Source organism: Pituophis catenifer, unplaced genomic scaffold (assembly GCF_029215685.1).
Source record: "Pituophis catenifer annectens isolate HBS135680 unplaced genomic scaffold, rPitCat1.0.hap2 SCAF_5, whole genome shotgun sequence".
Lineage (NCBI taxonomy): Eukaryota > Metazoa > Chordata > Lepidosauria > Squamata > Colubridae > Pituophis > Pituophis catenifer.
In genome coordinates this window covers 102390003-102534181 of record NW_027256885.1, presented here as the reverse complement: position 1 = coordinate 102534181, position 144179 = coordinate 102390003, and the positions used below count along the sequence as shown (strand labels likewise).

The following is a 144179-nucleotide window of genomic DNA, read 5'->3' as shown; positions in this document are numbered from 1 at the left end:
ATTGTTTTGGTTTTTATTTTAAAAGATGTAATGGTGGAGATTTGGGAAAGAGCTTAACAAAGAGGGGTAAGCGATTGTACCTATTCATGACCGGATCAATGCTCCGTTCTTAAAAGATGTATTTTACGTTTATGTTTTAAAAAATAATTTTAAAAAATTTAAAAAAAAGAATTTTAAATTGTTAGAGAAAAAAAAGGGGTTGAAGCAATGAAATGGGGGAGAGAGAGAAAAAAGAAAGAACCTTTGCCCTGTGTTTGTCTGGCCAACAAGAACAGAGTAAAGATAACTTTTCATTTTATTTCTATTTTTTTCTCCTTCCCTCTCTGTATCTAAAGTAAGAACCCAAGTTTATGAGGAAACGTTTTAAGTTCATTTACAAGAAAAAAAAATTCAATCTTGCACTCATTGTATGTGTTTAAATGGTTTTACCTGTTCATCTGTTTCCCAAAGTATGTGAATCCAATTTTTCTTTCTCATCTGTTGTGTCTCCATTTTGTTGAAACTGCATTATCTGTTTAGTAACTGCAATACTGATGTGTTGTTGTTTCTTTTCAAACTCTGCCTGCAAGATATCTACCCCCACTCCCCCATCTCTAATCCTGTTACAATGCCTTTCCTGGGAAGATTACCCACAAAAGGGGGGAGGGGACCCTGTTCTCAGGTCTTTCAGCCCTGCACAAATGACTCTGCAACCTGTGTAAGCAGAGCACATGGATCCAGATACTGCCTCCAGAGGAGACCTTCTATCTGTTTGAGCCAGGAATTGGGTTTGAATCCAGCCTCCACTGAAAGTCATCACAGCAACCAGAGTGGAGCAGACCTTCCCAAGCCTGACTGACCAGCCTTACCAACAAACATGCTACCCAGAAGACATGAAAGAAAAGACCCTGAGCTGGACAAGTAAAGACCAAAAGACTCTTTTCAATCCCCAGAAGACAGCTGGAAAGGCTATGGGGGAGGGTGGACATTAGTTGTAAGGTTTCCTTTCTTGTCTCCTTTATATTGTAATCAGTTTATTGTAAGAATTGTATTTGGGAGTGGTTGCCACAGCAAGTTATGTAAACTTTAGATTTCTGTCTGGTGGGAGGAAAATTTGTCAAAAATGTCTGTATTGCTTGTATTTTAGTATTTTAGAAGTAGCTGCATGCACATGCACACACAGAGAGACACACCATTCAGAATTAGACTGAAACTATTCCCTTCACTTACCTCCACACAAAGCTTCTCCTAGGTTGATTTTTGCTCTGTGGCACTAAAAGCTCAAGGAGTCATATCTCCCTGCTAATTCCATGGGGGAGGGGCATCCCCCTGAGGCAATTCCCTCACTTGAAGAGATAGCAGAAAAAGTGATATCCAAAACCCAAGCCCTGACTGTGACTCACAAATGATGCTGCCCAGTTGCCCAGTAAAGCAAGATATGTTGTGCTGGTGGTCTCATGAGTAGAAGTCCCAGGGCTCATTGTGTGTAATTTAAAAAAAATAGGAAGAAGAAGAAGAAGAAGAAGAAGAAGAAGAAGAAGAAGAAGAAGAAGAAGAAGAAGAAGAAGAGGAGGAGGAGGAGGAGGAGGAGGAGGAGGAGGAGGAGGAGGAGGAGGAGGAGGAGAAGAAGAAGAAGAAGAAGAAGAAGAAGAAGAAGAGGAGGAGGAGGAGGAGGAGGAGGAGGAGGAGGAGGAGGAGGAGGAGGAGGAGGAGGAGGAGGAGGAGGAGGAGAAGAAGAAGAAGAAGAAGAAGAAGAAGAAGTAGTAGTAGTGGAAGAAGAAGGGGGAAAAAATCATGGATTGCACACTGTCTAACCTCAATTTGGACTGGAAAAAAAATCCTGGATGCACTAAAGTAAGAGCTACGGCAGGTTCAGTAACCAACCCTTGGAAATGGGTAGCCTGTAATTTAAAGGAAAACCATGGCTGTGAAAAATTTTGGGACATGTGCTTGCTTGAAACCTGACTGGAAGCTCACAGAAAGTGATATCTGACATCTGAAATTAATTGGTATAGAAATTAGATACTGTAAATTTTTTTTCAGAATTTTTGCCCTGGCTGCTAGACCTTCATGGTTGAAAGCTCTCCTTTTGGGAGCCACAGAAGGAATCCTTTTCTGTTGCCTCTATCAATGCCTTCCCCTTTGAATCAGAACAATTAAAAGCACCCATCAAGTCTCCCTGATCTGATCAATTTTAATCTTTTGCCAAGAACTTGTTTCAAAACTCACGTTTTGGAAAAAAAAAAGGAGGGATTGTAGGAAGTTAGCACTCACCCCTCTCCTAGAAAAATGAAATATTTTAGGACAGGGGTCCCCAACCTTTTGGACCTCAGGGACCACCAGGTTCATAATTTTAAATTTCACGGACCACTAATACGAATCCAGTGCGCCGCTTGCTGAAGCACCTGGCCTCCCAGTGACAGGATGGTGTCCTTCAGGCACTCTCCCCCCTCTCTCTCCCCCCCTCTCTCTCTTTCTCTCTCTCCCTTTCTCTCTCTCTCCCACTCTTTCTCTCATTCTCTTTCTCTCTCATTCCCCCTCTCTCTTTCTCTCTCCCACTTTCTCTCTCTTTCTCTCTCCCCATCTTTCTCTCTCTTTCCCCCACTCTCTCTCTCTCATTCTCTCTTTCTCTCTCGCCCCCTCTTTCTCATTCTCTTTCTCTCACCACCTCTTTCTCTCTCTCCCCCCCACTCTCTCTCTCTCATTCTCTCTTTCTCTCTCCCCCTCTTTCTCTCTCTCCCCCACTCTCTCTCTCATTCTCTTTCTCTCTCTCCCCCTTTCTCTCTCTCTTCCTTCTTCCCCCTCTTTCTCATTCTCTTTCTCTCTCTCCCACTTTCTCTCATTCTCTTTCTCCCCCTTCCTCTCTCCCCCTCTTTCTCTCTCTCCCCCCACTCTCTCTCTCATTCTCTTTCTCTCTCCCCCCCTTTCTCTCTCTCTCCCCGCTTTCTCTTTCTTTCTCCCCCTTTCTCTCTCTCTCCCCCCTCTTTCTCTCTCTCCCCCACTCTCTTTCTGTCATTCTGATTCTCTCATTCTGATTCTCTCTCTCTCTCTGATTCTCTTTCATTTTGACTCTCTCTCATTCTCTGATTCTCTCTTTCATTTTCTGTCTCTTTCTCTGTCTCTCTCTCACTCACTCACTCTCTCTCTGATTCTGTCTCTCTCTCTCATTCTCCCTCTCATTCTCTCTCTCATTCTGTCTTTCTCTCTCTTTCATTCTTTGTCTCTTTCTCTCTCTGTCTCATTCTGATTCTCTCTCTCTCATCTCATGGGCCAGCCAATGTCTTGGGGCTGAGAGGAAGTCAAGCATCTCCCTGAGAGACCAAGGTGTGCAGAGCACCAACAAGGGCCGGAAGAAGTGTGGGAGTGAAGCACTACTTGAACTTGTGTGGCATGAGCATTCGCCTTGGTATATTTGCACCAGCCAGTGGCGCAAGGCAGTTGTCATCTCCTGCCGCTTGGGACTCGGAGTGGTAAATGGTGACTGGTCCGGGGAGCAGCCAGATTTTGCTCTCCATTACGGATGCCAGATCGGCCCCCTGCAAGCTCTCGTCTCTCGAAGAGCGCTCCCTGAAGCAGCACTGGAAACTTTGGTCAGGCTCCTCGAGAGACGAGAGCTTGCAGGGGGCCGATCTGGTGTCTGCAATGGAGAGCAAAATCCAGCTTCTTCTATCTGCTGTAAATGCAGCATCAGGATTCCACCTTGGTATATTTGCGGCGCAAGGCAGCCCTCGTTTCCTGCCACTTGGGACTCGGAGCAGTAAACAGTGTCTGGTTCGGGGAGCAGCCAGATTTTGCTCTCCATTGTGGATGCCAGATCGGCCCCCTGCAAGCTCTCGTCTCTCAAGGAGCCCAACCAAAGTTTCCTGCACCACTTCAGGGAGCGCTCCTCGAGAGACGAGAGCTTGCAGGGGGCCGATCTGGCATTCGCAATGGAGAGCAAAACCCGGCTGCTCCCCGGACCAGACGCCATTTACCGCTCCGAGTCCCAAGTGGCAGGAGACGAGGGCTGCCTTGCGCCACTGGCTGGTGCAAATATACAGAGGCGGAATGTTGTTGCCATGCAAATGAAAGTAGTGCTTCGCTCCCGCAGCTTCCAGCCAATGCAAACGCCGCTTCTTCCCACTTGTGCTGCCCACTCCCTCACCACCACAATAGCACCATTCATTCTGGATGGTGAGGGCTGCGCTCCTTTTTCTGTATTGCACCACCTGCAAAAATACGAAAATATCTCCACGGACCACCAGTTGGTGACCACTGTTTTAGGATATACTAAAAAGGCAGAATATTTTCCCTAAAAGAGAAGTAGAAACTCAGAGAAGCAGAAACTCAGCCCCGCACCTTTGTTAATGGGCCATTAAGGCCTGAGCCAGTCTATTCTACATAACAAAGATCTACCTCCTTCAGGCAGAGCCATTTAATTGCCCTTTATTGCACCACCCACCAAGTTTCAACCAAACTTGGCACACAGACAACCTAAAAGGCTAGCTATGACCTCTGGCAGCAACCAATCAGGATACTCTTCCTGGGCCCCAGGAAGTTCAAAGCCAGAGAGGGCATAAAACCAAGGCACGCTCAGCATCTCTGCCCTTTTTCTGCTCAGGAACTCAAACCATATGATCTTTTCCACCATTAAACCATCTGTCCAAGCAGTCTCCATGTTTCCAGTGTCTTTTTCCCCACTTTCAGCTGAACCCAGAAGGATAATTCTTCTAAAAGTATTATGGCACTGTTGGAAGAAATATCCTTCTGGGTTCAGCTCCAAGTGGGAAAAAAGTGTAACAGGATTAGAGATGGGGGGGGGGGGTGTAGATAGCTTGCAGGCAGAGTTTGAAAAGAAACAAAGCAACAGTATTGCAGTTACTAAACAGATAATGCAGTTTCAACAAAATGGAGACACAACAGATAAGAAAAAACTGGATTCACATGCTTCAGGAAAGAGATGAACAGGTAAACCCATTTAAACACATACAGTAAATGCAAGACTGATTTTTTTTTCTTGTAAATGAATTTAAAACGTTTCCTCATAAACTTGAGTTGTTACTTTAAGTTACAGAGAGGGAAGGAGAAAAAAATAGAAATAAAATGAAAAGTTATCTTTACTCTGTTCTTGTTGGCCAGACAAATACAGAGCAAAGGCTCTTTCTTTTTTTCTCTCTCTCTCCCATTTTTCATTGCTTCAACCTTTTTTTTTTCTCTAAGAATTTCAAATTCTTGTCTCTAGGGATCAAATACATTTTACAGTTACAATTACCTCGAGGGTGCACAAAGACTTAGACATACACACATAAAAACAAGGAGGACAAAGAGGAAAACAGAACTCTGAGATTTACACACACACACTGATCATTCCCACCATAAATCTCAGTTAAATTAGGGAAGGCACAAATCTTAACAAAAATACCACTTGGTTGCATAGAAAACAGAGAGACAAACAAACAAAACCCCCAACATTCCTATTTATACATTTCCCTTTTCTTTTAAGTACCTTTATTTAACCAAATCTGTCTCCCCGGTTTCATTTCTAAGCAAAGCCCATTTTTGACACAATTTTCCCGCTCTTTTCTTATTCATGCCACTCAAAATGGGCATCCGCCTGGCGTCCCAGGCCTCGAGCAATTCTCCCAAGGGGGTTCCTGCCACCCGCGAACTACTGCTACCCATGACCCTTTTGGTAGAAGGATCACTTTGACTTAGCCGGGTGGCCCGCTGTCAGTTTTCAGATAAAAGGCTTTGGGAAGGACTTCAATTCCCTTACGAAGTATGGGCCCCTTCCTTAGGGAACTCGCCGTAGGTTTTCGGATCCAAAAAGGGGATCCGGAAGGACCTGCTGCCCCCAGCAGTAAGTACTGGCACCTCCTCACACTATCTCCGCGCCTGGGCTTTCGTACTTTTAGACACACCGGGATTCCCTTTTTTCCTTTTATTACCCGTTTCACTTTCATTTGACATTCGCTTGGCTTCCGTTCCCTTTAAACACAAAGTTCCAGGTTCGGTGACACACACACACCCTTGCTTTCTCTATCCTACCAGTCACGGCTCGGTGGAGTTAGCGGTAGGCAGAGGTGCGGCTAGAGGTCGCTCAAAGAGGTGAAATCAGACTGTTTTCCGGGTGGAATCCCACACACACACTTCCTCCTTCCCTAACAAAAGGTCCTGTGCTCTGGCAAAATCCCCATGCTCTCCAGACTGTTGGTCTTTCTGCGGTTAGGAAATGCACAGAGGAAGCAAGATCTAGCTGTGATTGGGAGAAGGGCCTTCACTCACACACATGCAGGCATACATACATTTCCCATGCTTTTCCATGCTTTAAAATTAAAATTTAGAGGTACTCACCTTCTTTCCAAGCAGCCTTTGAGCTCAAACTCAAAACCCCTTTAAAACCTAGTTCCAAATGGCCAAGGTCCAGGAAAACTTACCCACAGACTCAATGGGTCTGCTGCTAGCAAGGGAGGCTTACCTGGGCCAGGTCCATTAGTTAGGTTAGCTTGGAGTCCCATCTGTGGGGGTGCCAAATTGTTGGAAGAAATATCCTTCTGGGTTCAGCTCCAAGTGGGGAAAAGACACTGGAAACATGGAGGCTGCTTGGAAAGATGGTTTAATGGTAGACAGGATCACATGGTTTGAGTTCCTGAACAGAAAAGGGGTGAGATACAGCGAGTCCCCGGGTTTTATGCTCTCTCTGGCTTTGAACTTCCTGGGCCCCCGAAAGAGTATCCTGATTGGTTGTCAGACTCCCAGGGGGTGGGGGTCTTAGCTAGCCTTGCTGGCTGATGTAATCTTCCCAGGTGCCATGTGGTGAGTTTCTGTTGCTAGATGGGTCTATTGTGTTGCAGATGATGGTCCATTTACAAAGATAGGAGGGAACTGAGTTTCTGCCTCTGGCCCATTAACAAAGGGTGGGGGGCAGGAAGGTGGGAGCTGCTTTGTCTTTTAAAACATGCCTCTCCACCTCTCATCCAGGGAAACATTTGCCAGTTGCGTCCCTTTCTGGATCGGGACTCCCTACGCACGGTCACTCATGCCCTCATCACCTCCCGCCTTGACTATTGTAATGCTCTCTACATGGGGCTCCCCTTGAGGAGCACCCGGAGGCTCCAGCTGGCGCAGAGTGCGGCCGCGCGAGTGGTAATGGGAGCAACATGGCGTTCCCATGTAACACCTCTCCTGCGCGAGCTGCACTGGCTCCCGGTGGTCTTCCGGGTGCGCTTCAAGGTTTTGGTTACCACCTTTAGAGCGCTCCATGGCTTAGGACCTGGTTATTTACGGGACTGCCTGCTGCCACCAATAGCCTCCCACCGGCCGGTACGCTCTCATAGAGAGGGGCTCCTCCGGGTGCTGTCAGCCAAACAATGTCGACTGGCGGCCCCTAGGGGGAGAGCCTTCTCTGTGGGGGCACCTACTATCTGGAACGAGCTTCCCCCGGAGATACGGAGGATCCCGGATCTGCACACCTTCCACCGCGCTCTTAAGACCTTTTTATTCCACCAGGCGGGCCTGGCCTAATCTTTTCCCTCTTTTTAATTACGCAAATTTTAATTGGTTTTTTAAATGATTGGGGTTTTAATATGTTTGGGCCAAATTTGTTTAATTCGATTTTACTTTGTTTTTAAATTTTGTATTTATGTATTTTTACTGTTTGGCTGTTCACCGCCCTGAGTCCTTCGGGAGTAGGGCGGTATATAAATTAAATAAATAAATAAATAAATAAATAAATAAATAAATAAATAAACAAACAAACAAACAAACAAACAAACAAACAAACAAACAAACAAACAAACATAATATTCTGCCTTTTTAATATTTCCTAAAATATTTCATTCTTCTAGGAAAGGGGTGGGTGCTAACTTCCTACAGCACATTTAGCCAAGGAAAGTGTAAAGTCTCGAACCTATATCATGAAGAATCAGTTAGCCTTAGATTACTTATTAGCCCAAGAAGCAGTGGTGGGTTCCTCCCGGTTCGGGCCAGTTCCGCTGAGCCGGTAGCGGTGACGAAATCCTTGGCAATCTCCCTGACCACACCTGTCCTGACTTATTCATGGACTTTAACCAAGGTTTCAGCAATTTGGTTCAGGCTTTCTTGGAACTCCTCTGACAATTGCTTGAACTGTGTTATGGAGTGTGCCATTCCACCTACACCTGTTCCAACAGCAGTCCCTATCCCCAGGATTACTAATAGTGGGACCAAGAGTGGCACCCTTTTTGAACATGCCCCTTGAGGGGAACAGGGATAGTGTGCTCTTCACTGACAACACCTATTTTGGGGAAGATGTACATGTTCCAGTCCAGTTTGTAGGTAAACACAAATACACATTTTTCCCACATAAGAAGAAAACTCCATTTTTCCCTACACACACACACACCTATATTCATGGAAAATGCATGGGCTCGTTGGTTTTTCTCATTAGTCCAGACCCCTAAAGTTCCTGCCACTAGCATGCCTGTCAGAGGCTGCAATGGAACTTCTAGTGTAGGGTCCTTTTGCTTTTCTCTGAGAATTATGCCTTCAAAAAGATAACGGGAGCTTGCATTTCCAAAGGGAAGTAGGACACATAAACCTGTGTTGGATCTAATGGAGACATGTGGTGGTATTGAGAAGTGACCTTCTGTTGAAATAAATAGTGGGCATAAGGAGAAATGCCACTAGTTAGTTTTACATCTGTAAGTGATGGACATTGTTCTCCCTTCAGGGATTCTACAGGTATACCTGGTTCCTGATGTCACTTTACACACAAGGAGGGTGACCCTAGGATTTCCACACCAACGGCTATAGGGCTAACAATAGGGAGACGGTTCGTCCTCAGCCTTTTGAAGGCGTTATAAAAGTCTCCTTGCAATTTGGCTACTGCTACTTTGGTTCTCCATTTAATATCTTTCTCAGGAACTATTGTGGCCCTGACCCAAAGATCTGGCTCTACTGGAACATCATTATAAAATGAAGGACCAGCAGACAAACAGAACCAGCATTTTTGGCTTAGGGTAGGGTCAGACTGATTAACTAGGCTTTAACTCAATTCCAGTATTCTTAACATGTAGTTCCCTTTTCTCAATTGTTACAGGGGCCCATTCTCCCTTTGTTCTACCCCACTCTGTTCTGGGATTGTCAAACGCTTGTCTTTTAGGTCTTGGGGTTGGCTTAGGTTCAGGGTACCGACCCCACCTATTGATGATATGTCGTTGGCGGGAGTGGACCTGTTCCAAAGAGTTCACACCTTGTGACCCGTTCTTGCCTTGTACTTTGGAGTTTTTCAACTTCCCCAGATAAGAGCAAGGGGGGGTCACTCGGGCATTCTCACAACATTGGGAACTACTATTCAGGGTGTTATTACTCATTAGGCCCTTTGCCAATAATAGCCAAAGCCACAGAAAACTCATAATTGTCCTCTACACAGAACCTATCCAATCACAATTCCCTTAATCTACAAAATCACCACATCAGGAAGAAGGTTAGGGTTATATGTGACTTGGGAAAAGGCAATATTAGTCTTAGGTATCTCACAGAACCACCCCTTATTTGTTAAATACAATATTCACAGTCCTAAAGCTAGAGCAGCCCCACAGAGAGCCCACTTCCTCACTTCTTTATCATAAATATCTACAGGAGTTTCGTACTGCTCTCTGTTACAGTCAATGATTTTAGGTTCAGCACCTGTCTTTCTGGGGAAGAGGTGATTCCAGCATACTATATACAGCAAATCACAACTAATCATAATAACAGCAAGCACGCTTATTAAAATAAGAGATAGTACAGCTATGACTATATATGTTTGACTTCCCATTCCAAATCTTCAGCCGTAAGTGGAGGGTCAGCTTCCGGTGTGACACCAGTAAGGCCTCTTCTGCCCTGTATGTTGCCTGCCCGTTGCTGGTAAGACAGTTATAGGGGGCGCTTCTTCAAGCGTACTACTAGGGGTCGGGCCTGGGCCTGGTCTGCCTCCCAATATTCCTAAACTGCGGACTTAACTCGAGTCCAGTGAATCCAAGACTTGGATTTCAACACACTTTTTACTGCAAGTGGCCACAGTATACGGGCCCTTCCACCTAGGCATTAAACTTTTTCCTTTCCAGTGTTTTACCCATACAATCCTCCAAATCACAATTTAATCATCTTTTTACTTTCATCACAATATAAACTTTAAAAATATTTTTATCGTTACAATTTCCCTAATTAAATTTAGAAATGTTCTAGCTGTTATCCAAGCTACAACTCTATCCTTTTTTGCCTTCACCACCATATACCATTAAAGTATTTCAATTGTCACAGTTTATACTTATTCATATTTCTAGAAAAAGATTAAAAAGAAAAACTTATCATTGTCTAGATTTCAAAATACAAAGACAAATACTCCAATTATTATTCATTTCATTTTTACAATCATGTTTTCCCATTTATTTTTTACTACTATTTGAATATTATAACTAGAGGTGGTCAAAAATGGTGGACTAAGGGACACACAATATTGTTGGATTTCTTGTATTTGCTTATTTAATTCTCCCACCATCTGATTCACCCACTTAGTTCCTATCTGGCTTAGGTCTCCTATATGATTTTCAAGTATTTCAAAAGGAAATAATCTAATTCCTTTATTTATTTATTTATTTATTTATTTATTAAATTTTTATACCGCCCCCTCTCCCGAAGGACTCGGGGCGGTGAATGTGGAGAATATCACACAGATCAAAGTAATAGTGGTAATGCATTTACTCACTTAAGGTGATTTTCAAGGCACACCTTTTTCACCTTTTCTCTTATAGTCCTGGTCAGACTGGTCATTCAGGCTTGGGAAGGTCTGCTCCACTCTGGTTGCTGTGTTGACCTGCATACGTTGTTTCAATTTCAGGACCTGATGCTTGCAAAAGATTAGCTGGGTTAAAGCATTTGTTTGTTCCAGGATCACTCGTGGTTTCTGAGTGAGGAGAGCTTGATTTATTTTTTTTATTTTTTTTTTATTTTTTAATTTGATTTATATGCCGCCCTTCTCCGGAGACTCAGGGCGGCTTACAATGCGTTAAGCAATAACCTTCATACTTTTGTATATTTATACAAAGTCAGCTTATTGCCCCCACAAACTGGGTCCTCATTTCACCTACCTTAGAAAGGATGGAAGGCTGAGTCAACCTTGAGCCTGGTGAGATTCGAATTTACAGTAATTGCAGACAGCTGGATGTTAATTACAATGCATTAGTCTGCTGAGCTATCCAGGCTCCTTGTAATTTCTGGGGTTTGTCAGCCATAAATGGCCCTTTGTCTCTAAAACTCCTTGAATCGCATGGCTGGTGTAAATGGTACTTGGCTGCCTAAAAGTTAATTTATTAGCTTCCTCTATTAAAAGAGCAGTAGCGGCTAATATTTTTAAGCAATGCGGCCAGCCCTTTGCTACACCGTCAAGCTGCTTTGATAGATAAGCGATCGGCTGTTGCCAACTTCCTCTTTGTTGTGTTAGGACTCCGAGGGCAGTATTGTTCTTTGTATAAAAGGCTTCTCTAATTTAGGGAGTCCCATGACAGGGGCCTGTAATAGTTTTGATTTTAAGGTTTCAAATGCCCATTTTTGCTCCAGATCCCAGACAAAGGGTGCTTTTTCTCCCCCCTTTATAACTTCATAAAGTGGTTTAGCCAGCAGAGCAAAGTTTGGAATCCATATTCTACAATAGCTTGCTGCTCCCAAGAATCCCCATAACTCTTTTCTATTGGTTGGTTCTGCAATTCAACAAACTGCTTCTTTCCGTTCATGTCCGATTGATCTCTGCCCTTTGCTTACAATGTAACCTAGGTATTTAACCTGGAGCTTCACCAACTGGGATTTCTGCCTTGAGACGCGATATCCCTTGTTCATTAACAGATGAAGCAGTTGGTTGGTATGGTCCCAACACGTTTCCTTCGTTTGCCCAGTTACTAATACATCATCTACATATTGGAATAGTACATCTCCATCTTCGTAAGGCTGGAAAACTTCTAGATCTGAGGCTAAGGCTTCGCCAAACAGGTAGGTGAATTTTTAAATCCTTGGGGAAGCCTGGTCCAAGCATACTGCCTTTTCCGACCTGTTACTGGGTCTTCCCATTCAAAAGCAAACAGTTTCTGACTGTCTCTATGTATTGCCTTTGTAATGTGGCGTGGATAGCTTTTCTGCTTAAGACGAACAGGCACTGCTAGAGATTTCAGCATGGGGTGCAGCATATCCTGGTGGGTTATCTTCAACTTTGGTACTTCAAACTCCTGCCAGGTATGGGGATTTGACCCTCTTGAGCCATATTTCTCGCCACCACGACCAGGAGGGAAACTGGACACACAGGCATATCTATATTTCTTCCATCTAAGGAACATTTCAGGGTTTTCAGCATGGGGCGACATTTATGAAGCCATTAACCCCTTGGATATTTATTACATCATTAGAAAAGGGAGCCAGCAGCTTTGTAATTACAGATTTAGATGCCCCTGTGTCTACTAAGAAGGCTACATTATTCCCCCTATTTTCATTCAGACCAAGGATTGGGGGGGGGGGGGGCTTGACTGAACCCTGGTCCCCTTCAGTCTTCAGGCCTCTCATCTACTGCAGCCAGGCCTATGGCTTCCTTTCTTTACAGAATGCCTTTGCAGTTTTTCTTCAAATGCAGATTGAGCTCACTAGGCTGAGAAGCAACTTGTCTAAAACAACATACGCACAAACCTTGCAAAGATGATTCAGACATGCTGCCCTGGGCCCCTTTATGGCAGGGCAATCTTCTTAGCAAACACAAGAACTGTCTTTCCTCTTTCTTTCCCTCTACTGCTGAGCAGAATACTTTCACTCAATTAAATCCAATGGAATTAATGGGATGCAAAGAGAAGGAAAGCAAGCCTTGTCACTTTTGTGGCTAAGCAAAGGTCTCAATTAGATGCAAACAAAGTCTTTTTTATAAGTTGTGTGCAGAGAAGAGATGCATTTTCACTCAAACAGAATGTCCAGCAATGCTCCAAGAGAAGAAAGGGAGGGTTCCTTCTTGGAAACTGTTGGTCTATTATAGCCTGGAGGTTTCCCTCGTCTGTGGGTTTTAAAATCTTACCAATGGCACTACTTAATATCTCTCTCTCTTCACCATTAAGAAGAGTGGTCATCAACTGTTCCAAGTTCTGCCAGGTAGGATTGTGGGTCTTTATAATGACTTGTTGGAAGGAAAAAAGAAGCCTTTCCCTTTAAGGATTGTTGGAAGGCAGAGCTTCCATTTTTTTTTCTTGCTAAATTAGTTTATTGTTTATAGGAAAGCAGGCAAAAAAAATACAAGCACAGCATTCCGAGGCTAGCCTGGAGTTTAGTTTTATTCTTGCCCTTGCTTTCTTCTAATCCAATTTTTACTTTTAAAAGAGAAGTATAATTTTCTTGGAGTTCTTGGTAATTATGATTAAATTTTATTTCAGCAAGTGAAAAGGAATTTTTGTTTTCTCTTCTTTTTGTTTGATGCCTTGTTGTACAAGTTTTTCATTTTCAACTATTAATTTGTCTAAAAACTTCTATCTCTTCCTTGAGGTTATTTACCAGAAGCATCATTTCATCAGAGATAGTAATTACTGTAGGTAAATCTTTTAGTCTTGCTATTTCTAATGTAAGTTGATTCTGATATTATTATTATTAGTTAATCTTTAGTGAGATTCACAGCCTTTGAGGCTGGTTAATAGCTCAGCAGCTTGAGTCCTAACCAAGGACCTAGGAACTGTTAAGGTATCGTTGGAGGATGTAAGCTGTTCCGAGTAAGGTGGTTTTTTGTAGAGTCGAAATGTTCAAGTCCGGCAAATTTAGAATTTCTAAATAGCAAGGTAGCCCTTTGGGTATTGCTCCATGTTGCATGTAAATGCCTAACATTGCCCACTGGCTGAGTAAGGGTTAACTACACCCATCCACCCACCTAGACCCTCCTCTGACCCCTCCTTACCTCAGCTCCACCTCCCAGGTATATAAGATGTGGTCCAGATGATCCAGATCCACTTCCAGACGTATACCTGTAATAGAAACATCTGATTAATAAAGAGATCTGATTCATTGCATTTCGTGTTGGAGTCATTGGGTAAGATCCTTGGAAACATTTCACAGATTGGTAGCAGAGGATGGTTTACCCACAACTCACAGAAATGGCAGAATCAGGAATCCAGTCCGAAGCAGAGAACAGGATGTGCACCAGAGCCTATATGAAACAGATGGAGGAGTTGCAGGCCCTTGAAGGCACCACAGCGCGAATCGGCCTGAACGAGAGTGAGCAGGGAGATGACCCGAACTTACTGCTCTGGGACGAGGAACCAAGAGAGGAAACCTGCAGCAAAGAGAGAAAGGAGCCACAGAGCAGAGACAACTTCCGATTGGCTATTCTGAAGATGTTGGAAGCACCCACCAGCAAAGGGGAACTCATCGCGGAACTCCAGGGTCTCCTGGAAAGCCATGGAGCAGCGATGGGCACCCAGGAACCAGAAAATGAAGTCGCCAGTCTGGCAAGGGAAAGGCTTTCCCAAGCTGAAGCTCCGGACTTGGAAGATTTCATTTCCGCGCCATGCTCCCGGTGGCCATCTTGGAATGGCCGACAACCAATGGGGAGCCTAGATTTGAAAGAAATGGCGCGAACCTGCAGGGACCCCAACACGAGTGGGGAAGAACCCGAAAAACAAGCAGAGACAACACCGCAGGCCTACAAGGGCCCACCTACCGGGCCCGAAGTGGAAAAAACGATAGAGACTTTAGCGGCAGCACTCGGCTCTGCATTCAAGCCTCCCGCGCCTGCAAAGAAATGCCCCGAGGCACCCCAAGGCCAAGGGGACATCTGGATGACCACCGGAACCCACGCAGCAACCCAGCCGACGACCCGAGAGACAACGCGCCCAGAAAGCGACCACCAGAACCCGACCACCTGCAGGACCGATCGACCGTAGGATTCGCACTCGCCACCCGCTGCACCAACTTCATCGGACCCGGAAATAAGAAGAAAAAACAGCTACTTACCAGCCACGCGACCCCCGCCAGGCTTCTCTACTCTCCCGGAGACCACCCAGCATCACCCAGGATCCGCCGCTGCCACCGCTGCCGCCGCCACCGCTGCACCGCTAAATCCAGGGGATCCTCGACTTACGTCCGCCGCTGCCGCCGCGCCACCAAGCTCCAGAGGTCCTCAACCTGCGACCGCCTCGCCTCCTCACCTCTTCCCGTTCTTCGCCCGAGATGCAGGGGCCCAGCCATGGCATCCATCCTCCAGGGAGGGCTACAGGCCCACCAGGAGCAAGCCCAGCCTCCCACCGGCAGGCCTAGGCCTAGGCCTGAGAGCAACAGCAGAGAGCTCCTCACCCGACGATCTCCGGTGCGAAATGAGCTTCGCGCATGCCCAGTCACCACCTGCAGGAAGAGAGAGGAACATAGAGATAAGTACAAAGAGCATAGAAATAAATCCATACAGACTAGCAACAAGCATCCCTCCAACATATTGCGAGTTCCCTCACCTACAAAACCACCATGGACAGCTCCAGACTGTGAGTAATTTACCATACAGCTCAATGACTTTGCCTGCTGACTTCCACAAGTTAAAATTAGATGGAACTAATTTCTTAGAGTGGAATCATCAGCTACAAATTATCTTTCTAAGAGAAAATATGTTATTTTTACTTGATGATCCATCCAGAAAACCCTGGACCTTTGATACAGATTGCCTGCACCACAGGGCCTATTACTTGCTAATGGCTAGCCTATCACCCAGCATATACCCTAGCCTTGGCCGCTACCAGACTGTGGCTGAGATATTGCAAAAAATATTTAATCTATTCTATAGTAAGAGTGCAGCCACAACCACCAAGGTATCTAGGGAGTTCTACTCAGCTAGGCACAAGGCTGGAACTCCCATGGGGGAACACATCCTTAAACTAAATGCCACCAGGGCAGAACTCATACAAAGGGGGGAGACTATCTCAGAAGATAGCATGAAGAGCATAATCATAAATTCCCTGGACTCTAGCTGGGAAAACTTTATATTACAACTAGATAGCCTCAACATAGAGCATCTCTCCCTAGAAACACTTACCAACAGGCTGATAGTGGAGGATAGCCTAAGAAGGGACCGCTCCACGAGCCGCAGAGAGAGTAGACCAATAAAAAGGGTAGAGTTTCAAACCAGGGATCACAACACCCCAGAATGCTTCATCTGCGGCTCCAGAAACCATTATAAGAGGGACTGCCCCAGAAACCAAAGGGACAGAGACTACAATCACCACAGGGAAAGGCAAGGCCGGAAGTCAGGGTACCCAGATAGGCACTCACCAGACAGAAGGTTCAGGCGCAGGGACTCACCCAATCCCAGAGACAGGAGGGGACATAGAGACAGCTCCAGGGACAGCCAAACAGGTTCACTGTATGGCCTTGGAGACCACCAACCCACACGCACGCAGCCAAGGAAAGGGAACACATGGCTCATCAATTCAGGAGCCACCAACCACACCACCAACAACAGAGACATACTAACATCATTCACACCGAAGAAATACCACATTAAGGTAGCCAATCAGGACAAGGTACTGGTAATGGGAGAAGGGAACACACACATAGATGGGATAGGGAAAATAGAGGGGGTATTGCTCATACCTGAGATACCCCACAATATACTGGCAACTCTCAAACTCAGCAAAGACTTAGGCATTGAGACAACCTTTAAGGGAGGGAAAGCGTACATGACAAAAGGAAATAAGGACATAGGCAAAATCATCATCGAAGGGGGGCTCACATACTTACAACCCCAAGATTATCCAGACGCAAACGCACAACTAGAAGATAGGGAAGACAAAACAGGTACCCTCGGGAAGACAAAAGGGGACAGGGCCAAGCACACCACTGAGGACAAAAATATTCCCGACACAGCAAACAAGGGGAGGCCATCCATTGGCAAACCCATCCACGATGAATGCACCCACCTGCTTCATAGGAAGTTGGGCCACGCCAGTTTCCCAATTATACAAAAAATGACTGAATGTACAAACGGTTTGCAAGTAAAGAATTGTGACAATTACCTAGTGTGTTCCGTGTGCAAATGCTCTAAACTAAAAACAAAACCTAGACCAAAAAAGGCCTCTCGCACCACCAATTCGACCTTTCAGTTAGTCCACATGGACTTGGTAGGCCCCATGAAACCCTTGATTAAGTACAAAAAGAGTTTTTTTCTAACTATAGTTGATGACTTCAGTCGTTACGGGTTCGTGTACATGATCAATCACAAAAATGAGGTGTTTCAAAAGTTCAAAGAATTTTACAGAAGGGTAGAAACACAACACAACATCAAAATAAAACAAATTATGACAGATAGAGGGTCAGAGTTCCTATCAAGGGACTTCTCCAATTGGATAAAGAAACATGGGATATTACACTTTACTTCAGCGCCTTTTTCCGCATTCCAGAACGGAGTGTCGGAATGCAGGAATGGCGTATTACAAACAATGGTAAGATGCGTATTAGAAGACGCAGGGCTGGGGCAACACTTCTGGGCAGAGGCACTCACATACTCAAACTACACACTGAACAGGCTATGGTCAAGCGTGGTGAACAAAACTCCCTATGAGATTATGTACAATAGGAAACCCCAAATAGCTCACCTACACGTATTTGGGGCCACTGCGGACGTACATATACCAAAGCAGTTAAGACGAAAGGGGGACAAGTTATCAAGGAGGCTAAGATTTATGGGATACGAGTCCGGGACAAAAGGGTACAGGTTTATTGATAAGGACAATAGATTTATCGTATCTAGAACAGCAGTGTTCCATGAAAACACAAACTGGTCAAAAATACATCTCAACGAAGTGCTGTTCAGGCAGGAAACCTCAGACAATGTAAGGGCCACGAGTCGACTAGACACAGCTGAAACCGAGGCACACAAGAAACACAAATCCAAACACCAAGGGGTAGACACCAAGGGATGGAAAGAGGACCACCCCGTCATAAAGGTAGATGCACTCACAGAGAAGGAAGCCAAATACATGCATGACACAGAGACACTACCCAACAGGCCCGTCAGACACAACAGGAACAAAATGCCAAAAAAGTTAGAAGATTACATACTCTCAGTACACACAAACACCATGACACCCAACTTTTACAAGGACAATCTTCGGTTGCAACGAGAAGAAAGGATTAGCTGGGAGGAGGCCATGGACAAGGAGATGAACAGCCTGAGTGTCGAGCCTAGCAACCTGCGTGGCGTGGTAATAAACAAGGGCGCGGTCTACGCCCCTAAAAGAGGGGCGTGGTAACAAACAAGGGCGCGGTCCTAATGAGTTAATGGAAAGATGGGCTATATAAACGCCCCATTCTTGGTGTAACGTAGCGCTGATTTCAATCGTGTTTACGAAACACAGTGTGTAGCCGGATGCGGATGCGAATAAACCAGTGTGCCAAAAGAGCTGAATAAGGCTGTAGCTGTGTTTTGATTGCGTCTCGCACGGCATTCCTGAGACTGAGAGAGCTAAATGTGTATACCCCATCCAAGGTACCAGACAACAAGGTACCCATTGGGACAAGGTGGGTTTTTAAAATAAAGGAGCTCGAGGACAATAAGACCTTGTACAAGGCTAGGTTAGTAGCACAGGGGTTTGTGCAAAAGTACCCGGAGGACTACACCGACACATATTCACCCATGGTCAGGGCCGAGAGTGTAAAGAGCGCCCTGGTGATAGCAACAATTCTAGGACTAGAAATCTACCAATTCGACGTGCAGACAGCATATCTTCACGCAAAGCTAGACAAAGAGATCTTCGTCAGGGCACCCCCCGGAAGAAACACACAGGAGGGGGATACCTGGTTGTTAAACAAGAGTCTGTATGGGCTGAAACAATCCAGTAAGAGGTGGTATGAGTGCCTAGCAAAAACCCTCAGGGACATGGGATTCACAGCCACCTCCGCTGACCTATGCTTCTTCACAAAAGGGGAGGGCACATCCATCGTATACGTACTTGTTTATGTGGACGATATTTTGTACTGTGGCCAACATAAACAAAAATGTGATGATTTCGCTGACAAGTTGGGGAAGCATTTCGCACTAAAAACTCTGGGAAAGGTAAACAAATACTTGGGTGTCCAGATCGACAGAACGCAGAAAGGGTTCAGGGTCTCCCAAAAAGAGAAAATATTAGAACTATTACACAAGTGCAACATGAGGGATGCCAAGCCGTGTGAAACACCCATGCAAATTGACTTTTTAAAACACATGAACGAAGAAGGTGAGACATTTAAGGACAATACCCTCTATAGGTCTGTCATTGGGTCCCTCCTATATATAGCCAACTGGACTAGGCCAGACATCCTCCTAGCGGTCAACCTCTTGTCTAGACACGTGAGCGATCCAAAAACGTACCACTGGGAAGGTGTAAAACGCATACTCAGATATCTAAAATATAGCATGGATGCTTATCTAAACCTAGAGCCAGCGAACTCCAAAAGCCCCATATTAACCTGCTATGCCGACGCTGACTGGGCAGGCGATACAAAAAGCAGGAAAAGCACATCTGGCTATGTATTCCTCATCAACGGCTGCCCAGTGCACTGGTACACCGGGAAACAAAACCTGGTGGCCACATCTACGGCCGAAGCAGAATACATCTGTCTCTCCAAGGCAGCCAACAACCTGACGTGGTTTGACAACCTGCTCTCCAACATCTGGACTGAACCAATCTACCCCATAATGATACATGAGGACAACAAGGCAGCCATAGACATATCCATGGCAGACGCAGTGGGCCAGAGATCTAGACATATAGACATTAAGCACAAGCACATCAGACAGCTAATGAACATTGGTTTTATCAAGGCCATACACTGCGAAACTGCCGAGCAAATCGCTGACATCCTGACCAAACCTTTGCAGAATAAACAGCACGTCTACCTAACTTCAAAACTAGGTGTACACACACAAAATACGCACACAGGGCCAACTGTTAGGCATTTAGAGGGGGATTTGTTGCATGTAAATGCCTAACATTGCCCACTGGCTGAGTAAGGGTTAACTACACCCATCCACCCACCTAGACCCTCCTCTGACCCCTCCTTACCTCAGCTCCGCCTCCCAGGTATATAAGATGTGGTCCAGATGATCCAGATCCACTTCCAGACGTATACCTGTAATAGAAACATCTGATTAATAAAGAGATCTGATTCATTGCATTTCGTGTTGGAGTCATTGGGTAAGATCCTTGGAAACATTTCACACTCCAAGGGCTCCAATTACAATCGGGACAACACACAATTTCTTTTTCCAGTCACTCAACTTCAATTTGCAAGTCCCGGTACTTTGTGATTTTTTCTTGCTGCTTATCTTCAATCCGTGCATCACCAGGTATTGCAATGTCAATGAACCATACTTTTTTCTTTTCAACTATTGTTATGTCAGGTGTGTTGTGGACCAAGTGCCTGTCAGTCTGAATCCTAAAGTCCCACAAGATCTTGAGTTTCTCATTCTCTAAAACTTTCTCAACCTGATGTTCCCAATGGTTTTTGCTATATTCAAATCCAAACTTCTGGCACAATTTCCAGTGAATGATCTTAGCAACACGGTCATGGCGTTGTAGGTAGTCAGTTTGTGAAATTTTGCTGCACCCACTGATCAGGTGGTCGACTGTCTCATCTTTCTCATTGCAGAGGCGGCATTTGCTGTTGGTGGTAACATGTTGAATTTTTGCCTTCATGCAGTTTGTGGCTAGGGCTTGTTCTTGAGCTTCCAAAATAAAGCTTTCTGTTTCTTTTTTCAGTACTCCTGATCTTAACCAGTTCCAAGTTAGTTTCTGGTCAGCTTTGCCTTCAATACTTTTCAAGTATTGGCAATGCAGAGTTTTGCTTTTCCAATTTTCAGCTCGCTGCTCAATTACTTCTTTCTTATATTCTGCTTTTGTTTTAGTTGTCTTTAAAAGGCCTCCTTTATTTACTTCCTTAATCATTGGTTCTTCATTTTTCTGGATGTAATCATTCAAGCTGTGTTTTTCTTCTTCCACGTCTGCTTTACTTGTAGGAGTCCTCGACCACCCTCTGCTCTTGGTAAATATAATCGGTCAACATCACTTTTAGGGTGCAAGGCATGATTCATTGTCATAAGCTTCCTTGTTTTTCTGTCTAAATTGTCTAACACATTATTATTATTATTATTATTATTATTATTATTATTATTATTATTATTATTTAATTAATTAAGCTGTCATTTTTGAATTGCATAGCTTCTAATTTTTCTTGTTCATTTCATTTGCAAATCATCTAATTGCTGTTTCATTTTTTCATTTCATTTTATTAAATTTGTATACAGCCCTACTCCCGAAGGACTCAGGGCGGTGAACAGCCATAAAATAAAACATATAAATACAAAATTTAAAAAAGAGATAAAACAAATTAAATAAATTTGGCTGAACCATTTTAAAACCCCAATTTAAAACCAAATTTAAAATTCCCATTTAAAAAGAGGAAAAGTTTAGGTCAGGCCAGCTTGATGGAATAGGAACGTCTTAAGCGCGTGACGGAAGGTACGCAGATCCGGAATCCTCCGTATCTCAGGGGGGAGCTCGTTCCAGATTGTAGGTGCCCCCACAGAGAAGGCTCTCCCCCTGGGGGCCGCCAGTCGACATTGTTTGGCCGACGGCACCCGGAGGAGCCCCTCTCTATGGGAGCGTACTGGTTGGTGGGAGGCTATTGGTGGTAGCAGGCGGTCCCGCAAATAGCCAGGTCCTAAGCCATGGAGCGCTCTGAAGGTGATAACCAAAACCTTGAAGCGCACTCGGAAGACCACCGGGAGCCAGTGCAGCTTGCGCAGGAGAGGCGTTACATGGGAGCGCCACGTCGCTCCCATCACCACCCGCGCGGCCGCACTCTGAGCCAGTTGGAGCCTCCGAGTGCTCCTCAAGGGAAGCCCCATGTAGAGAGCGTTACAATAGTCCAGACGGGAGGTGACGAGGGCATGAGTGACCGTGCGTAACGAGTCCCGATCCAGAAAGGGACGCAACTGGCGGATCAGGCGGACCTGATGAAAAATCCTCCCGGTCACGGCCGTCAAGTGCTCTTCTAAAGACAGCCGTGAATCCAGGAGGACACCCAAGCTGCGAGCCCTTTCCGTGGGGGCCAATGCTTCGCCCCCAATAGTCAGCGATGGCACCAGCTGACTATATCGGGACGTCGGAAACCACAGCCACTCGGTTTTGGATGGGTTGAGCCTGAGCCTGTTTCTCCCCATCCAGATCCGTACGGCCTCCAGGCACCGGGACATCACTTCAAGGGCATCGTTGGGGTGGTCTGGGGTGGAGATGTACAGCTTGGATAGTCATATTATCTTTAAGATTTTCAATATTTATTTTGTGTCCTATTTGTAAATCATCTTTCACTTTTGATAATTCTTCATGCCTGAATAAAATTTGAGTCCTTAATCTCTCTAGTTCTGCTTTTACAGATCTAAGTCAACCTTGCAGGGCTAAAAGACATGAAAACGAGGTCCCCTCCCCCCTTTGTGGGTGAGGAAAGGCATTGCAGAAGTAGAAGAAAGGGAGTTTGAAGGACAGCAACTACACATCAGTATTGTAGCTAGTGAATTTAAAACTTTCACTTATAAACTCGAGTTTATCTTGAAGCATAGAGAAGAAGGAAAGTTGAATTTTGTTCTTCACTCAATCTAGTTGGCCAGACCAAACTGGGTGAGATATTTTCCTTCCTCTCAATACGTTCAATTCTTTTCTAACAATTTAAATTCATATCTCTAGAGATCAGGCAGTTGCAGTTACCTTGAAGGTACACAAAACTTTAGACATACACACTAGTCATTCCCGCCTTAAATTTTAGTTGAATTAGGGAATGCACAGATCTTAACAATTAATTTTTTAACAGAATCATATCAAATTTAATCAATTCAATTATCTGAGTCTTCCCATTTAGACAGGCTTTTCTTTTTATTACCTGCTAAACCCCGGGTGGGAAGAACAATAACAATTTCTTCTCTATTCTTAGTTCTTTCAGAGTTCTCTGGCTCTTTTTAAGAATGGTAATGTATCAAAATCTTTATAACACTACAGTAGTTCTTTTCTTTTCTCACTTGCATGTGCACATAGTGAGTGGAGGCTATTGATGTAAGCTATGCACTGAAGTGCTTCTGCTTTAGAGTATCTGGGGCTCAGTCCCCTTGGCATTTGCAATGCTGCACAAGCTGGCATTTCAGGGTGGTCTCTCTTCTTCATAGATTGCAGTCTTTAAGATAGGTTTCTTTTCAGGGTGACTCTTTCTGACCTGACATTTGGGATTTCCTCTCACTCGAGCCACACAGACTTGCATGACTTCTACTTGGCATTTGTGAAGTCAGTCAGGGTTCTGTTTCACTACTATTTGCCACCCATTTTCTAAGACACTGCCATTGATCTGCGGTGCTGGAGTTCCAACAGCCACCAACAAGAACTGCAATGGCTTAACCACCCACACAATTCTAGAGTCTCATTAGGACACGCCGGTTCCATTAGGAAGGGACATTCCTGGACCGAGGGAGGTGATCATGCTCCCTCTTCCACTCTCAAGGAGTGGGCTTATCATTCCCACAATACTTGCCTGCAGGTGTCTTCTTTTTTCTTTCTCAGCCGGCATTTATCTATTAGCTTATTTTTGATCTCGTTTTAGTTCTTGGGTCGGTCAGAGCCATCGAGTACCCAGAGGGGCCATCTGCTTCCTTCCAGAGAAAAAAACTCTCAGAGGCGCCTTGAAGGTTGGGTAGGATGTCCTTGCCCAGACACTGGCTGGTCTTTTCCGCCCTGTTACTGATTTCAAGGATCGGACCCAATAACAGACATGGACTCATTTATGTTCAAACAGGTTACCTTTTATTAACATTGACCTTCTCATTACAGCAATCATCAGCAAGAACATCTGGAGCAGCATGGGGCAACCTTAAATACCTGGGAGGCGGAGTCTGAGGTAAGGAGTGGTCTAGGGGGGAGGTAGGTGTATGGTGTGTATGAGTTAACCCTTGAAGTCCTGGGTTATGTGTACCTGCCTGTATGGGTAAGGCATTTACATGTGACAAATCCCCCTCTAAATGCCTGACCTGTGTGCGTGTGTTTTGTGTTTGGGGAAGAGTCCAGGGGAGGACGCTTAGTTTGGACACTAGGTAGGCATGCTGCTTGCCCTGCAGAGGTTTTGTCAGTATATCTGCCGTTTGTTCTTCAGTGTCGCAGTGTGTGGCTTTGATGAACCCTATTTTAGAAAGTTGTCTCACATGTTTGTGCTTTATGTCTATGTGTCTGGATCTCTGTCCTATGGCATCCGCCCTAGATATTTCAATAGCAGCTTTGTTATCCTCGTGAATGATTATGGGATATGCGGGTTCGGCCCAGATGCTGGTGAGTAGATCATTGAACCACGTCAGGTTATTGGCTGCCTTGGATAAACATATGTATTCTGCTTCGGTGGTCGATGTGGCTACAAGATTTTGTTTGCCCGTGTACCAATGTACAGGGCTGTTGTTGAGGAAGAACACATATCCTGAACTGCTCTTCCTACTCTTTACATCTCCTGCCCAGTCAGCATCCGCGTAGCAGGTGAGGGTTGGTTCATCGAGTGTATCCGGCTCTAGGCATAAGCATGCGTCTGAACTAGAGCCTTGGTAGTACAGTGTTCTAAAGCACCCTGTTATTAAGAACAGCTGCCTGCAATTACTGCAGGTTCGAATCTCGCCAAGGCTCAAGGTTGACTCAGCCTTCCATCCTTTCTAAGGTAGGTAAATTGAGGACCCAGTTGTGGGGACAATAAGCTGACTTTGTATAAATATACAAAAGAATGAAGGCTATTGCTTAGCGCATTGTAAGCCGCCCTGAGTCTCCGGAGAAGGGCAGCATATAAATCAAATTAAAAAACAACAAACAAAACAAAACAAAACAAAACTGTACTTCAGGTACCTGAGTACCCTTTTGACTGCTTCCCAGTGATATATGGTGGGTTTGCCTACGTGTCTGGACAGTAAGTTGACCGATAGGGTGATGTCGGGCCTTGTCCAGTTGGCAATATACAAAAGGGACCCTATGGTTGACCTGTCTGGTTGCATGGGTGTATCACTTTGTTTGGCATCTGCCATGTTACACTTGTGTAAGAGTTCAATGATTTTTTCCTTTTGTGAAAAGTGAAATCCCTTGGAGGTTTTACTGATTTGTACACCCAGATATTTGTTTATCTTCCCTAGAGATTTTAGTGAGAAATGTTCACCTAACTTGCTAACGAAGGAGTCACATTTTTCTTTATATTTGCCAATGTATAATATGTCATCCACGTAGATAAGCACGTATTCTAGGGAACCGCCATCCTTTCTGACGAAGAAGCAGTTGTCTGCTGGTGTTGCAGTGAATCCCATTGCTTCAAGCACCTTGACCAGGCACTCGTACCACCGTTTCCCGGACTGCTTCAACCCGTATAAGCTCTTGTTGAGTAGCCATGTGTCTCCCCTGCGTGTGTCTCTGCTGTGTGGTGCCTTAACGTAAATCTCCTTGTCCAGTTTGGCATGTAAGTATGCAGTCTGTACATCGAACTGATGCACTTCCAAACCTAGGATGGAGGCAATTACTAAGGCGCTTTTAACGCTCTCCGCTCTCACGGTGGGTGAGTAGGTTTCGGTATAGTCCTCTGGGTATTTTTGAGCGAACACTTGTGCCACCAACCGAGCCTTGTATAGTGTCTTGCCACCCTCTAGCATTTTGATCTTAAAAATCCATCTGGTTCCTATTGGGGACTTATCATCGGGAACCTTGGCAGGTGTGAACACGTTTAGCTCTTTGAGACTGCTCATTTCTTTTTCCATGGCTGTCTCCCATTTTAGTCTTTCTTCCTGGGGGGGGTTTGAGCACTTTGTCGTCTGAGTTTGGAGTGATTGGGTTAGAGTGTATGTGCAGTACATAATCCTCAAGCCTTTTGGGCATCTGGTTCCTGCTTGCCCTAACTGGTCTATTTGGAGTTGATTCGGTGTCGTGTAAGTACCTTGCTTCTTTCTGTGTGAGTGTGTCTATCTTTATCTTGGGGTGGTCTCCCTTCCATTCACTGATTTTGACTCCCTGGTGTTTGGGTTTGTGTCCCCTTTCTTTCTCGCTATCTATTGTGGTTTGTTTGGCCTGGTCCTGTGTATTGTGCTTTATCTCCTGTCTGGGGTGTATCTCGTTGAGGTGTATCTTGGACCAATTCGCTTGTTCATGGAACACTGCTGTCCTAGATACAACGAACCTATTGTTACTGTCTATAAACCTGAATCCCTTGGTGTCTGGTTCGTAACCCATGAACCTAAGCCTCCTGGATACCTTGTCCCCCTTGTGTCGTAATTGTTTAGGTATGTGCACATCTGCCGTGACCCCAAATACATGTAGGTGTCCTATCTGGGGCTTCCTATTGTACATCAACTCGTACGGGGTCTTATCAACCACGCTAGACCATAGTCTGTTTAGCGTGTAGTTGGAATACACTAAGGCCTCAGACCAAAAATGTTGGCCAATTCCCGCATCTTCTAGTGCGCATCTTACCATGGTTTGTAGGGTAGAATTCCTTCGTTCCGCCACCCCATTCTGGAAGGCTGAGAACGGCGAGGATGTGTAGTATAGTATCCCCTTAGACTTGAGCCAGTGTGCGAAATCCCTCGAAAGGAACTCTGACCCCCTATCGGTCATTATTTGTTTTATGTGAGTGTTGTGTTGGACTTCTACCCTCTTGTAGAACTCCTTAAATTTCTGATACACTTTGTTTTTGTGGTTTAGTGTGTACACAAAACCGTAGCGACTGCAGTCGTCCATGAAGGTGAGAAAGTACCTTTTTTGTATTTTATGGATGGCCTTAAGGGCCCCACTAAGTCCATGTGTACCAGATTGAAAATGTAGCTGGTGGTGCATGTTGCCTTCTTGGGCCTAGGTTTGGTTTTTAGCTTTGAGCATTTACAGACCGAACACTCGAGGTAATTTTCACAGTCCTTTACTTTTATACCTTCAGTACAGCTTGTCATTTTTTGAATAATAGGGAAGCTAGCGTGTCCCAATTTCCGGTGTAACAGGTGGGCACATTCATCGTGGATGGGCTTGCCTATTGTGGGTTTCCTCTGACTGTGTGGGTTGTGTTCATGTGTGCTGGCGGTTCTGTTTCCCTGGTCCCCTTCATCTACATTGTCAGTTTTGCCTTCTTCTGTTTTAGTGTTTGTCTTATCTCTTTCTGTTTCTATGCTGGCGTTTATACTAGGTATGTTATTGTTCTTGGTGTGCAGGTAGGGTAGTCCCCCTCTAACCTCTACCTTTCCTATGTCCTTCCAGTTCCTATTCATGAGAACTCCTCCCCCCTTGAAAGTTACTTCTATCCCGGATTCTTTGCTGAGTTTCAGTGCAGCTAGAATGTTGTGAGGTATCTCTGGGACTAGCAATACCCCCTCTATTTTTCCTCTATTCTTCTGTGAAAGAAGAGAGTAGTTGCCTGTTATATGTAGTGTGATTGGTGGCTCCTGAATCTATGAGTCACATGGTGTCCTTCCTGTTCTGATGGGTCACTTGTGTGTGTTCTCCTATTCCATACAGCGACCCGGTTCGGCTGTCCCTGGAACTGTCCCTGTTTCCCCTTCTGTCCCTTGGATTGGGAGAGTCCCTGAGCCTGTATCTACTGTCTGGTGAGTGTCTTTCCAGATGTCTGGTCCTGTGTTCATGTCTGTCCCTTTCCCTGAAATTTCTGGAGCAGTCCCTTTTATAGTGGCTTCTGGGTCCACAATTGTAGCATTCTGTTGTGTCCTGTTGCCTGTCCTGAAAGCCTACTCTCTTTATGGGCCTGTGCTCTCTGCGTGACAAGGGGCGGCTTTTCCTCAGGTTATCTTCCGCTATCAACCTGTTGGATAGGCTATCAATGGATAGGTGCCCCAGGCTTAGTGAATCTAGGTGTGTGATAAAGTTATCCCAGGTGGAATCTAAGGAGTTAACTATCACACTCTTCATGGTCTGATCTGACACAATCTCCCCTCTTAGGTGTAATTCAGCCCTGGTGGCGTTTAGCCCTAACAGGTGTTCGCTCATAGAAACCCCTGGCCTAATTCTTGCAGAATAAAACTCTTTAGAGATTCTGGTTGTGGTTGCCACGCTCTCACTATAGAAAAGCCCAAACATTTTTTGCATTAATTCTGATACCGTTAATTAGTGTTTGATACTGGGGTATATGGTGGGGGAAATACTGGAGATTAGTAGGTAAAATGCCTTGTGGTGCAGGCAGTCCATTTCAAAAGTCCAGGGCCTTTCTGGGGGGTTAGTAATAAAAAACAATATATTTTCTCTCAAAAAAACAACCTGGAGCTGTTGGCTCCACTCCAGGTTAGACCCATCCATTTTTAACTTTGGGAAATCATTAGGTAAATTCCCTGCATTATTTGTTAAATTACTTACAGCAGGCGGCTGTCCATGGTTCTGAATGTGCAGATAGCCGCAATACGGCATAGGGATACTTGCTGGGAGTTTAAAAAGCCCTCTCTGCATTTTTTTTTCTCCTTCTCCCTCCAGGCGGATCTGTGCATGCGCGAGGTCCATTTCAGCTCTGTAGTCATCGGAGGAGGTTCTCATTGCTGCAGTTCCCACGTAGAGGTCTCTCTCAGTCGGGCAGGCCTCAGTTTTGACCTTGTGTGTCCACCGGTGAGCCGAAGGTGGTTGGGCCATCGCGATCTCGTCCGGATGAAGATCCAGTCTCCTCGGGTGGTCTTGCAATGGCGGTGAGTATCTGCTCCGGTCTCTGCGTTCTGGTGTTCGCAGCCTCTGCAATGGGTGGTGTTGCGTCCTCAGGGGGTGCTGCGATGTCAGTGGGCTGGCAGCGGCATCCGCGTCCCTCGCGTGGGTGGCTCGGTGCTTCTCCCCCTCGTCCCTTGCCCCTCTCTGCACATTCGGCTTGTTTTTAGAGATTTTTAGGTCGGAGCTGAAGGCGGCGGTGAGGGTCGTTATGGCCTGTTCGATCTGCCGCTCGGTCGGGGACGTTTCGGGATCTGTGTCAGACCCCCCGTCCTCATACGGTTCGTCATCCCCGCTGGTTTCGGGGGTGCAAGAATTTCGCGCTGGCCATTTTGAATCTCGGCCTTCGATTGGTCGGTGGTCGGCCATCTTGGCGGGCTGCTCGGTCAAAGATGGCCGCCATTCAAAATTTGGCGTGAGATCAGGCTCTTCGATGTCGGTTAGGAGTTCGGCCAGGGGTGAGTTTCTTACCGAGCCGTGGTCCTCAGGTTCCGGGTTTTGGTCGTGATCTCCTCTCGCTGCTCCATGGTCCTGGATCAGGCTTTGGAGGTTCACAATGAGATCCTCATCGGCTGTTGGCAATCTCAGCAATCTCAATATGTCTAGTCGCAGTTTGTTGCTTCCTTGAGTGTCGGTTTCTTGGCTGATCTGGTCTCTGATCACCTTTTCGTCGCCCATCGTTGCTGTCTCGGGATCGGTCTTGGTGTTGGATCTCTCTGGCGTTCCCGCCGGGAGGTTGCCATGAGGGGACAGCTGTGCTGCCATCCTTTTAGTTCGTGCTCGGGTGTTTGGTTTCTTCTTTTCTTCGTCTGCGATTTGTCTTTCTGGCATATCTTCTTGTTATTGGGTCATTAAACCATCCTCTGCTACCAAATTGTTACTGATTTCAAGGATCGGACCCAATAACAGACATGGACTCATTTATGTTCAAACAGGCTACCTTTTATTAACATTGACCTTCTCATTACAGCAATCATCAGCAAGAACATCTGGAGCAGCATGGGGCAACCTTAAATACCTGGGAGGCGGAGTCTGAGGTAAGGAGTGGTCTAGGGGGGAGGTAGGTGTATGGTGTGTATGAGTTAACCCTTGCAGTCCTGGGTCATGTGTACCTGCCTGTATGGGTAAGGCATTTACAAGTGACACGCCCACAGCGAAATCTTGCTTCAGTCCCGGCGGAGTCACCATAAATGTTGCAGAAAAACAACGGAGATGAATTTCGAGATCAGAAATAGCTTTTTTATTTTGGCCAAAAGGTTCAGACATGCATTCTGTTTTACATTCTGAACAAAAGTCCTTCTTTAAGACACGTATCTTTATAGAACATAAAAACAGGAAATGCGAAATAAACCTCCTACGTGTTAGGCTCTCTCCCTCCTCCCATTATTGCCTGAACAGGAAGATTAGTTAATTTCTTGTGGTTTTACTTCTTGAACTCTCCAACTGTAGAATAGTGCGTAACCATGCAGTTTAACTTTTTGAACCCAGCATTTGTCTCTTATATTTACTAATTAAAGGGTCCCTTCAGAGATCCTCTAGGCTGACCCTGTATTTTTTCACTCTTACAACCAAATTTCACTTTATGTTCTGCCTTAGATCAGTGCCTGCAAAAATACATGAGTAGACCAGTGCCTGCAAAAATAAATGGGTAGACCAGTGCCTGCAAAAATACATGAGTAGATCAGTGCCTGCAAAAATACATAATCTCTGCATTCAATATTTCTCTCATTGGGGGTGGGACCTTCCGGGGATCCGCTCTAGCCAAATACTCTCTAATCTCCTGGTCCTGTTCATCTCCAGCTGAATACAAAGCAGTAAAATATTCTTGTATTATTTTTCCTTTCCCTTCCTTATCCGAAACACATCTTCCCCTTTGGTCCTTCAAACAAACTATCCTATTTCTCTCCTGTTGCTTCTTCAGTCTATAAGTAAGCCATTTTCCTGCTTTATTTGCATGCTCAAAATGCCTTTGTTTTGCCCATCTAATTTTAGTAGCCAATTCTTCCTGATCTAATAGGTTTAACTGGTGTCGGGTTATTTTCTTCTTCTCAACTAGTTTTAAGTTCCCTGGGTCTGTCTGCAACCTCGCTTCCACTTTCTCCAATTCACACCTCAATTTACTCCGTTTCAGTCTTTGGGTCTTCCTCTTTCCAATTATATGAGATGATACTACTCCCCTGATCACCGCCTTCGCCGTATCCCAGATAATCTGTGGACTAGTATCCTCTTTCCTATTGACCCTAAAGAAAAAAACCATCTCCTCTTTTAGCTTTTGGAGTAAATCTTTGTCTTTTAATACTCCTACATCCATCTTCCATCTCTTTATTCTGCGGGCTCCTCTCCATACTATTTTCAACGGGTTATGGTCTGCCCAGTCATTAACCTCAATTGCCACATCTAACACCTGGTCACATAATCCTACAGTCATCCAGGCCATATCTAATCTGGACCAGGAATGATGTCTGGGGGAGAAATAAGTACCCTGTTTCTTTCCCGGATTTCTATCCCTCCATATATCTCTCAACCCTGTTACCTCTCTAATCTGTTTACAAATTTTTGGCAGAAGTTTCCTCCTCTTTTTCCCGGCTTTACCTCTCTCTGGTATATAATCCAAGTTTGGGTCTATAACCGCATTAAAATCCCCGAGCAAACAAATATTGGCATAGTTAACCTCTAATAGCTTCTGATATAATTTCCTGTAGAAGTTTACTTGGCATCCATTTGGGGCATAAATTCCAACCAACAAACATTTCCTTTGGTCCATTGTTACCTCTACCATCAGGACTCTACCTTTTTTCCCGGCATAAATTAATTTAGATTCTAAGTGTCCTTTTACATATATCACTACTCCCTTCTTTTTTTTTTTTTTTTTTTTATTGAAAAAGTTTTCAAATACAAATTTTTCCCCTTTTTTCCTTCCCCCCCTCCTCCCTAACCCCCCCTCACCACCCATCCCCCCGTGACTTCTTCACACCAAAAAACTAATTCATAACAGATTACATAATATTTTACCATCGCCTTACTCTCTCCTCTATATACTGACCCTTACTTACTAAAAATATTATTAATATTATTACTTTCCCCTTTTACCATACATTTCAAAAAAAAAAAAAAAAAAAAGCAGTCTGCTATAACATTGTATGATAACTTCTAGTTTAGCATAATATTATTATAACCCCCAATTTAGCAATAATCTACCCTTTTTGTCCTCCCCAAAACTTATATCTATGTATTGTTACAACATTTCAAAACAACCTTCCACTTTAAGACTGTATAATAAATCCTACTTTAACATTTATTCCTTGTGTATATTAATATAACATTTCAAAGCAGCCTTCCACATAAGTCCTAATTTAACATTTATTCAACTCTGTCCATTTCCTCCACTACCCTAAATATATCACTTAAACATCCCTTTTCTTAAGCTAATCCATCAGTAGACTAACATATTTCCACCCACTTTCCTACAAAATTACCATACACAACAATTCAATTCTTAATATCTGCCCACTCTACTAATATATATATATATATATACATATATTCCGTTATTTAAAAAAAAAAGACAATAACTTTAAATTTATAATCCATATAATATCTTCTTTGATGTCTTTCCACTAGATTGTTGAATGAATATGTGAAAAATGAATGAATATGTGAAAAGATAGTGGAGGCGAAGTATTGGTTAATATCATCCTGAGGACAGTGACAGACCTCTGCAATGCCGTAATTTTGGGATGTGAAAAGAGCCTTAATCTGTTGGATTTGAATTATCTATTTTGGATTTCTTTTCTTGTACTGATAAATATATTATAATTATTCTGAGCTACAAGGCAAGAGAGTTACGTTGGGGCATGCAGAAGATCTGGTTGTTACCCATTACGATGATGGGAATTAATAATCCTGATGAAAGCCACAATTACAACTCTATGGAATACAATTATAATGTCACTCGGGTGGTTGTTTTTATTTTTATATATATATGAGGATATTTATTACTGATGGGGGCAGATGAAGACTGAAGACTTTGAACAAACTGTTGCACCAGGATGCTATGTTACCCAATTATGGATGGGGGACTCAACAAACTACTCCCTTCTTTTTTTGATCTGCCAGGGAGGCATACAAATTTCCCAGTCTTTTATTCTCCAGTATCGCTTTCTGGTCTCCTTTTATATGAACCTCCTGCAGGCATATCATATCATAATTTCCTTTTACCAACCGGTTAAACACTCTCTTTCTCTTACATGGATTATTTAAACCATTAATATTAGCTGAAAATAAAGATACCCCCACCTTTCCCTTTATCATCCTCCTTACTACTTACTTATTACTTGCTCTCTGTTTTGTTTTTAGTCTGTCGGGTTCTCCTTGGGGAAAGGGGTTCTTTCCTTCCACCAACTCCTTCCCTCTCTATCTTTCTCTCCTTCCCATCTGTTCGTTCCTTAAATTCTTCATCCTCCTGTAGGTCTTCTAAGCTTCCATTTTCCGCTTCCCCCTCAGTCTCCAATTCATTCGCCTTAAAGTTTAGTTCATAGAAATCTCGTGCATCTCTCAAGTTCTCAATTTTAATCCTCTTATCTCGCAAAGTTATCAGTAAACCTTCCGGTATCAACCATCTATATAGAATTGCATTTTTCCTTAATTGCATCGTCAAAAATTGGTATCTTCGCCGCTGCTCTCTAACTTTCCTAGGGATTTGCTTTAAAATCATAATTTGTTGTCCTTTATATGATATCACCTGGTCCCTTGCCTTCCTATAAACTTCCTCCCGTATATCCTTCTTACAAAATCGAATATGAATTTCTTGAGGCAAATTATGTCGCTTTGCATATCCCGTAAATACCCTATAGGCCTCATCAATGTCTTTCATTATTAACTCCTTATCTTTTTCCAAGATTTCAGTTAAAATACTTCCAACTACTTCTCTCACACATTCTTCTTTATCTTGAACCACATTCTGCATTCTTAGGAAAAAGGAGGAGCGTTCCATCTGTAAGAAAATTATTTCTTCTTCCATAATCCTCGTAGTTGCGGCCTGTTCACGTTCCAGTCCTGCCAAGCGTTCTTCATATCTGTTAGTACGGGCTTCCACTTCGTGAAGTCTTCCCTCTTGTTTAACCATTACCTCTCGCACTTCTGTCAATTGTTCATTTAATATTTTAATGTCTCCCCGCACCGCTCCCATTTCACTTCTCAAATTCATCGTTAAGTCCTCAAAATTTTTCATCATTACCTCTTGCATCGTCTGCATCATTCCCTGTAAATTCTGTAATGAGGGGGACTTTCCCAATGTATTTGCATCTTCTATAGGTTTAGATGACATTTGGGATGATAATACCAGCGATGATGCCGAGGGGGGCAGTAAAACTTTCTTGTTCCCTTTAGTAACGGTTGTAACTGCTGCAATGGACATCTCTCCTTGAGGTCCTCCTTGATTTTTATTTGGAGACCAAAAATTCTTCCAACCCAGCATACACACTAAGTTCTCTCCACTTTTCTGCTTACTTAATTTTCTCTTCCTCAAATACATGATACATGAGTAGATCGGTGCCTGCAAAAATAAATGGGTAGATCGGTACAGCTCTGCAAGCAGTTAAAAGCCTGGTAGACCAATACCTCTGCAAAATCCTAAATAATACACATAGCCATGGCCACCCGGTCACATGACCAGCTAGCCACGCCCACCCAGTCACATGACCATCAAGCCACGGCCACAAAATAAGCCACACCCACAGAACCGGTAGTAAAAAAATTTAGAACCCACCCCTGCCAAGAAGGGTGTGTGTGTGGAAAATTTGAGTAATTGCTGCATTGAAGTAGATGAGAGTGGAAAGATAGTAAAGGAAATTACAGACATGATGATTAAATTAGCTCATGTCCCAGTCCAAACCTGGAGAGGATTAACCTTAGATGGGGTAAATAACTGGTTTGGAGGATGGTTTGCAAATTGGAAGGAACTAGCAAAATTTGCAATATTAGCATTCTTGGCTATTATGTTTTTACCATGTTTGATTCCTCTCATACAAATGTTAATAAAACGAACAATGAAGAGCATGACTTTAATAACAAGTTCAATAGAGAGTGGGAGGAAAGAAACAATGTTAATAAAGGAAGGCAAACAGGGCTTGGGGAAAGAAGATTCAGAATATAAAAACTTGCTTCCACAGGAACCAAAAGAAAACTTAGGGAATTATGAATTATTAAAAGTATAAAAGAATAATTCAGGTAGAAGAGAAAAAGGATGGAATTAAAGGAAATGAATAAAGGTTATTCTTTTATAAATTGTAACAGATGTAATATCAAAGTGTGAGACTATTTGTCTGCTGTTTTCTGACTATGTAAAGCAGTGGTTCTCAACCTTCCTAATGCCGCGACCCTTTAATACAGTTCCTCATGTTGTGGTGACCCCCAACCAGGGGTGGGTTCTAAATTTTTTTACTACCGGTTCTGTGGGCGTGGCTTATTTTGTGGGCGTGGCTTGGAGGTCATGTGACTGGGTGGGCGTGGCTAGCTGGTCATGTGACCGGGTGGCCATGGCTATGTGTATAGGGACTACTCAGAGGGCTGAAAAAAGTCATTTCTGACAGGTCCTCGCACTTTTGACTGGTCCTCACACTTATGACCATCCTCACATTTATGCCCGTGCAGCATTCTTAACAACCATGTCACTCATTTCACAACTGCTTCTTTTCACCATGGTGATAAGATAGGGCAAAAAACGTAAAATGTGAGGATAGTCGTAAATTCAAGATCTGGTCAAAAGTGCGAGGACCAGTCAAAAACAACTTGTTCAGCCCTCTGAGTAGTCCATGTGCACAAAAGGACTACCCAGAGGGCTGAAAAAAGTGATTTCTGACAGGTCCTCGCACTTTTGACCAGTCTTTGCAGTTATGACTGGTCATCATTTATGCCCATTGTAGCATTCTTAACAACCATGTCACTCATTTCACAACTGCTTCTCTTCACCATGGTGACAAGATAGGGCAAAAACGTAAAATGTGAGGACAGTCGTAAGTTCGAGGACTGGTCAAAAGTGCGAGGACCAGTCAGAAATAACTTTTTCAGCCCTCTGAGTAGTCCATATGCATACAAGGATACAGCAATAGAGAGGGATGAAGGAAGGGAAGGGAAATTAGAGTAGGAGTGAGGGTAAGAGAGGGAGGAAGAGAGGAGGAGAAGGAGAAAGGAAGAGGAAGTAGGGAGGAGAAGAAGAGGGGGAGGAAGAGAAAGTAAGAAGGAAAGAAAAGAGAGAGGTGGTAGGTTTGAGGAGAAAGATTGCTGTACAATAAAAAAGATGAAAGGGAAGAAAGCCAACCCCAAACAAATATAAAGATATTAAGATAAAGAATGAATTGTTAAACTTTAAAAAATAAAAGAGAACAAATATGAATAAATAACAATAATTAGAAACACACATACAAACATACAATGTATTTTCTTTGAACAGAGTATTTGGCCGGTTCACAAATTTAAACAGTGTTTAGTTATTTCAATTAAATTTACAATTTCTATATTTCCTTTTTGCCATATTTATTCCTCATCTATTTTTGTAAAAAACCAATATTACCCTTCATCCTCATCTCTAATCTTAATCAAATTCAATTTTTCCCTTCTATATTATACCCCTTCCCATCTATTTTTATATCCATCCTCACATTGGTTAATTATGTAATATTACAGTTGTTTAATATAAATTCAACATTTTAATATAAATCAATTAGTTATATAACTACCTTTTTTGTATATTAATCAATATGAACATGAATATTCCAATTATTTCCATGCAATCCAATTTCTTACAAATAAATTAATTATATTTACCAATAATAATAAACCAAATAATTTCCCCCATATATTCCTCCAAACCACAACTTAACCATTTCTGCTTTCAACACAATATACAATTAATAGTATCTCAATTATTACAATTCCCTAGTTAAGTAGAGCTTTTTTTCTTTTGTGTTTTAAAATCTTGAACTCTCCTCTTTTTCCCTAAATTTCCCATTGTTTGCACCTACCTTTTTTGGTGAGGAAAAAGAAAAGAAATCTGCCTGCCTAATTTTCCAACGTTGCAGCAACAGCAAAGCCAACAGCCTGCTTTACTTTCAGTTTTGTTTTTCAGCATAGCTAGGGGGAAAAAACCTGCTCCAGCAAGCAAACAAGCAGCAGAGCCCTGAGCAAAACAGCTGAGAGTCGGGAGCCGATCTAATCAAGGGCTACTTAGCCTATGTTGAAGCTCGGCGGGCCAATAAAATTACAAAAAAACACCAAACCATTTGTTAAATTGCTGGCTCGCCCGCCCCTCGCCCACCACTATTTATTGGCAATAAATAGTGGTGCAGAGGGGTGGGGCGAGCCAGCAATTTAACAAACGGTTCGGCTGAACCCCCTAGAACCGGCAGAATCCCACCACTGGCTATAGGGCGGCCCTTTGAAGCCCCGCGGCAAGAATTTAAACAGTTTTTTTTCCTCTAGCCATCAGCTGGGACTCAGGAGGCAGCAATAGATTGGGAGTGGGCGGGGTAAGCGAATGGCCGGCGATCCAACAGAGCAGAGAGTGAGGGTGAGTGAAGGCGTGGGGGGGGGCGAGAGAGGGCTTTGGCGACCCCTGTGAAATGGCCGTTCAACCCCCAAAGGGGTCGCGACCCCCATAATGTGGGAAAGTGACAAATAAAGTAATAAATAAAGTAAAAGTGGGTCCAACTAGATGATCACTGAAGGGACCTCGTTGTTCTTAATATTGTAAAAGAGAAAATGCTTGCAATTGTATCCAGCACGTAGGCAGGCACATTCCTTTCAAGTAGGATTTCTACTTCAAGGCCTCTCAGTTGTCACAGATAAGGACAATCTGGTGATTTACATTTTTAAGGTCAGAGAAAGGAGATGTCCATATTGTTGTTTCAACAAGAGATAATTTGAATCTATGCTTCAGTAACTTCTGAGAAGAATTATAACTGTTTTGCAAAGATAGTAACAAACTCAGTAATTAGGAAATGTCAATTAAAAATGACAAATGTATATGACCATATGAATTGCTGACTTCACAGAATCCTTTGTTTGAAACTGTATAAATGCTTTGAGCTGAAAATCATACTTCGGTCAGACCTCCATTTCTGGTAGCGATACCAAGGTTTGATCCTTTATTGCAATAAATAAATAAACTGATTCTGTCTGCCCTAAAGGGATGGTTCTGAATTCCTTCTTCCACGACACCCAGGTTGAGAACCGCTGATGTAAAGTGACCACAAATGGTAATCAGTGGAGACAATGCATTATGACTTGCTAAGAGCTCTCCAGGAAACAAGAATTTAAGCCTTGGGCAAAAATCGCTATCAGGAGACAGGAACATGGGGGGGGGGGGGGGGGGATGGACGGAAATTGTCAAGATGACCCTTTAAAGTGTAAAACAACTTAAAGGATGATTTAAGAGAATAAGGGGGAGTTGGGAGGGCTTCTTAGGCGTGGCATGCATTGTAAAGGTGTATAAAATGTATAGCTTGAAAACTGCTTTTTGTGCTCTTTGAACTCAATCCATTTGGGAAGAGTCTAAGAGGCCGCGCTTGCAACCGCTTTTCTTGTTTTTATTTTCATGTTTTTCTCTAATAAATCTTTGATTTTGTTAACCAGGCTTGTCTTGGAGTTGTGAGTATAAATTTTGGGAATTTTAAATCTCGCAAGAATTGAGAGAAAGAGAGGGGGATAGAGAGAGAGAAAGAGAGATGAGAGAGAGAGAATGACTGGGAGAAAGAGAGGAGGGGGAGTGCCTGAAGGACCCCATCCCGTCACTGGGAGTCCAGGCGCTTCAGCAAGTGGCGCGCTGGATTCGTATTAATGGTCCGCGAGATTTAAAATTATGAACTTGGTGGTCCCTGAGGTCCAAAATGTTGGGGACCCCTGGGCTAGAAAACCTCCAAGGTCTCTTCCAGCTCTGATTGAACTGCGCCTGCGCCAGTCGCCCAGATGACATATTGTTCCGTTCGTCGTCTGTGCCAACACTGAGGCATATTGGGGCGTGGCACCAAGAGTCCGTCCCGGTCCCTTAGCGTCAGCGTCGTGCGCAGACCTTACTGACTGAGGCGCCATTTTACGTTCCCATCGCCACAGCAGACAAGTTAAGTAATTGGAGGTAGTGGCATTGGATTCCCGCTTGTTTGGCCACCTGCCGCCTTAGACACGCGCCAGCATGAGTGACGTGGAGGAGAATAACTTCGAGGGGAGGGTGAGTAGCGAGCGGTTCTGTGCGGTGCGAGGTGTCGGAAGCCTGGCCTGGCCCTGAGGGCAAGAAATGGGCGAAGAGGAAAAATAACCCTCCGGGTCGGGTGCTGAGCGGGCTGGATTCATCCCGAGACACTTCGTTGTTCCTTGCCAAAATGGTTCCTTCAGCTGAGGGGCTACGCTGCATCTCGATCGCAGCGGCCGCACGCTCGTCTGTTTCGACTTGGCCCTGCTTCCTTCCTTCCGGACCAGGCTCTTCGGACTTACAAACCATGATCCCCGACTCTTCTTTTGGTGCCATCCCTCACCCTTTTAATGGGTTTGGGTTCTAGCGCCCTTTCGCTTTTTTAAAACGTTTGCTCTGTCCCTAGATTTTCCCCATTTTGCGGTTCTTTCATTCCCGTTTGCTTTAAATAATCTTTTTCACTGTAATAAATAAGAGCCCCCCCCCCGACAAATCCAAATAGAAAATGCGGGGCTAGTGGGAAGGGACCCTACACAGTCAGAAATCGGGTGGGTCGGCGATAAAAGCCCTCTTGGCCTGGGAGAGAGTTGAGGGCCTTTTGTAATATAATGAAAATGGCTTCAGGTTTTTTTTTCCAGTTAAAAATGCCATTAAGCTTCCAGCATGAGTAGGTTTACACCGGAAGAGAGTCAACATTTTCTTACGATAAGGTATTAAGGTATGGTACTAGCGGATATTTTCTGCGTTATTGTGGGTAGTAATGATGAAAAGATTGAATTGGAAGCTACTTGCCACTGTTCCAGTTTTATTTTGCACTATCTTAAATAACTTCTCAGGTCATTAATTATTGAAAGATTTTTTTAAAAAATTTCTGTACGGAGTATAACGGCATGCTTTTAAAGATACTGTCTGGGAAGAGTGTTAGTTTCTTTAGATTTAGCTCTGTGGTGTGTGTGTGTGTGTGTGTGTGTGTGATTACAGTATTAAAAAGTGAGAATTTCATTCCCCTCCTATCTTATAAACTTGGGAAAAATCATTTTTAAAAAGTGAGGTATCTTGTAGTTTTCTCAAAAATGCTAATAGAAGAGTGTGGTTTTACTGCAAATCTTATCTGTGGATCTTACTTCTGTCTGTACAATTAATGTTCAGTTTGCCACTAGTAATGATGCTTCATAAAGCTGATTCTCACATTTTAAATCTTGAAAAACAACAAAATTAAATGTAAAGCTGTGAAGATAAGTGCTTTTGCTATATTGAGGACATTGTTTGATTTCCTATGTAGAAGTTCAATAACACATACCATGTTTCCCCAAAAATAAGACCCTGTCTTATATTTTTTTGAACCCTGAAATAAGCGCTTGGCCTTATTGCCATGTGCTCAAAAGCCCGATTGGGTTTATTATCAGGGGATGTCTTATTTTGGGGGAAACAGGTTATCTTCTTAACATTGAAGCAGTATCTGGAAGTTGAGAAGAAGTGAAACAAATGAAACAATCTGAAACCAAGCAAGATAGAAGTGTATAGGTGTGTGAAAAAATAAATTGCCCAACATTACTAGATCAGATTCTTAATTACTAGATTAAGAGCCTGATTGGGTGCAGTCAAATGCTGCTTTGTTTCTTTATAAATTGTTCCTTATGTCATTGAAGTAGGATGGTTTTTTATTGTATTTATTTTATTTTATTTTGCTGAGGTGCACTTCTCTTAGTTGAGTGTTCTGCCTTAGCTACCTCTGAATTTCTTGGCCGAGTCCAGGGAGCATGCACTTGCCTTTGAAGCTTCCAGTGGCCTAGGAACAATATAAAGACTGTTAAAGACTAGCAACATAGTAGTTTGGACCACAGCTTTCACTATAGTTATCCCAGGATTCAGAAATTATTTGAGATATCAAATTTAGAAACTGCCCATCTCCCTCACAGAGCGACTCTAGGCAGTGTACAAATAAAATATTATAACAGAGTTGGAAGGGACCTTGGAGATCTTCTAGTCCAACCCCCTGCTTAGGCAGGAAACCCTATAGCATTTCAGAAAAATGGTTATCCAATCTTAAAAACTTCCAGTGTTGGAGCATTTACAACTTCTGGAGGCAAGTTGTTCCACTGATTAATTGTTCTGTCAGGAAGTTTCTTTTTAGTTCTAGGTTGCTTCTCTCCTTGATTAGTTTCCACCCATTGCTTCTTGTCCTGCCCTCAAGTGCTTTTGAAGAGTCAAAGATAGTTAAAATGCAACATTAAAAGTAAATTAAAAGGCAGGGGAGGGCCTTCAGGGCACTAACCAGCCCCATGGCTGCATGTTCCTTTGTGAGCCACAAGCAAGACATCAGAGCCATGTTTTCAAACCTTTCCGAATAGTGAGTTCTTGTGGCCATGTGTTACATTTTGGGTGGGGGAAGATAGGTTCTTTTTGCATTTTCATTTACTTGAATTTTCTACATGATTGTAAATATTTTTCTGTATCGTTCCAATTTTAGTATATGTGCTGCCAAAGCGAGCACATGATTGTAAATATTTTTAATAACTGTTTTTAAGTCTTAAATGCAATATGGGGGAAATGGCTTAGTACAGGTAGTCCTTGACCTACAACAGTTTGTTTAGTGACTGTTCAAAGTTACAACAGCACTGGAAAAAATGAGTTACGACCGTTTTTCACACGACCATTCCGGCATCCCCATGGTCACATGATCAAAATTAAGATGTTTGGCAAGTGGTTCATATTTATGACAGTTGCAGTTTCCCAGGGTCATGTCACAACCTTTTGTGAACTTCTGACAAAGTCAATAGGGAAGCCAGATTCACTTAACAACCATATTACTAATTTAATAAATGCAATGATTCACTTAACAACTGTGGCAAGAAAAATGGGGCAAAACTCACTTAAATATTTCACTTAGCAACATAAATTGTGGGCTCAATTGTGGTCGTAACTCGACTACCTGTATTAATAGAATATCCAAGTACACTGTTCATTTTTGTTGGTGGAAGTTAACCTATATCAGAGGCAGGGTGAAAAGAATCTATTTTATATAGAGACAAGTGGGGCAGATAAGAATTAGAATGGTGAGTCTGTTTTTATTTTTAAAAATTTATTGTGAAATTTCAGTCTATCACTATCATGCTAGTTTACTATTTTTAGAATAGATACTGAAAAACCTGCTCCACTATCAGTAAATACAGAATGTTTGAGGTCACCTAGCCTGAGCTGCATAAATCGTATTTTTTTTTTATTTGATGCCTTGTGATTCAGGTTCTGTTCTGAGTTGCTAATGGCATAAAACTATTGACAGGCTTTCGTAATAAATTAAATAGCATGCAAATTCTACCTTCCCTCTCATTAACTAGGTAAATATTTTATAACCACTGCTATTTTTAATATACTTTTTAATTAAATTTTTAAAGAGAACATAAAAACAAACTAATATAGAATAAGGAGAACACAGAAAAAATAAAAGTGAAGAAAGGATAAAAAGAAATAGAAGCTTGCAATTTTCTTTGCAGCAAATACAAGTATGCTTACAAAGTTCTCTTACTCCTCAATTACAAAAACGTTCACTCAGCGAAACCAGAAATCCTAAGTACATTTTTTTCTGATTTATGTAAAAAGTCTATAAGAGTTTCCAGTCAGCCATAAATGTAGAAACTGACTTCTCTAATCAAAGAAGTTAATTTAGCCATCTCTGCAAGTTTCATCATCTTCATCGACCATTCCTCCATTGTGGGTAGTGTTGAACCTTTCCACTTTTGAGCATATTTTATTTTTCACATTTCTGTACCTCCCATCTCCCTCAAAGAGATTATTATCTTAAATAGATTATATAATCTGTATGTTTATATGTGCTTGTTTAATTATTTGGATTAGTACAAATGCACTGCAGCAACTTTGAACACCAAAAAAGGAAACAGACAACTTACACAACATCTTCCAACAAAATGGATATCCACGCAACTTCATCAAAAAGTGCCGGACTACTCAACCCACTATAGCACAACCAGCACAAGCTGTGAAAAGGATAACACTGCCATACACCAAAAGCATCGCAGAAATAACCAGTAAGCTAGTACAACCACACAGTAGCACCATAACACACAAACCAACTAAAATTCTCCAAAACATCTTAAACCAAAAAATCCAGTAGCCCCAGAAGAAAAAACAGGAGTCAACTACAACATACAATATAATGACTGAAACAGTAGGACAAACAGGCAGAAGACTGGCAGAACACATCCACGAACACCAACTAGCAGTCAGAAGATGTGATGAGAACTCCTTAATGTCACAACACCTGGACAGACGTAACCATAGTTTCAACTGGGAAACTCAGCATTCTAGATTAAGCTAAATCCAAAAGTGTTACAGAATTCCTAGAAGCTTGGCACTCAGACAAATTAGCCATCAACAAGTTCATAGAGATAAACAACATTTACACACCATTCAAAAGAGACAGTGAAAAGGCTAAAAAGGAATAAAAAAGGACAGAACTCTTCCTCACTAGCAGTTGACACCCAGATAAACGGATTAACACCAGAACAACAATCAAGCAGTTAAACAGTACCCCAATTGAGGAACAACCAACTCAGCCAGACAAACATTAAACAACAACCTGATTAAGGAACCACCAAGAACACTCCCACCAACACTGACTGGACAAGCCACTAGTATATAAAAAGAGCAAACCCCATTCCCTTCTAGCACTGACGATGTTTCCTAGTTGGGTAATGAAACGTCTGCAAGAAAACAACCAAGCTCGGAGAGCACCAAGGACTCCATATAATAATCTTGCTGCAGTTGTCATATATAGAAACAAATTTCCATAACTTTTTTCTAGTTCCCTGCCAATTGGCCCCCAAAAAATAGCCCCTGGTTTCATTTTTTGGTTTTTTGCACATCCACCAAATATGATAAAATGTCACTTGATGTTCTTCATGTTTCCAGCAATGATTCAAAGTACCTTTATACATTCTAGACAATTTTTCTGGTGACAAATACCAACAATATGTTTTATAAAAATTATAATATTAAATATTTAATTTAATATTAAAACATAATGTAAATCTCAATTCCTTCAACCACATATTTTCCCATTGATCCATTTCTATATTGTAACCAACATTTTAGCCCCTATTTTCATACATTGTTTCACGTGTTTTGTCTCATATTTCAACAGAGGCTTATACGTTTTAGCAATAATATGTTCATCATTAGTACATAATTCTGTTTCAAACTCAGTCTTACATTGACAAGTATCTCTATCTACAGGTAGTCCTTGCAGTCGCAGTGGCCTTGGAACACATGGTTTGTGATCTGTAAAGTACTTAACCATTTATATTTATGATTTCTCATCTCTTATCTATAGAATGTTTCTTGCACTAAAAGCCACAAAGGTGTTTTTGGGCACAACCCAGATTTGTATTTATTCCATACTCTAAGAATGGCCTGTGTAATGTAACAACCACTGCTATTTTTGTAGAAGAAAAGCTGCAGAAGAGCAGCTTATCTGGGTTTCCTGATGTTCATCTGGCAATCTGGCTTTTGAGTGATCAAAGTCACTAGCTTTCCCCTAGGTTTAGACCAAAGGAAGGAACCTCATAATGTTGAGTGATCCACGGCGATCTCTTAAGTTTCAAGAGTCTGGAGAAATTCTGAGTCGCCCATTGCAATTTTGAGAAGATAGTACAGTCCCTATGATAAATGCACCAACCTAAATGTTATATTTTCCCTGTAGAAATTATCTTACTTGACAATATGAATATATTGATGAATGTTCTTTAATATTTGTGATTTTCATATATGGTTGTAAGTCCTCGACTTACAACCGTAATGAAGCCTGGAATTTCCATCACACATCATGAAAGTCGTAAGTTGAGGCACCCACGTGACTGGCCCAATTTTACCACCTTTTTTGTGGTGGTTGTGAAACACCATGGTCATTAAGCAAGTCAGTGCATTCCTGTGGGCTTTTTTTGGCCAGAATAAATCATAAATCACATCACATGACTATGGAACACTGCAATACGTCGTAAAGATGAGCCAGTTGCCAAGCGCCTGAAATGCAGATTTAAAAGCAAAGACTATTTATAAACATGGGGTTGCCTTCTAATAATGTTAGCATGCTTTTGATGTTGACCTTGGTTAATCTCAAAAAGTTTACAAAGATAGGGGGCCACTGGGAAATCCCAGTGATTTGGAAATTGGGAAAAAATCCAGAAAGAAGCAATAGGAAATCACATAGTATGGTTGCCTTTGCCCCACCCTGAATATGTTCATAAGGTCACCAGTAATCAAGCTTAACTAAAAGTGGACTTTCAAACCAGGATAAAGTTCTCTTTCAGTTAAGCTTGATTCCTGGTGACCTTATGAACATATCCAGGATGGGCAGAAGGGAAGAAAGTGAAGTAGTGTATCACTGATATACATACAATTCTTTTCCAGGGTTGTTTGGTGAAATTGGCCAGAGATGTGGCCAATAAAGTTGGTGAAATGTATATTTTTAATTTGGGAAAAAAATATGTAAAAGATTCAGTAACCATGTCACTTTAAACAGACATCCTTGCATTAAAAGTGCACTATTTCTGAATGCATGGGTCAGAACACAACTTTAAAATGATTTAAGTGGAAATAGCATCAAGACAATAAAGCTTAATTGTCTGTTTTCCAAAGTTGTGTTAAAATAATAGGCATATAGATTTAAGCCTACATGATGAAGGTTTAAAAATACTTCTCTTAATATAACTGTTCCATTGTCTTTTTCTAGTGTTGATAGCCTTGCATATGCATTTTTTCCCTTTCATTCAATAGTGTCTAATTCTCAAAGACTGCCTGGACAAGTTCCTGCAGTTTTCTTGCAAAAGTTTTTCAGAAATGGTTTGCCATTGACTCTTTCCTAGAGCTGAGAGAACATGACTGGCCCAAGGTCACCCAGCCAGCTTTATGCCCAAGGTAGGACTAGAACTCATGGTCTCCCAGTTTCTAGCCTTATGCCTTAATAACAACACCAAAGTGGCTTTCAGACTAGAATTACAATACTGTATATTACTTGATTTATATCCTACTTTTCTATTCAAGTACACTCTACTATCAATAAGAATCAAAATATAGTACAAAAAATAGAGATTTTAAAAATTAATGTTAACATTAACAATGGTAGTAAAAAGTTGCATTTATGGCTCCATCGGCTTTACTAAAGTGTAGTCCATGAAACCTTAGTCATGTAAGAATGTAAATATGTGAATAAAGTCCAGTTGAGTGGAATTTTTCAGGCAGTTCACTATTTAGGAATATTGTAGAAATATTCCTTAAAATTAACGTCAGTCTGATAAATTAAAATTAATTATTAGTCATTATATAAGTTGGTTTTATCTGTTAAACAGAGTCTGTGTAGAATTGTCAGTTGCTAAATTAATGTGACACCCCACAATATATTTCATTACTTTTGTACGTAGTTGAAGAGACCTTTTATTTGGGCACCTTGGATCAGAAACTCTTTGTCAAAAAAGAGTTCCTTTCAAGTAGGCTGTCTAGCATTATCTTTGGTTGTATGCATTTTCCAGTGTTGTATTTGTATTTGTATTTGTATTTATTGAATTTGTATACCGCCCTACTCCCGAAGGACTCAGGGCGGTGAACAGCCATAAAAATAAAACATGGAAGTACAAAATTTAAAATAGAGATAAAACAAATTAAATAAATTTGGCTGAACCATATTTAAAACCCCAATAATTTAAAACCAAATTTAAAATTCCCATTTAAAAGCGGAGAAGTTTAGGTCAGGCCGGCTTGCTGGAATAGGAACGTCTTAAGCGTGCGACGGAAGGTACGCAGATCCGGAATCCTCCGTATCTCGGGGGGGAGCGCGTTCCAGATAGTAGGTGCCCCCACAGAGAAGGCTCTCCCCCTGGGGGCCGCCAGTCGACATTGTTTGGCCGACGGCACCCGGAGGAGCCCCTCTCTATGGGAGCGTACTGGTCGGTGGGAGGCTATTGGTGGTAGCAGGCGGTCCCGTAGATAACCAGGTCCTAAGCCATGGAGCGCTCTAAAGTTGATAACCAAAACCTTGAAGCGCACTCGGAAGACCACCGGGAGCCAGTGCAGCTCGCGCAGGAGGGGCGTTACATGGGAGCGCCACGTCGCTCCCATCACCACCCGCGCGGCTGCACTCTGCGCCAGTTGGAGCCTCCGAGTGCTCCTCAAGGGGAGCCCCATGTAGAGAGCGTTACAGTAGTCCAGACGGGAGGTGACGAGGGCATGAGTGACCGTGCGTAACGAGTCCTGATCCAGAAAGGGACGCAACTGGCGAATCAGGCGAACCTGATGAAAAATCCTCCCGGTCACGGCCGTCAAGTGCTCTTCTAAAGACAGCCGTGAATCCAGGAGGACACCCAAGTTGCGAGCCCTCTCCGTGGGGGCCAATGCTTCGCCCCCAATAGTCAGCGATGGCACCAGCTGACTATATCGGGACGTCGGAAACCACAGCCACTCGGTCTTGGATGGGTTGAGTCTGAGCCTGTTTCTCCCCATCCAGATCCGTACGGCCTCCAGGCACCGGGACATCACTTCAAGGGCATCATTGGGGTGGTCTGGGGTGGAGATGTACAGCTGGGTGTCGTCAGCGTACTGATGGTACTCCACCCCGAAACCACGGATGATCTCGCCCAGCGGCTTCACATAAATGTTGAACAAAAGGGGCGAGAGGACCGATCCTTGTGGCACCCCACATATAAGGGGCCTCGGGGTCGACCTCTGCCCCCCTGTCAACACAGACTGCGACCGGTCGGAGAGAAAGGAGGAGAACCACCGTAGTACGGTGCCTCCCACCCCCAACTCTTCCAACCGGTGCAGCATGATACCATGGTCGATGGTATCAAAAGCCGCTGAGAGATCTAATAGGACCAGGATAGAGGAACAGCCTCTGTCCCGAGCCCTCCAGAGATCATCAACCAACGCGACCAATGCCGTTTCCGTGCTGTACCCAGGCCTGAAGCCCGACTGGAACGGATCTAGATACGTCGTTTCATCCAGGTACCGGGGAAACTGTCGTGCCACCACACTCTCAACAACCTTCGCAACAAAGCGAAGGTTGGAGACTGGACGATAATTAGCCAATATTGCCGGATCCAGGGAAGGCTTCTTGAGGAGAGGTCTCACCACCACCTCTTTCAAGGCGGCGGGAAAGACACCCTCACTCAATGAAGCATTTATAATCCCCTGGAGCCAGCCTCGCGTCACCTCCCGGGAAGCCAGCACTAACCAGGAGGGGCACGGGTCCAACAAACATGTGGTCGCGTTCAGTCTACCCAGAATCCTGTCCACGTCCTCAGGGGTCACAGGATCAAACTCATCCCAGATAACATTCTCAGGACCTGCCTCCGTCATCCCCACTGGATCTACCCAGTCGGAGTCCAGATCTTCCCGAATCTGAGTGATTTTGTCATACAGATACTGAACAAAGTCCTCGGCTCTTCCCTCCAAGGGGTCCTCCCTCGCTTCCTGGTGGAGCAGGGAGCGGGTCACCCTAAACAGGGTGGCCGGGCGGTTATCTGATGACGCAATAAGAGCAGCAAGATGAGTACATTTCGCTGCTTTTATCGCCACTAGGTAATTCTTAATATGAGATCTTACCAGTGTCCGGTCAGATTCAGAAAGACTGGCCCTCCAACTACTCTCTAGGCGTCTTTTCCGGCGCTTCATCTCCCTCAGCTCCTCGGTAAACCAAGGAGCCAGGTGAGATCGGCGCCTGGTCAGAGGCCGCAAAGGCACGACTCGATCCAGAGCTCCAGCGGCCGCCCTATCCCAGGCGGCCACTAAGTCTCCAGTCGAGGCGTGAGCCAGGACCTCAGGCATTGGCCCAAGCTCCGTCTGGAACCTATCAGGTTCCATCAGGCGCCTGGGGCGGTACCATCTTATCGGTTCCGCCTCCCTGCGGCGGGGAGCAGCGGTTCGAAGATCAAGGCGAAGGAGAGAGTGATCCGACCATGACAAGGGCTCGATGGCTATGTCCCCTATCTCGAGATCACTCAGCCACTGTCCAGAGACAAAAATCAAGTCCAGTGTGTTTCCCCCCATGTGCGTAGGGCCATGAATTAGCTGGGTCAGATCCATAGCCGTCATGGAAGCCATGAACTCCCGAGCCACCTCAGACGTCTCACCCACAGACGGCAGGTTGAAATCCCCCATGACCATAAGTCTGGGGGTATCAACCGCCACCGCGGCGATAACGTTGAGTAGCTCGGGCAGGGCTGCTGCCACGTGGCAGGGAGCCAGGTACGTGATCAGCAAACCCATCTGAACCCCATGACCCCACTTCACAAGGAGGGTCTCACAACCGGCCGTCTGAGGAACAGTGGCCTCCCTCGGCCTAAAACCTTCTCTAATAATAACCGCTACTCCCCCTCCCCTCCCCTGAGACCTCGGTTGATGGAATCCGTGGAAGCCTGGTGGGCACATTTCTACCAGAGGGACCCCTCCCTCCAGGCCCAACCAGGTCTCCGTAAGCCCTGCCAGGTCCACGCCCCCCTCCAGAACAAGATCACAAATGAGGGGGGCTTTATTTACTGCGGACCTGGCATTGCACAACATCAGCCGAAGGCCCGGGCCCTGAGGGTCTGTGCAACCTGGAGAACGAGTGGAGCCTTGGGGGCCGGAGCACGCTACCGCATGGAGACAGCGGGTGCGCGCTCCCTTAACATGATATGGCCCCCTGCTCCCGCCATATCTACCCCTCCCCCTCACAGTACCGATGGTAAAAACACAATCTGGACAAGCTCGACCCCCCCCATTTCCTCCGGAACTCCCACCCCCCCCCGCCGCGTATAGTGGCCAGGCCTGACCTTCCCCTTGGTGGGTTATCCCCCAAACCCACTGCCCTAGTTCCAGTTTTACCTCCCCCCCCCCCCGGGACCCCTTAAATTTTTTTCCAAAAATTTACATAAAAAACCCCTCAACCCCCTCTTCGCCGCATGCCACCTCTCTGGGTTCCAAGACCCGTCATTGAGGTAGACCCTCGATAACGTAGAGGGCCAGGCTTGCGAGAGGGGGGAGTCTCGCAATGCAAGAAGCTGTGCCCTTCGGTACATCTAAGCTCTGAGGTAGTGATAAGGTATGGCCCAGGGCTCCATGATAGTCCAAATTGTCCTGAAAAAGGCAGGTTGACCATAAGCGGAAGAGGCAGGTTGACCATAAGCGGAAGAGTCTCCACTGTCCTCTCACGGCAGTGGAGGAGTCCAATGTTCCAACCAATTCGAGGGTAATCGTCCAACCATCCTCTCACGATGGTTGGACAACTCGCCATGGGGAAGATGGTACATCCCATCGATAGTGAAACAATGATAGAAACCGGCTCCGTTCGTCCTCCTGTAAGCTGCCATTTTTCATACAGCCAGCGTGCTAGATAACAAACAGAGCCAGGTCCAAAGTCTCCAGAAGAAAGTAAGCTGTCCACAGTATTCATACAGGTAGCGTACAGATGGATAATACAGGCAAGCAGATAGAAGTGGGGGCCACCTCCATCGAGCAGAAACCGGCAGGGCAAGCAAGTTAATCATAGGGCCTGATAATGGCCCAACTAGGATGGGAGGGGAGGGGGGGAGAGGGTTAACCAGGGCTGCGCAGTAACTCCAACAGCCCCTCCACCCTCATTAACCCCCCCCTCGAGTCTTCCAGGTCTTCCAACCATCCTATATGCCCAGTCCTAGCCCCCCGAGATGGTTATGGAGGAGGCCTCGCCATGGGAGCTAAAGTTTGGGAATTACCCCAGAGCCCCATGGCGGCCCGAAGTTGCCAAGGTTAAAATTCAAAGATGGAGGCTCCCCCCTCACGTTCTTCTTCGGTTACACGACTCCAGCCGTCCCAATGGCTGCTACAACGGCGTCGGTGGAGGCGCTGGCATCATCGCGGGCACCACCAACATCTTCCATTCACCCTCACCTCCTTCGACGTCCGTTTCCTTCCCCCCGGCGTCTACTTCCACTACTCTGACACGGGGGGGGTGCAGTCCGCGACGACGCCAGCGCCCCCACCGCAGCCGTCGCACCAGCCATCCAAACATAGCCGAAGGCTGGCCGTTTCTGTTCCTCCGTCGCCGCCGCTACCCGCCGCCGCCCATAGATCACAAACGCCGCCCTTCTCATGGCGGCCTCGGAACAGCTGTTCGTCGGAGTGTCGGAACGTCGGTGCCACGTTGTTGTCGGCACCTTAGAGAGCCCGAAAAGCTCTCAATCGACCGGCTAGAAGCACGCCCGCCGGGCAGGGGGTCCCAGAAGGTCAAACGACCCCCCCGGAGACCCTCGCAAGCCAAGACCCCATCTCTATCACGGCGAGCCTAAACCCGGGTCGCCATCTTGTTGTCATATTTCTTCCTACCCATTCTTCCCAGATTACAAATTTTTACTTTCCTGAAGTGGTTCTGGATTATAGCCGCCCTGAGTCTCCGGAAAAGGGCAGCATATAAATCAAACCAATAAATGAAAAATAAAATAAATATTTAATTGTGGGAAAGTATTATAGAGAAATACATAAAACTTGGATTTTACAAAAGCCACCAAGCATTTGCAGATCCTTGCTAAAGCTGAAAAATGTTTGAGATTTTTACAAATTTATCCAATATTTTAAAAAAATCTGAAATTAGATAATAAAATTAGCATTTTTAATTCCTGAATGAAATTTGGATCTTTTTGAGATCAGCTTTTGAGTTAAATTTGAAAGTAATTCCTGATTGGTTCTTTATTTGGGGAGAACAAATAATATTAGATACTCTAATATATATAATATGCTTGCTCTTTCTATATTGCCTTGTCTGATATATTTCTTCTGATGGACTACAAAGTAGACATCCTAGTCAAGTAGTTAACCCATTACCAGCACTATATCTTCTATTGAACACAAATAGTTCACCTTTGTTTTTATTTTACTGTACAAATATTTTGTAACTTTTGAATAAAACAATCGTGCTTAGTGATAGATGTAAATTGTGGGATTTATAAATCTTGAGGAAGTTTCTATGGCCAGAATCCAAAGAGTTCAATCAAATTTGAATTTTCAGTACAGATTTGGGACTTGAACAACCATCACGTGTGTGTGTGTGTGTGTGTGTGTGTGTGTGTGTGTGTGTGTGTGTAAAATAACTAAATTTGTAGTAAGACATGAGATCCTACTCGTCTAAAAAAACTTCAGGCAAGTATATTACTTAAAATTGTGTGTGTGCGTGTGTGTAGATATAAACAGATACAGATATATATTACAGACTTGAAAAGTTACTGAAGTTAGGGAGCAGAATAGGTATAGAATATTTGGGAAATACTTCAAGAAAATCAGTGGAGTTATTAGTAGAGCCTGTATGATTATATCAGTTAAAATATTTTTAAACATTGCTTTTATAAACTAGTTATTTGCATTTCACCTGCTGACTATTCCATTTTAGTAGGTAAAATTCTGAAACTCCAGCAGGGTTTTATAATCCCCACGTGCTTAAATATACTAAATGTTCTTTTTCCATTAAGGTTAATGTTCGTGAAGAAATGGAAGAATTTTTTCCAAGAATGTGGAAGATAAATCAAGATAAAAGAAGGCTAATGAAAAGTGTTAAAGATCAGAAAATTAAAATTGGGGGAAAAAATTGAACAGAAGATTGGTCAGATAGAAGCGCTTGAATATTTTTAAGGCTATAATGAATTGTTTGAATTGGGGAAGAATACACGAAGTATGAAAAATGAAAAAGTCAATGAAGAATGAAGAAAAGTAGAAAGCAAGAGTGAAGTAGAATTAAAAGAATCTGGAAGAATGAATGGGTCCTAGGTTAAGTAAATGTATGGTTTATGTTCCAGTGTCTGATCAAGTTGTAGATGAATTTGCATGATTACTTAGTTAATAAGAGTATTGGTCGTCTGGTTTAATAGGGAATTGTTTGAGGAATTTCACAGTGTTAACTGGGTTAAAGAGAATCTTGTCCTGGAGGGTATTTCCTAACCGTTTATTTTTCAGGCACACTCAATAATATATAGTTACTTTTAACAAAAGACGGTAGGTTTTGTGCAACCAATACCATTTTTAATACTGCTTCTTTCATTAGGACTCACGCTCTCAGTCAAAATCTCCAGCTGGGAGTCCTGCTTGTGTAAAATCTGAGAGCAGGTCAGGATCTCGTAGCCCATCAAGAGCTTCTAAACATTCTGAATCACACTCACAATCAAGATCAAAATCCAGGTATGTGTATGTTATTTATTAAAAACTTGAATATGTTAAACTTGTTTGATTGTTGGTTGGACCTTTCAATGGAAAATTTAGACATTGTAATAAGATTTTTTTATTGTCAAGGCTTGAAAAATATCCAGAAACTTCATAAGTAGCCATATAGTGATAATGGCAAAAAAAAGAAGATGATTAGAGAACGTTATGACATTGTTGAAGCCCGTCTGAACAGTTCTATGCATGTTTCAATGCAATTGTAATGTGCTTTAACAATACGCAAGCATGCACGTACAAATGTAGAAATACAGGTAAGACATTTAAGTTCATTGCTACATGTAGTTATAAAATACGAAAATGTACCTATAAGAATGTAAAAAGACTACCATGTTTCTCCGAAAACAAGACCCAGTCTTATTTTCTTTTGGGCCCCAAAATAAGCACTTGGGCTTATTTTCGGGGAGGTCTTATTTTTTTTTTATCACAAGGCCTGGCCTGGCTGGGCATACCCCACCCGCCCCCATGTGCGCACAGGAGGCGGCATCCACACCGAGGCCGACTTCAGCAGGAGGTGGAGGCAGGCGCCCAAAGGGCATCAGCCTGTGCGCCTTGGATCAGCTGCAGGCCGCTGTGGAGAGCATGGCTAGTGCCGCCACCATGAGGTGGGGTGAGAGAGCGAGAACGATCTGATCAAACCTCTGTGTGTGTGTGTCAGGGTTCCAAGTAACACCCCCAATGAAAGAAGACTCCGAGGCTTGAAGTTCCTCAAAGTTCTATTTTATTAGAGATGTCATATTGGCACATCTGGGAAAACCCAAATCTGAAAGCTTCCAGGTTTTTCCCACCCAAAGAAAAGTCCAGGTCCCTGCCCAGCACCCACATGTCCATCACATGGTCCGATCACAGCACCGTCCCAACTGGAGATGCCTCCCAGTCACACCCCTCCAGGTGCAGGGCAAGTTGTCCTTGACTCTGAGAAAGGAATGTTGTTATGACTATATATCACCCAATGGTGAAATCCAAATTTTTTACTACCGGTTCTGTGGGTGTGGTGTGGCTTGGTGGGCTGGCTTGCTGGGCGTGGCGGCGGAAGGATACTGCAAAATCTCCGTTCCCACCCCACTCCAGGGGAAGGATACTGCCTTGATAGTACAAGGGTTTAGTGCACCCTGTTATTAACACAGCTGCCTGCAATTTCTGCTGGTTCGAATCTCTCCAAGGCTCAAGGTTGACTCAGCCTTCCATCCTTTCTAAGGTAGGTGAAATGAGGACCCAGTTTGTGGGGGCAATAAGCTGACTTTGTATAAAATATACAAAAGTATGAAGGCTATTGCTTAAAGCATTGTAAGCCGCCCTGAGTCTCCGGAGAAGGGCGGCATATAAATCAAATTAAAAAAAAAAAAAAAAAAAAACTGCAAAATCCCCATTCCCACCCCACTCCTGAGGGAAGGATATTGCAAAATCTCCATTCCCACCCCACTCTGGGCCCAGCCAGAGCTGGTATTTGCCGGTTCTCCGAACTGCTCAAAATTTCCGCTACCGGTTCTCCAGAACCTGTCAGAACCTCCTGGATTTCACCCCTGATATCACCCCTGCTCCATACAATCCCCCCTCCCAGTTTCCCACAGTAGTAAATGTGGCAGGCCTGAAGGCCCAATGCAAAAGATGGCTTCCAGGCCTGACAGGCTGTCCCCCCCCCATCAGAAGATAGTGTCCTGTAACGAGAGTAACACGGGGTTAATTCAAAAGACTTAACACCCCCCCCCCCCGGGACCCTTGGGTTTATCAGGGTATTTATCATGCAATTGTTTTACTAGCCTGTCTGCTTTTACATCCCAGCTTTTAACCCAAGTAGCTTCAGACAAAGGGTACCCCTTCCAATGAACTAAATATTGTAGTCGACCTCTATATAATCTAGAGTTTAAAATCGTTTTTACTTCATAATGGGTTTCTCCTTGCACCACGATAGGTTTGGGAGGTGGTTGAGTTTGTGGTCTTAATCTAGACCCAAAGGCTTCAACAGACTACAGTGGAAAACAGGATGTACTTTTCCTAGAATCCGGGGGAGGTTAAGATGAACTGTCACTGGGTTAATTACTTTCACTATTGGGAATGGACCTAAAAACTTGGGTCCCAGCTTTTTACTAGGTAGCTTTAGTCTTATGTATTTGGTTGATAGATAAACCCGATCTCAGACATGGAAAAGAGGTTGAAGAGATCAGTGTTTGCCTGCCTGCTTTTTATATGCCTCAGCGGCTTCTGCTAGCACTTTTTTAGTGTTCTCCCAGCCTTTCCTCAGTGACTCCATTCTGTCAGGGTCATGGGGGAGGGGGGTTCTCTGGGCAGTTTGGGCATGGGTACAAAGTCCATGCTGCTGGTGATCTAGAAGGGGGTTAATCCAGTGCTACTGTGCACGGCGTTGTTGTAAACCACTTCAGCAAACGGCAGCAGGTCCACCCAGTTCTCTTGTTGGTAATCCACATAACATCTTATATATTGTTCCACCATTGCATTCGCTCGTTCTGCAGCTCTGTTCGTACTCGGATGGAAAACTGAGCTAAGTCCTTGTGTGCATCTGACCGATCTCAGGAACTCTCTCCAAAATGTAGCCGTGAATTGGACTCCACGGTCTGAGATGACCTGGCGGGGTATTCCATGCAGTTGGTAAATCTGTTTGATGAAATTCTTTGCCAGCTTTTTCACTGATGGCCATCCGGAACAGGCTGTGAAGTGGGCTTGCTTTGAAAATAAGTTGATTACTGTCCAAATGACTGTATTCCCCCCACTCTCTGGGAGCTCGACTATAAAGTCCATTGCAATTTCCTCCCAAGGTCGGCTGGGGCTAGCTACTTGCTGGAGGAGCCCAGGAGGTTTCCATGGTCTCATCTTCATGGCAGCACAGGTGGCACAGCTTTCATTTTCGGCCACCAAAATAGCTTCCTGGCCAGGTGCAGGGTTTTTAAGAATCTGAAATGGCCAGCCAGTCGGAAGTCATGGCTGCGCTGTAGTACTTCCAGTCTCAATTTGGCAGGGACATATAGCTTTGATCCCTTCCAAGCCAGTCCATCTCTCTTCAAGATATTTCTATTATCTATGAGCCATGGGTCAGTTAGAAGCACTGTTTTCAGTGCCGCTGTCAGCTTGTCACAGCTGGGATCGGGTTGTTGTCTGGTTTGACCCCTAGTGGTGACTTGTGCGGCTGATTGCGAGGGGGGAATGATAACGTAGACCCACTTCTTCCCAGTGGCTATAGAATTGGGGTTTTCTCGGTAGGGCATCAGCTAGCAGATTTTTTCCTGCTGGGATGTACTTCAGCTCAAATTTAAATTGTCTGAAGTATTGTACCCAACGGATTTGTTTGGGAGATAGTTTTCTGGGGGTTTTTAGAGCCTCAAGGTTTTTGTGATCAGTACAGACCTCGAAGGGCACTTTACTCCCTTCCAGAAAATGTCTCCAGGAGAGGAGGACCCAGTGGACTGCGTAGGTTTCTTTCTCCCAAATGGCCCACCTCCTTTCGGTGTTGGTGAGCTTCTTGGACATGTAGGCACAGGCAGTGGTGAAATCCAATTTTTTTTACTAATTTTTTTCTGTGGGTGTGGCTTGGTGGGCGTGGCAGGGGAAAGATACTGCTAAATCTCCATTCCCACCCCACTCTGGAGCCAGCCAGAGGTGGTATTTGCCAGTTCTCCGAACTGCTCAAAATTTACGCTACCGGTTCTCTAGAACCTGTCAGAACTTGCTGGATTTCACCACTGGGCACAGGGTAGGAGCTGTCCTTGTGGGTCCTTCTGTAGGAGTATGGCTGCCACAGCTACATCGCTGGCGTCCACTTGGATGATGAACTGTCGTTCTGGGTCCGGGTGTTGAAGGATCGGCTCCTCGGCAAAGAGCCGTTTTAATTTCTCAAAGGCTCTTTGGCAGTCCATTGAGCAGTTGGTTCGGCTGTGGTGCCGCAGGAGGAGACCCTGTTTTTAACAGTTCTGTGAGGGGCAGGGTGACTTCTGCGAATGCTGGGGTAAATTGCCTGTAAAAGTTTGCAAATCCCAGGAAGATTTGAAGCTGTTTGCGGGTGCATGGGGGCTGCCAATCTAGCACCGCTTTCACTTTTCCTGGATCCATTTCCACCCCTCTGCTGGATATTCGGTAGCCTAGATAATCTTGGGAGGTTTGATGGAATTAACATTTTGACAGCTCCGCGTAGAGCTTTGCGGCGAGGAGTTTTTTCAGTACTTGCCGCACTAGCTTTACATGCTCTGGAGAGTTTCGCTGAATATAAGAATGTCATCTAAGTAAACTAGGACTCCTTTGTATACAGGTGAAACTCAAAAAATTAGAATATTGTACAAAAGTTCATTTATTTCAGTAATGCAACTTAAAAGGTGAAACTAATATATGAGATAGACTCATTACATGCAAAGCGAGATAGTTCAAGCCTTGATTTGTCATACTTTTGATGATTATGGCTTACAGCTCATGAAAACCCCAAATTCACAATCTCAGAAAATTAGAATATTACATGAAATCAATAAAACAAGGATTGTACATAGAACAATATCGGACCTCTGAAAAGTATAAGCATACACATGTACTCAGTACTTGGTTTGGGCCCCTTTTGCATCAATTACTGCCTCAATGCGGCGTGGCATGGATGCTATCAGCCTGTGGCACTGCTGAGGTGTTATGGAAGACCAGGATGCTTCAATAGCGGCCTTCAGCTCTTCTGCATTGTTCGGTGTCATGTCTCTCATCTTTCTCTTGGCAATGCCCCATAGATTCTCTATGGGGTTCAGGTCAGGCAAGTTTGCTGGCCAATCAAGCACAGTAATCCCATGGTCATTGAACCAGTTTTGGTACTTTTGGCAGTGTGGGCAGGTGCCAAGTCCTGCTGGAAAATGAAGTCAGCATCCCCATAAAGCTCGTCTGCGGAAGGAAGCATGAAGTGCTCCAAAATCTGGTAGACGGCTGCGTTGACCCTGGACTTAATGAAGCACAGTGGACCAACACCAGCAGATGACATGGCTCCCCAAATCAACACAGACTCCCCAAATCCACACTGGACTTCAAGCTTCTTGCAGTGTGTGCCTCTCCATTCTTCCTCCAGACTCTGGGTCCTTGGTTTCCAAATGAGATGCAAAAGTTGCTCTCATCAGAAAAGAGGACTTTGGACCACTGAGCAACAGACCAGTTCTTTTTTTCTTTAGCCCAGGTAAGACGCTTCTGACATTGTTTGTTGTTCAGGAGCAGCTTGACAAGAGGAATACGACATTTGAAGCCCATGTCCAGGATCCATCTGTGTGTGGTGGCTCTTTATGCACTGACTCCAGCCTCAGTCCACTCCTTGTGAAAGTCCCCAACACTTTTGAATGGCCTTTTCCTGACAATCCTCTCCAGGCTGCGGTCATCCCTGCTGCTTGTGCACCTTTTTCTTCCACACTTTTCCCTTCCACATAACTTTCTATTAATGTGTTTTGATACAGCACTTTGGGAACGTCCAACTTCTTTTGCAATTACCTTTTGAGGCTTTCCCTCCTTGTGGAGGGTGTCAATGATGGTTTTCTGCACAACTGTCAGGTCAGCAGTCTTTCCCATGATTGTGATTCCTACTGAACCAGACTGAGAGACCATTTAAAGGCTCAGGAACCCTTTGCAGGTGTTATGGCTTAATTATCTGATTAGAGTGGGACACTAAGCCTAGAATATTGAACCTTTTCACAATATTCTAATTTTCTGAGATTGTGAATTTGGGGTTTTCATGAGCTGTAAGCCATAATCATCAAAAGTATGACAAATCAAGTCTTGAACTATCTCGCTTTGCATGTAATGAGTCTATCTCATATATTAGTTTCACCTTTTCAGTTGCATTACTGAAATAAATGAACTTTTGCACAATATTCTAATTTTTCGAGTTTCACCTGTAAGTGCTCATGTAGCACTTCATTTATTAATTGCATGAAGACTGCTGGGGCTCCCTGCACACCAAACTGCATGACTTTGAATTGGAAGCTGCCAAGCGGACATTTAAAGGCTGTCTTCCACTCATCTCCTTTGATTCTTATGTGATAATAGGTGTCAGCATTCCAGAAAGTCCCCGAGTCCAAGTAAAAACTCAGAGGCAGGCATTTTTCAAAGTTCCATTTTATTAGAGTAGGTATACTGGCACATCTGGGAAAACCCGAATCTGAGGGTTCCGGGTTTTCCCTCAGTAAATCAAAACCCCAAATCCAGCCCCTTCACCCATCAGTCTGTCACATGGTCCAATCATCATCAGTCCCAACTTGAGCCATCCCTGCAACCACTCCTCCTCTAGATGCATAAACACCATGACCTTGACCGAAGGGAAGAATGCTATTATGTCTAAACTACATTCACTCTCCTAAATCCCCCCTCCTACTTTCCCAAGTGCATGGAGTTGGCAGCGTGGAAGCTTCTGGTGCTAATATGGCTTCCAAAGCTGACAATAGTCTTCTCTCAAGTCCAGTTTGGTGAACACCTTGCCCTTGCCTAAGTGGCTTAGCATGTCCTTCATGAGGGGGAGGGGGTAGGTGTTCTCGACGCACACAGCATTAATACCACAAAAATCAATGCAAAGCCTCATTCCCCCCATCTTTTTTTTCTTTAAATAGTACTGGGACCACCACTCTGGATTTTGCGGGTTGGATAAAGGCCTGTGCTAGGTTGGCATCGATGTATTTTCTCAGCTCCTCTATTTCTTTGGGAGTCATAGAGTACATCTTTGGCTAGGGCAGCTTGGCTCCTGGCACAAACTTGATCTCGCAATCTTTTGGGCAGTAAGGGGGGAGGAAGTTGCAATCTTCCTCGCTAAAGACCCCCGACAGGTCTCTGTACTCTCTTGGTACCTGCGGGCTGCCGGGCAGTCCATCTGCGCTGGGGGCCGTGGTTTCAGGTTCTCTAGTGCTGTTGCGGTTTGTGGCATTTTGGCACTGGTCTGATTTTATGGACGGTAGCAGTCCGACACCTATCCTTAGCTTCCTATAGCCATCTTCCCACGTGATGGTCGGTCCCCATTTGTCTAGCCACATGAGGCCCAATATGATTGATAAAGTCATTTTTGGAGCTATGACGAATCAGATGAGTTCTTGGTGGCGACCCATTTCTAGCCTGACTAGTTCCGTGACTAGCGTGGCAGGGGCTCTGCCTATTAATGTCCCTCGAAATGTTCAAAGCGGATGGGGCGTGCTAGGGGTCTCGTGCGTATGCCTAGCTGTTCAACTATGGGGGGGCTGATTAGGCATCTGGTACAGCCAGTGTCTGACAGCTTCTACTTCCCCTTGGGGCCCTGTTTCTGGCACTACTATCCGGGTCTTGATAGTGAAAGGGTGGATGGCTTCACTTACGATCGGGTTGCCGCTGCCGCTGCTCCCTTCATAGATCCATAGCCACTGCTGTGCTGTACCATTCTTTTTTTTTTTTTTGTAAAAAGTTTTTCTTTATTTTTTACACACACACACAAACATACAATATATTTTTGCTGATCAGAGTATTTGGCCGGTTAACAAATTTAAACAATTTTTAATTTTTACAACTAAGATTACCATTTCTATACTTCCTTTTTGCCATAGTGTTCATTTTCATCTATTTTTTTTACCAATTTTACCCTTCATTTTCATCTCTAATTTTAACCAAATTCCAATTTCCCTTCTATTCTATATTAAACCCCAATCCATCATCAAAATAATTAATTTTATGATGTTGCAATTATTCAGTTCTTACAGGAGTAGTGAGCCCACTTATTTTATAACTTACATTTTCTTAAGTAATACAGTCCAACATTTTAATGTAATCAGTTACTTCTATAAGTATCTTTTCTATTTATATATTCAAACATTTAATGAAAATGAAAAAACAAATATAAGCATAGCTGTTCCACTTAGTTCCATTTTCATACATCAAATAATTTCCCCATATGTTCCTCCAAACCACATCTTAAATCATTTCTACTTTCATCACAATATATCATTAAAACTATTTCATCTATTACAATTTCCTCAAATTTAAAAAGTCTTCTGTTATCCTCTACTTGCTTCCCCTATGTATTGTTTCAAATCCTCACTTAATCATTTTAATACACCACCACCATAAACCATTAACAGTATTTCAATTATTACATTTTAAACTTATTCATATTTCTCAAAAAAGAAAAAAAAAGAAAAGTCCTCATCTAGATTTAAAAAATATAAATGATAATATTCCAATTATTGTACATTTCATTTTCACCATAATATACTTTACCATATTACTTGCTACAAATCACATTTCAGTTCTAAATGTATACCTCAAATTCCTCTTCCATTTCCTTCTCCTTTTCTCCCTTTTCAGTTTTACTTTTACCTTTTTCTTTCCCCTTCTTTCCTGCACTTTAAAATCCTGATCTCTCCTATTTTGCCCTATGTTACCCATTGTTCCCTCTCTTTTCTCTTTTTTTATTTCACCACTATTTGGCCCGCTGTTTAACCCAATATTGTCATTCTGTATATAAAAATTCTGGATTCTTCTCTTCTGCCCTATATTTCCTCTTTCTCTCGTTTGTGTTTTTTCACTGTAAATCCCAGTGTAATCATTTAAATTCTTTATATCCTTTCTGTTCCACTCTTCTTTCCATGTTTGTCTCTTTCTATCCTCCCTATTACTTTCATTGTTAATCCCAATGTAATCTTTAAAAACCTCTTTTTTATTATTACTATCCACATATTCAAATACATTTTCACATTTGGTCTCATTTTCTTTATCTTCTCTATCTTCAGACTCTGTGTGTTGCTTCTCCCTCTTTGTTTCCTCATCAGCTTGCACATATTCTTTCCCGTTTTTTAGGTCCTCAGATTTTGATTCCCCATGTATCATTGTAGTTATTTCTCTTATTTCTATTAAGGATATTGTTGTTGTGTTACCAACCAGCAGAGTGTAGAGCACAGAGAAACGTTGCTGAGAGCAATGAATAAGAGATGTGCAAACTGGTTTATCAAAAGTTTACTTTATAGTGAAAAAACAATCTCATAGTCTTTTAAACAAATCCAAGTCTTTGCCAGTTAAATCAGTCCAGTGATACAAAAATCTTCTTACCACACAAACAGTAGTTGGTTAGAATAACAAACTCACTCTGGTTCACAAACCACGATGGTAGCAGATCCATCCAACGATGATAGCATAATGATAGCAACTCCTCACACTATGGTAGCTTATCATCAACTGAATACATTACAGTACCTTTCTTAAATACGTTCACAACTAATTACAGCATGACTCAGCATTACAATGAATCAGCAGTAAAACTTTAAAGTCATACAATACATATTCAGATTAAAGTTACAGAACACATATATTGCCTGGACAACTTGTTAGGCCAAACCATATCCTAACAATTTCCATTTTCCATGACAAGTACATCACTTTAATCATTTCTCTGATTTCCTGTGCCATTTTATTCCTTTTAAGTTGATATTGTTCCAATTTTAAAAGTTCAGTAGTATTCCTCTCCCCCCCCCAAAGTCAAGCCGCTTGCAAACAAACGGATCCTCCCCAAAAGTTCTCACGGCTATTATCTGTAAAGTTCATGATTTTCCAAAACACAGACAAAGTTAAAATGTTCCTTTTTTGCTCCTGATGGTGTCTCTTACAATCCACAATTTCCGGTTATTTAGCAAGTATCCATTTTGTTTCATTATGTTAACGATCTTAACTAGTTTCTCTTTTTCTTTTTGGCTTTGAGAATACCAAGTCAATTTTGTAATTCAGTCCAAGTTTAAACAACTCTTCTCCTTTCTTTTTCCCTTTGTTTATACAACATTTCTGTTACAAGGCTTATTATCCATTCTCTTTTTATTTCTCTTAAAGTTCACGAGAAAGGAGAGAAAAAGGATCTAATTATTCCTTTCCGATCCTTTAATCAATCTTGGGGTAATTTCTTTCATTTTAAGAATTTCCACGTTATTTTTCAAATCGTTTTATTCAAAAATCAATTTTCTATTTCGGGTTCTTTTTTTGTCTCTTTAAAAATACGCTCCAATGTCCTCTTTTCTTTCCCCCATGCTTATTAGCCGCCGTTTTCTCGCTGGGGGTTTCAGGTTTTTTTAAAAAAAATTCCCCTTATGAGTTGGCTAACTCACCCGGCTCCAAAAACTCCGATCAAATCACTGCTCCTGCTCCATGCTTAGTCCGGGTGCCCCAGCTTCGTGACAGCCGCAATGGCTGCCGCCCCCGCCGCCAAGTCATAGAAACTACCTCTGTCCATCGAGGAACTTGCCTGTTCCTCTTGGTCTTCCGAGGTGCCTCTCCTTCACCCCCGTCCCTACAGGATGGTTCCGGTCCGAAGACCCCTTGGCAGCGGTTCGTCAGTCCGGGTTTTTGCGGAGCTCATCAGAGCCCACAAATTCCCCGACTGTCTCGCCACGACGCTTCCGGTCATCCCGCTGTACCATTCTTGAATGCATTCTGGTACTCCCCTAATGCTGTAAGCTTGTCGGAGGTCTGGATCGAGGGCCTCCTTGAAGTGGTGGACTAGGAGACGCTCCAGCCATTCCTTCAGTTTCCCAGCATACTCCCACACTAGTTCCTTGGGAGGCCGGCCCGCTTGCTTCAACACCTTGATCTGGGCCTCGGCTTCTACTCAATGGGTCATATCTTCAAACCGGCCTCAAAGCAGTTGGACGAATTCATCAGCATCTTCCAGCTCGGGGGCTTCCTCGTCATGTAGTTCAGCTATCCACTCCGCCGCCTCTCCTTCATTCATGCCATCCGCAATTGCTGAAATCAAGTCTCGATCAGTTGCGTATTGATCCCCATAACGGTTGATGTAAGTCCAGACTCGATTGAGGAAGTAGGCTAGCCTTCCTGGGGTCCCATCAAATGTCGCTCTAAATCGCGGAGGGGGATCGGCTGGTGGACTGGCGCAGGCTGCTGGGCCAGTATCGGTGGTGGGGCCATGACCGGTGGCTGGAGCTGCAGCAGTGGCTGGACCGGTATCGGCGGCGGGGCCATGACCGGTGGCTGGAAATGCACTAGTTGATAGAGCGGCATGGGCAGCAGGATTGGGACAGGTGTCCACTGATATTGCACCCACCCCTGGCCGAGGTAGAATGCCCATCCGGGAGGGATCTGGTCAGCTGGAGGCAGTCTGAGGACCAGCTGCTGGGGTGGAGTACTAGGTCCCAATAGCCCCAGTTGTGGTCCCTGTAGCACCGGGCTGGGCTGGCTCAGTGGGCTTTGTTGCTGCACCATCCCCATTAGATGGCTGTCATCCCAGTAGACCGAGCCTGATGCGTGAGGTTAAGGAATGAACCACTCCATGCTGAGTGAAAGGAGGTAGACATCCCGCTCAGTGGTACTTGGGTGTTACAGTCCAGGTACCACGTAGCTGTTCAATCCAGTCAGCCAATGAAGGTATTTGTGGTTTGTCCTGAGGCAACTCTGGGATGGGTACAAAGTCTTGACCTGAGACCACCTTGAACGGAGTAAAACCAGTACTGCAAACGGCAACAGGTCCACCCAGTTATCTTGCTGATAATTTATGTAACATCTAAGGTATTGTTCCAATATCAAGCTAGTTCTTTAACAAGCCCCATTGGTCTCAGGATGGTGGGCGGAGCTTAACCCCTAGGCGGAGCCTAACAGCCCCAGGAACTCCTTCCAGAAGTGGGAGGTGAACTGAACCCCTCTGTCCGAGATTATTCGCTCCGGAACTCTGTGTAATCTATACGGAAACCTGGTTGGGCCAAGAGGGGAGGGGGTCCCTCTCGTTGAAATGTGCCCACCAGGTTTCCGCGCATTCCATCGGCCGAGGTTGCAGGGTAGGGGCTGGTGGGGGTAGCAGTTATCATTAAAGATGGTCTGAGACCGAGGGAGGCCACTGTTCCTCAGACGGCCGGCTGTGAATCCCTCCTTGTGAAATGGGGTCATGGGGTTCAGATGGGTTTGCTGATCACGTACCTGGCTCCCTGCCACATAGCAGCAGCCCTGCCCGAGCTACTCAACGTCATCGCCGCGGTGGCGGTTGATACCCCTAGGCTTATGGTCATGGGGGATTTCAACTTGCCGTCTGTGGGTGAGGCGTCTGAGGTGGCTCGGGAGTTCATGGCTTCCATGACAGCCATGGACCTGACCCAGTTAATTCATGGCCCTACCCACACGGGGGGAAACACTTTGGATCTGGTTTTTGTCTCTGGACAGTGGTTGAGTGATCTTGAGATAGGGGATATAGTTACTGAGCCCTTGTCATGGTCAGATCACACTCTCCTTTGTCTCGACTTTGGAACCGCTGCACCCCGCCGTAGGGAGGCGGAGCCGGTAAGATGGTTCCGCCCCAGGCGCCTGATGGAACCTAACAGGTTCCAGATGGAGCTTGGGCCATTTCCTGAGGCTCTGGCACACGCCTCGACTGGAGACCTAGTGGCCGCCTGGGATAGGGCGGCCGCTGGAGCTCTGGATCGGGTCGTGCCTTTGCGGCCTCTGACCCGGCGCCGATCTCATTTGGCTCCTTGGTTCACCGAGGAGCTGAGGGAGTTGAAGCACTGGAAAAGACGCCTAGAGAGTAGTTGGAGGGCCAGTCTTTCGGAATCGGACCGGACACTGGTAAAATCTCATATTAGAAATTATCTAGTGGTGATAAAAGCAGCGAAATATTGCATCATCAGATAACCGCCCGGCCGCCCTCTTTAGGTTGACCCGCTCCCTGCTCCACCAGGAAGCGTGGGAGGACCCCTTGGAGGGTAGAGCCGAGGATTTTGTTCAGTATCTGTATGACATAATCGCTCAGATCCGGGAAGATTTGGACTCTGACTGGGTAGTCTCGGGGAGGGACTGGGGCAGGTTTTGAGAATGTTATCTGGGATGAGTTTGATCCTGTGACTCCTGAGGACGTGGACAGGATTCTGGGTAGACTGAACGCGACCACTTGTTTATTGGACCCGTGTCCCTCCTGGTTAGTGCTGGCTTCCCGGGAGGTGACGCAAGGCTGGCTCCAGGGGATTATAAATGCTTTATTGGGTGAGGGTGACTTCCCCGCCGCCTTGAAAAAGGCGGTGAGGCCTCTCCTCAAGAAGCCTTCCCTGGACCCGGCAGTGTTGGCTAATTATCGTCCGGTCTCCAACCTTCGTTTTGTGGCGAAGGTTGTTGAGAGTGTGGTTGCGCAACAGCTCCCCCAGTACCTGGATGAAACGACGTATCTGGATCCGTTCCAGTCGGGCTTCAGGCCTGGGTACAGCATGGAAACGGCATTGGTCGCGTTGGTTGATGATCTCTGGAGGGCTCGGGACAGGGGTTGCTCCTCTGTCCTGGTCCTATTAGATATCTCAGCGGCTTTTGATACCATCAACCATGGTATCATGCTGCACCGGTTGGAAGAGTTAGGGGTGGGGGGCACTGTACTACGGTGGTATCCCTTTCTCCGACCGGTTGCAGTCTGTGTTGGCAGGGGGGCAGAGGTTGACCCCGAGGCCCCTCATATGTGGGGTGCCACAAGGGTCGGTCCTCTCGCCCCTTTTGTTCAACATTTATGTAAAGCCGCTGGGCGAGATCATCCGTGGTTTCGGGGTGAAGTACCACCAGTACGCTGATGACACCCAGCTATACATCTCCACCCCGGACCACCCCAACGATGCCCTTGAAGTGATGTCCCGGTGTCTGGAGGCCGTGCGGATCTGGATGGGGAGGAACAGGCTCAGGCTCAACCCATCCAAGACCGAGTGGCTGTGGTTTCCGACGTCCCGATATAGTCAGTTGACGCCATCGCTGACTATTGGGGGCGAATCGCTGGCCCCCACGGAGAGGGCTCGCAACTTGGGTGTCCTCATGGATTCACGGCTGTCTTTAGAAGAGCACTTGACGGCCGTGACCGGGAGGATTTTTCATCAGGTTCGCCTGATTCGCCAGTTGCGTCCCTTTCTGGATCGGGACTCCCTACACACAGTCACTCATGCCCTTGTCACCTCCCGCCTGGACTATTGTAACACTCTCTACATGGGGCTCCCCTTGAGGAGCACCCGGAGGCTCCAACTGGCGCAGAGTGCAGCCGCGCGGGTGGTTATGGGAGCAACATGGCGCTCCCGTGTGACACCTCTCCTGCGTGAGCTGCACTGGCTCCCGGTGGTCTTCCGGGTGCGCTTCAAGGTTTTGGTCACCACCTTTAGAGTGCTACATGGCTTAGGACCTGGTTATTTACGGGACCGCCTTCTACCACAAACAGCCTCCCACCGGCCGGTACGCTCTCATAGAGAGGGGCTCCTCCGGGTGCCGTCAGCCAAGAAGTGTCGACTGGCGGCCCCCAGGGGGAGGGCCTTCTCTGTGGGGGCACCCACTATCTGGAACGAGCTCCCCCCGGAGATACGGAGGATCCCGGATCTGCGCACTTTCCGCCATGCTCTTAAGACCCTCCTATTCCAGCAAGCCGGCCTGGCCTAATTTCCTCCCCTTTCTTTTGAATTTTTAAATTGGAATTTTAATTTGTTTTAAATTATTGGGATTTTTAATTGTCTTGGGCTAAATTATTTAATTCGGTTTTAATTATGTTTCTAACTTTTGTATTTATGTATTTTATTTTGTGCCTGTTCACCGCCCTGAGTCCTTCGGGAGTAGGGCGGTATATAAATTTAATAAAACATAAACATAAAACAACAAACAAACACATGCTGGACAAACAGTTTAGCCAGATTTTTAGCCGAAGGGATCTTGGGACATGGTATAAAATGCACTTGCTTGGAAAACAAATCAGTAACCACCCAAATGACTATTTTCCCCACTTTCGGGCAATTCAACAATAAAATCCATGGATATCTCCTTCCATGGGGCTCCCGGTCTGACTACACTCTGAAGTAACCCAGGGGGTTTCCCAGGAGGCTTCTTTGCTGACGCACATACAGGGCAGCTCGCCACGTAGGCTTCTATATCTTTCTTTAGAGCCAGCCACCAGAATTGTCATTTAACTAAATGCAATGTCTTTACGAATCCAAAATTCCCAGCGATTTTAGCATCATGGGCGTGTTGTAACACCGCTCCCCTCAGGCTGGCGGGGACATACAGCTTCGCTCCCACCCAGGCGAGACCCTCACAAAGTGTGCACTCATTGGAGTGGGCTAAAAACCACTCATCAGTTTTTAATGCTTCTTTTAACTGCTCGCTCAAGTCGCCGGACAAGGTTAGGTCCCCTTTCGCCTGGGCTCTGGTAACTACTGGAGCAGCCAGCTGTTTTGAGGGGACAACCGGGCGAATCACTTCCGCCTGAGCACTATTGTATTGAGGTAGTCTCAAGAGAGCATCTGCCATAAAGTTCTTTCCCCCAGGAAGGTAGCGCAGAGAGAAATTAAAGCGGTTAAAGTGTTGGGCCCAGTGGACTTGCTTAGGTGACAACGTCCGGGGCGTTTTTAGGGCCTCTTAAGTTTTTGTGATCAGTCCACACCTCAAAAGGGTGCTTCGCCTGTTCCAGGAAGTGCCTCCATGTTAGCAGCGCCCAGCAAACAGCAAAAGCCTCCTGTTCCCAGATAGCCCATCTCTTCTCGGTTTCAGATAATTTCCCTCGGCATTGGCTTGAAGTAACACTGCCCCGACAGTCACATCGCTGGCATCGGCCTGGATGACAAACGGGGCCTCCATGTCAGGGTGTTTAAGGACCGGTTCAGCGGCAAACAGTTTCAGTTTTTCAAAAGCCGCCTGGCATTCCATAGTCCACTCGAGAGGCCGGGAAGGTTTTGGCTTTGCCTCTCCTTTTGTTTTCAGGAGGTTAGTAATCGGTAAGGCAATCTTCACGAATGAGGGGATGAACTGTCGATAGAAGTTAGGAAAGCCCAGGAAGCTTTGTAGTTGTTTACATGTACATGGAGGTGCCCATTCCAGGACTGCCCGGACTTTCTCCGGGTCCATTTCTATCCCCTCATGCGAGATGCGGTACCCCAAATAGTCAATTTTAGTCTGGTGGAATTCGCATTTTGACAACTTAACATACAGCTCAGCAGCTCTAAGTTTTTTCAGGACAGCTCTCACCAGTTTTACGTGGTCGTCCATGGTCTCTGTGTAAATAAGAATGTCATCCAGGTAGACCAGGACCCCCTTGTAGAGGTGCTCATGCAATACCTCATTGATCAGTTGCATGAATACTGCTGGGGCCCCTTGTAATCCGAAAGGGAGCACCCTAAACTGGAAACATCCCAGCAGGCAATTGAAAGCAGTTTTTCATTTGTCACCTTCTTTAATCCGAACTCTGTAATAAGCCTCCTGTAAATCCAGCTTAGTAAAAATCTTCCCTTTGAAGAAGGTGGGCTAGCATGTCTTTCAGGAGGGGTATGGGGTAGACATTTTCCACAAAAATGGCGTTTAAATTCTTATAGTCAACGCACAGATGAAGTGACCCATCTTTCTTCTGGAATATCACCTGGGCAGCTACTCACGGCCTAGCCGGTTGGATGAAGCTGTGTTTTAGGTTTTTATCAATAAAGTCTCGTAGCTCCCCCAGCTCCCGGGGTGTGTGTGTGTGTGTCATGGGGTAGATTTTTGGTTTAGGGAGTTTCACCCCTGGAAGGATTTCTATACTACAGTCTGTAGGCCGATGGGGGGGGGCAGCACATCTGACACCTTCTCACTAAATGCCTCCCGGAGGTCCCAGTACTCTTGGGATTTTTTCCTCCCCCACAATGTGTTCCGTTGCGGCCGCCGCCAACTCAGTCGCCGCTTTGGCCATGCAATAGGGGCTCCCCCCTGTCTTCCCTTGCTGGCTAGAGCAGATGTGCAACACGCCCGTCCTCCAATTTATGCGCAGGTTCCATTTTCGGAGCCAGGGCAGCCCAAGTAGAAGGGATCGTTCCATGCCAGGGGACACAATGAAGCTCAAGAGTTTCTTGGTGATCTCCCATCCACATCTCAACTGGTTTGGTTACAAAATGGGCTGCCCTCCCCGCTACCGACCCGTCTAGCTGACAGAATGGGATGGGCCTTTTCATCGTTCTTAGTCTTAGACCCATCTTTTCCACGATCTCAGGGCTGATGACACACCTTGTGCACCCCGAATCTAGGAGGGGTAGCATCTTCCCTTGGGCCCCGGTAGTTGGTACCTTTAGTTCCACTGGGATGGTCATGGGTCACCCACTCTGACTTACCATGAGGTCCTCGTCAGAATCAGTTTTGGTTTCGCTGTCATCGGCGGGGGTCAAAGTTCCCAGCTCTCCCTGGTTCGGGGGAGCGAACTCAACGACTTCCACCCCTTTTAGGGCGGTCTCGCGGGGTTTGGCGGGAGGTTTGTCGGCTCTCCTCCCTCCACCAGGGGTCGCCTTGGGTCCAGGCTTTGAGAAACAATCAGCCACTCGGTGCCCCTCCTTTCCACATCTGAAGCACGTGGTGGACTTTGACTTGGAAGCCCGCGGGCCCCCTGGCGGCCTTTGGAGCCCCCTTGTGGGGTGAGGAGGGTGGCTTGTTCCAGGTTCAGCCACCACGGTAGCGATCTCTGGCCAAATCGATCTCCACGTCAGCAGCCAGCACGTACCAAATTTGCAGATCCCGAGGGACTCCTCGGGAGCAACAATCCTTGTAGACATCCTCATTGAGGCCATCCTTATAGCTTTCCAGCAGGGCAACTTCCAGCCACCCTCTCATGTAGCTCACCAGCTCGCGGAACTCCTGGGTGTACTCAGCCACCGATCTCCGCCCCTGACTTATGGACTTCATTCTGATTCTCGCCTTTCGGTCAGCTAATGGGTCCTCAAAGCGCAGTCTGAGAGCTGCCATAAACTGGTCATAATCAGCACACCTCCCAGCTGCAGTGAAAGCGCTGAGGAAAACTCCAATTCACTCCCTGTTACGAGACATCTCCATCAGCTCGCTTCCCCCCTCCCAAGTAACAAGACATTTGTGATCTTGTTCAGGAGGGGGGTGCGGACCTGGCAGGTGTTACAGAGACCTGGTTGGGCCAGGAGGGGGGTTTCCCCTCGTAGAAATGTGCCCACAAGGTTTCCAAGCATTCCATCAGCCGAGGTCACAGGGGAGGGGCGAGGGGGGTAGCGGTTATCATTAAAGAAGGTCTGAGACCGAGGGAGGCCACTGTTCCTCAGACGGCCGGCTGTGAATCCCTTTTTGTGAAATGGGGTCATGGGGTTCAGATGAGTTTGCTGATCACGTACCTGGCTCCCTGCCACGTGGCAACAGCCCTGCCCGAGCTACTCAACGTCATCGCCACGGTGGCGGTTGATACCCCTAGGCTTATGGTCATGGGGGATTTCAACCTGCCGTCCGTGGGTGAGACGTCTGACATGGCTCGGGAGTTCATGGCTTCCATGACAGCCATGGACCTGACCCAGTTAATTCATGGCCCTACCCACACAGGGGGAAACACTTTGGATCTGGTTTTTGTCTCTGGACAGTGGTTGAGGGATCTTGAGATAGGGGATATAGTCACTGAACCCTTGTCATGGTCAGATCACTCTCCTTCGTCTCGACTTTGGAACCGCTGCACCCCGCCGTAGGGAGGCGGAGCCGGTAAGATGGTTCCGCCCCAGGCGCCTGATGGAACCTGACAGATTCCAGATGGCGCTTGGGCCATTTCCTGAGGTTCTGGCACACTTGGTTTACCGAGGAGCTGAGGGAGTTGAAGCGCCGGAAAAGACGCCTAGAGAGTAGTTGGAGGGCCAGTCTTTCTGAATCTGACCGGACGCTAGTAAGATCCCATATTAGGAATTACCTAGTGGCGATAAAAGCAGCGAAATGTAGCTATTTTGCTGCTCTTATTGCATCATCAGATAACCGCCCGGCCGCCCTCTTTAGGGTGACCTGCTCCCTGCTCCATCAGGAAGCGCGGGAGGACCCCTTGGAGGGTAGAGCCGAGGATTTTGTTCAGTATCTGTATGACAAAATCACTCAGATTCAGGAAGATTTGGACTCCGACTGGGTAGTCTCAGGGGGAGAGACAGGGGCAGGTATTGAGAATGTTATCTGGGATGAGTTTGAGCCTGTGACCCCTGAGGACGTGGACAGAATTCTGGGCAGACTGAACGCGACCACTTGTTTATTGGACCCGTGTCCCTCCTGGTTAGTGCTGGCTTCCCGGGAAGTGACACGAGGCTGGCTCCAGGGGATTATAAATGTTTCGCTGGGTGAGGGTGACTTTCCCGCCGCCCTGAAAGAGGCGGTGGTGAGGCCTCTCCTCAAGAAGCCTTCCCTGGACCCGGCAATGTTGGTAAATTATCGTCCAGTCTCCAACCTTCGCTTCGTTGCGAAGGTTGTTGAGAGTGTGGTCGCGCAACAGCTCCCCCAGCACCTGGATGAAACGACGTATATAGATCCGTTCCAGTCGGGCTTCAGGCCCGGGTACAGCACGGAAACGGCATTGGTCGCATTGGTAGATGATCTCTGGAGGGCTCGGGACAGGGGGTGCTCCTCTGTCCTGGTCCTGTTAGATCTCTCAGCGGCTTTTGATACCATCGACCATGGTATCATGCTGCACCGGCTGGAAGAGTTAGGGGTGGGAGGCACTGTGTTGCGGTGGTTCTCCTCCTTTCTCTCTGACCGGTCGCAGTCTGTGTTGACAGGAGGGCAGAGGTCAACCCCAAGGCCCCTCATATGTGGGGTGCCGCAAGGGTCGGTCCTCTCACCCCTCCTGTTCAACATTTATGTGAAGCCGCTGGGCAAGATCATCCGTGGCTTCGGGGTGAAGTACCACCAGTACGCTGACGAAACCCAGCTGTACATCTCCACCCCAGACCACCCCAACGATGCCCTTGAAGTGATGTCCCAGTGCCTGGAGGCCGTGCGGATCTGGATGGGGAGAAATAGGCTCAGGCTCAACCCATCCAAGACCGAGTGGCTGTGGTTTCTGACGTCCCGATATAGTCAGTTGGTGCCATCACTGACTATTGGGGGCGAATCATTGGCCCCCACGGAGAGGGCACGCAACTTGGGCATCCTCCTGGATTCACGGCTGTCTTTAGAAGACCACTTGACGGCCGTGACCGGGAGGATTTTTCATCAGGTTCGCCTGATTCGCCAGTTGCGTCCCTTTCTGGATCGGGACTCGTTACACACGGTCACTCATGCCCTTGTCACCTCCCGCCTGGACTATTGCAACCCTCTCCTTGAGGAGCACCCGGAGGCTCCAACTGGCGCAGAGTGCGGCCGGTAATGGGAGTGACATGGCGTTCCCATGTAACACCTCTCCTGCGCGAGCTGCACTGGCTCCCGGTGGTCTTCCGGGTGCGCTTCAAGGTTTTGGTTACCACCTTTAAAGCGCTCCATGGCTTAGGACCTGGGTACTTGCGGGACCACCTACTACCACCAATAGCCTCCCACCGGCCGGTATGCTCCCATAGAGAGGGGCTCCTCCGGGTGCCGTCGGCCAAACAATGTCGACTGGTGGCCCCCAGGGGGAGAGCCTTCTCTGTGGGGGCACCTACTATCTGGAACGAGCTCCCCCCAGAGATACGGAGGATCCCGGATCTGCGCACCTTCCGCCGCGCTTTAAAGACCTTATTATTTCACCAGGCGGGCCCGGCCTAATTTTTTCCCTCTTTCATAAAAGATTTTTAATTTTTAAATATCTTTTAGTATTCTATACGTTCAATTTTAAAATTGGTTTTAAATAGTTCGGAGTTTTAAATTTGTCGGAGCCAAAATTATTTAATTTGATTTTATTCTACTTTTAAATTTTGTATGGATGTGTTTTATTGTTTGGCTGTGCACCGCCCTGAGTCCTTCGGGAGTAGGGCGGTATAGAAATCAAATCAAATAAAATAAAAATAAAATAAAGACAGCTCCCCCCCTCCCCCCGTTACAATGGCAGCCGTAGCAAGCAAGCAATATAGAAGCGGAGACTGACAGCGGGGAGAAGAAAGAGGGAAAGCGGCCAATTGAGAAACCCCCCGCCGGCCAGTCACTGATGCGTCGCCATTGCTGCCGCAGCAAGACAAGGGGAGAGAGAGTAATCCGATCCAACCTCGGAGAGTTACAGTTTTAAGAAAAAGTATGTGAACCCCTTGGGATTACATGGAGTTTTGCATGAATTGGTCATAAAATGTGCTCGGAACTTCATCTAAATCACAACAATAGAAAAACACAGTCTGCTTAAAATAATACTACACAAACATTAGATGTTGCCATGGTTTAATTGAACATAACATTTAAACATTCACAGTGCAGGGAGGAAAAAGTATGTGAGCCCCTAGCCTAATGACTTCTCCAAGAGCTAATTGGAGCCAGGAGTGAGCCAACCTTGACTCCAATCAGTGTGATGATATTGGATGCGTTGCTAACAGCTGTCCTGCCCTTTAAAAACACACACCTGTTTTGGGTTTACTGGTTTCAAGAAGCACTGTCTGACGTGAACCATGCCTCACAGAAAAGAGCTCTCAGAAGACCTACGATCAAGAATTGTTGACTTGCATGAAGCTGGAAAGGGTTACAAAAGTATCTCCAAAAGCCTTGATGTTCATGTGTCCACGGTAAGACAGACTGTCTACAAATGGAGAAAGTTTAGCACTGTTGCTACTCTCCCTAGGCGTGGTCATCCTGTAAAAATGACTGCAAGAGCACAGCGCAGAATGCTTCATGAGGTAAAGAAGAATCCTAGAGTGTCAGCTAAAGACCTACAGAAATCTCTGGCACATGCTAACATTTTTGTTGACACATCTACAATAAGGAAAACATTAAACAAGAATGGAGTACATGGGAGGACACCACGGAGGAAGCCATTGCTGTCCCAAAAAAATATTGCAGCACGTTTGAAGTTTGCAAAAGAGCACCTGGATGTTCCACAGCACTACTGGCAAAATATACTGTGGACAGATGAAACCAAAATCGAGTTGTTTGGGAAGAACACACAACACTATGTGTGGAGAAAAAAAGGCACAGCACACCAACATCAAAACCTCATTCCCCACTGTAAAACATGGCGGAGGGAGCATCATGGTTTGGGGCTGCTTTGCTGCCTCAGGGCCTGGACGGATTGTTGTCATTGATGGGAAAATGAATTCCAGAGTTTATCAAGACATTTTGCAGGAAAACGTACGACCATCTGTCCGCCAACTGAAGCTCCGCAGAGGATGGGTGATGCAACAGGACAATGACCCAAAGCATACAAGTAATTCAACAAAAAAATGGCTTCAACAGTACAGAATACGCCTTCTGGAGTGGCCCAGTCAGAGTCCTGACCTCAACCCGATTGAAATGCTGTGGCATGACCTTAAGAGAGCGATTCACACCAGACATCCCAAGAATATTGCTACACTGAAACAGTTTTGTGAAGAGGAGTGGTCCAAAATTACTCCAGATCGTTGTGCAGGTCTGATCTGCAACTACAGGAAACGTTTGGTTGAGGTTATTGCTGCCAAAGGAGGGTCAACCAGTTATTAAGTCCAAAGGTTCACATACTTTTTCCTCCCTGCACTGTGAATGTTTACATGTTATGTTCAATTAAACCATGGCAACATCTAATGTTTGTGTAGTATTATTTTAAGCAGACTGTGTTTTTCTATTGTTGTGACTTAGATGAAGTTCAGAGCACATTTTATGACCAATTCATGCAAAACTCCACGTAATCCCAAGGGGTTCACATACTTGTTCTTGCAACTGTATACCAGGGCTTGTGGCGGACACACGGACACGCAATCAGATCGTTCTCTCACCCCACCTCATGGAGGCAGCACCAGCCATGCTCTCCATGGTGGTCGGCACTGGTTCGTCCTCCCCCCCTCCCCCCCCCGCCTCGCTTCATTCATCTTTATAGGAGGCTGAGTGATGCACGTGGGGCTGCTGGAGCTGCCGCAAGACAAGGCAGTTGTCAGGATGCAGCTCCGTACCCCCCGTCTTGCTTCATCCTCCCCCCCACCCCCTCGCTTTGTGGCTGCCGTACCAGTGTGTTGCTCAGCCTCCTGATCCGTTACGTTGACGAATAAGGGGAAGAAGTGAAGAATGAAGCGAAGCGGTGGGGGGTTGGAGGACAAAGCAAGGCGGGGGCTGTGGAGCTGCCCCAGGTGCCCCGCACTGGCTTACCTGAGGGCGCTTCAACCAGGCCACTCATGCCAAATCCTCACAAACCCCCAGGGCAGCCACATCCCTTCACTAACCTGCTTTCCAGGTCCATTTGCCACTGCCATGGGCTGGGCAAGAAAAGTAGTCTCTGGAGCTACAGTAAAAAAATATAGTTCAGACCTTCCAAGTTCTCAAGAAAAAGAAAAAGATCTCATGAAGTTGGAAGGTCTGAACTATTTTTACAGTAGTCCCACAGACTACTTTTCTTGCCCTGCACGCAGTGGTGGAGAATGGAGCTGGAAAGCTGGTTAGTGAAGGGATGTGGGTGGCGGGATAGGATGTCAGTTTGAAAAGGGTTCGTCCTCCACCCCCCACCGCCTTGCTTCGTTCTTTGCCACTTCTTGCTCGCCACCGTAACGGAGCAGGAGGCTGGGCAATGCACTGGTTTGGCAGCCACAAAGCGAGGCGGTGGGGGGTGGAGGACGAAGCAAGGTGGAGGGTGCGGAGCTGCCCCCATGCCCTACACCGGCTTACCTGAGGGCCCTGCAGCCAGCCCGTCAACATCCTGACAGCTGCCTCGTCTTGCAGCGGCTACAACAGCCCCATCCAGGACCTGACATGCATTGCTCAGGCTCCTGCTCCGTTGCGGCAGTGAGCAAGGAGAAGCAGGCCAGTGTTCACGCAGGGTCCTGAACGGGGTTTATGGAGCTGCCGCAGCGAGGCCAGGCAGTTGTCAGGATGTTGATGGCCGGGCTGCGGGGTCGTCAGGTAAACCAGTGTGGGGTACATGGGACAGCTCCGTACCCCCTGCCTCATTTTGTCCTCCACCCCCAACTTTCTCGTTTCGGCCTCCACACCCCCGCCCTGGCTTGATTTTTACGGCTGTGCCTCGCCCCACCTCGTACAACCAGATGGTGGGTGGGGTTTAACTAGGCCTTATTTTGGAGGTAGGGCTTATTTTAGGCACAGGTGCTAAAATCGGGTTAGGGCTTGTTTTCAGGGAAGGTCGCATTTTCAGGGAAACACAGTATTTGAACAGAAATTCAAAGGTTTCCATGACAAATTGTGTCCCAAATAAAAATACATGAATTTCCTCTCATTTTGTACCTTCTAAAATGGGGTTCCAGTGGTCATGCAGCTTTAGGAGTTTTTCTGCAGTTTACTGTTCCAGTTCACAATTTTGAGACGTAATATTTCATTTCCTTGCCTTAAAAAAAATAACGTGTTTCAGGGTAGGTGAGGGTTGGAATTTTTTGGGGTGGGATTTCCTTCATATATGATTCCAGCATGTCGCTCAAAGTGCAGACCTTATCCTGAAAAAGGTTGCATGTTAGTTTTTGAAAACAACAAGCTTAATGTCCTAAATTTTGGCCAGTTGATATATAAATGCCTTCAGTTTTAAACTGTCATTAATAACTTTTGATACTTGATTTTGATGGTCTATTGCAGTTCTTATATGAAACTATATTTTTAACATTTAAAGGTCTAGATCCAGAAGACATTCTCACAGGCGATACACTCGCTCTAGATCCCATTCTCACAGGCGGCGATCACGAAGTAGATCATATACCCCAGAATATCGGCGTCGAAGGAGCCGCAGTCACTCTCCAATGTCTAATCGAAGAAGGCACACTGGCAGCAGAGTATGTAGTGTAAGCTTGTAGGAATATTATGATTTTCCATTAATTAAATAAAATTGGTTGGCTATAACACAGTTTCTGTAGTCAAGAAAAAAGGACAAGCCTTGACATTTTCTACTTTCTAGACCTAGCGGCATTCATTTTAATCTACCAAAAGCTCCTTTTTTAATAATACATTTTTATTAGTTTATCAAAGTATAAAATACAAAGCAATACAAGTAATAGAAAACTGGGGGGGGGGGCGGGGGAGAGAGAAAATATGGAGTAAAGAGGGAAAAGGAAAGAAAAAGGCACTGACTTCAAAGTCTCTTTAGCACAGTAGAAGATAACATTACAACCTCAACTTTTTTACTTTTACACAACAGTATATACCGTGTTTCCCCGGAAATAAGACCCGGTCTTATTTTCTTTTAGGCCCCAAAATAAGCACCAGGTCTTATTTTGGGGGGGATGTCTTACCAGCTTACCTTAGGAACACCACAGCCAGGCCTCCCATGCCCTGACACCTGTCATGCTGCTGCCTGACCTCTGCAGCCGCACACGGCCGGACGCCACATGGCACATTGCACCGGTACCCGCCACTTGTGGCAGGACACCCCGTGGCTCGTTGCGCTGGTGCTGCCTCTCACGGCAGGAGACCGCATGGTGGCACCGACGCAAGGTGCCATGTGGCCTGCCACAAGTGGCACCGGCACGATACACCATGTGGCGTCTGGCTGTGAGAGGCCGCAGAAGTCAGGCAGCAGCACAACAGGTGTCGGGGCATGAGAGGCCTGGCTGCGGCGATCCTAAGGTAAGTGGGTGCGGGGCGCCTGGGGCAGCTCCCCCCCACCCTTGCTTGATTTTTACGCAGGCGCCTCACCCCCACCTTGTACAGACAGTGGGACGGAGTGGGCGGGGTCTTAACTAGGGCTTATGTTTGGGGTAGGGCTTATGTTTGGGGTAGGGCTTATATTAGGCGCACGTAAAAAATCAAGCTAGATCTTATTTTCGGGTAAACATGGTACTAGCCCCTTCTATAGCAACAAACCTATCTAATCAACAAAAAAGCGTTTCTTTTTTTTACATTGCAAGGACAAAATCCAGAAGCAATTTCCAAATAGAAACAAAAGTAAATATATTCTCTTCTTTGAATAACAGAATCAATTTAAGCATCTCTGCTTCTCCTTGCTGTTGGGAGATTGTGAGATTTAAAATGACAAACCTCATAGAAAATAAGGCAGAGACCATGAACAAGTAAAAAGCAGATTTATTATAGATATATATATAGGTATATATATCATAAGCTTTTGCAAAAGGGTTCTCCCATGAAAGAGAGAGAACATCTTACAGGTCCGAATACATGGTTTAAATACATTTTCGTACAATCAGCAAAACAATTAAAACGCCCCAACACCCCCCCCCCTAATCATTGTTTATAGGACGTTACATAAAGTTTTGGCTTATTCAGCATCATATTCCCGGATTAGAAATTACCAATGGAATTACCCTTCCTATACATCCTTAACAAAAACAATTAATAGGAACATGGTATCTTCCTTCCTCCTATTAATTTAGCTTTCGTCAGCCTGACCCAACTCAGAATGTACTAACCAAGTTTATGGCTGTGCTTCCTCAGGAAAGGCGTCATACATACTTCCCCTTTCTAAGTGTCTTACACAGCTAAATAGCTTGGGGTTAGCTCAGGTCATATGAAGGGTAAATATGGAGTCGCTTAGGCTATATTCTTTACAGGAATAATTCCATTTCTCTCATTCGCGGTGGCGGTTGATACCCCCAGACTTATGGTCATGGGGGATTTCAACCTGCCATCCGTGGGTGAGGCGTCTGAGGTGGCTCGGGAGTTCATGGCTTCCATGACGGCCATGGACCTGACCCAACTAATTCATGGCCCTACGCACACCGGGGGAAACACACTGGACTTGGTTTTTGTCTCTGGACAGTGGTTGAGTGATCTCGAGATAGGGGATATAGTCATCGAGCCCTTGTCATGGTCAGATCACTCGCTCCTTCGCCTTGACCTTCGAACCGCAGCACCCCACCGCAGGGAGGCGGAACCGGTAAGATGGTACCGCCCCAGGCGCCTGATGGAACCTGATAGGTTCCAGATGGAGCTTGGGCCAATTCCGGAGGTTCTGGCTCACGCCTCATCTGGGGACCTAGTGGCCGCCTGGGATAGGGCGGCGGCTGGAGCCCTGGATCGAGTCGTGCCTTTGCGGCCTCTGACCCGGCGCCGATCTCGCCTGGCTCCTTGGTTCACCGAGGAGCTGAGGGAGATGAAGCGCCGGAAAAGACGCCTAGAGAGCTGTTGGAGGGCTAGTCTTTCTGAATCTGACCGAACACTGGTAAGATCTCATATTAGGAGTTACCTAGTGGCGATAAAAGCAGCAAAGTGTACTCACTTTACTGCTCTTATTGCGTCATCAGATAATCGCCCGGCCACCCTGTTTAGGGTGACCCGCTCCCTGCTCCACCAGGAAGCGCGGGAGGACCCCTTGGAGGGAAGAGCCGAGGATTTTGTTCAGTATCTGTATGACAAAATCACTCAGATTCGGGCAGGTCTGGACTCCGACGGGATAGATCCAGCGAGGGTGACGGAGACAGGTCTTGAGACTGTTATCTGGGATGAGTTTGATCCTGTGACCCCAGATGACGTGGACAGGATTCTGGGTAGATTGAACGCGACCACATGTTTGTTGGACCCGTGTCCCTCCTGGTTAGTGCTGGCTTCCCGGGAGGTGACGCGAGGCTGGCTCCAGGGGATTATAAATGCTTCGTTGGGTGAGGGTGTCTTTCCCGCCGCCTTGAAAGAGGCGGTGGTAAGGCCTCTCCTCAAGAAGCCTTCCCTGGACCCGGCAGTATTGGCTAATTATCGTCCAGTCTCCAACCTTTGCTTCGTTGCGAAGGTTGTTGAGAGTGTGGTTGCGCGACAGCTACCCCAGTACCTGGATGAAGCGTCGTATCTAGATCCGTTCCAGTCGGGCTTCAGGCCTGGGTACAGCACGGAAACGGCATTGGTCGCGTTGGTTGATGATCTCTGGAGGGCTCGGGACAGGGGTTGTTCCTCTGTCCTGGTCCTGTTAGACCTCTCAGCGGCTTTTGATACCATCGACCATGGTATCATGCTGCACCGGCTGGAAGGGTTGGGGGTGGGAGGCACCGTTTTACGGTGGTTCTCCTCCTTTCTCTCTGACCGGTCGCAGTCTGTGTTGACAGGGGGGCAGAGATCGACCCCGAGGCCCCTTATATGTGGGGTGCCGCAGGGATCGGTTCTCTCGCCCCTTCTGTTCAACATTTATGTAAAGCCGCTGGGCGAGATCATCCGTGGTTTCGGGGTGAAGTACCATCTGTACGCTGATGACACCCAGCTGTACATCTCCACCCCGGACCACCCCAACGATGCCCTTGAAGTGATGTCCCAGTGCCTGGAGGCCGTACGGATCTGGATGGGGAGAAACGGGCTCAGGCTCAACCCATCCAAGACCGAGTGGCTGTGGTTTCCGACGTCCCGATATAGTCAGCTGGTGCCATCGCTGGCTATTGGGGGCGAATCATTGGCCCCCACGGAAAGGGCTCGTAACTTGGGCGTCCTCCTGGACTCACGGCTGTCTTTAGAAGAGCACTTGACGGCCGTGACTGGGAGGATTTTTCATCAGGTTCGCCTGATTCGCCAGTTGCGTCCCTTTCTAGATCGGGACTCGTTACGCACAGTCACTCATGCCCTCGTCACCTCTCGTCTGGACTATTGTAATGCTCTCTACATGGGGCTCCCCTTGAGGTGCACCCGGAGGCTCCAACTGGCGCAGAGTGCGGCCGCGCGGGTGGTTATGGGAGCAACATGGAGCTCCCATGTAACACCTCTCCTGCGCGAGCTGCACTGGCTCCCGGTGGTCTTCCGGGTGCGCTTCAAGGTTCTGGTTACCACCTTTAAAGCGCTCCATGGCTTGGGACCTGGTTACTTACGGGACCGCCTACTACCATCATCAGCCTCCCACCGACCAGTACGCTCCCACAGAGAGGGGCTCCTCCAGGTGCCGTCGGCCAAACAATGTCGGCTGTCGGCCCCTAGGGGGAGAGCCTTCTCTGTGGGGGCACCGACGATCTGGAATGAGCTCCCCCCAGAGATACGGAGGATTCCGGATCTGCGCACCTTCCGCCGCGAGTTGAAGACGCTTTTATTTCATCAAGCTGGCCTCGCCTAAATCTTCTCCCTTTTAAATGTAAATTCTAAATTTTAATGGATTTTAAAATGGGTATTTTTAAATGGGTATTAATTCAGCCAAATTTATTTAATCCGTTTTATTCGATTTTAAATTTTGTATATTTATGTGTTTTACTTCATGGCTGTGCACCGCCCTGAGTCCTTCGGGAGTAGGGCGGTATAGAAATTCAATAATAAAATAAAATAAAATAAAAAATCCTGCCTTTCCCTTTTGATCAGTTTTATTCCTGTAAATCATCATGTATGTTCTGTAACATAATACATATTTCCTGTCTACTTAATCTTATCCCTTTTCTTCTTTGGTTTAGTTACCTGATAACAATACTTACAACAATTACAACATACAGGTGCACATTTGATACAAATACAAGAGATAAGGCATATACAATAACAATGATACCTACAAACATTAAGTAAATGAGACTAGGCATCCAAAAGGTTAACAAATCCCATATTCCTTTAAAGGCTGTATTTTCAGTTACATGTGTTAAATGTGTAGTGATATTATGTAAAGCTTGTACCACCTCATCACTACATCCTGCATCATATGCCTCTTGTAGTGTAGCTCTTTTGCCCCTATATATCTTTTCCTCCATATGATCGAAGGGGTACTCCACTGGCATTATAGGCCATTTTACAGGTCTTACAGGCGCATAAATACTTAAATGTGGTTCTTTCTCTGGCTTAGGCGATTCCACATGTACCATCATGTGTAGCCACCTTTGTAGCAACCTTATGTGGTACTCGGTTACTATGATAGAGACTAGCATTCATCATTTCATAGTAAAATTCTGTCTCCTGATTAATGTCTTTAAAATGTGCAACTGCCATAAAGGTAGTCAGACGTCCAATTGTACAATCCTACTGCATTAGCAGGTATGTAACCTACAAAATAGAAACCATCCTCTAGGCAGGTATAACACCTGTCCTATAGCATCTATCTCTTCCACCTCAGAACAGGTAAACACATGCTCAGTAGGCACAGGAACATATACCACCTTTTTCCTATCTCTTCTCAGGTTGTCTATAAACCACGCAATCATAGGCTGGTAATATTGTTTTCACTTCAGTTACCAATTTTTCTGGTTAGTCCATTTATTAGGCTTTTGTGGACTCCCAAACATAGTAATCACTGTGAAAAATTATAACTATTTGGTTCTATCGTGATTTTTGCTTCCTCAAATAAAAATTTTCCAGGGACTGGCACTCCAACAAAACATGTAAACATTATATCAGAGACTGTAGTCTCTCCTTTAACACAAAAGGACGAACGGTTGAGAGCCACTTTCATTAGGTCCAGGAAAATATTCCCTTCCTTCTTAAATGGTTCCCTCACTTGTCTAGTATACCTCGTTAGTGTTTTGAGATATCTAACACACATCTACCCTTCCATACAAAAGGTAATTTAGCCAGTGCTACAGTTGCAAGAACAAGTATGTGAACCCCTTGGGATTACGTGGAGTTTTGCATGAATTGGTCATAAAATGTGCTCTGAACTTCATCTAAGTCACAACAATAGAAAAACACAGTCTGCTTAAAATAATACTACACAAACATTAGATGTTGCCATGGTTTAATTGAACATAACATGTAAACATTCACAGTGCAGGGAGGAAAAAGTATGTGAACCTTTGGACTTAATAACTGGTTGACCCTCCTTTGGCAGCAATAACCTCAACCAAACGTTTCCTGTAGTTGCAGATCAGACCTGCACAACGATCTGGAGTAATTTTGGACCACTCCTCTTCACAAAACTGTTTCAGTGTAGCAATATTCTTGGGATGTCTGGTGTGAATCGCTCTCTTAAGGTCATGCCACAGCATTTCAATCGGGTTGAGGTCAGGACTCTGACTGGGCCACTCCAGAAGGCGTATTCTGTACTGTTGAAGCCATTTTTTTGTTGAATTACTTGTATGCTTTGGGTCATTGTCCTGTTGCATCACCCATCCTCTGCGGAGCTTCAGTTGGCGGACAGATGGTCGTACGTTTTCCTGCAAAATGTCTTGATAAACTCTGGAATTCATTTTCCCATCAATGACAACAATCCGTCCAGGCCCTGAGGCAGCAAAGCAGCCCCAAACCATGATGCTCCCTCCGCCATGTTTTACAGTGGGGAATGAGGTTTTGATGTTGGTGTGCTGTGCCTTTTTTTCTCCACACATAGTGTTGTGTGTTCTTCCCAAACAACTCAATTTTGGTTTCATCTGTCCACAGTATATTTTGCCAGTAGTGCTGTGGAACATCCAGGTGCTCTTTTGCAAACTTCAAACGTGCTGCAATATTTTTTTGGGACAGCAATGGCTTCCTCCGTGGTGTCCTCCCATGTACTCCATTCTTGTTTAATGTTTTCCTTATTGTAGATGTGTCAACAAAAATGTTAGCATGTGCCAGAGATTTCTGTAGGTCTTTAGCTGACACTCTAGGATTCTTCTTTACCTCATGAAGCATTCTGCGCTGTGCTCTTGCAGTCATTTTTACAGGATGACCACGCCTAGGGAGAGTAGCAACAGTGCTAAACTTTCTCCATTTGTAGACAGTCTGTCTTACCGTGGACACATGAACATCAAGGCTTTTGGAGATACTTTTTTTTTTATTAAAAAAGTTTTTATTTTATAAACAAGCATACATACAATATATAATCAATCAGTGTATCATCTGAATACATCTTTTGTCCTCTTACTCCTCCAATATTTATCATATCTTGATATTATCATTTCATTTGTTATAACATTTTCCCCACATTTACTTTTATATTTGTACCTTTATCTATTCAACAATTTTATCCCCCCCTCCCCACCCCCACCCCCGACTTCCCAGAGCAAAAACAGGGTATAACATTTAACAAGCTAAAATATACTAACCTACTACAAAGTTTAAAACTCCCTCACTCTTTAACTCCTCTTTTACAAATTCATCAACCTCCCTTTTGTAAATTCTCAAAATCAATTTCGGTTAAATTCTTTCTTCCCAAATATAAAAGCCTTTTTCTTGGTATGTAATCCAATAAATTTAACAATATTACAAGCGTTAACAAACACTGATAAGTTTCATTTTCATCCCTCAAACACCTTTCTTTTTCAACATTGCTTCCTAATAAGATTCTAAATTAGACATTTATCCTCTTTATTCCTTCATAAACCAATTGTCAATTTCTAACTATTCAGCATTAAAAATTCTAAATTAAACATTTTGAAACTTTAAACATTTTATCACCTATACCTTTTAAAATAGTATAATTTTATATTAAACATTTTAAAAACCTCTTAATGCATCAATAAGACCTTCTTAATTCATTTCTCAAAATATAAATTTCAAAACCTTCAGGAAACTATCCCTTAATTTTTTAATTAACCATTTCTATATTTTTTCCCGTCCTTCCTCAGTCAACATTGCTTCCTAATAAAGTTCTAAATTAGACATTTATCCTCTTTAATCCTTCATAAAATTAAACGTTTTAAAACTTTAAACATTTTATCTCATATACCTTCTTAAAATACAATAATCTTATGTTAAACATTTTAAAAATCTCTGAATACATCAATAAGACATTAAGTCATTTCTCAAAATATAAATTTCAAGCCCTTCAGAAAGGTATCCCTCAAATTTTTAATTAGCCATTTTAATACCTCGATAACTCTTAAAAGGCTATCATTTTTATATCCAAAACCAATTGTAATAACACACTTCCTTTATATTATTATCTTAGAATAAACTTTAAAAATACAAATTTGATTAAGCTTCTCAACCTATTGCCAAAATCCTCCCCAAAAAAGATTAATCTTCAGTTCTTCCCTTCTTTCTGTATTTTTTCCAGTCCTTTTTCTTCGATAATTCTTTCTTCTTCAGCATTGCTCCTCCTCCTGCTTTTATTTTCGAGAATTTTAAAATTTGGATTTGAGGTTGATGTCTCTTTAAAAGTTTTTGTCTTCTTAAAGTTATTTCATTTAATTTGAAACCCCCATAAATCCCTCTCAAGTCCTCCTGATTAAACTCTTCCAGATTCCTTTGCTTTCCCCTCTTGGTGTGGAAAACATCCTTTTTATCCAAAGTCACATTAAACTGGATTTCTGCCCCATCTTCTTCCAACAGCTCACTACTGTCTAACAAGCCTTGAAATGATACTATATTCTCCTTTGTCTCCATGTTTTGAGTCAAAACAGTTTCCTCTTCCTGAGACCTTTCTTCAAAAAAACCTTTAAGACTTTCCAGTAAAGCAGTGGTTTGTGACTCAAAAATTTCATGTATTATAACTCTTATTGGTGTATTTGCAGGTGTATGTAATAATAGTCCTTCAGCACTTTCAAAGGTACCAGCCATTTTTTTTCAAAGTCCAATTATTCACACAATTTAAAAATGTAAATTAGTTAAAATCAATTCCATAGTCTTGCTTTCCGCTTCCACTTTAAATTCACACAATTTAGAAGTATAAAGTAGTTGGAATCCATACCATAGTCTTTTTCATTTCACTAGCACTTTAAATCCTTTTTCTTGCCGGGTAATCCAGTAGTTTTTACAATGTTACAGCTTTAACGATCACTTTCACTTATAAGTTTCGTTTTGCCGCCCTTAAGCGCCATCTTTTTTTCTTTGTTTTAAGCGGAGTTAAAGTTTAATACTTGCATTTTCTGTTCTCCTGATTTTGCTCTGCCAGCATCCAGATTCAAATTTTCTCATAATCCTTAAAATTGCACTGCTGGTGTGGTCGCGACCCCTTGTTCTGCATAAAGCAGAATTGTCCCGGATCCTGAGCACTGAAGGGCTTTCAGGGAGCTCTCACCCTGCAAGCCCCAAGCTTAAAAAAAAAAGCCTGGGGGTCTAGGGGAGCTCTACCCAGACCCTTCTGCTCTTCTCTCTTTTCCCTTTTTCCCTGGGGGAGAGTTTCAAGCCGCTAGAACAGCTGATTTTCGCTGTTCTAGCAGCAAACGGAATCACGGGGCTGGAGCTCCTGAAGGAGCATCCGTTCGGGGAACGCGGAGCCACCGGAAGTCTTGGAGATACTTTTGTAACCCTTTCCAGCTTCATGCAAGTCAACAATTCTTGATCGTAGGTCTTCTGAGAGCTCTTTTCTGTGAAGCATGGTTCACATCAGACAGTGCTTCTTGAAACCAGTAAACCCAAAACAGGTGTGTGTTTTTAAAGGGCAGGACAGCTGTCAGCAACGCATCCAATATCATCACACTGATTGGAGTCAAGGTTGGCTCACTCCTGGCTCCAATTAGCTCTTGGAGAAGTCATTAGGCTAGGGGCTCACATACTTTTTCCTCCCTGCACTGTGAATGTTTACATGTTATGTTCAATTAAACCATGGCAACATCTAATGTTTGTGTAGTATTATTTTAAGCAGACTGTGTTTTTCTATTGTTGTGATTTAGATGAAGTTCAGAGCACATTTTATGACCAATTCATGCAAAACTCCATGTAATCCCAAGGGGTTCACATACTTTTTCTTGCAACTGTAGCTAAAGCTGATGCTTCCCTCCTTGAACTCCTTTTCCCTTAAAAAATCCACTCAACACGTTTAGCCTCTGGCCACTCCAGTCGCCCAGAAATGAAATCCCAGAGGAAAGCTCAGGTTAGTACGTTCAGCGTGAGTACTAATCACGTCTAATGCATTTCAACATACACACAGCACCAGACATTCAAGGATTCAGACCACCCCAGCGAGAATCCCCATAAGCACCCTGTACGTATACTCCACTCTGGGTCAGTGCACGGTATTCCTGGTCCCTTACGGCTCAGACTTCCCTGCTTTGTTGTTCAGGTCTCCGTCACATCAGGTTAAAGAAGAGTGTCAACTTGCAAAGCTTTCAAGTTGCCATGAGCAGGAGGGAGGGAGAACTGATAGAGCTGATTGATTTCCCTAACTGAAGTGCATTCCATACATTCTTCCTGACCGCAATCAGGAGGAGGGTGTTGGATTTCACAGCCAGCCAAAGTGGTTAATTGGAGAATGTGATTTATGACATGGCCAGAGAGGAGGGGAGAGACAGGGTCATAGGGGAACATAAATCTACGTGGGATTAGTTCTAACTGCATCCGAATATTGCCGAAATGGTGCTCCTAATAAATGACTGTATTTCTTTTGAAGTTCGGCTCATGGCTCATGAATTAATTAGGGCATCTTTCGGAAACTTCACAAAGAGCAGTCCCGCTGGAAAAGAATTACCCTTCCCGGAATGCTAAAATCAGCGTTGGTACCCCCGGCTCCTCAGGTAAAATCCCTCTCCAGAAGGGTGTCTTCGAGTCCCGAACGGGTGCCAATTGAGATTTAAAATGACAAACCTCATAGAAAATAAGGCAATAGAAATAGAAAATAGAATAAAATCTTCTCTGAGATGTGTCTTATATCTTCTTTTCTCAAAGGATTCTCAACCTTGTTAATATCCATGAAGAAAAAATCCCAAACTTGACCTCTTAAAAATTGTGAATTTACTTGTCACTTCTTGTTTCAATTGCTCTGGGAGGGTTATATTTAAACCATGCTTGTAATAGAAGTTGGTGTCAGATTTATATTCCAAAGTTACAGTTATTTTCATTGTCCAGTATTTGTGGAGTTATCACAGTGGGTTGATAATTTTCTACACCTAATTGTGCCGATTTATGGTATAGGTCCATGATGGCGAACCTATGGCATGCGTGCCCAAAGTGACACACGAAGCCATGTCACCTGGCACGCATGGCTTTGCCTGTTTGTCTTTTGGGTTTCTGGCACGCATGTGCGCGTGCCGATCAGCTGTCCGTGTGCACATGCGTGCCGGCCAGCTGATTGTCAGGTGCAGAAGTTCTGCTTTTCCGGAGCGCGATTCCTTCGCACGCGTGGCAGTGCCGAAAACATGTGCGTGTGACGATCAGCTGTCTGCGCGCGCAGCAGTGCCAAAAACCGGTGTGCACATGCATGCTGGCCAGCTGATTGTTGGGTGCACAAGCACACTAGAACCTGGAAGTTCGGCTTTTCCGGAGCGCTGCCCCGACAAGCACGCGCGTGCTCACGACGTTTCCGTGCAACCTTTTCGGCACTCGGTGCCGAAAAGGTTCGCTATCACTGGTATAGGTGATTTTCTGTAAGAAGCTTTCAAAGATTTCCCTGATGACAGACTCGAGCTCAGGATTATGGACCTTCATAGCTCCCTCTAGTGGTCAAATATGTGTGTGTGTGTGTGTGTGTGTGTTTATTTCCCCCTTTTTCTGGCTTGGGTTCATGAAAATCGGAAAATTTCAATCACCCACAACAAAGCAATCCAGGGCTACAGATTATTTTAAAAATAGTAAATGAAGACCACAACTTTTATCCTTATACTTCAAAAGAAAAAATACTCCACGCTTCCTTATTTTAGCTGCCTCCAGCAACCCTCTTCCTTGTCATTTAACAATAAAGAAGTCTCAAAAATGGTGCGGAGCTTCTATCCTTTCTAAGGTAGGTAAATTGAGGACCCAGTTGTGGGGGCAATAAGCTGACTTTGTATAAATATACAAAAGAATGAAGGCTATTGCTTAGCGCATTGTAAGCCGCCCTGAGTCTCCGGAGAAGGGCGGCATATAAATCAAAAAAAAAAAAAAAAAAAAGGAGTAACAGGCTATGACTAAAGAGAGCCTTTTTTAGCTTATAAAGATAATAGTCTCATAAATTGGTTAGGAAATGAAAGGCATGATTTATTGTCCATTTCAAAAATAAATTCCCAAATAGCTATTTTATCCAACAATGAAGTGATTGCAGCCCCGCCCCCCAGCTTCGGCTCACCAGCTGCTTCAAAGCACAGCTTCTGAAACTACTTGCAGACTGTTGCTCTACGGAAGATCTTGTGGGATGATTCTAGGACTCCCTAACCCAGTAGAATCTAGATAAATGAGAGGAAAGCCTGTTCGTTCTGTTGTTAAGTTGGAAAAATGACAGTCTAGAGAGAGGAGATTCTCTGGGTGTGTCGGATGTCGGCCGTAGCTTGGTGGAAGGAGTTAAAAGAACAAAGCTTGCTTCTAAAGTTTCTGCAGGCAAATTATACTGATATTTCCTTAGAGAATTGGATTGGCCATGGAGAATACAAGTTTAAACTTTTCCTTATGAGGAGATATTTAGTTAGCATAATTTAAACTACAAGGGATCTCATTGTTGGAAGGTATCAGTCAGGAGAAGGGTACAAAACAAGGCATTGGCTGTACCATGGAACACAGGGAAGACAGTCCTCAACAAGTGGAGAAAATATGGCACAAGAGTGACATTACCAAGAACTGGATGCCCCTCCAAAATTGATGAATACACAAGAAAACTGGTCCGATGGGCTGCCAAGAGACCTACAGCAACATGAAAGGAGCTGCAGGAATTTCTGACAAGTACTGGTTGTGTACTACATCTCCCATATTGTTCATATATCTGAGCTGTGGGGTACAGAACTCTTTAAACATCCAAGCCCAGCTACATTTTGCAAAAACCTACATCACGTCTGACAAAAGCATGTGGGAAAATGCATTATAGTCTGATGAGACCAAGGTTGAACTTTTTGGCCATCATTCCAAAAAATATGTTCGGCAGAAAAACAACACTGCACATCTCCAAAAGTACACCATACCCACAGGGAAGCGTGGTGGTTGCAGCATTATGCTTTGGGGCTGCTTTTCTTCATCTGGAACTGGGGCTTTAGTCAAGGTGGAGGGAATTACGAACAGTTGCAAATATCAGTCGATTTTGGCACAAAACCTTCAGGCCTCTGCTAAAATGCTGAAGATGAAGAGGAATTTCACCTTTCAACACAACGACCCAAAGCATACCTCCAAATCAAGAAAAGAATGGCTTCAGCAGAAGATCAAAGTTTTGGAATGGCCCAGCCAGAACCTGGACCTGAATCCAATTGTTGTACACAGGAGATGCCCTCGCAATCTGACAGATTTGGAGCACTACTGATAAGCTCCTACCCCAAAAAACTGACTGCTGTCAGAAAATCAACAGGTGCTTCAACAAAGTATTAGTTTAAGGGTGTGCACACTTAACACAACCACATTATTTTCCCCCCTAAAAGATTTCAGTTTGTTTTCCAATTGAATTGTACAGCTTATATGTTATATTAAACGTGGAAAATAATTCTGAAGTGATTTATCTCGGTCTGACTTTTTAAACCTCAAAAACCTGGCAATTTAACAGGGATGTGTAGACTTTTTATATTCACTGTACCAACAAATCATATTTCTTTTCCTTTTATATGCTGCTCAGAATGTGCAGCTTCATGGAATATTTTGCTGTCTCTGTTCCTGGGACAAGAATGTAGGTACAGGTAGCCCTCAACACAACCATTTGTTTAGTGACTGAACTTATAACAGCACTGAAAAAAGTGACTTACGACCATTTTTCACACTTGTCACCATTGCAGCATCCCAATGGTCACATGGTCAAAATTCAGACACTTGGCAATTGGCATGTATTTATGAGAGTTGCACTGTCCCAGGGTCACATGATCATCATTTGTAACCTTCCCAGCCAGCTTCTGACAAAGTCAGTGAGGGAATCCAGATTTGCTTAACAACTACATGAGTCACTTAACTGCAGTGATTCACTTAACTGGCAAAAAATTTCATAAAATGGGGCAAAATTCAAGTGCCTTGCTTAGCAACAGTAATTTTGGGCTCAATTGTGGTTGTAAGTCAAGGACTACCTGTATAAATGAAGTAACTGCTTTAACGGTCAGCAATAAAAAATTTAATAGTTTAACTTGGTACATTTTAGGCTAATCCAGATCCTAATACATGCCTTGGAGTCTTCGGCCTCAGCTTGTATACTACTGAGAGGGATCTTCGTGAAGTTTTTTCCCGTTATGGACCATTGAGTGGAGTCAATGTGGTGTATGATCAACGGACTGGGCGATCAAGAGGATTTGCTTTTGTTTACTTTGAAAGAATAGATGATTCTAAAGAGGTAAAGCATTTTTTCTGAATATATTAGACTTTTTGCAAAGGTGCTTGTTAACACTGACAGTACTTGATAAACTTAAATGTTTAATTTCTGCATCATATATAATTTTACATAATATTGCAGTGAATGAAATAAATGGCTTGTTTTGATGACTAACTATAGTTTAGCTTGGGTGTCTGCAACCTGCGGCTCCTGAGCCACATGCGGCTCTTTGGGCCCTCTGCTGATCCCACCACTGGCTGGCCCTGGCCCTGGCCCTGGCCCTCCCAGTCACTCCTTGCCTGGCCTGAGAAGCTAAGGGCAACGGCAGGGGATGGAGAAGCGGCTGGGGCTGATTCTCCGGTGCCTCACTCTTGCTGGAGCTTCTTCTGGCCCTTGTTGGTGCTGGGTGTGCCTCGGTCGCTTGGGGAGACACGCAACCTGCTCTCCACCCCGAGATACTGGCCCGACCCGGCCGCGACCAATGCCGGGTTCGCTAACACGAGGGCTGGTGGGTGGGAATGGGATCTGGGAGGAGGGGACGATGGAAAGGGGGATGGGCCCATAGCGCCCAGCCACGGCTTTAAAACTTGCATGGGAGACTATTGCCGCCCAGAGGATGCTTTTCAATGAAAGCCGGTGGCGGCACCGCTCCACTGGAGGAGTAAAGAAGCTCAGGGCAGAGGGAAAAGGGGGCTGGCCCCGCCGAACCTTACACGCCCACCCCAGGGGTCAGGCTCAGAGAAAGCTGGAGCGCCCTCGCCAATGATGCTCACCCATCAGCCAGTCTCCCCCCCCCGTATCTCTATCTCTGTCGCTCTCTCTGTATGTCTGTGTGTTTGTGTCTCTGTATCTCTCTCTCTCTCTCTCTCTCTCTCTCTCTCTCTCTCTCTCTCTCTCTCTCTCTCTCTCTCTCTTCTCTCTCGGGAAGCCAAGGTTGGGTCAACCCGGCAAGCTCTCCTTAGGGCTCTTCGCTACTCCTTTTCTTTCTTCTTGGCAACTTTTTGGAAATCCGGGCTGGCTGAGGAATGAGCGCGAACCGTGGCAGAGGCTTCCCTTCGGGTGACTCACCTCCTCCTTTTCCTCTCACAACCACAGCCAGCCAGAGAGAGAGAGAGATACGGGGGGGGGGGGAGGAGATAGAAGGGGAGAGAGAGAGAGACACGGGGGGGAGAGAGAGAGATAGACACAGAGATACAGACGGGGGAGATAGAAGGGGAGAGATACACGGGGAAAGACAGATACAGAGAGAGGGGAGAAAAGGGTGAGAGAGACAGAGATACAGAGAGGGGGGGAAGAGAGGGGGGGAGGGAGAGGAGGGAGAGAAAGAGAGAGAGAGAAATGTCAAAAGGGTTTTGTGGTTCCAGATGTTTTTTTTAACAACCAGTTCTCTGCCCTAATGACCGGCTGGGTAGGTGTGACTAGGGGGATCATGTGACTGGGTGGGAGTGAGTGACATCGAGTTGGCCACACCCAGTCAGGTTTTGTGGCTCCTGATGTTTTCTTTTCTGTGGGAAACAGGTCCAAATGGCTCTTTGATTGTTTAAGGTTGCAGACCCCTGGTTTAGCTTATATAGGATCCTAAATATATGGTTAATATTGATTATGTTTTTTGAAAAAACAACCTCATATATCATGTTTCAATGTTTCATTCAATTAAAGCTAATAACTATTCTGAAGAGGAAAGGATGCATCCTGGATGTAGGTCAGTACATTACATACAGGTCCTCAATTTATGACCACAATTGGGACTGGAATTTATTATTAATCCAGCTAGGTAGCAGCATCCAGCTAACCTTTGTTAAGCTGAAAAGGCTAAGCAGACTTGGGCCTGGTTAGTATTTGCATGGAAAATTACCAGAAAAGCCAGAGCTATTGGTTAAATGGGGAAGGTTAAAAAAGAAACAAATAGTAACAAATTCTTTTTATATTGTTGTGAAGACACATACATACAGTAGATATCTTAAGGCACCAGGAGCTAAGGTCAACTAGAAGAAGACTTTTATGTTTATTACTGCTGAGATCTTTTGGAAGATTACGAAGAAATGTGAATATATGGTCTTTGTCCTCTTCTACATAAAATTCTCTCTACTTAATGGTTAAATTCTACATAAAATCTCTATAAAAACTATATTTTCAAATCTAATGCCAATTGGACATCTTTTGAAACTGTTTGAAAAAGGAGATGTATGGTAAACTTGTAAATTGATATGACATTATTTGTTATAGGTGAAATTTTAAAACATTCAGTTACTGAGTTATTCATTTGCGACATTTTTGATTCTTGTGTTTAATATTCTGCTTAATCTTTCTATTGATATTATGGAGGGCATGTTAAATCCTTAGAGCTAAGAATTATATCAGTATCAAATCCAAGTTTCAGATTGTTTTTATGTTTTTTGCAATTTTGCAAAGTCAGTTTTTCAGATATCACTATAAAGCCAGATAATGCCGAGTCTGGTACATTACTTTCAGGATTCTGATTCTTGTAATATGTGTTTTTTAAACAATACTCAGTTTTAGTCTAATTACATTTAATGACTTTTCTCTGAAAGGTGAAAGATTTATATGATATGAAGAGAAACGGTAAACTCAACTTTGGATGAAAAAAACGAATACTTTTATAATTGTAATATTGATACTAAAATGTAATTATTATTATTTTATTTATTTATTTTATTTATTTGATTTGTATACCGCCCTACTCCCGAAGGACTCAGGGCGGTGAACAGCCAACAATAAAATACATAAATACACAAAATTTAAAAACCCGATAAAATCAAATTAAACTTTTTGGCCCAGACAAATTAAAATACCCCAATAATTTAAAAACAGATTAAAATTTATATATTTAAAAAGGGAAGAGATCAGGCCAAGCCCGCTTGATGGAATAAAAAGGTCTTCACAGCACGGCGGAAGGAGCGCAGATCCGGGATCCTCCGTATCTCCGGGGGGAGCTCATTCCAGATGGTAGGTGCCCCCACAGAGAAGGCTCTCCCCCTAAGGGCCGCCAGTCGACACTGTTTGGCTGACGGCACCCGGAGGAGTCCCTCTCTATGAGAGCGTACTGGCCGGTGGGAGGCTATTGGTGGTAGTAGGCGGTCCCGTAAATAACCAGGCCCTAAGCCATGGAACGCTTTAAAGGTGGTAACCAAAACCTTGAAGCGCACCCGGAAGACCACCGGGAGCCAGTGCAGCTCGCGCAGGAGAGGTGTTACATGGGAGCGCCATGTCGCTCCCATTACCACCCGCGCGGCCGCACTCTGCGCCAGTTGGAGCCTCCGGGTGCTCCTCAAGGGGAGCCCCATGTAGAGAGCATTACAATAGTCCAGGCGGGAGGTGACGAGGACATGAGTGACCGTGTGTAACGAGTCCCGATCCAGAAAGGGGCGCAACTGGCGAATCAGGCGGACCTGATAAAAAATCCTCCCGGTCACGGCCGTCAAGTGCTCTTCTAAAGACAACCGTGAATCCAGGAGGACGCCCAAGTTGCGAGCCCTCTCCGTGGGGGCCAATGATTCGCCCCCAATAGTCAGTGATGGCGTCAACTGGCTATATCGGGACGTTGGAAACCACAGCCACTCGGTCTTGGATGGGTTGAGCCTGAGCCTGTTCCTCCCCATCCAGATCCGTACGGCCTCCAGGCACCGGGACCACTTCAAGGGCATCATTGGGGTGATCCGGGGTGGAGATGTACAGCTGGGTGTCATCAGCGTACTGATGGTACTCCACCCCGAAACCACGGATGATCTCGCCCAGCGGCTTCACATAAATGTTGAACAGGAGAGGTGAGAGGACCGACCCTTGCGGCACCCCACATATGAGGGGCCTCGGGGTCGACCTCTGTCCCCCTGTCAACACAGACTGCGACCGGTCAGAGAGAAAGGAGGAGAACCACCGCAACACAGTGCCTCCCACCCCTAACTCTTCCAACCGGTGCAGCATGATACCATGGTCGATGGTATCAAAAGCCGCTGAGAGATCTAACAGGACCAGGACAGAGGAGCACCCCCTGTCCCGAGCCCTCCAGAGATCATCAACCAACGCGACCAATGCCGTTTCCGTGCTGTACCCGGGCCTGAAGCCCGACTGGAACGGATCCAGATACGTCGTTTCATCCAGGTGCTGGGGAAGCTGTTGCGCAACCACACTCTCAACAACCTTCGCCACAAAACGAAGGTTGGAGACCGGACGATAATTTACCAACATTGCCGGGTCCAGGGAAGGCTTCTTGAGGAGAGGCCTCACCACCGCCTCTTTCAAGGCGGCAGGAAAGACACCCTCACCCAGCGAAGCATTTATAATCCCCTGGAACCAGCCTCGTGTCACCTCCCGAGAAGCCAGCACTAACCAGGAGGGACACGGGTCCAATAAACAAGTGGTCGCGTTCAGTCTACCCAGAATCCTGTCCACGTCCTCAGGGGTCACAGGATCAAACTCATCCCAGATAACATTCTCAAGACCTGCCCCAGTCCCTCCCCCTGAGACTATCCAGTCGGAGTCCAGATCTTCCCGAATCTGAGCGATTTTGTCATACAGATATTGGACAAAATCCTCGGCTCTACCCTCCAAGGGGTCCTCCCGCGCTTCCTGGTGGAGCAGGGAGCGGGTCACCCTAAACAGGGCGGCCGGGCGATTATCTGATGACGCAATAAGAGCAGCAAAATAGCTACATTTCGCTGCTTTTATCGCCACTAGGTAATTCCTAATATGAGCTCTTACCAGTGTCCGGTCAGATTCAGAAAGACTGGCCCTCCAACTACTCTCTAGGCGTCTTTTCCGGCGCTTCAACTCCCTCAGCTCCTCAGTGAACCGAGGAGCTAAATGAGATCGGCGCCGGGTCAGAGGCCGCAAAGGCACGACCCGATCCAGAGCTCCAGCGGCTGCCCTATCCCAGGCGGCCACTAGGTCTCCAGTCGAGGCGTGTGCCAGAGCCTCAGGGAATGGCCCAAGCTCCATCTGGAACCTATCCGGTTCCATCAGGCGCCTGGGGCGGAACCATCTTACCGGCTCCGCCTCCCTGCGGCGGGGTGTAGCGGTTCGAAGGTCGAGACGAAGGAGAGAGTGATCAGACCATGACAAGGGCTCGGTGACTATATCCCCTATCTCGAGATCACTCAACCACTGTCCAGAGACAAAAACCAGATCCAGCGTGTTTCCCCCCGTGTGGGTAGGGCCATGAATTAACTGGGTCAGGTCCATGGCTGTCATGGAAGCCATGAACTCCCAAGCCACCTCAGATGCCTCACCAACGGACGGCAAGTTGAAATCCCCCATGACCATAAGCCTAGGGGTCTCAACCGCCACCGTGGCGATGACACTGAGTAGCTCGGGCAGGGCTGCTGCCACATGGCAGGGAGCCAGGTATGTGATCAGCAAACCCATCTGAACCCCGTGGCCCCATTTCACAAGGAGGGATTCACAGCCGGCCGTCTGAGGAACAGTGGCCTCCCTCGGTCTCAGACCTTCGTTAATAATAACCGCTACCCCCCCCGCCCCTACCCTGCAACCTCGGCTGATGGAATGCGCAGAAACCTGGTGGGCACATTTCAACAAGAGGGACCCCCCCCCTTGGCCCAACCAGGTTTACGTAATACCTGCCAGGTCCGCTCCCCCCTCCTGAACAAGATCACAAATGAGGGGGGCTTTATTTACTACAGACCTGGCATTGCATAACATCAGACGGAGGCCAGGGCCCTGAGGATCTGCGCCACCTGGAAAACGAGTGGAGCTTTGGGGGCCGGAGCGCGCCACCGCTCGAAGACAGCGGGCGCGCGCTCCCCTAACACGATATGGCCCCCTGCTCCCGCCATATCTACCTCTCCCACCCACAGTACAGTAATTAATGTTGATAGTTTTTCCCCATCTTTTCTATTCTTAGTATTCTATGGACTTATCCATTTTTAAATGTCTTAATGCAAACATGTTACTTGGTTCTTAAGCTAACCACTTATTAAGTGCATGATTAAGAGTATTTTGAAAAGTAATGTAGTGACTTGATACAAAGCAGCAGTAACAGTAAGTTTCAACATCCCTGAGTCTGTTAGAGATGGAGCCTGATGTAGTATCAGTCTCATGGTATATTAATTAAGCATGTTTTTTAAAAGGTATTGTATTGTTAAAATAGTAAAATATAAAGGAAAAAAGTTTATGTTAAATAGTGACAATAGACGTAGAATTTAAAAAAAACAATATGGGAAAACTTTCTAGGGGATATATTATTGCCTTCCATTACAAATGACTTTATTTGCCTTACTGTGTAGTATACATATGGGAGCCTTTAATTAAATTTGGTTACAATTGTATTATGTATATATAGAGTCAGCAATAGTGAATATCTGTAGCTCGGGTGTAGGATGAGTGTGAAGGTTTGTTCTCCAAGCTTGTGGGTTGATTTCTGAACATTTTGTTACCAGGCTGGGTAATCTTAACAAATGGGTAACATAGGTTACCAGGTTAGGTAACATATATAGAGTCAATTTTGCCATTGCATATTCTCCATTTTTAGTTTCCAGTCTGATATTCAAGGTGTTGGTTATTACCTTTAAAGCCCTACATGGCTCAGGGCCAGGTTATCTTCGAGACCGCCTTCTACCGCATAGCTCCCAGCGACCAGTAAGATCCCACAGAGTTGGTCTCCTCAGGGTCCCGTCAGCTAAACAATGCCGGCTGGCGGGCCCGTGGGGGAGGGCCTTCTCTGTGGCTGCCCCAGCTCTCTGGAACCAGTTACCTCCTGAGGTCCGGACCATCCCCACCCTATTGGCCTTCCGAAAAGCGGTGAAGACCTGGCTCTTCCGGCAGGCCTGGGGCCGTTGATCTCGCTGTTGCGATCTGGCGAGATCCGGCCATGAATGGTGTGAATGGGTTTTAATTGTTTTTAATGGTTTAACTTTTAATGTTTTATATATGGTTTTTAAATGCATTGTAAGCCGCCTTGAGTCTTCGGAGAAAGGCGGCATACAAGTTGAACAAATAAATAAATTTGCTCTTGCAGCTGTCAGCATATATCTTAGTAAATTGTGATATTTTTCATTTATACATCAAAAATATTTGTGGGTTCAGTTCAAATTTTATTTTTAGGATTTTCAGAATATTTTGATGTATTTATCTAGTACTTTTGAGGGTTTTTTTTAAATATAACCACCACAATTAAGCATGTGTAATGTGATGGCTGAGTAGAGAAGATAGTAATTAGAAAGTCACATAAACAGGGATCTGTTCTATAAAAGAATGAGAGAGAAGAGGGTTAATGGATCCATGAGGAAAGTGAAGGCCAGAAGTTCATTATATGGAGTGTTTTTAAGTTAGATGTTTAGCTTTGTGTGTGTGGGTTTATGCTGTTGTATGTTTATGTATTGTGTTTTTAACTGTTCTAGAAGAATTGAGTATCATTGAAACTTCAGTGATACTCAGTTGTTCTAGAATAGATCCCTGTAAATGAAGATGGGCAAATCATGAAATGGTAGCAAGAAGCCACATTGTTGCATGCCCCTGATCATCCTTTCCTTGTGTGACACTGATTAAAGTTAATCATAGAATGGTTTGCTTTACTTAAAAAAAATAGCTGCCTATTTATCTTTTTTTGCCTTAGAAACGAAGTGTCAGAGATGCATTAGCAACTTCCTGTGTTGGCTTAAAAATGATCATATTTAAGTAATCTTAAGTGTCCCAGGAAATGTAAGTTTTAATTTTTCTTTACAGAAAAAAAAGCATGCTTTAGTTCATAGAAGAGTAATAAGTACAGGCATGCTAATTTTGTGTATTGAGAATAAACATTATTATAAGATACTTTCTTGTAGGCAATGGAACATGCAAATGGAATGGAGCTGGATGGTAGAAGAATCCGGGTGGATTACTCTATCACAAAGAGAGCACACACGCCCACCCCTGGCATCTATATGGGCAGGCCAACTCAGTAAGATATTCTTTTTATTTCAAGATTGTCTTACCCCTATTATTATGAGAAATCCATTTGCCATGGGACTTCAAGTGAAGTGTTCAGTTCCTTTAAACATGTTCTAGTCTAATGACTGCTTTATTTCACTATATTCTTTCTACAGATATATTCATTAGCTGGTATTTTAAGTGAGACCTTGGAGCCCAATGAATAGGAGTAAACACACACACACAGACTTACTTTATTCCAAACTTGGAACAACATACTTCACTGAAGTGTTCCATCAGAATGTTTCAAAAGGATTGTGTTTCAATACAACAACTCCAAATAGTTCCAGTATTTTGCTATAGGGAACCAATGAAACTCAAAACCATTGTTTCCCTTCATGTTTTGGTCCTAGGGCTCCAGAAGTAGGTGCAATTGTAGTCTGTGCTGAGTACATCCTGAAGAATAAATAAATGCTTTGAAAATTACCATAGCAATCAATGGAAGCAACAGTTCTATTCACTTTTGCAGCCTTCCTTTACAATTTCTTTACTGCGTTAGAGCCTAATCCAGTTAAGAAGCATTCAATTCAGGACAGGCCATGAACAACATTTATTTTTTAAATTTATACACTGCCCATCTCACCGTCTGGTGACTCTGGACACCTTAAAAAAGCAAAGATAAGAAACATTAAAACAATATTAAAATGAACAGAAATTAAATAAAGCAGAAACCAGAATACAACAGGGTGGGGTGGGGGCTTATTCCTAGTCCACTAACCACCTCCAGTGTGGAATGCCACCATTGGGGGCCAGGCCAATTGGCAGAGCTAGGTTTTGAAGCTCTGTTGGAAGGCTGTGTGGGTGGGGGTGTATTTCACCTTGAGGGGCATGATGCTCCAGAGGATGAGAGCTACAGCAAAAAAGGCCCTTCTCCTGGACCCCGCCAGCCAGAATTCCTTGACCAACGGGATCTGCAGCATACCCCTTCTGCCAGAACAAGTGGAGTGGGCCAATCCCATTGGGGTGAGACAATTCCTCAAGTGTATACATCCTAGATAACCCAAAGGTGCTTTTTCAAGAGGCAACTAGACTTTCTGGTTTTTCTTTGAAGACGTTTCGCTTCTCATCCAGGAAGCTGCTTCAGCTCTGACTGGATGGTGGAGAATGGAAGGATTTATACTCCTTGCAGACAGCTGGTCATTTGCATTCTTTTAGTGGGTTGTTAAGGTCACCTGGAGGTTTATCTGTTTCATCAGGGTCACCTGAGTGGTGCCAATGGGTGTTGGCCCTTAGAACTGTTGAAAGGACTGTGTTGTAGATTGGAGATAAATGATGTCGTATCCCTACCCCTCTGTTGAGAGAGGGCTGTTCAATTTGGACATAGATGGCCTTCTTTGACCCCTCTTTCAAACCAGTGATCCTATCGGTCCAAAATATGGAATTTGTCTTTTAAATGCAGATGGACTGCTGAATCTAGCCCTGATGTCAGACCTGGAAGCCATCTTTCTACCTTTGTGCCTTCAGGCTTCAGGCCTGCCACAAGTCCTACCATGGGACGTTGGGAGGGGGGATAGTATAGAGTGAAGGAGACATGTAGTCAAAACAAAATTCTTTATAGAAAGTCAAGGCCAAGGTGCCCTGTAGCTGTACTGAGAAGAATGGGAAGATATCTTCTGTTCCGGACTGTACGTGATTGGATGTGTGGTGGACATGTGGGTGAGGGGCAAGGTCTTGAACTTTCTTTTGGGTGTGGAAAACCCGGAAGCTCTCAGATTTGGGTTTTCCCAGATGTGCCAATATGACATCTCTAATAAAAGTTAGCTTTGAGGAATTTCAAGCCTCAGAGTTTGATTTTGTGGGGGGTGTTACTTGGAACCCTGACATTAACCTGAATCCACTTTCAACCTAAAGCAGCTCCCCCAAATTTCAGGATGCTGTCCAGGGTCCTGAGCCCCAAGTGTCAACCCGATACTTGGCGTCGCAAAGACTCAGGGAAGATGGAGGAAGAAAAGAAGTCCACAGAGGGAACAGCGGGCACGGGCTCAGCAACTACTCCTGAGACCCTCTACTCTCCTTCCCCAGCTATGGAGGAAGCCATGAAGGCCGTGGAAAACGAACGCCAACTGGGTGCCCGATGCAAGGAGCCGATGCCAGAGCAGAGATCGCAGCTGGACCTGGACCTGCAGGACAAAGCTGCGGGAATTACCCCGATTCAAGGATTGCTGTGGGAACCATGAGTGGGTGCAGGAGAAGCCTCAACCCTCAGCTGGGAAGAGCCACGGCTGCTGCCCCACCGGCGCTCCGAGGAATGGGGATTCCTGCCACTGTCGCACAGCCAGTCGCTAGCCGGTCTCCTGGAGCAGTTGAGCCAACTCAGCGTGAGTGGGACGACCCAGCCTTTCGGCACTGGCCAGCTCAGGTTGCCACCAGCAAGCCAAATCCCTCCCAGGTGGGCTTTCTACCCAGGGCAAGGATGGGTGCAATGCCAGTGGACACTGGTCCCGATCCAGCCGCCGATGCAATTCTAACAGCAAGCTGTCCAGCTGCAGCCACTCCTGTAACCCCAAGCTGCGATTCCTCAACAAGTGCCAGTGGTTCCGCAGGAAGCTCCGGTCCAGCAGCAAGCGCCTGGCCCCAAGCTGTGTAAACCCAGCCGCCAGTCCTGCCAGCCGCTCCTCCCCCACGATTTTGGGCGACTTTCGATGGGACCCCTGGGAAGTTGGCGTACTTCCTTAACCATGTCTGGGCCCACATTGACCAATATGGAAATCAATACCCATCTGATCGAGAATTGATCTCCGCCATCTTGGATGGCATGAACGAAGGAGAAGCGAGGCTCCTGAGCTAGAAGATGCTGATGAGTTTATCCAATTGATGCGGGTCAGATTCAACAACGTTGCCCAGCAAGTAGAAGCTGAGACCCAAATTAAAACACTGAAGCAATCTGGAAGACCCGCAAAAGAATTGGTATGGGAGTTCTGAAGACTGGCTGGAAAACTGCGAGACTGGCCAGAGCGCCTGATGGTGCACACCTTCAAAGATGCCCTGGACCCGGATCTCAGGCAAGTCTGAAGCATAAGGGGGATACTGCACCGGATACAGTCGTGGTACAACACTGCCATCGTTCTGGACCTAGAGCTTCACCCTCACAGGAAACCAACAATGGACAAACCAACCAGGAAACCCTTAGGTCACCGAGCACAGGCGAAAATACCTGAAAAGCCTCCTTCCACCCCATCCAGGACTATCAAATGTTACCGGTGTGGTCAGCACAGGCACCGGGCTTCAGAATGCCTGGCTCTTGCCCCCATCCCCAAGACCAGGTTGCCTGCTCGAGCTGGGGCAAAGAGAGCTCCACGGAAGCCACCTGACAAGGGATGGAGCATCAAACAAGCAGCAGAAAAACGACTCCTGCCCATCGAAGCAGAGGGGACGCTGGCCAGCGGATCTCCCCCAATCTCCCTAGGAGAGAGCAGTGGCAACGACGACCCATTGGTAAGTGGAGCCATCCGGCCCTTTGCCCTCAAAATTACATTAGCGGTACCAGAGACGGGGGTCCAGAGGGAAGTAGAGGCTGTCATAGACACTGGTTGCACGCGATGCCTGGTCAGCCTCCCCATAGTTGAGCAGTTGGGCATACACACTAGACCCCTGCTACACCCCATCAGCTTTGAGCAAGTCAACAGATTGCTAATTGGCGGGGCTCCGGCCACCTTGGTCACTGAGCTTCTCAGGTTAGAGATGGGCCACCATTGGGAATTCCTTCGGTTCGCAGTCACCCCGAAGATGACAGATTCAGTCATATTGGGACTCTCCTGGCTTGATAAGTGGGGTCCCACAATCTCCTGGGATGGCAGCCATAGGAAGCTAGTCATTGGGATTGGACCATTGCCACCGGTGAGGCAGGACCTTCCCCCAGAAGTTATCACCCCAAAGGAAACGACCACGCCGGAACCTGCAGCCCTGGTCTGGGATACCCTACCTGGCAGCCAACAAGCTCCCAAGGAGTATCAAGACTTGGGGGGGGGGGGTTAGTGAAGAGGACTGCAATTTCCTCCCCCCTCATCGTTCAACCGACTGCGCAATAGTTTGTGCCAAAGGCTAAATTACCCAAGCCAAAAATGTACTCCATGACTCCAAAAGAAATGGAGGAACTGAGGAAGTACATAGATGCCAATCTGGAGCGAGGGTTCATCCAGCCCGCAAAGTCCAAAGTGGCGGCCCCGGTGCTCTTTAAAGAGAAAAAAGATGGGGGGATGAGGCTCTACATTGACTTTTGTGGAATCAATGTAGTGTGCGTGGAAAACACCTACCCCCTCCCCCTCATGAAAGACATGCTCAACCACTTGTCAAAGGGCAAGGTGTTTACCAAACTGGACTTAAGGGAAGCCTATTACCGCATAAGAATCAGGGAGGGGGATGAATGGAAAACTGTGTTCAACTGACCGCTTGGCAGTTTCCAATTTAAAGTGATGCCATTCGAACTACAAGGAGCCCTGTTGTGACCCCGGCCTCGGAGGCTGATTTATCTTCGCATGCTGAGTTGGAGGATGATATGGAGGAGGAGGAAGCTGTCACGAGCTATGTGCCGGAGGGGCCGTCTTCACTGGTGAGTCAGCAAGAACTGACAGTTGCTGACGTGCCTCTGGACCCCAGCCAAATTGAGGAGGAAACAGAGGCCGGTAATGAGGGGGAGCCCCTATTGGATGCAAGAGAGAGACGTAGGAGACGTAGAGAACAGCTATTGCCACGTCCCAAGAGTTGTGGTCAGGAGACGTAGGGCCACACCCTACAAAGTATAAAAGGGGTGTGACTGGGCTGGAAAGGCGTGGTGAACAATTTGTTGGCGTTTTGGATGCAGTGGATTTACAACTGTTAGTTTGGAGGTTTGTTTGACAAGAGTCTGCATTCCTGCATTAGCCTGCTGGCCATCTGCCAAGACCTTTGGAACATTGCCCAGTAACTATTGGACTGATATACGCTTTGGAAGAGAACTATTTATTAAAGGGCCAGCTTCAGCCTCTCTAGCCTGCGTTTGTTACTGCCGGGCTATTTGAGCCTCTGCAAGGCCACTCGTGGGAGGGGACAGAACAAGCCCTTGCGTGTTCATGTAATTCATTAATGAAGTGCTACATGAGCACCTGTATAAGGGGGGTCCTCATTTACATAGATGACATTCTCATATTTAGTGAAACCCTTGAGGAGGACGTAAAACTTGTCCGGCAAGTGCTGAAAAAACTCCTTGCCGCCAAACTTTACACGAAGCTGTCAAAGTGTGAATTCCACAAAACCTCCCTGGACTATTTGGGCTACCGAATTTCCAGCGGAGGCATAGAGATGGATCCAGGGAAAGTGAAAGCAGTTCTGGATTGGCAACCCCCACGAACCCGCAGGCAACTCCAGAGCTTCCTGGAATTCGCTAACTTCTATAGGCGATTCATCCCGGCTTTCGCAGAGGTGGCTCTACCCCTAACTGAATTTTTAAAAACGGAACCCCCGCCAACGAAGCAAAAGCCGACCCAACCAATCGTGTGGATGATGGATTGCCACAAAGCCTTTGAGAACCTAGAAAGACTGTTTGCCCAAGGGCCAATCCTACAGCACCCAGATCCGGAGCAGCAATTCATTATACAAGCTGACGCAATGTGGCAGTGGCTGCCGTGCTCCTACAAAGGAACACTAAAGGACAATTATTGCCCTGTGCATACGTGTCCAAAAAGCTCAATGACACAGACAGTGGGCCATCTGGGAAAAAGAGGGTTATGCAGTTGGATGGGCTTTACTTTCTTGGAGACATTTCCTAGAAGGGAGTAAGGTGCCTTTCGAGGTCTGGACTGATCACAAAAACCTTAAGGCCCTAAAGACCCCCAGGAAACTATCTCCCAAACAAGTTCGTTGGGCTCAATATTAAGCGCAGCCACGACTCCAAGATAGCCGGCCACTTTGGATTCCTAAAAACCCTACACCTCACTAGGAGACAATTCTGGTGGCCAAAAATGAAAGCAGAAGTGGAAGACTACATCAGGAGCTGTGCCACATGTGCAATGATGAAACCGAGACCTGGAAAACTGCCAGGACTTCTTCAACAAGTGGCAACCCCCAGCAGATCCTGGGAAGAAATCACAATGGACTTTATAGTCAAGCTCCCAGAAAGTGGGGGGAACACAGTAATTTGGACTGTTATTGATCTGTTTTCAAAGCAAGCCCATTTCACTGCTTGTTCTGGACTACCGTCCACGAAGAAACTCGCAAAACTGTTCATCAAACACATCTATCGCCTGCATGGAGCACCCCACTGCATCATCTCGGACCGAGGAGTCCAGTTTATGACAAAGTTCTGGAGAGAGTTCTTGAGGTCCATCGGGTCCACACAAGGACTTAGCTCAGCTTTTCATCTGAGTACGAATGGAGCGGCGAAATGTACGAATGCCATGGTGGAACAATTATAAGATGTTATGTGGATTACCAACAAGAGAACTGGGCAGATCTATTACCATTTGCAGAAGTGGCTTACAACAATGCAGTGCACAGTAGCACTGGACTGACCCCTTTCCAGGTCACCAGCGCATGGAGTTTGTTCCCATGCCTGAGCTACCCGGAGAGCCCCACTCATCCATGTCTTTAACAGAATGGATGGACTCATTAAAGAAGGGGTGGGAAAATACTAAGAAGGCGCTGTCAGAAGCAGCAGAGGAATATAAAAAGCAAGCAGACAAGCACTGTTCGCTCCAACCCCCCCTTCCGGGTGGGAGATAAAGTTTTCTTATCCACTAAATACATATGGTTAAGGCTGCCTAGCAAGAAGTTAGGACCAAAGTTCCTAGGTCCATTCCCTATAGTGAAAATAATCAACCCCTGACAGTTCAATTAAACCTCCCTCACATGCTAGGGAAAATACACCCTGTATTTCATTGTAGCTTGCCAGAACCATCAGATGGGTCCAACATAAGACCTCAAACCCAACCACCTCTTCCTCCTCCTATAGTAATACAAGGAGAGACCTATTATGAAGTCAAGAAAATATTAGACTCTAGGCTATATAGGAGTCAATTACAATATTTAGTACACTGGAAAGGGTACCCTTTGTCTGAAGCTACCTGGGTCAAAAGTTGGAATGTGAAAGCAGATAGACTAATCAAACAATTCCATGATAAATACCCAGACAAGCCAAAGGGTCCCCCGGGGGTGGGAGGGGTGGTTAGAGATATGATTAACCCCCCTTGTATTATTCTCTTTTCAGGACACACATCTTTTCTGAGGGGGGGCAGCCTTTCAGACATGGAAGCCATCTTTCTCCCTTTGTGCCTTCAGGCCTGCCACAAGTCCTACCATGGGAAGTTACCATGGGCCTAATTTTTAAATTTTTTAATCGTTAACTCTTAATTTTTAAATGTCCAAAACGGGTAATTCTATTTTAATTAGATATGGGCCAAATTATTTAATATTTCTTAAATTGTTTTTTAAATTTTATATCTGTGTGTTTTATTCTGGCTGTACACCGCCCTGAGTCCTTCTGGGAGAAGGGCGGTATATAAATTAAATTAATAAATAAATAAGTTGGGAGGGGGGGATAGTATAGAGTGAAGGAGACATGTAGTCAAAACAAAATTCTTTATAGAAAGTCAAGGCCAAGGTGCCCTGCAGCTGTACTGAGAAGAATGGGAAGATATCTTCTGTTCCGGACTGTACATGATTGGATGTGTGGTGGACATGTGGGTGAGGGGCAAGGTCTTGAACTTTCTTTTGGGTGTGGAAAACCCGGAAGCTCTCAGATTCGGGTTTTCCCAAATGTGCCAATATGACATCTCTAATAAAAGTTAGCTTTGAGGAATTTCAAGCCCCTCAGAGTTTGATTTCATTGGGGGTGTTACTTGGAACCCTGACACCTGATGTGTTTGTTCTCCTATGTTGTGCCATTGTTAAGGCTTCTGTCTTCCTTAATGTGTACATTGAAGTTTACAGAAAACCCACTCGCACAGATCAATATTTACATTTTGATTCCCACCACCCACTGGAGCACAAAATGGGAGTCATCAGAACCCTACCACACTGAGCTGAAGGCCTGCCTACCAGCAAAGATGGGAAAGAAAAGTAAACACATGAAGGAAGCCCTCAGGACGTGTGGCTATCCCAAGTGGGCCTTCATCAAATCTCAGAAAAGACCCTACAGGAGCCCCTCTGTAACAGACAATGACGAGAACAATAAACAAAGCAACATTGTCATTCCGTACATTGCAGGCATATCAAAAAAGCTCAGGGGGATCTTCAGCCAACATAATATACATGCACACTTCAAACCCAAAAATACACTTAAGGCAGAAGCTTGTCCACCCCAAGGATAAAACACCCAGACACAAACTGAGCAACGTGGTATATGCAATACAATGCAGTGAGCCATGTGCAGAGCTGTTCATTGGGGAAACAAAACCACTTCATAAACGCATGGCACAACGTAGGAGAACAAACACATCAGGACAAGATTCAGCAGTCCATCTGCATTCAAAAGAAAAAGGCCACTCTTTGAAGACAGTAAAGTCCACATTTTGGACAGAGAGGATAGCTGGTTTGAAAGAGGGGTCAAAGAGGCCATCTATGTCCAAATTGAACAGCCCTCTCTCAACGGGGGGAGGGATACGACATCATTTATCTCCAGTCTACAACACAGTCCTTTCAACCGTTCCAAGGACCCACACCCATTGGCACCACTCAGGTGACCCTGATGAAACAGATAAACCTCCAGGTGACCTTAACAACCCACTAAAAGAATGCAAATGACCAGCTGTCTGCAAGGAGTATAAATCCTTCCATTCCCCACCATCCAGTCAGAGCTGAAGCAGCTTCCTGGATGAGAAGCGAAACGTCTTCAAAGAAAAACCAGAAAGTCTAGTTGCCTCTTGAAAAAAGTACCTTTGGGATTTCTGCCCTTATATTTCTCCATTTAAAAAAAAAATAGTCCACACTTCCTTATTTTAGCTTGCCTTAGCAGCCGCCTTCCTTGTTGTTTAACAAGAAATCCCCAAAATGGTGCAGATCTTCAAAAAGGAATAACAGGCTGTGACTAAAGAGAGCCTCTTAGCTTAATAAAGATTAACAGTCCTTAAAAATGATTAAGAAATGAAAGGCACAATTTAACTGTCCATTTGAAAAATAAATTCCAAAATGGCTGCTTCTTCAATGAACTGATTGCAGCGCTCCCCCCCCCCCCCCCAGCTGCTGGCATGCAGGCTACTTTGAAGCACAGCTCCTGAAGCTACTTGTAGACCTTTTGCTATATCGGAGAATCTTGTGGGATGATTCTAGGACTTTTCCTAACCCAGGAGAGTCATATAAACTAAAGGAATGCTGGTTCCTTCTGTTGGTAAGTTGAAGAAGCTACATTCCAGGGAAAAACCCCTCAGGGATCCTTCCCTGGGTGTGTCGTCAGTTGGCCATCTTTTCACCGGAAGCCTTGATTACTATATTTGTTAACTGGCCCCAGTCTTACAACTCTTGGTGGTATTCAGAAGAATAAAATTAAACAAATTGTAGAATAACAGTCAATTAGAAATATTACAGACATGTATACGTAGAGAGGAATGACCATGTACCAGTCAACTGGACCAGATATGTTGCTAGAAAAGGAAGGCTTTCAGTGATCTTCCTGAAGCACATTCATTTTTTTTCCTGAGCTCAGGAGCACATTTTGTAAATGATTTTGGATATCTGATGCCAGTTTTAATAGCTGCTGAAATTAGGTCAATTGTGACTCTCATCAGTTCCTTCATTGAGAGACTTTGTAATATACACTGTGTGTTGTCTTGCTCCTTGATCTTAATTAAATGCATAGCTTTCTGCATTACCTGGTCTCTCTTTGTTATAAAAGCGGTGGAGGTGGAGGAACTGGCCGTCGCCGTGATTCTTATTACGACAGGGGATACGACAGAGGATATGACAGATATGAAGAATATGATTATCGCTACAGGTACACACTCAGATGTGGAAGTTGTGGAGAGCTTCAATACAAGCAACAAATTCTGATAAGTGGTGTTTAAAAGTTTGTGAACCCTTTTGAATGTTCAATATTTCTGCATAAATATGACCTAGACATCTGTTCTCTACACAAGTCCTAAAACTAGATAAAGAGAACCAAATTACATAACTGAGTCAAAAGTATACTTGTTCATTAATTTATTAATTAAAAGTGCCGTGGTGGCACAGTGCGGTGAATGCAGTACTGCAGGCTATTTCTGCCGGCAATTTGGCAGTTCAAATCTCACCAGGCTCAAGGTTGACTCAGCCTTCCATCGCTAAAATGAGGACCCAAATTGTTGGGGGCAATATGCTGACTCTGTAAACCGCTTAGAGAGGGCTGTAAAGCACTGTGAAGTGGTATACAAATCTAAGTGCTGTTGCTATTGCGGAAAATTATCTTAAGGTACATATTTGTGTGGCAAAAGTAGATGAATCTTTGCTTTCAATAACTGGTATGCTTCCATTGGGCAACAGTAACTGCAACTAGATGTTTCTGGTAACTGTTGATCTGTCCTGCATATCATCTTATTTAATTTTTGGTTAAATTTTTATGCTACCCATTTCCAAGGTGACTCTGGGTGGCTTACAGGTTATGAAACAAGTAAAAAATACAGAGTTAAATTATTATTAAGAACTATACTAAAACTGAACTAAGAGAGTGAAGAGCCGGACAGGATGGAGATGAGGTCTTATTACCCCATCAGCCACCTCCAGCAGTGAGCATCCCTCTTTGGGCATCCCTCAGATACCCTGATCCCATGCCATGTAGGGCTTAAAAGGTAACAACCAACACCTTAAATCAAATCCGGAAGCAAACTTCCATAGTTTGCTTCCAGATCCAAGCTCGGAAGAATTTTAGCTCATTCCTTTTACAGAACAGCTTCAACTTCAACGTTCTGATTCCTTCAACTTTACCCTGGGGTTCTTTCAGATCTCCCAGAGTATTACATGCATAGGTCTTGGTGTGATATTGGTTGGTTGGCCCCTGCTAGGGAGGGTAACAAAAGTGTTGAATTGCCTCCATTTGTACACAATTGCCCTGACAGTGCATTGGTGGAGTCCAAACTAGTTTTGTAAGCTTTTCCAGCCTAGTGAGCACCAATAACTCTGTTTCAGAGATCCTCAGAAATCTCCTTTGTTAGCGCTAGGACACACTTCCATATACCTCCCATAATCACACCTGATTATCATTCTATTGATTGAAACCCCTGATTCTAATTTCCCCTTTAAATGAACTGATAAACCCTACAAGTTCTCATACTTTTGATACACACATGTAACATTAGATCATTCTCAATTATCTGGCTTTAGGGCTTGTATAGAGAACCGATCATGTTTTAGGTCATTTTTATGCAGAAATACTGAAAATTCAGAAGGGTTCACAACTCAAGCACTGCTATATTACAGTTGCAAGAAAAAGTATGTGAACCCCTTGGGATTACGTGGAGTTTTGTATGAATTGGTCATAAAATGTGCTCTGAACTTCATCTAAGTCACAACAATAGAAAAACACAGTCTGCTTAAAATAATACTACACAAACATTAGATGTTGCCATGGTTTAATTGAACATAACATGTAAACATTCACAGTGCAGGGAGGAAAAAGTATGTGAACCTTTGGACTTAATAACTGGTTGACCCTCCTTTGGCAGCAATAACCTCAACCAAACGTTTCCTGTAGTTGCAGATCAGACCTGCACAACGATCTGGAGTAATTTTGGACCACTCCTCTTCACAAAACTGTTTCAGTGTAGCAATATTCTTGGGATGTCTGGTGTGAATCGCTCTCTTAAGGTCATGCCACAGCATTTCAATCGGGTTGAGGTCAGGACTCTGACTGGGCCACTCCAGAAGGCGTATTCTGTACTGTTGAAGCCATTTTTTTGTTGAATTACTTGTATGCTTTGGGTCATTGTCCTGTTGCATCACCCATCCTCTGCGGAGCTTCAGTTGGCGGACAGATGGTCGTACGTTTTCCTGCAAAATGTCTTGATAAACTCTGGAATTCATTTTCCCATCAATGACAACAATCCGTCCAGGCCCTGAGGCAGCAAAGCAGCCCCAAACCATGATGCTCCCTCCGCCATGTTTTACAGTGGGGAATGAGGTTTTGATGTTGGTGTGCTGTGCCTTTTTTTCTCCACACATAGTGTTGTGTGTTCTTCCCAAACAACTCAATTTTGGTTTCATCTGTCCACAGTATATTTTGCCAGTAGTGCTGTGGAACATCCAGGTGCTCTTTTGCAAACTTCAAACGTGCTGCAATATTTTTTTGGGACAGCAATGGCTTCCTCCGTGGTGTCCTCCCATGTACTCCATTCTTGTTTAATGTTTTCCTTATTGTAGATGTGTCAACAAAAATGTTAGCATGTGCCAGAGATTTCTGTAGGTCTTTAGCTGACACTCTAGGATTCTTCTTTACCTCATGAAGCATTCTGCGCTGTGCTCTTGCAGTCATTTTTACAGGATGACCACGCCTAGGGAGAGTAGCAACAGTGCTAAACTTTCTCCATTTGTAGACAGTCTGTCTTACTGTGGACACATGAACATCAAGGCTTTTGGAGATACTTTTGTAACCCTTTCCAGCTTCATGCAAGTCAACAATTCTTTTTTTTTTTTTATTGAAAAAGTTTTACAATTACATTTTCTCCCCAACCCTCCCTAACCCCCCTAACCCTCCCTAACCCCCCCTAGCCCTCCCCTCCCCCCCGGACTTCCTCAAAATATAATCCAAATCAAAATCCCCTTTTTATAAAACTTGAACCCCTCCACCCCCTGTATATTTTTCACATCTTCACAAAATTCAATTATTCTATCCCTGTATAATACTTTCAGTTAAAAGCTATCTGGTATTTCCTAGTTTGATATTTATTCTGCACATAATCTATCCACTTTTTCCACTCCCATACATAAGTCTCTTGTGAGCGATCTTTTAAATATGCTGAAATCTTCGCCATCTCTGCAAAACTGGCCATCTTCAAAGTCCATTCTTCAATAGTAGGCATAGCATCATTTTTCCAATATTGACCTATCAGTAATCTCGCTGCTGTTATCATGTACAATATCAACTTTGTTTCACCCAATGTAAAACCCTTAACTATACCCAATAAAAACAATTGTGGAGAGAACTGAATTTTTTTCTTCAAAACATTTTGCATGACCCACCAAATTTTTATCCAAAAAGCCTTCACTTTCTTACAAGTCCACCACATATGATAATATGTGGCATCTAGGCAATCACATCTCCAGCATTTTGGTTGAACATTAGGATACATACACGATAACTTCTTAGGATCTAAATGCCACCTATAAAACATTTTATAAAGATTTTCCCTCAAATTCTGCGATTGTGTAAATTTAACATTCTGAACCCATATTTTTTCCCATGTTTCCAACATCACTGGTTCTGCAAAATTTTGTGCCCACTTTATCATACAATCTTTAACCAGTTCAGTTTCTGAGTCCCTTTCTAGCAAAACATTATAAAGCCTTTTAATATGCATTGGACCTTTCTCTTTTATATGTCTAACCAATTCTTCTTCATACATCATTATACCAGTTTTTTGGTCCTCTTTCCATCTCAGTTGAAGTTGATTATACTGTAACCAAGTTAAATTAATCCCTTCTTCCAACAGCGTTTCTAATGTCTTCAGTTGCCATCTGCCCGCATCTGTAAAAAGAACTTCTTTATATAAAACCCCCCCGAGTGACATTATATTTGTATTCCACAAGATATGACCAAGATCCAGCGATAGCGGTATTTTATAATCCCATTTGAATCGGTGCTTCTTCCAAACTCTCATCAAGGAATTTCTGAGTATGTGGCTTTTAAATACTTTATCCACTTTATTCTCATAAAATAAGTATGCATGCCAACCAAATTCAAGATCATAACTTTCTATATTCAATATTCCAGTCTTTTTCCTTCCAAACTTGCTTGCGTCAAGGCTGCTGCTTCATAATATAATTGTAGGTTTGGAAGTTTAAGGCCTCCCCTTTCTGGGACATCTTGCATAATTTTCAGCTTAACTCTCGGTTTTTTCTCATTCCATACAAACTTATTCACTCCACTTTGCCATTCTCTCAGTTGTTTATCACTTTTAAGCACCGGAATTATTTGAAACAAAAAAAGAAATCTTGGCAAAACGTTCATCTTAACTGCTGCTATTCTTCCAAGTAAAGACAGCTGCAGTTTTTTCCAAGTCTCCATGTCTTTTTGTACCTCTCGCCACAACACCTCATAATTATTTTGAAACAGTTTCATATTTGATTCTGCAACCTGAACTCCTAGATATTTAACCTTTGGTACTATCTCAAAACCTGCCTTGCTTTCAAGTTCCTGTTTTCGATCTTGTGTCATATTTTTAACTATCATCTTGGTTTTTTTCTGGTTCAATCTAAATCCTGATACTATACCATATTGTTCTATAATGTCTTTCATCTGGATTATTGATTCCATCGGCTGTGTTAGGGTAACAACCAGATCATCTGCAAATGCCCTTATTCTGTAATCCTCTTGCCGTATCACTATTCCTTTCAAGGTACTCGAGTCCCGTATTATATTCAACAAGACTTCTAATGTTAAAATGAATAACAATGGAGATAACGGACAACCTTGTCTTGTTCCTTTTTCAATATTAAAGTCTGTTGTCAAACTTCCATTAATAATAATCTGTGCCTTTTGTTCTTGATAAATTGCTGAAACCGCCTGTATAAATTGATCCCCAAAGTCCATCTTTTTTAATGTCTTTAATAGAAAGTTCCAATCCACTCTATCAAAGGCCTTCTCCGCATCCAAGAAAACCAGCACTGCAGGGATCTGTTTATTCTTCTCAAGATATTCCAGTAGATCTATAACTTGCCTGCAAGTCAACAATTCTTGATCGTAGGTCTTCTGAGAGATCTTTTCTGCGAGGCATGGTTCACATCAGACAGTGCTTCTTGAAACCAGTAAACCCAAAACAGGTGTGTGTTTTTAAAGGGCAGGACAGCTGTCAGCAACGCATCCAATATCATCACACTGATTGGAGTCAAGGTTGGCTCACTCCTGGTTCCAATTAGCTCTTGGAGAAGTCATTAGGCTAGGGGCTCACATACTTTTTCCTCCCTGCACTGTGAATGTTTACATGTTATGTTCAATTAAACCATGGCAACATCTAATGTTTGTGTAGTATTATTTTAAGCAGACTGTGTTTTTCTATTGTTGTGACTTAGATGAAGTTCAGAGCACATTTTATGACCAATTCATGCAAAACTCCACGTAATCCCAAGGGGTTCACATACTTGTTCTTGCAACTGTATATGGGTTTAAGGTATTACTTTTCAATGGCATGTTCATATAACTAATTACGTTTTGCTTATTTATTTAGGGTATTTATAGCAGGGATGGGCAATCCATGAGCCACATGTGCATCCTAGTTTCCCATTTGTGTACACCAGACTGACCTGAGAGTTCAGTACTAAATGTGGGAGAAAAATGATCAATTATCAGCACTGCAACATTAAAATGCAGGATAATAGTGTATAGCCTATGTAAGCAAAATCCCACATGTAAATTTCTCTCAAAATGTGTGAAAAATATGCCAAAAATGTTCAGACCTACTGCTTTAAGGACATTACCAGAAGGTCTTTTGCAGCATCTGGAAAACTAAGCTACTGCTCATATATAACCAGGTTTTACATTTGTATTATATTTGAAGCAGATACAGTAATCCTCGATTTATAAAAGTTCATTTAGTGACCACTTGCGCTGAAAAAGTGACTGATGACCGTTTTTCACACTTATGACCGTTGCAGCATCCCCATGGTCACGTCATCAAAATTCAGAAAATTCAGGAGCTCCATTTTCGCTGGCAGAGGGCTGCTGGAGGCTGTCGCAGCTGAAAACGGAGCTCGGGAGCCCATTTTCGCTGGCAGAGCACTCGGGCTGACACGAGTGACATCGAGATGGCCATGCCTACCCTGGCCGCACCCACCCTGGCCCCTCGAAGTCAAACACAACCCTGATGCAGCCCTCAATGAAATCGAGTTTGACACCCCTGATGTATTGAATATTTTTAAGATACTTGGTATACCACAATAAAAGAAGTCATATAAAATAGCTCGGGGGGAAAGGGTAAGGTGACCTTGTCTATTTCCAACAAAATAGGAAAAAGAAGCACATCCCCCCCCCCACTGTTTAAAGTTTTCTATGGGTGCCATGCCCCTGATTCTGCTTGGCACAAAAAGGAAAAGAAAAAAGAAAAAGCAGGATCATAGGAGAGGATTATTGTACAATTCCATATAAAGGTTTCATTGGAGCTCTACAAAAATAGTTAATACTAGTTCATTGTAATATTTTTCTGTCAGTGTAATTGCATCACTCTAAAATCAGAGGAAAGGTATATAGTATTGTATAGGAAATAATAATGAAGTAGGAGTGGAAGACAATTGGTTTAGGAAGAAAATGTCTTAGAGAGTGCTTGGATGGCAAATAAGCCAATTTGGAACTTAACTTTTGCACAAAAAGATAGTGCCATGGTAAGCTACAAGTTAGGATGTTATTTAAAAATAAAATATGGATTTGTGCTAAGCAGATGATACATGTAGAGTGCTGTCACACAAACCAATACAGGAAGTCCTCACTACCAACCGCAGTTGGGACCGGCAATTCCATCCCTGAGTAACATGGTTGTTAAATTAAAAACATTACATGACCACACCAGACTGACTTCAGTTCCACTGTGGTCATTAAGCAAATCACAAATGATTAAACCCAACATTACATGACCACAACTTCCTGCTGCCTTCCCCATTGTCCTTGCTTGTCAGAAATTAACTAAAGGTCACAAATGTCAATGTGATCCTGGGATACTGAAGCCTTCATAAATGTCTGCCAGTTGCAAATTTCCCAAATTGCAGTCATGTGACCACTAGGACACCGCATTTAAATAGTCATTGAATGAGGCAGTAAGTGAGGACTACCTTTATATGTATGTGTACATATAACTCTGTTCTTCCACATTGTAAGCCCTAAAGTCAATGAATACCATCAATCCTCATTAAAGTACAGTGGTTATAAAAATTCTACACAGCCCTGTTAAAATGCCAGGTTTTTGAGTTGTAAAAAAATCAGACCGAGATGTAAAAAAATCAGACCAAGATAAATCAGTTCAGAATTTTTTCTGCTTTACAAATTAAATTGAAAAACAAACTGAAATCTTTTAGTGGGAAAAAATAAAAATAAAAAACATTACACTAACATAGTTGCATAATTGTCCACTCCCTCTTATAAGTAGGGATGTGGCTGTGTTCAGAATTAACCAATCACATTCAAACTGATGGTAAATAGTACACACCTGCCATCAATTAAAGCAACTCTGATCAAGTCCCTATAAAGTTCAACTGTTCTAGTAGGACTTTTCTGACATTTACTCAGTTGCCTCTTACAGCAAAAGCCAGGGTGTGCAAAGAGCTTACAAGGCATCAGAGGGATCTCATTGTTGAAAGGTATCAGTCAGGAGAAGGGTACAAAACAAAGCATTGGCTATACCATGGAACACAGGGAAGACAGTCCTCAACAAAACTGGTCCAATGGGCTGCCAAGAGACCTACAGCAACATGAAAGTAGCTTCAGGAATTTTTGGCAAGTACTGGTTGTGTACTATCATGTGACAGCAATCTCCTGTATTCTTCATATGTCTGGGCTGTGGGGTAGGGTAGCAAGATGGAAGCTTTTTCTTACAAAGAAAAACATTCAAGCCTGGCTACATTTTGCAAAACCCCTACATCAAGTCTTGACAAAAACTATGGTAGCAGTCTTCCAATATTTGAGAGGCTGTCTCAGAGAAGAGTGGGACAACCTATTCTCCAAAGCACCTGAGGGGAAAACATGAAGTAAGGGATGGAAACCTATCAAACAGAGATCCAACCTAGAACTAAGAAGAAATTTCCTGACAGTGAGAACAATTACTGTATTACTGTACTACTGTAATGCTCTCTACCTGGGGCTGCCCTTGACCACTCGGAGGCTTCAGCTGGTGCAGAATGCGGCCGCGCGGGTTGTGATGGGAGGGTCCCGATACTCCCATGTTACACCTCTGCTGCGCGACTTGCATTGGTTACCGGTTGCCCTCCGGGTGAGATTCAAGGTGCTGGTGATGACCTATAAAGCCCTACATGGCTTAGGCCCAGGATACTTGTCGGACCATCTGCAGCCAGCAATGGCTTCCCATCGCCCGGTGCGTTCTCACAGGGAGGGCCTTCTCCGGGTGCCGTCGGCTGGTGGCCCCCAGGGGTAGAGCTTTCTCTGTGGGCGCGCCCACTCTTTGGAATCAACTCCCCCTGGGGCTTCGGTTGGCTCATGACCTTCGCACCTTCCGCCGTGAATTAAAAACATGGCTGTTCACATCGCCCAGCCTGGACTGAGGAGATTTTTGATCATTTTAGTGGGTTTTAATATATGTTTAAATTATATATTTATACATTTATGTATTTTATGTATGCATATTTATATATTTTATGTTTTATTGGGGTGGTTTTATTTGTTGTGAGCCGCCCTGAGTCCTACGGAGATAGGGCGGCATACAAATTATATTAAATTAATTAATTAATTAATCAGTGGAATGGCTTGCCTTCAGAAGTTGTGGCTGTTCCAGCACTGGAGGTTTTTAAGAAGAGATTGGACAACCATTTCTCTGAAATGCTATAAGGTTTCCTGCTTGAGCAGGGGGTTGGACTAGAAGATCTCCAAGGTCCCTTCCAATTCTGTATAATAAAGGCAGAAAAAATTCTGAAGTTATTTATCTTGGTCTGATTTTTTTACATCACAAAAACCTGGCATTTTTACAGGGGTGTGCAGACTTCTTATAATTATATCCACTGTATATACAGTAGTGGCCAAAATTGTGGAAAGCTTTTGGGAAAAGTGTATTTTCTAAAACTAGCTAATAACACTTTTCTTTGGAGTAGTACCATAAAATTATATATCAATGGAAAGATAATTTAATCAAGAATGTATGCAATAACTTTTATGAAGGATTTGCTATTAGCAGTTACAGTATAAAGAAGATATACAAAAATTATCACGTCAAAGAATGGATTTTATTGAGAAACACGAGAATATTGACTCTGGAAGAACATGATTTGCAATTAGGTTAGCACACTTTTCTTTGGTACGGGAAAAATAGGATACATGGGTATTTTCAGAGACATTATGTAAGGAATGGTTTGCTAACAACATGGGAGAGAGTGAAAGAAAAACACATGAAGATACCAATGTGGCTTCCAACAATAGAAGCTTTGACGCATCCAAATATGATTAACATGAAAAAAATTGTGAGATACAAGGATATCTTAACAGAGAAGGGAGAACTAAAAGAGAAACAAGAACTAGAAAAGCAAGGGATTGAGACATTGGTATACACGAGTGCAAATACAATCAAGATATGATAAAGATTTGAAACAGTATGGTTTTAACCTGGGAAAATCAGAATTGGACGAGATTGGGACAGATGAAAAAATGATTAAGACATTGTATAATTATTTATTGCAAATCAGATTAGAAGATGAAGTAAAAGACTGATAATGGGAAAAAACCTTGGTTACATGATAGAATTAGAGAAATGGCAACAACTATGGGAAAGAAATTACAAATTAACAATGGCAATTGCATATAAAGAAAGCCTATATAAAATGTTTTATAGATGGCATATGTCACCAGAAAGATTAGCAAAAATGTTTAAGGATAAATCAGCTAAATGTTGGAAATGTTTTCAATTGCTGGGATCATATCATATATGTGGTGGTCATGTATGGAAGCAAAAAACTATTGGGTTAGAATACAGGCATGGTTAGAGGAAATGTTACGGCAGTGCATAGAATTAAAACCAGAGGTATTTCTATTGGGTATATTACCGGAGAAATATAGCAAAGAAGATACTTATTTGATTATTCATATAACAGCGGCAAGAATTGTATTTGCACAAAAGTGGAAGGCAAAAAAAATCCCGTCAGAAGGAGAGGTAATAAAGAAGATTTTAGAATGTGCAGAAATGAACAGGTTAACATTAAGAATAAAAGATAAAGAGGAATCGGTGTATTTCAAGACATGGGGACGATTTTATGCATGGCTAGAAAAGAAATGAATAAAAGATTATAGATCAATAAATTAGATAAGGTATAAGTAAATGAGAGAGAAGACAAAAAAGAAATAGAAACCCAGATGACACCTGTGTAAATGGAAAAGGGGGAAGGGAGCGAGGAAAAAATGTTATTATATAAATGTACATTTATGATATGTGTGAAACCAGTAAAATAGAAAAGAAACTGAAAAGAAAGTAAATATAAATAGAAAATCGGGGTTGCTCGGATACCATATTGGAAAATATTGAAAATGAATACAACAATGGAGAGAGAATGGAAAGAGGAGTAGAGGGATAGATAGGAGGGGAGAAGAGAGGAAGGAGAGAGGAACAGAAGAAAGGGAAAAGGAGAGGAAGAAAGGGGAAATGAGAGTAGGAGAGAAGGTTAGAAGGGAGGAAGAAGGGAGGTGGGGAAAGGAAGGGGAAGGAGGAGGGGAAGGAGCGAAGGAAAGAAAGAGGATAGAAGAATGAAGGGACGGGAAAGAGGAGAATGAGAAGAAGGATTGTTGTAAAATAAGGAAGATGGAATGGTAGAAGAGCAACCCTGAGCATATTTAAATAGTTTAGGATGAAGAATGAACTAATATGAAAGTCAAAAGAGAATATGTATGATCAACAATAGATAAGAGACTACATTTAAGACATGTTTATGAGAAATAAAAATAAAAAACTTTTTCAAAAAAAATCACGTCAGTTAATACTTAGTTGGGTAACCTTTAGCATGAATTACGGCCTTACAACATCTTCACATGGAGTGAACCAAGCCTTTTAGTTCTGCAGCTGTTATAATGTGAAACCAAGATTGAATGATTGCTTCTATTAACTGGGTTTTATTGCTGGGTCACTTCTGACTAACAAGTTTCTTTAGTCGGCTCCATAGATTTTCAATTGGGTTAAGGTCTGGGCTATTCCCAGGCCATTCCAGCAGTGGAATACGATTATCTTGAAACTCCAAAAATGGTGTTATTAGCCATCAAACCTCAAAAATACACTTTTCCCAAAAGGTTTCCACAATTTTGGCCACTACTGTATCTGAACTGTTAAATTGTATGATCATGGGAATGAACCACTGTCAACAGAAATATTTTGCATTTTCTTCAAAGGAGGCGCTCACCTTCACCATACTATAGTCGTTACAGATCAAGATCAAGATCTCGTTCCTACAGTCCAAGTAAGCATAATTATATTATACAGAGTAAATATGCATACTCTTAGTATAGTGAGATATGGAATGGCAATACAATATTCTATGCTGGAAGGAGGGAGAACTAAATGTAGAAGCTGATGCAGAGGTATGAATTTATAGTTACAGTATTCTTTTTTCTTTCAGGGCGTTATTGAAGAAGAAAAGCCAGTTACAGAGCAAATACCATTTTTAAACAGCATGTTCCAATCCTAGTTTTTCCTGTAGGGCCCCTACAGTTATCTAATACCCAATTAAAATATCCCCAGGTTCATTTAGATGTATTTTCTTTTGAAATACCCATTTTCATCTCTTCTTACTGTAATATTCCAAATGTAATAGTTGTAGTTTTATGTACTTAAATATCTATAAGCAAAAATTAATGGGAATCCCAGAGTGGTAAAAGATTTTGTAATTCATGTTTTTGTTCATTTTTTTAAACAAGTGGATTTTTGTTGAACCTCATGAATGAAGAGATCTGGTATGTGTCAATGCTTGCATGTTGTATTTTCAGTAGAAAGCTACTATTTTAATAACCTCTCATCTTTCTGGTTTTTAAAAAAACCTGTTGTCCTGTTTGTTCAGTTACAGCACAATTTGGTATGTAATCTTAAAACCAGAATTTTTCTAGATTTTCAGTTTAATTAAAACAATATTAGATTGGAAGGGAAAAAAACCCTTTGGAGGAAAAAAACCCCTTATACCCTACATACACTGTTCAGTGGCGCATAATAAAATAAACTCAGTGCTGCTCAGAGGAATTTGCTTTAAACACTAAGCTGACCTGCAAAGAATTCCTCCTATTTTTACTACCCCATAATCAGGACAAGCCTAACTGACTAGTTATAAGAAATATTTGGTCTGTTCAGACAAATCTATATAATATAGAAATTAAGATGGAGCAGGTTCTATTTAGTAGTATAATCAGAAATTCTTATTCTCATTCTCAAAATAAATTTAAATTGTACAAATACAGCTGTTCAGAATTTATTATTTATCATTTGTTAGAGTTCTTGAATTTGGGGCTGGGAATTTAATGCAAAGTAACAATACAACAAGGAATTAAACGTGTTGATGTGCTGAGGGCAAACTGCTTGTGTCTTATCATTGAACTCTATTCCATGGAAAGATCACTTGAATTAACATTCTGAACTGAAAAATAGTACAAAAACTGAGATCTTAAAATTCAGTGTGTAAAAGTGAATTTAAGAATATGATTATCACTTCTCTATATTATTAAATGTTGGATTCTACATGCAAATATGCTAAGAGGAAAAAAAATAGGCCAAGGAAAACAAGACAAGTAGGGGTCCTCTAACTGGAAGAAAGGCCGTACATATGGCAGTGATTTTGTAAGGTCAAAGGCTGTATCTAATCCCAGTAGAATCAGCATGAATTGAATAGCTGGTGGCAGGCCTTAGTAGTAGGTAATATTCAGGTATAAGACATTGCCTGAAACTGGACACTAGGCTGAAGGAAAACAAGAATTATATTCTGCAGGGGATGAGAACACAATACCTACCCTTATGGAAAATTAGAGGTTTAAATCCAGTCTATTCTTTTTCCTAATTTTTCATTTCTGGAAATAAACTCTGTGATACAGCTGTAATGAATGCTCTGCCATATCGTAATGCCACATACTTTCCTGACAGTTAGAACAATTAATCAGAGGAACAACTTGCCTCCAGAAGTTGCAGGCGCTCCAACACTGGAAGTTTTTAAGAAGAGATTGGACAGCCATTTGTCTGAAATGGTATAGGGTTTCCTGCTTGAACATGGGGTTGGACTAGAAGACCGCCAAGGTCCCTTCCAACTCTGTTCTGATAAACGTGCTGTAGAATTTAGGGTTGAACTGTGGAGTCATTGATACTCTCTGATCTTGGTTGTTTCCTTGCAGGAGTTTCATAGATCATCAGTGTAGGGTTTGCTCCCTGTTTATATGCAGTAGCTTGCCCTAGTTGTTGGGAAGCACCCAGCCAGGCAGGAAGGAGGGATCAAGAGTGGAGTGACCCTGGAGTCACTGCACAACCACAAAAGAGCTAGGGCAGACCCTAGATAGGTTCCTTGGAGCCTTATCTGATTGTTCCCAGGAGTAGGCTGGCAGACCAGGGAGATAAAATATATCACAGAAGTGAGTACACCCCCTCACATTTTGTAAATATGTAAGTATATCTTTTCATGTGACAACACTGAAGAAATGACACCTGGCTACAATGTAAAGTAGTGAGTATACAGCTTGTATAACAGTGTAAATGTGCTGTCCCCTCAAAATAACACAACACACAGACATTAATGTCTAAACTGGTGGCAACAAAAGTGAGTACACCCCTAAGTGATAATGTCCACACGGGGCCCAAGTAGCCGTTTTCCCTCCCTGGTGTCATGTGACTTGTTGGTACAAGGTCTAAGGTGTGAAGGGGGAGCAGGTGTGTTAAATTTGGTGTTATCACTCTCACACTCTCGTACTGGTCACAGGAAGTTCAACATGGCACCTCATGGCAATGAACTCTCTGAGGATCTGAAAAAACGAATTGTTGCTCTACATAAAGATGGCCCAGGCTATAAGAAGATTGCCAAGACCCTGAAACTGAGCTGCAGCACGGTGGCCAAGACCATACAGTGGTTTAACAGGACAGGTTCCACTCAGAACAGGCCTTGCCATGGTCAACCAAAGAAGTCATATCCAGAGGTTGGCTTTGGGAAAAAGATGTATGAGTGCTGCCAGCATTGCTGCAGAGGTTGAAGGGGTGGGGGGTCAGCCTGTCAGTGCTCAGACCATACACCGCATGTTGCATCAAATTGGTCTGCAGGGCTGTCGTCCCAGAAGTAAGCCTCTTCTAAAGATGATGCACAAGAAAGCCCGCAAACGGTTTGCTGCAGACAAGCAGACTAAGGACATGGATTTCTGGAACCATGTCCTGTGGTCTGATGAGACCGAGATAAACTTATTTGGTTCAGATGGTGTCAAGCGTGTGTGGCGGCAACCAGATGAGTACAAAGACAAGTGTGTCTTGCCTACAGTCAAGCATGGTGGTGGGAATTTCATGGTCTGAGGCTGCATGACTGCTGCCAGCACTGGGGAGCTACAGTTCATTGAGGAAACCATGAATGCCAACATGTTCTGTGACATACTGAAGCAGAGCATGATCCCCTCCCTTTGGAGACTGGGCCGCAGGGCGGTATTCCAACATAATGACCCCAAACCAGTGGTGAAATTCAAAAATTTTCCCTACCAGTTCTGTGGGCGTGGCTTGGTGGGCGTGTGACTGGGAAAACCAACTATCACACTTTGCACAAAAATAACACAAAAGCTACACACACAATGCAAAAGCAGCTGGACTTCATACAAAATGGCCCCTACCTTTCTCCTCTGTACTCCCTCTCAGACTCCCCACTCACAGCCAGCAGCTCCTCCCACTAGCCTCTTGGAAGTTAGAATGCAATGGAGGCAGTTTCGCTCTACCTTTGTCCTTTGTACTCCCTCTCAGACTCCCCACTCACAGCCAGCAGTTCCTCCCACCAGCTTCTGTGAAGTTAAAATGAAGTTAATTTGCTGAGTGTCTCTAGTTTAGACAAGAAAGGATTTGAGACCACATTTGCAAATGGGAGGTGTCTCATAAAGAGAAATGGGAATGTATGTGCACAGGGCATAAAAGAGGATAATTTTATGTGTTGCAAGGACAAAAGGTTCAATGTGCACAAACATTTGGAAATGTGCCACAACATGATACATGTGTTCATCTCTTGCACAGAAAGCTTGGCCATGCCAGCTGCAGAGTTTTGCAAAAGATGGAACAATTTGGAGAATGATTAAATTTAAAGGGATGTAAGGCATACTTGGATTGTGCAGTATGCAAATCATCAAAGTCCAAGGTATTTCCTGTAAGCAAGAGTAGCATAAGGCAGACAACAAAAGTTCTAGAGCTGGTACATACAGCTACAGAAATTTAAGCAATGGGTAAGCTTCATAGAAAGCAGATATAAACAACAGGTATGTCAGCTGCAAACTGACAGGTTCAGAATTCATGTCAGCGAGTTTTCAACAATGGTTGGGGCAGTTGGGAATAAAACACAGACACAAATCCGTATACAGCAGCTGAGAATGGCGTGGTTGAGAGGCAGAATGGAGTCTTACAAACCATGAAGGACTCACTGCTGGAGGATTCTGGTCTGAGCAGGTCATATTGGGGTGAAGCCATGTTGACTGCTAATTATTTAATAGGCTGTGGAGTTCATCTTTTAATGATATTCCATATGCAGTGCTATATGGGAGGAAGCCATCTCTGGCACATTTAAGGGTTTTTGGAAGTAATGTGTGGGTGCATATTCCAAAAGCAATTAGAAGAAAGGGACAACCAAGGGCTAGAAAGCTCAGGTTTATGGGCTATGAGCCTGGTTCAAAAAGCTATCGCTTTAGCGATGGGAGCAAAAGAATAGTCATTTCCAGGTCCGCTAGCTTTGCAGAGCAAAATTGGAACAGAATTGATGCAAATTTATGGAATGATCCACTTAGTGACGGTAACTCACAGTAACTCATTTAGTGATGGTAATTCACTTAGTGATGGTGTCAGCGTTCAGGGCGGAGAAGCTGAAAAAGATATGAAGCAAGAGAGGATTGACACAAAAGCAGTCAATGCCACGTAGGTCAGAAGGATGGAACAAGGGGATTCCACCTGACAGGTATTCTGCTAGTAAAGTTAAAGTGTGTAATGTATGGTATGAGCCAAGAAACTATAAGGAAATATTGGCATTACCTAAAATTGAACAAGTAAAGTGGAAAGAAGCCATGGACAGAGAAATGATATCCATGGATAAAGTGTTCACATCTATGACTTTGCCACAGGGTAGCAAAACCGTAGGATGCAAGTGGGTATACAACAAGAAAGTACTACCCAACAATGAGGTACACTATAAAGCAACGTTAGTGGCACAAGGTTTTTCACAGAAGAAAAATGTACACTATGATGAGGCATTCACGCCTACAGTAAAGAGTGAAAGCATAAGGCTGGCACTAGCGTTGGCAACGGCACATGGCCATAAAATTTGGCATTTTGACATAACCACACCATTCCTCAATGCTGAGTTAGAGGAAGAAATTTACATGGTTCAAGCACCAGGGTATGAAAGTAAAAAGCCTAATAGTGTATAAATTGAACAAGGCCATTTATGGGCTGAAGCAGTCAGCCAGGAATTGGAATATCTGTTTAGATACTGCATTGAAGGGTCTTGGGTTCAAGAGTTGCAAGGCTGATGGTTGCATATACACTGGAAAGTTACAAGGTGGGGATTGTCAACTATTAGCATTTGTGGATGATTTCATTGCAAAGGATGTATCTTTCGGCCCGGCTAAGCCAGGCCTGTGCGGATACCCAACCGAAAAAAACCCAGGATCCGCTCTTGCTGGTTTGATGCAGGTTTTAATTCCACTACAAGTTCGTTCTCAGTCCACGCCGAATCACAGTGGGGTAAAGTCAGCGCTGAGAGCTGCTGCCTCTCAGCACCTTTTAACAACCCAGACCACCACCCCCCCCCCCCAGCAAACAAGCATTCCCTGTCACTGCGTTCTTGTATTTGTCAGCTGGGCTCCCATTCTGAGACTTACGGTAGACTGATCTGACTCTTATCTCTGAACCACTGCGCATGTCCACATTTTTTTTCACTTTTCTTCTAACTTCTTTGTTCGTCTGCCAGAACTTCTGCCGGCAAGGCAGGGAAGTTTGCCAAGATGTAATTAATAGCTAGTAAGATTGTTTTTTATTTCTTTATAATAAAATGTGTTTCTTAGAATATATCCTGGCTTATTTTCTCTTAAAGAATACTTCAAGGAAAAGCCACGGTCCGTCTCTAATTAAGTGCAATTATCCCAAAAGGGGAACAGCATTAATTGCCACCCTGACATTCCCTCTCTCACTCAGCTGTTTGGCTAGGCATTTTAAATGACCCGCCCGGCTCTCTCCCGCGCGCTGGCTGCTGCGACGTCATCCGCAGTCGCCAGGAAGCCTGGACTGTGATCATGGCTCTGCTGTTGTCATCCGGCCATCTGCCCACTATCCCGTGCTCTGTCAGCCATCCGCCCACCATCCCGTGCTCCACCATTCGTATTCTCACCATCCCATGCTCTGTCAGCTTCTGTGTGTGCCTCCTCTGCTCCCCCCGCTTCACCCCAGGTTCGTGTGTCAAGCCCTGGACTGGGGCTCAACAGGCGACTCCCCTCTACCAGGGGTCCATCTGTAGGACACAAAGCAGAGAGGTTAGTGTTAACCGACCAACCACTGCTCCCCCCCCCCGCCAATTTGTGTGGGTACTTGCAATGGAATCACCGTAACAACCGTGTGGCATTGATGTTATGCTCTGCCACTGAGGAGGCCTCCGCTGAAGGGTACCCCTTCCAGCGTAATAAGTATTGCACTTTTCCTCTACAAAGTTTGGAGTCAAGAATCTCGTCTATCTCATAGTGGTCCTCGGCCACGGGCCCGGGGGTTTCGAGGAGGGGCCTGGTGGCCTCAACAGGTTTTAGTAAACTACTGTGGAATACAGGATGGATTTTGCTTAATAAGGGTGGTAATTTCAGGGCCACTGTTACGGGGTTAATAACCCGGGTCACCGTAAAGGGGCCTAGGTACTTGGGACCCAGTTTTTTACTGGGTGTCCGTAACTTTAAATACTTGGTGGATAGATATACCTGATCCCCCACCTGGAATGGTTTGTGATCTGCCCTTCTCTTATTGGCCTGCTTTTTATATTCCTCTGCAGCTCTCTCTAACGCTAGTTTGACCTGGGGCCAGACTTCCTGGATTTTATCAGCCCACTCATTTGGGGGCTCTGGGTTTTGGGGGTTACACTGTAGTTCTGGGATGGGGAGAAAGTCCCTCCCAGACACTACCTGGAAGGGGGTTAGACCTGTACTGCGGTGTACTGTGTTATTGTATGCTACCTCGGCGAAAGGTAGAAGGCCTGACCAGTCTGATTCTTGGTATGACACGTAATATCTCAGGTAGCGTTCCACCATAGCATTGGTCCTTTCAACTGCTCCATTAGTGCTAGGGTGGAACGCTGACAACCCTGTGACAACCCTATTAGTTGTACAAAGTTTCGCCAGAACCTGGCGGTAAACTGCACCCCCCTATCCGAGACAATGTGACGTGGTACCCTGTGCAGGCGGTAGATGTGTTGGATAAACATTTTCGCTAACCGCCGTGCCGACGGTATACCGCTGCATGGTATGAAGTGTGCTTGTTTTGAAAATAAATCTATCACCGTCCATATCACTGTATGACAGTTGCTATCTGGGAGCTTGACAATGAAATCCATGGCGATTTCATCCCAGGGCCGACCAGGCTCAGCTACAGGTTGTAACAGGTCGAGTGGCTTACCCGACCGTGGTTTGGTTAATGTGCAAACCGGACAACTCTTTACATAGGCTTCAAGTTCCATGTGCATTCATGGCCACCAGAACTGTCGCTGTGTGAGATGTAATGTTTTAAGGAAACCGAAGTGACCGGCTGGCTTAATGTCATGGCATCTCTTCAACACTGGAGACCGAAGGCCTATGGGAACATACAGCTTGTCCCCCCTCCAGGCGAGGCCCTCCCTGTGGGTTACTAACGTCTTATTGTCCGCTAGCCAAGGGTCAGTTAGCAACGCCCTGCGTAATTCGTCGTGCCATGGGTTTACTGGCTCATCATCTTTTATCTGTCCCACCGACTGCCTAGGTGGTATCAAGGCCTGTATCACCTCTTCCCATTTGCTGTTATACTGGGGCATACGGGATAAGGCATCGGCTAAAAAGTTATTCCCAGCAAGCACGTACTTCAGGGTAAAAGTAAACCGCTGGAAGTACTGCGCCCATCGCACCTGTTTTTGGGACAACTTCCTGGGGTTTTGGAGGGCTTCCAAGTTTTTGTGATTGGTCCACACCTCAAATGGTTTCTCTGCACCCTCAAGATGTCACCATGTGAGGAATGCCCATCGCACTGCGAAGGCCTTAGCTTCTGGGATGTGTAGGCACAAGGTTGTAGCCTACCCTGGCTGTTCTTTTGTAACAGGATGGCTCCCACAGCTACATCACTTGCGTCTGCCTGTACTACAAAGGGCAGTGTCGGATCAGGATGTTTCAGGACTGGTTCATGGGCAAAGAGTGCTTTTAGCTCTTCAAATGCCCGCTGACATGCAGTCGTCCATGTAAACGCTTGCCCTGGTCTTGGCCTTGTCATGGCAAGTATGGAACATAGTAAGTCCAATTTGCTCAGGTGGCAATTCCACCTGAGCAAACAATGGAATAAACTGCCTATAGAAGTTGGCAAACCCGAGGAAACTTTGCAACTGTTTCCTTGTTCTCAGGGCTTGACACTCCAATACTGCCTTGACCTTCCGAGGATCCATCTCCACCCCTTTGCCAGATATTCGGTAACCCAAATAGTCCAACTCTGTTCAGTGGAACTCACACTTGGAGAGTTTCATGAACAGTTTGGCGGCCAGCAACTTTTGCAACACCTGGTGAAACAACCGGGTGTGTTCCTCCATCGTCCTGGTGAAAATTAGGATGTCATTCAGGTATACAAGTACACCCTGGTACAGGTGCTCATGCAGGACCTCGTTTATCAACTGCATGAACATGGCCAGGGCCCCCTGTAACCCGAATGGCATCACTTGGAACTGATAACTCCCCAGGGGACAATTGAATGTTGTCTTCTGTTGGCTTTGATCTGCATTATCTCACCTAGAGAGGATGACATCTTGAGAGGGGGGTGAATAATTTCTATCCAATCAGAATACTGTTACTGTCCAGTCTTTTATCTGCTTGTGTAAAACTGTATAAAAATAAAGCTCTCGGGGAGACCAGGAGAGACATCTTGGGAGACATCTTGAAACAGAGCAAAAGCCTGGACCTCTGATTTACAACATCTGGCGCCCGAAGCAAGGACACCCTCCGTGGGGAGCAGCATTCTTGACATACTTATCATCATCTGGAATAGACCCCTATTGGCGCGCCTTTCGTCCTTCGGGATCCCTAGTGGTAAGTTATGGGCTGCAATCTATCTCAATATCAACAAACGCACGTGCAGGAACTAAGATTCCTTTTGCACAAGTCTGGCGTCACAATGTGCGAGACTTATATAAGAAGATTGATAGTTGAGATAGGGAAACATTGTCCCTGGTACCCTGAAAGGGGGTCACTTCGTTTACGGGACTGGACAAGGATAGGGCATACATTACATCTTGAACCTCGGGCTCCTGTGAAAATATTACATCAATGGTATCAATGCTGTCAGGCAATAGAAAAATATGGCTCTGATGCTTTGGAAGGGCAACAATTAACTACAAGCCCTCCACCTGATTATGATAAAATTAAAATTGTCACCTCAAAACCATCTTTAATTGAACCATCAGCTCCTGCTGAAGGAGATAATTCTATTGCATCCCCACGGCCACTGTACACCCCCATTAGGCAGATTTTAGAGAAACAGTTAGACAAAGGGGGGGGGGGGAATATAGGCGAAATTGCTGATATGCTTTCTGTTTGTCCAGTGCATGTTACGGGCCAATTAGATCAGAATGGGGCTCAAATAGTGGAATTTTGCCCTTTGTCTTATGCAATTTTAACAGAACTTAGAAAAGGAATTAGAGATATGGGTTTGGGAAGTACTTATATGCAGGGAATGTTAGAAGCTTTGATGAGAAATAATATTTTAGTACCTGAAGATTGGAAAACTACCTTTCACATGTTGCTTACTCCAATGCAATATGTAGTTTGGGATAGTGAATTTAAACATCAATGTGCCATGCATGCCCTCCACTCGGGAGGAGCATTTATTCCTGATCAATTGTATGGATCTGGTCCTTTTGCTCCAGTTGATGCTCAGGTTATTCTGCCAGCAGCCACTTTGCAAGTTTCTTCTGAATGTGCTTATCGAGTCTTCGGAAAAGTGCCTGTCTCTGGCAAACCTCAACAAGCTTTCTCTAACATCAGACAGAAGTCTACTGAACCGTATCCTGATTTTATTAACAGATTACAGGATGCTTTACGGCGACAGATAGACAATCCTGAAGCTCAAAATGAGTTGTTGATGAGGCTGGCAAAAGACAACGCCACTTGTGAGTGTCGAAGAGCAATTGTTGGGCTCGGAAAAGATCCTGATTTGGCAGATATGATTAAAGCATGTCAGGATATAGGAACATGCTCCTATCAAACTAATTTGTTAGCAGCTGCTTTATCACAAGGCAGCAAACCTCAAGGAAAATGTTATAATTGTGGCAAACCTGGTCATTTTAAAAAAGAGCGTCGAAATCCAGGGGGGGTATGTCTGCAACATCTCACCCTCCCTTTCATCAGGGATCAAGGCCGAAAACAAAATGCCCAAAGTGTCAGAAAGGTTATCATTGGGCACGTGAATGTCCCTCGGTGCCGGGAAACAGCCAGCCAGGCCGGTCTCTGGCCCCAGTCCAAACAGAGACAATAAATCAACAATAGAAAATACTCCTGCAGCTACAAAAGGTAGTGCTGGTATTGATTTAATCCTGCAGGAGGAAGTGAATTTTAAATTTTCTGGGGAGGTTCAAGTAATTCCATCCCAATTATCAGGCCCTTTAACAGAAAATTATGTAGGACTTGTCCTCCCACGATCAAGCATGGGTAAAAAAGGTATTTTTGTCATTCCTGGAGTGATAGATTCAGACTACACCGGGATTATTTATGTTCAATTGTGGACCAATTTGTCCCAAACTTTGCCCATTTATACTAGCCCTGCTCAACTCCTGCTTTTGCCTTATTTTGTCCCGGCAGGGGGAGAGCAAAAGGAGAGAGGGACAGGTGGCTTTGGTTCTACTGACCCAGCCACTTCTATCATAGCTGCCATCACTACCCCGATAACATCCCAACGGCCCCGTCAGATCATTGTGTTGCAGGGTAAGCCCTTTGAGGGGATTTTGGACACAGGAGCAGATGTTTCAGTAATCTCTGCCAAGCAGTGGCCTGCTGCCTGGCCAACTGAGCCCTGTCCAAGTGTGTGGAGTGTGAGGGGTCGACAAAGTGCACGTCAAAATGAAGAATTTATTTCAGCTCACTTGCCTAATTCAGAATTGGTCATTCAGGTCCGCCCTTTTATATTAGATATTCATGTCAGCCTTTGGGGGCGCGACCTGCTCAGTAAATTGGGGGCCACCCTCACTTTGGAGGACTGAAATTACTGCCTTCCCGCTGACTTGGATGGTTAAAGAGCCGGTGTGGATTGATCAATGGCCCATGTCACACGAAAAATTAACGGCTCTCCACCAATTAGTACAAGATCAGCTGCTTGCGGGTCATGTTGTGCCATCCACTAGTCCATGGAATACACCTGTGTTTGTGATAAAAAAGAAAAGTGACAAATGGCATTTTTTACATAATCTTCGCACCATGAATGCATGTATTCAACCTATGGGCCCCTTACAGTGCGGGACACCAAATCCTAATCTGATTCCCCAAGATCATGAGGTGATGGTAATTGACTTAAAGGATTGTTTCTTTTCCATTCCTTTGTGTCCCTCTGATCAGGAAAAGTTTGCATTTACAGTACCTGCGGTGAACCATTCAGAACCCAATAAACGCTATCACTGGACGGTTTTACCACAGGGAATGTTGAATAGAACCACATTATGTCAATTTTATGTTGCTGAGGCATTAGCCCCTTTTCGCAAACGTCATCCATTGGCTTTGGTTTATCATTATATGGATGACATTTTAATTGGAGCACCAAAAATACAATCTAATTGGCTTTCTGAAATACAAAATGATTTATGTGTCTATGGATTGTAAATTGCCCTGGAAAAAATACAACTGCACGCTCCTTATCTGTATTTAGGACATAAAATGTTGCAGTCTTTTTCTGCTCCAGCTTTTCCTCATTTAAAGTTACCCAAAGTTATTTCCTTAGTAAATTTGCAACAATTGCTGGGTACTATTAATTGGGTCCATCCATATTTTTCTTTACCTATGCATTTACTTAGTCCATTATTTGAGTTATTGACTAAAGGAAAAAAGCCAGAAGATTTAATTATAGTTCCTTCTGTAGTATTTGCTACAGTTGAGAAAATTAATAACATCTTGAGTACTCAGTTTGTGGATTGAATCCCTCATAGAGATTGTCAGTTATCTCTGTTAATATTTCCTACTAGTAAACTACCCACGGGAGTATTGACTGTTTAAGAACAGCAAAAAGTATATTGTATTGAATGGCTTTATTTACCTCATACTCCAATTCAAAATGTTTTACCAACATCCAAGCTACTGCTGAAATTATAACCTTGGGGTGTACTCGAGCCTGTTGTAGAAATGGAACTGATTTAATAAATATTGTTCTTCCTATCTCAAAATCTGACTTTCACTTTTATTTTCAGAATAATTTATCTCTTCAGTGTGCTCTAACTGACTATGTAGGCTGTATTTCATATCATCTGCCTAAAGATCCTAGGTTTGCTTGCTTAATGACTTCTTCTTTTCCTATTCGCTCATTACTTTCTTCTTCTCCACTACCGCAAGCTCTTACGGTTTTTTCTGATGGAGGATGAACGAGAGGAGCTATTGCTTACAAGGATTCTCATGACGACATCTGGAAAGTGTCTTACACTGCAGGACAGTCTTCATCTCAGCGCTCAGAATTGTCTGCGGCTATCTTAGCTTTCCACACTTTTTCTCAACAGCCTTTTAATTTGATCTCTGACTCTCAGTATGTGTGTCAACTTATTTTTAATTTTCCAGGTGCTTATATCACACCTAGGATTGACTCCAATCTTATGGCCCTATTTCTCACTTTACAGCAATTACTACAAGACCGGAAGCATTTATATTTTGTCTCTTACATCCGCAGTCATTCATCCCTTCCTGGGCCTCTTTCTGAAGGCAACAGTCACGCTGATGCTGCTGTTCATGTTTTACCTACTTTGTTTACAGATCCATTTTTAGTCATTCTTTTTTCCATCAAAATGCCAGGGGACTGGCACAAGCTTGCCACATTCCACTAGAGCAAGCTAAGCAAATTGTTTCATCCTGTCCTCAATGTTCTGGGGCATCCCCCTCAGGGGACATGGGAGATAATCCCCATGGTCTCACCTCTAATCAATTATGGCAAATGGATGTTACCCAAGTTCCTTCTTTGGCTCCTTGGAAATATATTCATTTTTCTATTGATACCTATTCTGGAGCGATTTGGGCTACGCCTCAACGAGGGGAAACAGTTAATCATGTTATTTCTCATCTTTTTTCGGCCATTACAGCTTTGGGTAAACCCTCTTCTTTAATAACAGATAATGGGCCTGCCTATTCTTCACAAGCTTTTTTGCAATTTTGTACAACCTGGAATATTGTTCTTACTCATGGTCTTCCCTATAATTCCACGGGTCAAGCCATTGTGGAACGTGCTAATAGGTCCTTTAAGGACTGCCTTCACAAACAAATAAAAAAAGAGAGCTCTCAGGTACCTAATTTGTCATGGGTAACACAACAGGTTACAAAAGTTTTATTTACTTTGAATCAATTGAATTTTTCAATTTCTAATTCAACTGCTTATCAGAGGCATTTTCAACAAAAAACAAGTTTGCCTCCTCCTCTGGTATATTATAGAGCATTACCAGACAAAACATGGTTAGGACCGGTCCCTTTAATTACTTGGGGGCGTGGCTATGCTGCTGTGTTTACACCTACAGGACCTTTGTGGGTTCCAGCACATTGTGTTCGTCCAGCCAAGGATGTCGTGGCACCAACCCCTGAATCCGGTTCCAGAGATGGCAGGGTTGACTCTACAGACGGTGCAGCGACCAAACTGATCCCATCGTGCCAGTCATCCAGTGACATGGGGAGATGTGAAGAATTTGACCACCAAAGCGCAGGAAGTGCTGCAGCAGCAACAAGTGGAACAAACATCCGAGAATTTGTGCGCTGCCATTTTTGCGGTTTTAACTGCCAATTCTGTAGCCATAATTTGTTTGTGTTTGATTGTTAATAACTGTACTTTGGCAACAGCAGCTGTCATCCCACCTAAACATTCTCTTGAACAACGGATGAAACAAAACCTATGGGTGCAGCTTGCAAACATCACAAAAACTGATGCTTTTTGTTTGTCTGAAGCTTATGATATGGAAAATTTGCTTTCTACATGTTTAATCCCTGTATGTACACCTGCTGTAGTAATTCAAAACTTTACTAATTTGAGTGAGTATTTGTTCAAAGGGAATTTTGACTATAAGAATATAGCTCCTTGGGGGGAAGCTGTATATTATTCACCCCCCTAACACAATTGATTTGTATCAGTTCCTGAAAATGTAACTTTGTTGCTTTAACATTTTAGATGAGTCCAGAGACATTCAGCATCAACTTAAAATTTTGTATAATTTGGCCTATCATTTGTGTTAATTTAATTGTAGGATGCTGTTTTGTTCAGAGTATTTCTTCCTTTTGTAATATATGTATAACTGCATTTTGCTTTAAATCCCTTCTGTCAGCCTCCGCTTTGACTACTTTGGCTGCCATAAGAAACGGGAGGGGGGAGAGCTCAGGGGCTTGGGGGGGAAGCGTGCTGGAGGACTTTGGAAGAAACGAAACTGAATCTTTGAAGTTGCTATTGGGTCAACCGTCGTGGCATTCCTGATTGATGATGCTGCCAGACATGCTTCCACCTGACCCTGGGAGACCTTTGGATTGGATGATTTACGATGGACAGTGGGAGGGGATGCTTTCTATATGCACTTTTCGCGCTTATTGCTTTTAATTTCAGCTTTCCTTGGTTGCATTCACTTCATTTTCTAGTAAAAGTACCTTTCTCTATAAATCATGGAGTTTGGGTCATTCTTTCCTGGACTTTGAAGGAAGCATACCTGACATTAAGCTGAAATTCATCTCCAGCCATCCTGGATAAACACCGAGGGGGCTGATACCAAATTATGTCAGACCAGGAGGGTGAAGAAGACCAGATGGGAGCATCTGGTTCTACGATAACTTCATTTCAAGAAGAGAAAGAGGCTGCAGAATGGATGGAAAAACTTCGGCTAAGAGAGGAGCCTGAAGAAGCTACAGTCAGGTCCAAAAATATTGGGACATCGACACAATTCTAACATCTTTGGCTCTATACACCACCACAATGGAGTTGGAATGAAACAAACACAATGTACGTTAACTGCAGACTGTCAGCTTTAATTTGACGGTATGTACATCCAACTCAGGTGAACGGTGTAGGATTTACAGCAGTTTGTATATGTGCCCCCCACTTGTTAAGGGACCAAAAGTAATGGGACAATTGGCTTCTCAGCTGTTCCATGGCCAGGTGTGTGATATTCCCTCATTACCCCAATTACAATGTGCAGATAAAAGGCCCAGAGTTCATTTCAAGTGTGCTATTTGCATTTGGAATCTGTTGCTGTCAACTCTCAAGATGAGATCCAAAGAGCTGTCACTATCAGTGAAGCAAGCCATCATTAGGCTGAAGAAACAAAACAAACCCATCAGAGAGATAGCAAGAACATTAGGCATGGCCAAAACAACTGTTTGAAACATTCTCAAAAAGAAGGAATGCACCGGTGAGCTCAGCAACACCAAAAGACCTGGGAGACCATGGAAAACAAGTGTGGTGGATGACCAAAGAATTCTTTCCCTGGTGAAGAAAACACCCTTCACAACAGTTGGCCAGATCAAGAACACTCTCCAGGAGGTAGGTGTATGTGTGTCAAAGTCAACAATCAAGAGAAGACTTCACCAGGGTGAATACAGAGGGTTCACCACAAGATGTAAACCATTGGTGAGTTTCAAAAACAGGAAGGCCAGATTAGAGTTTGCCAAAACATCTAACAAAGCCTTCACAGTTCTGGAACAAGATCCTATGGACAGATGAGACCAAGATCAACTTGTACCAGAGTGATGGGAAGAGAAGAGTATGGAGAAGGAAAGGAATTGCTCATGATCCTAAGCATACCACCTCATCAGTGAAGCATGGTGGTGGTAGTGTCATGGCGTGGGCATGTATGGCTGCCAATGGAACTGGTTCTCTTGTATTTATTGATGATGTGACTGCTGACAAAAGCAGCAGGATGAATTCTGAAGTGTTTTGGGCAATATTATCTGCTCACATTCAGCCAAATGCTGCAGAACTCATTGGACGGCACTTCACAGTGTAGATGGACAATGACCCAAAGCATACTGCAAAAGCAACCAAAGAGTTTTTGAAGGGACAGAAGTGGAATGTTATGCAATGGCCAAGTCAATCACCTGACCTGAATCCCATTGAGCATGCATTTCACTTGCTGAAGACAAAACTGAAGGGAAAATGCCCCAAGAACAAGCAAGAACTGAAGACAGTTGCAGTAGAGACCTGGCAGAGCATCACCAGGGATGAAACCCAGCTTCTGGTGATGTCTATGCGTTCCAGACTTCAGACTGTGATTGACTGCAAAGGATTTGCAACCAAGTATTAAGAAGGGAAAGTTTGATTTATGATTATTATTCTGTCCCATTACTTTTGGTCCCTTAACAAGTGGGAGGCACATATGCAAACTGCTGTAAGTCCTACACCGTTCACCTGAGTTGGATGTACATACCCTCAAATTAAAGCTGACAGTCTGCAGTTAACACACATTGTGTTTGTTTCATTCCAACTCCATTGTGGTGGTGTATAGAGCCAAAGATGTTAGAATTGTGTCGATGTCCCAATATTTCTGGACCTGACTGTAGATGGTCGAGAGGAGTAGGAAGGCTGCTGGACCTGGGGAGGACCCCCCAGGGAGTAATCAGCTCCAGACCCTGTAAGAGAGAGGCAGTGTGGCTGCAAGAGCAAAAGGAAAGCCTCATGATGGTGCAAGCATTGCAACTCCTCCATGATATCAAAGAAAGCCGGAAAAGCCGTGAGTCTTATGGGTTCCCTGTGGAGAAGGGAGGAGACTGTCCCAGGGGGGGATCCAGAAGAGACAGCCTGTGGGGGAGAAGAAGAGGAAGCTGGGGAAGAAACATCTCAGGTTTCTGGAGCTCAAGTGGGGGAGGCAGCAGCCCAGGGACCCCCAGCCTTGCAGGCCCCACCCCGCAGGTGTAAAAAACCAAAAATTCCCCCCCTAACTGAAAAATATGATGGGAATCCGAAGACCTTGGGGCTTTTCTTGACCCAAGTGTGGAACCACATGCAGGACTGGGGGGAGGACTACTTATCAGATGCGGCTCGAGTAAGATGCGTCACGAACGTCCTAGAGGGAGTAGCCGCTGAATGGATGGTGGTCCTCCACAATAATAACTCCCCCTTGCTGAGAAACTACCACCAGTTCATGGGGGCTCTTAGGAGGTGGTTTGAAGACCACCTAGCTGAATGAAAGGCGAGACTCAGAATGAAGGGTATCCAGCAGGGCCGGAGATCAGTGGCAGAATACACCCAAGAATTTCGTGAGCTGGCACCCTACATGACAGGGTGGTCAGAAGCGGCTCTACTAGAGAGTTTCAAGGATGGGCTGAATGAAGAAATATACAAGGACTGTAGAGGACGGGGGTGTTGTGGCTCCGTTGCCTGAGCCTTGGCTATCAACAGATGCAGACTCTGAGAGTGAGGGAGAGGAGTTGGCAAGGCCTCCCTCTCCAGGACCCTCCTCTCTGGCAATGCCTCCGGAGTCCGCGTCCCCATGGACTTTGGAGGAGGGCTTACTGAAGCACCGAGGCCGGTTGTACGTGCCCACAAGTCTGCTCCGAGCTCTCGTCATGAACCAGTGCCATGACAACCCTGCGGCGGGACATTTCGGGTTCTTTAAGACGCTGAATCTGGTGACGCGGACGTTTTGGTGGCCTCGAGTACAGCACGACGTGCATGTGTATGTGACGTCCTGTGTGACGTGCCGACAGGCAAAGCCGCGTCAGGCCCACCTCCTGGACTTCTCCAGCCGCTGCCGACACCGGAGAGACCCTGGGGAGCCATCTCCATGGACTTCCTGACGGACCTGCCACCGTCTGCTATGTTTACCACCATCCTCATGGTGGTGGACATGCTTACAAAGATGGCACACTTCATTCCGTGCCATGGACTGCCATCGGCCTGCACCACAGCTCGATTGTTCCTGCAACACATTTTCCGCCTCCATGGCCTGCCAGACAGAGTGGTTTCGGACCGCGGGGCTCAATTCACAGCCCGCTTCTGGAAAAGCCTGATGGCCGCATTGGAGGTGCAGGTGTGTCTTTCGTCGGCGCATCATCCAGAAACTGACGGGGGGACGGAGAAGGTCATCTGCATCCTGGAGCAGTACCTCCACTGCTTTGTCAATCAGCAGCAGGACAACTGGGCGAAGTACCTTCCCCTGGCGGAGTTCGCCTTCAACAACTCCCAACACACCTCCACCCAGATGACCCCGTTCCACGCCAACGTGGGATACCATCCACGGCTGTTCCCTCTGTCCATCTCGGATTCCCCTGTTCCCAAGACCCAGGACTTCCTCTTGGAGCTGCAAGCGGTGCAGCAGCTGGTGCGTCGGCAGCTGAACCGAGTGAAGGAGGACTATAAACGGGTCGCCGACCGCTCTCGATGGGCAACGCCACCGCTGGAGGTTGGAGATCGGGTGTGGCTGTCCACGAAACACCTCCCCACGGACCGGCCGGTGAAGAAGCTCGACCATCGTTTTATCGGTCCCTTCCCCATTGAGGCAGTCATCAGCCCGGTGGCCTACCGGTTGACCCTGCCACGATCCATGTGACTCCACCCTGTTTTCCATCAGTACCTTCTGGTCCCTGAGGCCCCACTGTGCCACCGCCGATGCCCGACGACACCTGCTCCCCTGCCCACTGTCACCGAGGACGGCTCCACGACGTACGAGGTGGACAGCATCCGGGACTCCCGTTAGCTGAAGGGGCGTTTCCAGTACCTAATTGCCTGGTAGGGGTACGGGCCCGAGGATTTCTCTTGGGTGGACGCTTTTTCCATTCATGCCCCTGACCTGGTACGGGCCTTCCATGAACAGTTCCCGTCCCGACCGCATCCCGACCGTCAGTTGCGGGGGAAGGGCCCTGTGGTGGGGGATAGTGTTGTGGCTCCATTGCCTGAGCCTTGGCTATTGACAGATGCAGACTCTGAGAGCGAGGGAGAGGAGTTGGCAAGGCCTCCCTCTCCAGGACCTTCCTCTCTGGCAATGCCTCCGGAGGACACCGAAGGCCAAGAGATAGGCCCAGAGCCAAGCACGTCCCCGCAGCCACAGGTGGACAGCAACGAAGGAGATAAGTGCTGGCTGGATCCTCAACAGCGGTGCAGGGAGAAGCGTGCGCAGCAGAGGGGAAGGCATGCCAGAGATTAGCTGAGTCACTGGACCACACCCCACAGGGTATAAATGTGGGTGTGGTGGCCGGTTCAGTTTGTGACGAGCAAAAACTAGAAATGATCCATGATCTCTGCGTTACTGGACTTCTGCCTGCCTTGTCGGACTGCATTTGGACTAATCCTTGTATTGCTGAAACTTTGCCTGCTTTATCGGAATGCTTGCAGTCTAATCTTTGTTTTGTGTGAGTAAAGTCTGAATTGGCAGCTAGCCACTGGGTTGCTGCCAGCTTTATCTTCAAAGACTTTGTCGTGTGGCTTATTAACTCTGGGCCGTCTGTGGGGGTGCGTGTGTGGGATGGGGACAGAACAGGGGGGGTCCCCAAAGACTTGCAAAGTTGGTACGTGGTAGCTGAGGATGGAGAGATCGAGCTGGCCCGAAGCCGACTCCGAGGAGGCCATGCAGGAGACCCGTCATCCTCCTTCTACTGCAAAGGAGCGCCAAGGGCGGCCGCGGGGAGAGTGGAATTCAAACCGAAATCGAAGCCCTTCACCTGCTTTAAATGTGGAAAGGAAGGCCATCGGGCTGCTGAATGTTTCTCCAAGCCAGTGCCAAAATCTACCGGCTCGAGGCCCAAGAAGGCCGACAAAGCACCCGCAAAAGCCCGCGACACTGCCCTGAAAGGAGAAGTCGTTGAGTTCGCTCCCCAAAACCAGGGTGAGTTGGGAACTCCGACCACCGCAGACGACAGCGGGACGGACTCCGACTCCAACTCTGATGATCTGGTGAGTCACACAGAGGAACCCATGCTCATCCCCATAGAAATAAGGGTGTCAGCGTTCCAAGTTAGGCTCTCTTCCAACGCTGACATGAATGAAATGAAACAGAGAGCAGAAGCGGTGATTTATTGCTGAGATGAACTTTTACCTAGTTTTCTGCATGCGACAGATAGTGTTACCTGGGTGACAGAGGGTGGGGGCAAATTCCTGTGAAAAGAATGTGCCGAGACGAAGAGATGGATCTGCATGATGCCCAATGGGATATTGGGGTTGGAGAGTGGAAGGGGAGGTTGTTGGAAGGAGGGGCCAGTTTGGCTGCAACCAGAGTTTAGGCATGTCGTGTTTTTTCTATTCTTAAATAAAAGAATTTCATTAGAGACTTTGCGTCTGAGAATGAAGTTTATTTAAGATAGCACCAAAGCCTGACAGACAGCCAAACTCCCTCAAAGCCAGGCTGGCTGAGTTTAAATCATCCCGTTCCCTCCCAGACGTATGGTCGGACTGGAGGTTGTCCCCCGACGTTATGGCTGAAGCGAAGCTCTCGGAGGAAAGCCTGCTTCAAGCAACGAGTGGAGGAGAAGCGGTCATGATCCCAGCCAGTTTGGAAACTATGAAGGCTCAACTCTCCCCGCCTTCCCCCTCGGCAGAACTTCAAACAAAGAAGCGTGAGCCAGATAAGTACCCGGGGACTGTGCCAAAAGCCTCCGAGGCTGAATTTCCCTTTCCGAACGTGAGAGACAAGGGAAAACCCCTAAGTGAATTGGGCAGGGCATCCTGGCTATGGGAATGGGAACAAGTCAGAAAACAAACTAAGCGCCAAGAAATTCTAAGGAAGCCACTCGAAAGCCCCATAGATGAGTTGAAAGAGAAATTTGACCGTGCCACCCTTCAGGGGGAGGGGCCATCCTGCAGACCCAAAGAAAAGAGAGAACCAGTCTGGACTGTTGACCCGAGAGGCCGTAGGCCAAGGTGCAGCCCTTCCCCCCTCCACAGCAGGAGGAGGAGGAGCCCAACGATGCATCCATGGGTCCCCCCCCTCCCAGCAAACAGCAAGGCCTAGATGAGGCAGCACCTCCCTACCCCAGGATGAGAGACGAGGCAGAGGACTATCAACACCAAGGCCGGCCCTACAGGGCTCAGCACAGAGAGGAGAGGGCAGAGAGAGAGGAGCCACCCCAGTTCAGAGGGAAGTTCGATGGTGACCCAGACAACCTCGCCCAATTCCTCGATTCAGCTGAGATATACATAGAGCGTTTTGGACACCTTTCCCCAGAGCCCTAGTGAATGCTATTTCGGAAGGGCTGGAGGGAGAAGCAAAGAGGTGGTCAGCATCCCTCTATAAAAACAGGGCCCCCCAGCTGCAAGATGCGGATGGGTTCTTGCAACTATTGAGAGCCCGTTATGAGGAGGAGGAGGACCCCTATGTGGAAGACGAGCTCAGAAACCTAATGCAGAAGGGGAAGCCCATCAGAGAGCATATCCGTGAATTCAGGAGAGTCATTGGGACACTGCCTCCCCTACCAGAGCAATTGCTGGTGTATTTCTTTAGAACAAGCCTAGATAAGAGAATTTCCCAAGTGACTGCTTATCGTGACATCCCAAACCGACTCTCCGAATGGTTCCGGGTAGCGATAAAAGTCGACAGAGGGTTGCGGGCGAGCGACACGACGAAACCACCAGAGGGAAAGGAGAGAGGCCGACTAGACCAGGGGCCACTCAACAGACGAGAAACCCCAACATCACAGCCCTCCCACAGACCAACTGCCCCATGGAGCCCACTGAAATGCTACCGATGTGGGGGGAGCGGCCACATAGCAGCAAGATGTGGAACGCCTAGACCGGGACCAGCTCCACCACCCAAAGCATGACCGGAACGAGGGCCCAAGCACGCCACCCACGTACCGTGGGAAGCTCCCCAAATCCCGGAGTTTTTCGCTCACCTGACCGAAACCAGAGGAACCCCAGATGAGGGAGATCAGTTCCCCGAACCCTATGACACGGAAGACGAAGGCGAAGACGACCCGGTGGTGAGTGGACCTGTCCATCCTTTTCTTTTCCCCATACGCCTGACAGCCCCCAAAACAGGGGCCCAAGAGACTTTCCAAGCCCTAATAGACTCTGGTAGCACACGGTGCCTAATCAACCTACCCACAGTTCTGAAATTGGGAATCCGAGCTAAACAGCTCAAACAACCAATTCGTTTTGAGCAAGTTGATGGGTCCCTAGTGGGGGGAGCGTACGCCACACACTTGACTGAACCTGTGAGACTAGAACTAGCAGATCACTGGGAGATGATTCGCTTCATAATAGCCCCCAAGATGACAGAACCAGTCATATTGGGACTTTCGTGGCTGGACAAATGGGGCCCAATCATTTGGTGGCAAGAGGGGACCCGCAGGCTGAGAATAGCAAAGGGCCCCCAACCCCTGCCACCCCAACCAGAAGAATTCCCTCCCATGCTGAGACCCCAAAGCAGCCCTCCACCACAAAACAAAACACCACCAAAACAAGGGTCCCTCCCAGAAGGTACAGCAAAGCAATTGGCAGCCGCACCCACCACCGCTTGTAATGCAGATCAGATCCCAGGGGAGTACCAAGACCTTGCAGAGGTATTCAGCGAAGCCGAGTGTGACATTCTGCCCCCCCACCACGAGACCGATTGTGCCATCGAGATTATCCCGGGAGCGAAACTACCAAAACCTAAAATGTATGCCATGACGCCCCGAGAAATGCAGGAAATGCGGGACTACATAGACAACAACTTACAAAGGGGATTTATTGAGCCAGTAAAACCAAGGGTAGCGGCGCCGGTCATGTTTAAAGAGAAAAAGGACGGCTCCATGAGACTGGTGGTCGACTTTCGAAGTATCACCGCCATTTGCATACAAAACTTGTACCCCCTCCCCCTCATGAAAGACATGCTAGCCCACCTAGCTAAAGGAAAGGTTTTCACCAAACTAGACCTTCGAGAAGCTTATTACCGAGTACGCATAAAGGCAGGAGATGAATGGAAAACAGCATTCAACTGCCCCCTGGGTAGCTTCCAGTTTAAAGTAATGCCCTTTGGATTGCAAGGAGCCCCCGCAGTGTTCATGCAGTTAATAAATGAAGTCTTACATGAACACCTTTACAAAGGGTGTCACTGCATTATTTTATTTACCAGCTGAGCTCATTATTTCTGGACTGTCAGACTCTCCGTAGCTTTGCCAACTTCTTATCAGTAAGCTACGTGTTTCCGT

The 144179-nt window shown here is 44.9% G+C and overlaps 1 protein-coding gene across 3 annotated transcripts; it reads left to right on the top strand.

The window, feature by feature from the left end:
• Positions 1-38793: 38793 nt before the first annotated feature.
• Positions 38794-121975, top strand: TRA2A (transformer 2 alpha homolog). Of its 3 annotated transcripts, none has more exons than XM_070944444.1 (8): positions 38794-38910; positions 52928-53061; positions 77474-77633; positions 91562-91750; positions 99526-99641; positions 109473-109571; positions 120846-120913; positions 121073-121975. In XM_070944444.1, exons 1-8 carry the CDS (start codon positions 38875-38877, stop codon positions 121081-121083), a joined length of 813 nt encoding a protein of 270 aa, XP_070800545.1. In that variant the 5' UTR covers positions 38794-38874; the 3' UTR covers positions 121084-121975. The 3 variants fall into 3 exon arrangements, with proteins under 3 accessions (XP_070800545.1, XP_070800544.1, XP_070800546.1); XM_070944443.1 differs by having other exon boundaries at positions 77474-77642; XM_070944445.1 differs by lacking the exon at positions 109473-109571 and having other exon boundaries at positions 77474-77642.
• The last annotated feature ends 22204 nt before the right edge of the window (positions 121976-144179 follow it).

Coding starts and splice junctions, on each gene's coding strand:
- TRA2A (XM_070944443.1), top strand. CDS start 38,875: ATGAGTGACGTGGAGGAGAATAACTTCGAGGGGAGG. Junction 38,911..52,927: donor AGAATAACTTCGAGGGGAGG/GTGAGTAGCGAG, acceptor TTCTTTCATTAG/GACTCACGCTCTCAGTCAAA. Junction 77,643..91,561: donor CTGGCAGCAGAGTATGTAGT/GTAAGCTTGTAG, acceptor GGTACATTTTAG/GCTAATCCAGATCCTAATAC.